This window comes from Vulpes lagopus, chromosome 6, assembly GCF_018345385.1.
Source record: "Vulpes lagopus strain Blue_001 chromosome 6, ASM1834538v1, whole genome shotgun sequence".
Classification (NCBI taxonomy): Eukaryota; Metazoa; Chordata; class Mammalia; order Carnivora; family Canidae; genus Vulpes; species Vulpes lagopus.
Window position 1 is genome coordinate 9,351,799 of NC_054829.1, and position 102,045 is coordinate 9,453,843.

Genomic DNA, 102,045 nt, shown 5'->3' on the forward strand with positions numbered 1-102,045 from the left:
GGGGAGAGGGGGCAGCGTCCTCTGCAGGAGAGGTCTACGTTTCGGGACCCATTAACAGGATGCTCTTTAAGCCAATCCCTGCCTCGGCGTCCAGCCACACTGTAGTCGGCAGAGGTTGGCGACCTATGCAAATGAGCAATTTGCATAAGTGGGGCCGCGCACGCGCGCTCCGGCCGTCCCAGTTCCGGGGGGGGTGGGGGTGGGGTCGCCCCAAATGCCGAGGGCCGCGCGCCCGCGGGGCGGGAGGGGCGGGAGCAGCGGGCGAGCAAGGAGGGCCCTTTAAGAAGGGGGGCCGGCGAGGGGGCAGCCAGAGGGGTCACAATGGAGGCGGACGAATTCCGAGAGGAGCCGGCGCCCATGAGCCCCCGAGCCGGCGGCGAAGGGGCCGGGGCGCCCCTGGTCCGCAGTGAGCGCTGGGCCGCACGCGCCGCCTGGCTTCCGCCTCCCGCGCCGCTGTGTCCCGCCTCCTGAGTGGCTGCGGCGCCCCGGTTGACCTTTCACCGCCGCCGTCCGCCCAATCAGGGGCCCGCTCTCATGCCGGGGCGCGGCGAGCGGAGCGTGGGGGCGCGCACGCGCGCGGGGGGGCGGGGGGGTTCTCCGAGCGGCTGTGCGCCGTCGCCGCGGGCCGTGCGCGGGCTGCGGGCGGGCCGGGCTCTGCGCAGTCTCCGCAGGCGCCGGCGGGAGGGGTCGAGGCGGAGGCGCGGCGCGGCGCGGGCGGCTGCAGGCCCAGGTGAATGGAGTAACCTGACAGCGGCGACGAGGCGACGCCGGCGAGCGGGAGGAAATGGCGGCGGCGGCGGCGGCGCCGGGCGGCACCGGGAGGCCTGGGCTGTGACGCGCGCGCGCCGGAGCGGGGGCCGATGGTTCTCGAAGGCCCGCGGCGGCCCGTGCTGCAGGTGAGGCGGGCTCCCGCGGCGGCGCTTTGTGTGCGGGGCGCGGGGGGGGGGGGGCGGGCGCGCGGCGGGGGGAGGGGCGGAGGGCGCGGCCTGGCGGGGCCCCCGGGGCGGCGGGGGGGCGCGGCCTGGGGGGCCCCCGGGGGCGGCGGGCGTTGACAGGTCCCGCGCCGCGCACCCCGGAGGCCGCCCAGGACTGCTCGCGCCCGCTGGCAGGTGCCCAGGTCAGCCCCCCCCCCCGCCCCGCCCCGACCCGACCCGACCCCGGGGGCGGGTGGCCGCGGGGCCGTCGTTCCGCCCCTCCCCTCCCCTCCCCTCCGATTTATTTTATTTTATTATTATTATTTTTTTTATGTGCCCGGAATGCCTCTCGAACCCTGCAAAAACGAGCTTTTCTTTCTGGAGGGGTTATTTATTTATTTATTTATTGTGTACATATATATATATATATATTTTTTTTTTTCTTAAATCTTGGGGAAGTCGGTGTAGGTTTGTAGGGGAGCACAGCTGATTGACGTGGATTGCCTGGAAGAGGAGGAAAAAAAAAAAAAAAAAAAAAAAAGCTGAGCCGCCTGGAATCCAGGCTCTGGCCCGAAGCGGAGCTCACGGACCACGCCGCCCCCCGTGCACGTCTCACGCAGCCCGGGGATCTGCAGGAACGCGGATGAGCGAGGAGCGGTGCCCCGTGGTGTGCAGCCAGGGCTTCCGTGCAAGGGAGGGAGGGAGGGAGGGAGGGAGTCGGTCCTTCCTTTAGGCGACGTGTTAACAGATCCGCCTGCAAAGCCTCAAGCATTCTCAGGACTATCCCACTTTTTTAAGAAGCCTGCGCTCTTATTAAAGAGCGGTTGCTTGGAGGTCGGCGCTGCCTGGAGGTGCTTCTCCGGCCTTTTTGCATTGTTTCCTCAAGCCTTTACGACCTCAGTGTTTTCAGCTGCGTCTTCTGGCACATGTTCTGCAAGTTGCAGCAGGCTCCGGGAATGGAAAAGGGCGGGGGGAGGGGGTGTTTAGGAGTTGAGGAACTTCGGGAAGTTTTGTGTTTTTTTTAAACGTGCATATTAATAATAAAAGGTGCGCTAGGCCGAGACTGGATTGCCCTAAAAGCATGAAGCGTCCTGAGTAAGAATAGGCGTCTTAGCCCAAGAGCTCCAGCAATTTGTTAGAGGGCAGATGGTATCACAGGATTGTGAATGAGACTGCTAGGGAATAGTGATTTTAGCACTAGTCGTACTCTGGGGAATGTTATTAATATCTAGGCTCTGGAATAATCAAGTCTGTTTTTGCATGGCGTGGTCTTTAGAGTGAGCTCCTACCTGTGGCACACGTGTACTGTGGAACATATGCCAGACACACGCACATACACGTGCATGCGCATATACGTAGCTCAGAACTTCATTTTAGGCCATATCAGACTTGCTCTGTGTATAGGTTAGAAATACTATAAAGATTGTCTTTAATATGGTCACTATGAACGTTTAAGTGGTCACATGGGTTAACAGGTTTATTCACAGCATCAACAGGCTGTTGTTTTAAGAAAAGGTGTATTAGTGAATTTAATTTGGGGAGAAAAGATCTTTTTCTCTTCCGGCCATCATTTTAGGCTCGTGGTATCATCTCATCATTAAAGGTTAAGACTGCCTACCGTAGTACGCCTGTGGCTCTTTGTAGGAATTGTAGAGCAAAGTTGTCTTGCTGTTGCGAAGTTGTCTTGATTTTAGAAGACTGTTTGTTTTGATGTGGCTCATGATTCTTATTTGATAGTGATTTCTGTGGTGTTACATAGCTGGTGGTTCTTTTGGTGTAGTGCTACCTTCTAGGAAAGATGACTTTTATGACACTGAGATAATTTATTCCCTGCCACTGTCTGACATTTGAGATGCTGGTTTCGTTTCAGAAAGTAGTATTTCATTAGGGGTTCTCTCGCTCCGTGGCCTTAACATCCTGTGGTCGTTACTTGTGGCACAGGAAAGAAGGGACACCTTTTTAAATAAAACGTGCCTCCTTATTATGTGCCAAGATGTTTCAACTGTTGTCATATACATTGTCCAATTAATCCTCACTGTGACCATGAAGCAGATTCAATATTGTCCTTATTTTACATGTAAGGAAACTAAGACTCAGCTTATTGACCTGAGATATGAATCTGGAAGTGGCAGTCAGGATTCACTCATGGTGTGATTTCAGAGTCCTTGTGTGGGGGCTCTCTCTAAGCATTGTTGTGCCAAATGGATTTTAGGAGAAAAACCTGCATAACATGCAGGCAAGTCCTTAGTTAATATCTATTGAATGAATGAAAGTCCTAACCTTAAATAATTTGGTGACCTCTGATTAACTGAATAATTCAGATTCCCCCCCCCTTTTTTTGTGGTAAAATATGTATTACAAAGTTTACCATTTTAACCATTTTTTTCCCATTTTAACCATTTTTTAAGTGAGCAGCTTGGTGACATTAAGTATATATGTGTTGTTTTGTAACCATCACCACCATCCATCTTCAAAACTTTTTCATCTTCAACCGGAGGCCTGCCCACATTAAACACTAATGCCCTGTTCCACCCTCCTCCCAGACCTGGGCAACCTCCACTCTTCTGTCTCTGGTGATCTGACTGCTCTGGGAACTCATATAAGTGGAGTCCTAAGATAATTGTCCTTTTGCGACTGCCTTATTTGACCTAGCATAGTCTTCAGGGTTCATTCATGTTGTAGCCTGTGACAGAATTTCCGTCTTTTTTAAGGCCAAATAATATTCATTACACACACGCATTTTGTCTATATTTCTGTGGATGGACACTTGGGTTGCTTTTACCTTTTGGCTTTGTGAATAGTGCTCCTCTGAACATAGATATACAGGTATCCGTGTGAGTGCCTGCTTTCACCACTTTTGGATCTATCCTTAGTAGCGGTCAGACTGTTTCTCAGTCATCAAAACACTAGACTCAGAATTTATTGCAATATGAGTTTTCTGAGGGTTGTTCCAGGCAGTTATACTAGACTATAAACCACTCCTCCGTGTCAATAAAAGACTTCAATCTCCAGGATTTGCTCATTTTTTTATGGTCTTACTTCCTGTCACTGACAAGTGGATGTTCAAGTAACTGAGGTCATTCAGTTGCTTCATCGTGAGGTTTTGTTGTGCTCTGGGGGATGCTAGAAAAGACTGGGAAGGTCCGTGTTTAACTTGTGTAAATATTAAGTTGAAGCCAAGTGATGTATCTTGTTTACCTTATGCCCTGCTTTTTGGACACTCAAGAGTTTACTTTTTCCAGAAACCCCAATGGATGTATATATATTATACTAGCTGTTATTAACAGGTTTCTTTGTAATATTTTTTTTCCCTATCATTATGCACTAATGACTTGCCAAAGTAGACAGGAATCTAAGGAGGCGGCATTATCTCTTTGGGAGTTTACCTCCTTAGCCTGTGAGGTGGATCTTATTTTAGTTTTTATTTTCTGATTCTTTGATGTTTACCACATTGTTTGCATGATACAGGCTGATTTTTAGTTACAACTGATTTCTGCTAAAGTGATTCTAGTATTAGTATAGATTTTGTAGAGGCAACTGTTTATTACTTTATTTTTTGTCTACTTTGAGAAAGGATTTGAGATTGTCTTAATAGGTTTGAGAAGACTAAATGTAATGGCAGAGGTTGAGGGGTAGAGTATGGAAGATGCTAGAGGGTAATTAGAGGAGAGGCTTAGGGCAAGGATGGCTCAGCATTGGTGCGTAACTAAAGAGATGTTTTTCTTTTTTAAATTTTTATTAGTCAAAGCAAAAGAGGAAATAAGACTAATTATAGTTGGCATTGATTTATGAGAGGAAGTATACCAGGAGAAGCAGACTTTTCTCTTGTATGAAGAATAATTAATCGTTTGGATTCTTGCACAAAATGACATTAACAATATATAGAGAAAATGTTTTACAAATGATAGAGAAACATTTTTCACCTGCCATTTTACAGAAAGTGTCTGAAAGCCTTAGGCATAATAGAAAAGCCTCAGTAATATAGGGGTGTGCATTGTTCTGGTAATTTGATTCATTAGAGTTTAGTTAATTTATCTTTAAGCTGATGTCCCTGAAATATCACTTGTCTCATTCAGGCTTTTGACAGATGCTGAATAACAATCCATTCACAAATGAACTCCTTTCTTCCTTTCTGGACAGTATAGGCAGTCAGGATTTTCCACCTTCTTTCCGCCAGTCTTTAGGAATGTGTGTTGTTTGCCTTTCTTATGTGGTGGTGTATACTCAGTGAGTGAATTCAGAGAGAAAAGCAGTATTTTTGAGATCTAGCTGATGAAATTTAAATTTTCAGTCATGTAAAAAGGCCTTTGTTAAAATAAATCCCAAGTACAAAGTGGCTCTCCTGTTTATCTGAAATTGTCAATGAATTGTTGCTACTTTTAGAATACAAAGTTGCTTTACATTTTAAATAAGTGACTAAGAATATGCTACAAGAAAGCATTGTCTGAGGATGTCAGGAGGACTGTTACTAGGAAGAAATAATTACATTTTGGTCATGGTGTTTCATTTTTGAACTCATGGTGATACTAAATGTCTTGGCTGTGTAAAGGTTTTTAAGATAGTAAGGATGTCAACAAATTCAGATTTGTCGAATGAATAGATTAGTTTATATTTTCACTTTTAAAATAAAAGTATTTATAAGCTAAGATGGATTTTTGGAGAATAATATTGCTTATATATTAAAGCTTTTAAAAAAAATTATTACTGGTGGCTTAGTCTTTGAGCATCTGCCTTGGGCCCTGGGGCGTGATCCCGGGGTCCTGGGACTGAGATCCGCATTGGGCTCCCTGTGGGGAGCATGCTTCTCCCTCAGCCTGTGTCTCTGCCTCTCTCTGTTTCTCATGAATAAATAAATAAATCTTTAAAAAAATCATTATACTTCTGATTTTGGACAAATCATGCTGACTATTGTTTGCCCCTCATTTGTGATGTCCACATGACTAGGTGCATAGGAACATTGTTGACCAAGACAAATATTAAGAATTTCATAGAGGAAAAGTGCTATAAGAATTGGGAGTTTTGCTGGTATTGAAAGCTTTCTCAGTGTTGAAGGAGCCTCACTGATAGTTGTATGGTGGTTTTGTTTTAGCTGCTAGCTCAATGTATATAATAAAGTAGCGATTTAAAAAACATTTGGAAAGTCCCCTGGGAATTAGAAAATGTCAGCATACCTGTTCAGAATTTTAAAACGAATGTACTTAACTGAAATAGTAAGAGAAGGATCTCAATTTAAAAATTGATCTTTGAAATGATGTTAGAAAGGTTCTTTGACTAAGGAGTTGGATCAGTAACCATATTTGAAGGGGAAAAGAAAAGCAGTAGACTTGTCTAATACTTCGGGATTCCAGGATTTCTGTCTTTCTATTGGTAACAGCCCAGGAAGGCAAAATTAACATGATGAACCCAAAGGTTTGAATGGCCTTTCCTTCTCTCACACATCCTGCTGCCCAGCTGTGGCTCATGAAGAACTCTGACCAGTGATCTTTTAAGCTTTTGCCACCTTGCAAAATTAAATATTAATATTTTATCAGAGCATTATAAGGATGTTGAAGAGCAAGTGTTTGATGTCAGAGAGACCAGGGTTCAAATGTTGATTTCTTCCAGTTTGTAGCTGAGGAGCCTAGGGCATATGGCAATCTTTCTGAGTGTTAGCTCCCTCATTGGTAGACTGGTCATATTACCTCTTGAGGTTGTGAGGAAAAAATGAGTTTCTTAAACCTTCAGCCTATGTCTGGCACATAAACTACTATTTGATAACATTTAGCTGATACTGTTTTTCATTTATCTGCATTACAGAAAATCTTGCTTATGTTCCTAATGTGATTGTATTGTGATTCCCCCCAAATTATCACTATAGAGATGTATGTCCAGTACATTTATAATGGAAGATGAAAGAGAGGAGGGCTTGAGAGCAATATTTCATAGGAAGGTTTCTATACTGAGAATGGTCTACACTGTATCAAATGGTCCAGCTCTCTAATTGGGTCTCTAACAGTGATACCAAGTGTAATAGTGCCTTAATATTGCTAGCTCTCCCTTAATAACCATTCTTCTTCTTTTTTCTAAAGACTTTATTTATATTTGAGAGAGAGAGAGAACACGAAGCAGGGGGAAAGGGAGAAGTAGACTCCCTGCTGAGTGGGGAGCCTGACTCCGACTCGATCCCAGGACCTCAGGATCGTGACCTGAAGACTTAACTGACTGAGCCACACAGGCACCTCCTCCCACATTATTCTTCTATTAGACCTGAGTAAATGCATGATCCTTTAATCTATATTTCAAACTGTCATGAACTTTTTATATATCTATCACATGTCCTTAGTGTCGGCTAGTGGTTCCCACTCTTTGGAGACTACTGATTTGATGAAAGATGTGAATCTGATATCCAGAAAAATGTACATGCTTATACTTTTACATACCATTATGGGAGTTGCAGGGACCTCCTCCTGCATCCCATTTGTAGATGCTTGATTAGGATATGTCTATGCATTTAAGACAAACTATAGGTTAACTGAGCAACAGTGACACAGTTCTGGATGACTGAGGCGCAAGTTCCACATGATATGATGAAATGGAATGAACAGTGCAAAGTGATGTGTGGTTAAGAAACCTGGCTTTACTTCTAAGTAACTAGCTGAGTGTTAAGGGCAGGTCACCTTGCCTTTCTAGACTTAGCTTTAATTTTCTCACTAGTAAAATGAGAACATTTATCAGTCTCTAAATATTTTATAGTCAGTGATCTTTGAACTCACAATTCTGGGACCTCTCCGTTTTTCAGGCTGAGAACCTTAACTAAATATGAGGCATGGAAAAGAGAGGCTACATTTCTCTGCATATTAAGGTTTCTGTACAGTGACCATGAGAAAGGAGACGGTGGAATTGTGAGCTTTTCTGAGCAGGATGGAAACCCCTGGGAAGTCATCTTGAAAAGTAGAAAGAGCTAGATCTTGCCTTGAACGGGTGGCAGAGTCGTTTGGATACAGTGGAGTCTTCATTTCCTGTCTCTGCTTCTAGGACAGCTTAGTAAATACTTGTTAATGAGGGAAAACCTGATAAACCTTTTAAAGCCTTCTATCCGTATGGGGAAGAGCAGGTAACCCATCGAGAGGCCATCCAGAGGAGAAAAGTGTCTAATAGACACCCTGGCATTTTAAGTTTAAAGGCTTTTATTTTGTACATAACACTATACTGAGATTACCTAGCTTTTCTCAGTCTTGTATAGCTAAGCATTAAAAAGGAGAAATCCATGACTTCTAAATCGTTATACGTACCTGCTGCATATAATAAACTCAAGAAATTTGTTAATCTTAGACCAAACATAATTTTGGATATTTTCAGAAAAAGGCGGGATTTTGTTGATAAAAAACATAGGAACAAATGACAGAACAACCTACCTTAGGCTTTTTTTTTTTTTTAACCTTTTTTTACCTTAGGCATTTGAATGCAGTCTGTAAATTGAACTGAAAAGGCAAGCTATACTTTCTTGTCTAAACAGTTTCTTCAAAAGAATAATTCTTTTTTGCTTATCCAATATATGGCCTTCAGTTTTCAGCCCTTCTTCAGTAAAATATGAAAAATAAAATATTGCCAAATAGTGCTATCCTTTTGGGATATGTTTGTAAAAAATCTCCACTGACATATGATGTGGTACTGAAGGAGGATATTGTTTTTACACTCAAATCTTTGTAAATAGCTAGTTTTTGTGTGCTGAACATTGGGAGAAATCTGGGAAGTTTTTTTTTAACTTGTGAGTTGGGTCTGTACTTTGGCCAAGAAGAGGGAAATAAATAATTTTCTTAAAGCCTTTTTTAAGCATGTGGACATGCATGCACACACATGCTTGCATACATATACACACAATACACATGTACATGTATGGGATCTGTATTATCTGTATCTGTGGCAAATGTTCTGGCAAAATGCTTACTTGTGTGGTCTGTACTGAGCGAAGACAGTTGCATGGAATGTTGTAGTTTCTGTAATTTTAATTTAGTTTATTTCACCATGTCTGAACTCCCTTTATGATAGTGATCTCTTTTAAGGTCGTACTTTTCATTTCACTGGAGAAGTCATTATGTAGTATTTGCATGTTTCGTCATCAGCTGTATGGAGTCAAGATACTAGAAAAAATGGTGAGCTATATAGTCATTGCGCATTTAATGAGCACCTATGTTCCTAGACTAGAAGGGCCAAGGGAGAGGTCATGGACAGAGCTGATTTCAACTGCCAAAGGCTTTAAAATTAAGGCAGTATTTATTTATATGTGTATGCAGTTTCAGCTAAAATTAAATACTCAGTTTACTTCTGTTGATTTTGACTTGGATTCACTCTTTTTTCAACCACCTGGTGAGATCAAAAGGAACGTATCCAGAAGTAGCTTATTTTGACTGGCGTATCAGTGTAAATAGACACCTCCTCTGAGACCATAGTTTATCGCATATCGTGGAAATACGTTTGGAGTCAGACTCTTAAATAGAATTCCACTTCTCCCATTTATTGGTCAAATGGCATTGGGTAAACTATTTCAAATCCTGTAAAATGAAGATGAGACTTGTTTCAGGGTTTTGAGAATGAAATTAAATAATAAAATTTGAGTGCTCAGTAAAGGTAAATCTCCTTCCTGTCTCACATATGCACCATGGCAAAAAAAAAAAAGAATTTTTACGTATTGCATTGAGGGTTGTTTACTTCTCTTTCAAAATAAACTTAAAATGGCATCAGTTTCAGCTGATAAACAGGAAAGTGCATAAATTACAAGGAAATGCAAAGTGTATCCAGGCATTCACACCCCTCCACCCCCTGGCCAAAAAAAAGGGGGGGGGGGCACCATACTGACTTTTCCTTATTTTTAACTCTATGTAGTTGAAGTTATATGGTATGATTTTGTGTTGAGTTTCTTCACTTAACATCTTAAGTGTGTGAGATCCATTCCATTGCATCATCTGATGATGTATGGCATTCTGTTACATGAATATGTCAGTATTAACTTGCCTGTGTATTGCTGATGGACATTTGGTTTGTTTCATTTTTGGCTGTTAGGGATAGTGCAGTTCTTAGTTCTTGTGGATTTTTTTGGTGAATATATGTGTATCAGTCAGGTATACATGTAGAATGGAATTATTTGGGTTATAGAGTATGTGTATATTCAGAGCAGATACGTTCTTTCTGCTCCACATCCTCTCTCACACTTGATACCGTGTGTCCTCTTCATTTAGGCCATTCTGATGGGTGTGGTAGCAGGTCCTTGTGGTTTAATTTGTATCCTTCTAATTGCTTATGGAGATTATAGATCATTTGATGTCCTGTGAGTTAAAGTCCTCTGCTCAGCATCTGTGTATACTTGTCTCCCTGTTCCTTACTGATTTGTAGAAATTGTTTATGTGTCTCCAACCCTGCCTCACCTTTTCACTCACATAATCAGTTCATGTAATAAATAGATATTTTAAATATTAATCTAATCCAGTTTGTCAATTTTTTCCCTTTATAGTTACTACTTTTAGTGTCTTGTCTAAGAAATTTTTACTCATTCCAGGAACATGGAGGAATTTCCTTTTCTTTTTTAAAAAGATTTTTTTTTTTTATTTGAGAGAAAGAGCATGAGCAGGGGGAGAGGGAGAGGGAGAAGCAGACTCCCCACTTAGTGGGGAGCCTGATGTGGGGCTCAATCTCAGGACCTTGAGATCATGACTTGAGCCAAAGGTAGACACTTAACTGACTGAGCCACCCAGGCACCCCTCAACTGACATTGATTTTTGTGTATGACTTGAGGATGGAGTTAACGACTCACTTTTTCCATCTGGATACACAGTTAATCCACTAATTAAATAACCCCATATAGGTGAGTCTCTTTCCATAGTCTGTTCTGTTGCATTGTCTCTTCTTGTGCTGTTACTCACTCTGTCTTTAAGTATTGACACTTTATATTAAATATCAGAAAATCAGTTGACTTTTGCATGTTAAGCCATCCTTGCATTCCTGTGATAAACCACACTGGTCATGATCCATTTTCCTTTTATATATTCCTGGATTCAGTTTCCTCCTATTTTGGTTAGGAGGAAATTTTCACATTTTTAGTTTGAGACATAGGTCTATAATTTTCCTTTATTGTAATGCCCTTGTCAGATTTTGGTGTCAACTTTATGCTAGTCTCATGGAAGGGGTGGAAAGTATCCCCTCTCATTTCAGTCCTCCTGAAGGGTTTGTTTTTAAGATTGTAGTTATTTCTTTAAATGTTTAGAAGCATTCACTCTAGTGAAGCCATCTGGGCTTGGGAGTTTTTAATAATCCATCTTCTTTAAAAGCTATAGGCCTCTTCAAATGTTCTGTTTCTTTAGATTGTGTTTTTCAAGGAATTTGCTCACTTCTCCTAAAATACTTTCTTGAGTGGCTACTAAGAAGTAATTGATACTAAAAATAATCAGATAAAACTTTGCTCCATTTGGAAAAACTACAACTTTTTAAGAGATTGTTAAGTGATTTAATATAAAGAGTACTCTTTCTTGTGGTTTGTGGGAGAATAAACTGTGGTTAATGCCACTCAAATTAGGTTTTTTATACTCTTAGAATTTAGGCATAAGTGTGATTTATATGAATCAAGTTAGTTCCCCGAAAACAAATTATATCCAAAAGCTATTGCTGTGTGAAATCTGTAATTAGATTTGGAGCTTTTTTTTTTTTTTTTTTTTTTAAATTAGAGAGAAGGGGAGTAGGGGCAGAGGGAGAGAGAAATCTTAAGCAGGCTCTACACCCAGCACAGAACTCCACACAGGGCTCGATCTCACAACCCTAGATCACGACCTGAACTGCAACCAAGAGTTGAACACTTAACTGCCTTAGCCACCCAGGTGCCTCTTGGAGCTAAATTTTTAACTTTGCTACAGTTTGGATTAATTTCGGATTAATTGTTTTCTAAAGACTTGAATTCATTTTGGATTAATTTGACTAGTGAATTACAATGTAACCTGTTTGGTTCTTTGCAGGATTTTTTTTTAAGGGATAGTAAAAATAAAAATAAGTAATTAAAGTAGGAAATAATAGTATCTTAATAATTCTTTGGGAGTGGGGCAGTCAGTATTCAATTAAACTTTACCTAAGTATTACTTATTAGTAGTGAGAATTGTTGGCATTTATTCATTTATTCAAAAAGATCCCGCATATGCCAGGCACCTCAGTTGGTAGTTTGTTCTGGATGCACAAATTTACTATCTTTTCACTGAAGCTGTTGACTTTCTGAAAAAGGGACAGTGGTGATGAGACCTACAGGCTGAGGAGCAGTTAGCTGGGGGATGGTAAGTACAAAGGCTCTGGGGTGTAGGAAGGAGTTGGTGGAGGTGCTGAGAGATTCTCAGAGCTGCAGGGAGGTAGCAGAGTTACCTAAACCCCAGTTAGAGATAGATGCAAGGCCATATGTAGTAAGGATTTTGGATTTTATCCTATGTGCCAAGGGAATCCATTAAAGATTTTGAGTCATCTTGCTTTATCTTGGTTTGATTCATGTTTTCTCCATACCTAGTTATATGCTTCTTTGAGCTCCATTAGTACTCTTTTTTTTTGTTTTTAATCACTTTTTTTCCCCCTGGGACTGATGCTTGGTAGCCTGGGCAAGAGGCTGAGTCTGGCAGATGACAAATATTTACTTATGCTTTTAGCGTTGCATACTGTCTGTGTCTCATTGTCCATTGCCAGTCAGACAGTTTACTTATTGTGTAGGTAGGTCCCTTACAGGTGCCAGACTTTATCCATGCAGTAAGGTGTAAGCAGGTGTGGAGAATTCTGAAACCTATTGAGCGTCCTTGCACCTGTGCTGGTGTTCGGGCAGCGTCGGATACTAACAACACGCTGGCTTTGCAGGGTATGGCAGCTGCCAGTTTTGGCCTTTGGTCTAGTGTGGATTCTTCCCTGTGTTCGTTCTTTTCTCTTTTCTTTCTTTTTCTTTTCTTTTCTTTTCTTTTCTTTTCTTTTCTTTTCTTTTCTTTTCTTTTCTTTTTTCTTTTCTTTTCTTTCTTTTCTCTCCTTTCCTTTCCTTTCCTTTTCTTTCCTTTCTTTTCTTTCCTTCCTTTCCTTTCCTTTCTTCTTTCTTCCTTTTTTTTTTTTCCATAAGAGGGTTATAAATACCCTGAGAAAGATGAGCCTGAGGTTGTAGTTTTGGTTCCTGCTCCTTTCCCACTCTTTATAGTCCCAAAATATGGCAGTAATGCCAAGTGCTCTCAGTTGTCCCTTCAGCCAAGCCTCCTTTAGCAGGGCTCTTGCAGGGGCTCACCTCCTCCCTCCAGTACAGGAAGTTCTCTTTTTCACACCGAACATCGAACATCGTACCCCTGTTCTTAGTGATTTGCATATTTTACTTAGTTAATGAATTACATGGATATGTTGTGGGATTCTGTTGGGGAGGAAGAGGAAGGAGCCGGAAGCTGGCATGTTTGCAGGTCCTGTGGTAGACGTGAGGCTGAGGTGGAAAGGCAGATGAGGTCATTTCAGGATCTTGTGACCCACAAAAGGACTCTGTCAGCACTGCCTTTGGAGCCCCCTCTTTTCCTCTCTCATCTGGATTCTTTAATATGTGTGTACTGGGTTTAATTGTGAGAAAACTGAACAAAACAAGGGTGGTGACCTTAGGAGGCTGCATTTATTCTCTACTTTTTGAAACAAATCTCTAATTCCCGTAATGGATATATTCTTTGAAATTGTATTTAGCAGTAATGAATCTTCATCTTTCCTAGTAGATTAGTTCAGTTTTTGGAACAGTTCCAAGTTCCCTTGATAGCTGAATGTGGATCTCTACGTGGAAATGTGCAACAGGCAGCTAAGTACAGAGAATCGTTGCTAGAGATAGGGTGACCAACCATCTGGGTTCCTCCACGATTGGGGTAAGTGGGTGAGTAGTGCCTGGGACAGGGGACTTTGAATGTGCAAACAGGGGGAGTTCCAGTATAATCCAATGATAATAACCAGGAAAAGGAACGTCTTCTCTAAAGGAAAGAGTTAAACTTCAGAAGCCTCTTGTTGTATTGTCTTTTACTGTACCTGTCTGTGGGCCTTGTATAGAGATTTGATCTTGGCTGAGATGAACGAGGGGAGAGCCCTAGGTGTATGCTGAGATTAGAAAGGTAGAGGCCCAAATCTTGCTTGAATTGCCCAGGATGAGATTCAGATCCCTGCGGAGTTGTATATTAAGGTCCTTTAGGATGTAGCTCCTCTCTCAGTGTGGGACGAGTGCTTCAGCACACTGCTTGTCATTTCTGCAACTTGACTTGCCTGGTTTCCTTTTAGTGCTTCTCTACATGCTGGCTCCTCACCCCCATGATGCCCTGTTACTGTCCCTTCCCTGACTGGTGCTGTCACCGCTCATCCTTCAGAACTGCCCTCCAGTCCGCTTCTCACCTTCTCCAGAGTACAAGTTTGCAGTACGTATGTCTTGCTCAATAAATATTTGTCGAATGAATGAATAAGGGGCAGGAGTTAAAACAAAGGTCTTTTAAGGGGGGGGGAAATCACCTTAAGTATCACTTTTTATACTACCCCGAAACACAATTGTATAATTCCCATTTTTCTGTGTTCTGATAGTCAAACAGATCTATGTCTATATATATCTATATATAAATATATAGATATATATAGATATATATCAATATTTAGCAGAGTTTTATTTTTAACTTTGTTTTAAAATACTTTCAAACTTAAGCGTTGTCAGAATAGCATAAAGAATTCCCATGTCATTACTTAAATTTACCAGTAGGTAACATTTTGCCACACATTTGGATGTTTCTCCGCATATCATTATTTTTCTGAACCTTTTAAGAATAAGTAGCAGGTATTATGCTCTTCACTACTGAATATTTTCTAGGTGTATCTTCTAAGAATGAGAACATTCTCTTATTATTACAATATAGTTATTGAATGCAGAGAATTTAGCATTGATGATGATAGTTAAATTTCATCAGTGTCGCTACAGGGGGAGGAAAAAGGTTTCCCTCTGTGCTTTTAGTGGGTGGAGCCTGTGAATTAAATTAACGAAGGACAGATTAACGAGAGGAAAGATTTATTTTGCATGCATACTGGAGATTCACCCTGAAGGAGTGGAAACCCAAGGAAGTGGTTAGACTTGAGAGAGCTTATATACCATTTTAGTAAAGGGCCATGTATCGTGGACAAGTGACAAGACAAAAGGACGGGAGAATTGGAGCTTCTAGGGGTGGTAAATTGTGGGAAGGTGAATAGATGATGGAAAATAATAGGAATTATTTTAGCAAGGTTTGTTTGTGCAGATGCAAATCAATGCCGTCTGTAGTGATAATTATCCTCTCCTCTCCCTGGTACTGGAGTGCGGAGGAGGGACACTCACAAAGCAACATTTATGTCCTGCTTTTACACAGAAAGGGAAGGGGCAGAGAATTCCTCCGGTATCTGCTATTTCTCTGTTGCCTTCAGCTCAGAGTAATTCTTAGGTCAAGGTGGCATATTTTCAGGTGGTGTATTCTGATCACCCTTCATTCCAGTAATGTCCTTCATAGCAGCGTTCCTTCTCTAATCCAGGATTCAGTCCAGGAATGTAATGTACATTGCATTTGGTTGACATGGTTATTTACTCTTGTAATCTGGAATGGCTTCTCAGCCTTTAGTGTCTATGATACTGACATTTTTGAGGAGCACAGCCAGTTTAGTAAATTGCATCTCTGATTTGGTTTTTATGCTCCCTCATGATTAGATTCAGGGTTTGCACTTTTGGAAAGTGCAAACTTGGAAAACTACATAAATGATATTCCTCATCAACGTTTAGGAGATACATGTCAGTCTGTCCCAGTATTGGTGAGGTCACTTTTGTGGTTATCTGTCAAGTTTGCCCAAGGTGAATATATCACTTTTCACAAGGGTTCATAGGGCATCGGTGCAGAAATATTTTGAAGTGATGTAAATATTCTTTTGTAAATGTCATCCAGTAGTTTTAGCATCCATTAATGGCTCTTGCCTCAATTACTAACATGGTTAAAAATGGTGACTTTTTTTTTTGTCATTCCCCCCAGATTTATTAGTTTACGTTGAATAGAATTTTAACTGGATTTTAAATCTAATAAAACAGTTTCTAAAACGAGTCTTTGGGTTTTCCTAGTTATGTTGTAATAGAACTATATATTGTTGCTGAAGCATTTTCAAGGTTTGTATCAGATCAGATTGCATTAGCTTGGAAGAGGATTTTGCAGATGTTGGGAGATCTGGGAGGACTAGGCTGGAGAGACGGCATAGCAGGATGCTATCAGAATTATCCTGGTGCAGTGGGTGCCTCTAACTTTGGTGGTTTCAGGTCAGCCCTGAACTTTACTTTGTTAGAGGAGGGGCTAATGATGGGGGGTCTTAAACTTGTTAAAATAACTTGGGTTGTTTCAAGTCTTTTGAAAGTAAAAAGTATCTAAATTGAATTCTTATCTGACCTACAAAAAGATAACATATTAACGTAAGGTTAGATCAATAAGGTTTATACTCAACATAGAATTAAATATCCATACTTATGGATATTTCCAACTTTCCTTCAATTCCAAGTAAGTCAAGGATGAGATTATCTCTCCTTTGAAAAATCTTACAATTTTGGAGGAAATAATAGGCAATAGTAATACTGTCTACTATGGGACAGAAGATACAGGTAAGCCCTGATTTGGGTGGTACAGATGGCCCCTATGTGCTGTATGAGAGCAGAATCAAATAATAGAGGTTTTTAGGTCCTTGGGGGGTGGGGGTGAGTGGCAGTTGGGGCCCAGAAGCAGAAGCTCATGTGAAGGTCAGGATATAATTGTTAAAGCATTTTAGGGAAAGCAGATAACAGGAGTGGTTGAATGTCTTGCACATAGCTACATTGTGGCGTTTTACCCCTTGCCTGGAACTTTTAATATATTTGCTTTCCAGACTCATTATATTCAGCAGTCTCTCAGACTCCTTTTGTCTCAGGACTGACCACTAATTTTAGTATTAAAATTAATGTGCATGCATTATATTGTATTAAAATAGCTTAACATAGAATAGTGGTCTTTTTTCCCCCCTCATAGATATCCTTACATGGTATATAAAGGATAAGTGAGAAGATAGACCGTGGTATATAAAAGATGATCAAGGGCAGCCCTGGTGGCACAGCGGTTTAGCGCCACCTGCAGCCGGGGTGTGATCCTGGAGACCCGGGATCGAGTTCCACATCGGGCTTGTTGCGTGGAGCCTGCTTCTCCCTCTGCCTGTGTCTCTGCCTCTCTCTCTCTCTCTCTCTCTCTCTGTGTCTCTATGAATAAATAAATAAATAAAAAATCTTTAAAAAAATAAAAGATGGTCAAGAATTGAGTAGATTTTAGCATTTGTTGAACAGTATTTTTATTGAGTAAAATACAGAAACTTGGAATCAAACATTAACCTTAAAACTCATCTTGAAAGTTAGTGGTGTATTAAGTATTTATCTCTCTTGGAACAAAACTGAAGGGTAAATGTCATTATAGATAACTTGGTAGGACGGTTCTGGGTGCCATTTTGGTGCGTTGGAATATTGTCTTTTAAGAAGTATTCCAAGTACGTGGACCATTGTGGCTGGCAGCCTAGAGATATTTCTTGTATGGAGATTTTGATGGATGATACTTGTTAAAATGCTGCTTGACCTGTATTCAATTTCAATTTTGGATAAATCTAATTTTAGGCATAATGATGTTGAAATATAAGCATAATATATTTGTTACAGATTTACAGAAGCCCGGAAATTTATTTGGTTAATAGAGTAGTGTAAGAAAAGAAGGCTAGTGAATTTGGTTTAAGTCATAGAAACTGGGGTAAGTTTTAGCCACATTTAAAGGCTTACCGGAGAAGTTTTAAAATTTTGTTTTTGTTTTCTGTTTTTGTTGGTTTGTTTTTAACCTAAAACCTGGGATTAAGAGTCACATGCTCTATGAACTGAGGCAGCCAGGCACCCCCAGAATCGTTTTTCTCTAACTATTGTCTTCCTACAAATCATTTTCAATGTGAAAGTTTGTTTTCCAGTTTTAAAGTCACAAATTGTTCAAATTGTGGGAAATTTTAGAATGCGGAAAAGTTTTAAGGAAAGAAGGAATTAATTGCTCATGTTAATAGTCCAATCCTATCCTCATTTTTGGGGTGAATTTTCTCTCTCTCCATTCCTCCTTTCTTCTTTTGTTCAGTTTTTATCTTGACTTAGTCATGATCGTCCTCTAAATAAAAATGCTCTGCTTTTTTTGCATTGTATGTTGTACCTAAGTATTTTTTTTGTTCATTATAAACTCATCATTTTTAATGGTTCAGTTGCATTGTATCCGGTAAAATGAACCCCGTTTACCACACCATCTCCTCATTCAGTGTTAGACATGGAGCACTTTCTGCTATTTATAAATGGTAAAGATGGAAGGAGCATTTCTGTATGAAGTTTTTTTGATATCGGGGTCATGAGTTTGAGTCCCACGTTGGGTGTAGAGATTACTTAAATAAATCTAGAGAAATGATTCTCTTTTAGGTTAAAAACAAACCAACAAAACCAAAATATTTTAGGATAGATAATATGCAAGGATTTTAAATTAATAACGACAGGTCTGTCAGGGAGCAGGAATTCCTGTGTTCTTTAAGGTCCTTCAAGCTGGGCTAAGACTCATGCTGAGTGAAAGAGATTAACAGGAGAAAATCAAATATGACAGTGTGCATACGGGGAATCTGCACAGACATGGAAGTTCCACAGACAGGAAGGCAGAGGGAGAGGTGCGTAGGTGGTCCAGAACCAACAGGAAGGGAAGGGGCCGGGACTTCAGAGGAAAGGAGAGCTCTTCCTGGGGCCTAGGGAGAAGAGCAGATGTTTGGTAATTAGATGTTTGCCCTGCCAAACAGATGGGTCACTTAAATAAAATTGATCTCTGCTAATAACCCTGATTCTGGGAAAGACCCTTGCTTTAGATTCTTTTATGTACTTAATGGAGAGGCAAAAGTTTCTTTTGAGCCCACAGGGTCTCAGTTGCCTTCAGTTCAGAATAATCTCTCTGCCAAAGTGGCCCATCTCTACGCAGCCTGTCGTTGGCCCCTACATAACAATGAAAAGTGGGAACAGTTCTCTCGTGCTGTGTATTTCATTATCTGAAGATACCAGTATTTAAATTCTTGAAACTATTATACCTTTTCTTTTCTCTTTGGTCTCTCAATCTTTTGTTTAACTTTAGTCTTTTCATAACCTGTATTCACCAAATGGTAGTTGAGAAATCCTTGAAATACTTATTTTATATACCATGGATATTTTGGCTATTTGCTGTATTTTTATCTTCTCAAACTTTATCTAATGATTTCTTGCCCATGGTATACCATCTCATTGCCTGGCAACAGTTAAGTGAAGTAATGTTTTCAGTGATGTCTGTGGAGCCGAACAGAAGCATAGTATTTTTCAGTTTTTGCTTTTAAAGAGAACTAGTGGACACAAAGCTATTTGATTTTATTTCACATTGTATACTGTGTTTTGTGATTTAACCTTGATTTTCATTCTACAGTAAATTCACGATGATTAGGTAGTTTGTGGTTGGTGGTTTTCAGGTTTATCTGGTTAAAAATACTGTATAAGATCTTGTGTACTTTAAATGGTAATGCATTTTCCATGCTGAATCTTAGGATCAATAGTGCATTTTAGATATTCTTTAAGAAGTTTCTTGAAGTCTTAGGAATTGCTTGAAAACAAAGGTTCTAGATAGAGATAAGAGTGTGGTTTTGTAAATACTATCATGTATTGGGCATTTTTTGTGTTGCGAGGACTTTTTTCCTACTGAGCTTAACTAACATACATGATCTTACTGAATTCTCAAAATAGCCAGAGGTTATTTTACAAGCACGGAAACCATCTCAGAGGTAGCCTGATAAGCCGTGATCTTTTTGACACAGGACCCCTTGCTGACTTTCAAATGATTTTTAAATGAAGGATACTTAAAAAAAAAAAAGGTTTGCTTTCCAGATCCCCAGTGGCCTTCCTCTGGGCCCCTCCTACACAGAAGGCCTCTCTGAGGAGTGACTGTATATGAGAAAGTATTAAGGGGTGACGGCATCACCTTGGCTCCTGAGAGTAAAACAGCTGAGACTCCTCCTGCTCCAACTTTAATTTAGAAAAAGGAAGATTGGTGGGAGTAGTTTTTAAACAACTTGGATCCTTTCTGTGTGCAGATTCCTTTTTAATACAGTTAAGTATTTGTACACTTAGCTCCATCTTCATCTTAAAAGCTCATCTCCCTAATATAGATGGGCAGCATATTTTAAGATTTCTCTAGTATTCAAATTCCAAGAAATGGAAATTTGTTATTTGGCATGAATATTATTTGAGAATATATTTTATGTCTTTTTTTTTTCTTAAGATTATATTTCTTTATTCGTGAGAGACACAGAGAGAGGCAGGGACACAGGCAGAGGGAGAAGCAGGCTCCCTGTGGGGAGCCTGATGTGGAGCTTGATCCCAGGACCCTGGGATCACAACCTGAGCCCATCTCCATCCCTGAGCTGAGGGCAGGCACTTAACCACTGAGCAACCCAGGTGCCCCTGTCTTTTTTTATTTTTAAAGGCCAGTCTTGAGGAAATTAAAAACAGAATTTCCTCCCCACCCAGAAACCTATCCACAAAGGTGGAGGGAGGAAAACAGTTTTATTACTGGGTGAGCATTAAACCAGAGTGTGATGTTAGTCACAGGCTGTCCACTGAAGAGATTCCAAAAACAGAAAGAAATACTTTTTTTGTACAGCTAAGTGGTTAGACACTTGACATCCACGTTTTCAAGGTAGAATTGCTTATTTCCTCACCCTTTATGAGGTAGGTTTTGTGGTTTGGAATCAAGTGACTGACTAGGCCCATCTCTTCTAGGAAACTGAGTAATTGGGCATTGTCTTTCTTGATGATTATGTTTCAGAGATGGCTTTCAGGTCCTTAGGGAGACATTCTTGAGATGTGAGACGGGCTAGAGGCTATTAAGCTTTTAAAAAGATTCACTTACATTTGGAAAGGATTAAGAAAGAAATCGTGAACAAAGGAGAGGAGGAAGGAAGCTTTTCCCTTTATTATCAACTAGGAGAATTAAGCCTCTAATTTTTTTTTTAAAGATTTTATTTATTTCTTTATTCACGAGAGACAGAGAAAGAGAGAGGCAGAGACACCGGCAGAGGGAGAAGCAAGCTCCATGCAGGGAGCCCTATGTGGGACTCAATCCCAAGACTTCAGGATCACGCCCTGGGCTGAAGGCAGGCGCTAAACCACTGAGCCACCCAGGGATCCCCAAGCCTCTAATTTTTGATTTGCCTTTATGACAATGTATAAACCTGTTTGCATCTATAGCCAAAGACTGCCCTAGTGATTTTAACCTTGGTTCGTTAAAATAATGCCCTGGTCTCCGTAGCATATTTGTTACTATGAACTGAAGGCTTTTCAAACATTTCTTAGTTTTATCTGTTAGCTTACAGAAGTACTTTTTTTTATATATATAAAGATTTTATTTATTTATTCATGAGAGACACAGAGAGAGAGAGAGAGAGAGAGGCAGAGACACAGGCAGAGGGAGAAGCAGCTTCCATGCAGGGAGCCCGATGTGGGACTTGATCCCAGGACCCCAGGACCATGCCCTGGGTCGAAGGCAGGCGCCAAACCGCTGAGCCACCCAGGGACACCCCCACCCCCCAGAAGTACTTTTGATACTTTTTTAATGTCACAGTGTTACTATTATGTGTGCCTGTGTGTTGTGTCTTTTGTTTACCTTGAGACTTTATGGTAGTCATGCCTGGGCTTCATGAGAGTAGGAAGGAAATCTGGGCAGTGATGCTTACAAAGTTTGTAGTATCAGCATCTGTGACACATTATGATTAAATGACTGAATTGAATGTTTTGTTACTAGTTTTGGAAATGTGTACCCTGAAGTTCTAGATGCTTTTAGACTTCGGATGAGCAGGGGTAAGTTGTCTGTTGTTATAGGGCTTTGTCTAAAGGGCTACAGGGGGATACTGGATTTTGGTGCTAATGTGGGTGAAGTTTGTTGATTTGTACTAAAACTTGACTGAGTGTCTGGGATGTGGCACATCTTTTTCAGTTATCCTGAGAGGGCTTATCAAACAGGAATTTGCATTTTTGCAATCTAAGTTATGATCATCAATTAAAAAGAAGATTTGACCTATTAATTCTGTATTTATGAACATAAATTGTCATTGTACTTGGATGTTAACTCTCTCCCGCATCTCTGTGCAGAATAGTCTAGGGAAATAATTTGGATAATTCACCAGTAATTTTGTACTAGTGGAATTGCATTGAAGTTTAAAGGATTATCAGTGTTACTATTTTGGTTATGGTGTTTCTAAAAAAGATGTGAATGTGAATTCGACTGGTGTAGGGCATGACACATCAGGCCCTGTTGATGTCTTGAGTTTGCATCTGATGAGGTAGCAGTATAGAATGGAATTAAGCGTCAAAGCATGAGGCTTTGGAAACACAGACTGGACACTAGGAGAGAGAAGATCTGTTTACGTGAAGCACCGTCCTGACTTAGGACTTAACATAGTGTTCGAGTAGTTTTAAAGCTAGATTTTAATAGGGAAAAATGTAATTTACTTTCAAGAATTCTCCCTTATAGCTAATTGGATTGTAGTAACAACTTTCAAACATTTTCAGTTGTATCAGAACATAATAAATACTAATTTTAAAGGCAGCGCTTTCAGGCATGTGCTGTCTTCCTGACTTTCGTTAGAAAAATAAGTTACCAGGAATCTTATTCTGATAAGTCAAATGTAAAAATTTTGTCAAGTAGGAATTTTCTTAAAGTTGGTTTTTAAAAATGAGTTTTATGTTCTAAAATATTCTCTCTGATTGCTTTTAGGTTACCTAGGGTATGAATTAATACAGACTTGGAAACTGAAAGAACTTAGAATCAGCATTTTGAGGTAAATATGTACATACTAAAATAGTGCTAAGGTTTCCCCATTCTGCTTTGTTAACCTTCTAGCAAACCGAATTTGTCTCTGAAATGACTAAGTGTAACCTGTGCTTGCATGTCTTTGAACCGACTAGCCCAGACAGAGATGTGTATAATCGTTGCCTTCCCCGAGCTGGTGGTAGTGGAGGTACTGTGGTCAAGCGAAATGAGCACAAGCAAGATTTGGGGTCAGATCTAACAAAATCAATGCTGGGTGATTAAATGAAGCTTTCCATCTCAGTATTTCATGGTTTCCTCGTTTTTGATATATAATCTCTGAGGTTGAACCACACTAAATTTATATTTCTTTAAAACAATATTGTTGAATTGTGTTCTGCATTCTTTTATTCATGAATGAATTGTGTAAAAGAGTTTATGGTGTGGATTTAACTGTGGTGCTTTTAATTCCATTTGGAGAAATTGAAATTATTCACCAATTACATACATGTATTGAGGTGATTTGGATTTCTCAGCCAAGCGCCTCGTCTGGTGATCGTTATTCCTTTTGTGTGTGTCATTCAGGATATAACATATACTTGTCTTCTTCTCTCTCCCTCCCCCATTATCCTAGCCCCTGTCTTTGGGTTTTCTTGTATTCATTTTGAAATCTTTTCTTGGACTTGCCTCTGAACTTTTTCTTTCCCCCAGATCTCTGGGAATTAGGCATGCTATTGTTGAATCTCGTTCTCTTGTTCTTTGTTTTAGAGAGTAAGCCTTCGTACACTAAAATAATCCAAATGTCTTTTGTTTAAAATTTAATACAAATAATGGGCTTTTATTTAACTCTTCATATCAATAGGGCTTTCTTGTAGATGTGTTTATATTCAGTTTAAGTACGGGGATCTTACACTTGGCTATTTTTGCATTTATTTTTAGAGCAGAAGCTTGGGCATGCTGTGATTTTCCAATAAACTGCTATCACAATGTCACAATGCAGTTCAGACAACAGCAACACAGAGATCTCAAACATTAAAACGGTAAATCTGTGATTTATCATACATAGAAAGAGGAAGAGAGTTTGTGTGTTTTACTCAATTATTTCTGAGTGACTAATATTTGGAAGTTATGAAACAACCTCGCCGATTTCATGAATATAAATTGTCTGGCAAGAAATTTAAAATCTGTGATTGAAAAACAGCCCTAAGGAATTGTCTGTCGGCTCTGTGAAAGCAGCCAAACGATAGTTCTGTGAGACTACAGGACTTCCACTGGCCAGCAGGGATTCAGAGCTTTTCATTAAGACCACGTTAAGAAAAAAAATTTTATTTAAACATGTCAAAGAAAGTAAAAGTTGGCAAAATTGTAGATTTTTCAGTTTTCACATTATTGGATTACCTTTTGAATTTTTTTCATCTTAGATTTGTGTTCTCTAAATAGAAAGTATGTTTCTGGGGCCAGCCACTGGGTATGAAATGAGTGAAGATTACCTTGGCTATTAGGACCTTATGGAGAAGTTCATTGAGAGGGTTCAAGTTGCTGTCCTCATTCCCTTGCAGGTCCTCTCCTCCACCACTCTTACGGGGAGTAGAAATGGAGAGGGTCCGGATTTCCCAAACATGAATTATCTTTTGAACTGTGACGATTCTGTTCTGTATATTGTGCAACTTTCATGACTCTCTCCTTGAATTTATCAGATATTTATGTAAATGTATGTATGGTACATTGTAGCAGGAAATTGAAGAGCTGCAGAAAATGACCTGTGTCTTGCTTGTAGGGAGCACGCATGCTGGTAGAAGAATAAGGTGTGTACGTGTGTGTTTCTGCGCATATGTGTGTGAGGACATAAAATTTGAAAGGCAGACAGAAGCTGTTGGAAGGTTTTTTTGTTTTTTAAAGATTTTGTATATTTATTTGAGAGAGGGAGAAGCAGACTCCCCGTTGAGCAGAGAGCCTGATGTGGGGCTGGATCCCAGGACCCTGGGAACATGACCTGAGCCAAAGGCAGATGCTTAACCAACTGAGCCACCCAAGCACCCCTTTTGGAAGGTTTTTATGTCATTCACATGGACACTGTTTTCATTCTATACACTTGCACGGCTTGCTTGCCATGTTCTGGGTGTGGTTTGGTACTTTGGGTTATCCAAAGACCTACAGCTGTGAGACCTACAGCTCCTGTATGCAAGGGAATCCCAGACTAATCAGTCATTTTTATTCATTTGCTTTTATTAAAAAGTCTTTATTTGGAAATAATTTCAAACGTACGGCAAAGTTACATGAATAGGACAAAGGATATGTACTTTGCCCCATTTGCTTTACTGGTTGCACACATTCTCTGTGTCTGTAGTTTCTTTTTATTTGAGAATAAGTTGTATACGTCTCATGGCACTTTACCCCTAGATACTTTGGGGTATGTTTCTTAGGAATAAGGATCCTCTTTAAAACAGCCACAGTGTAGTTATTGGCTTCAGTGACTTTGAACAGTTTTATCAGGGGCTCTATGATGCCCTTTATGGTGTTGTCCTGCAGTACAAGACCCAGCCTGAGATCACTCACTGCATTTAGCTGTTGGGTATCTTTGTAGTCTTCTTTAATCTGGAACATTCCTATAGTTTTTCTTTGTATTTTGTACATTTTTGAAGATTATAGAATCCTTTTTAAAAAATAGAGCATTTTTCTCATTTTTAAAGACTATCACTCTGGTGTAATTAATTAATATTATTCTCACTGTTATCTCTATGAGAAGAAGTGGTGACCCCAGTGACAGTGGCAGGAGGAGGGATGCTGCAGGTTCCTGGCTGTACATGGTGTTTAAAGGTAGAGGAAATGGTATTTGGGGACTTACAGTGCTGCCTTCTTCCTGTTTTATTCTCTTCGGCTACCAGGATTTAGGCTTACTTCCTGATACCTTTGGCCCTGTTTTGGGTTGGTCTTGGATTAGCATGTGGCTTGGAGGAAAAGTGAGCAGGTCAGGTTTTGGCATAAAGAATTCTGGACAGCAGGCAGCCTATAATAATGAAGATGTAGAGGAGCAATCCCAAGGATGGTAGGCAGGTAAGAAGTGCCTGCAGTTTCAGCCATGTGCCTCCAGAATGATCTGCCTGGGCCCCAGGAGGCCTGCCTGGGTAAAATGGATTTCACTTTAGGTTCTGGGCATCCATATAGAATAAAAAGCTTGAGTGATGAACCTGAGGGTGTGCAATCAGTGATTTCACTTTAGGTTCTGGGCATCCATATAGAATAAAAAGCTTGAGTGATGAACCTGAGGGTGTGCAATCAGTGGGCCTGAGGAATTGAGCAAAGTGAATGCCAAGTGTGGGATAAAAAGATGGCTGTTTGAGCTTTGGTTGGGTAGAGAAAGAGCACATGTGTCTTATGAGGAACGGAGTTGGTAATTGTCAGAGTGGACTCTGGAATCCTTCGCTGAGAATGATGATGAGAATGGCTGTAGTGTCTGGTCCAGTGGCACCTGCCCTGTTGAAGTCCTGCGCTCCTGCAGCCCATGCCCCCTACTACTTACCTGGGGCTGCACTGCTGTTAGCTGGATATGGAGTTGTTGTCAATGGAGCTAATCTCTGAAATCAGGACTTGGTATCATGCCTGTGTCTGAAAGAGACCACTTGAGACTTCTTGTTGGATTAGGTGAGATCACTTAAGTTACTGTGCTGTATCACAGTTGTACATTTCCCGAGTCAGGAGATTCAGAGGTTCTTGTCAAGGAACAAACGCTGGGCTTCTTTCTTTCCAGTTTCATAGAGTGATAACAGTGAACACAAGGGTGAAGATTTCTTTTGGGGGCAAGTAAATTCTGCTGGCAGTCAGAAATTCGGCTTTCATGTTGAGATTTGAGACCTGAACCCTTTATCTGCAGGTTAGGAGTTTTAAAAAGACTCAAGTTTGGTCTGTCCTTTTACAGAATCAGATTAATCTTTGGGAAAGTATACATGAGACACAGAAGAGTGCTTACATATCATGAAAAACTCACAGAATGGTACACTGTCTTAATTTATCTAGGATGTGTGTAATTTTAAAGATACATATTTAAATAGTTGGTCAGCCATGCATTTGTGATTGGTTGTCAATTGAGAAAAAGTCCTCATGTGTTTATGGTCTGTTGATAAAACCACAAAATGTTGGCAGGCATTTGAATCTTTTCTTATATTCAGGCACGGTGCTAAGCACCTTCCATACATTATCTCATAAGTTTATCACTAATGGCATCATAGAATTGACAAAGGATGTTTGAAATATATTTATGTATATATCTACATATTTCGTATATATATATTTAAAAAGGCATCATAGTCATATTTTCTTTTAAAGATATATGAGAAAAAGCATAGTTTTATATCACTAAATATAGATACGGGTATTCTTCATGGTTCAAACTATTCCTTACATAACTATACTATAATTTATGTGGCTCATGTTTTTATTAATATTTTTGAAAGGTCTTTCTTGCTTTTGAGTAATGCAGCAGTACATATTTATAGTCACCTCATTCTTTCAGATAAGTTTCTAGGTGTAGAATTGCTGGGTTGGAGAGTGTAGAACACTTGACTTTTTAAAACGATCCTCTTAGATCAAGGAAAAGCTAAAACAATTATAGGAAAAGTTTGAAAGGGTCCATAGGAATGATATTCCGATGTTTCTCTTGTTTCTGTGCTTTCTTTTGTTCTTAACCCTGCATGGTGGTGTAATGGTATTCTTTTTCCCTTTTGTAGTAAGCTGTGCTAGAGCAAAATGCAATGAAAGAAGCACTGGATGAATGAAAAGCCCTGCTTTGCAGCCCCTCAGCATGGCAGGCCTGCAGCTCATGACCCCTGCCTCCTCACCAATGGGTCCTTTCTTTGGACTGCCATGGCAACAAGAAGCAATTCATGATAACATTTATACGCCAAGAAAATATCAGGTACTAATGAGAACACTAATACGGGAGCATTTTCACTAAAATGGAATAAATTAGCATATAGTTGACACGACTTATATAAAACCCATTTTACCTTTTCAAGCTCTCCTCTTCTGATTAATTTTCTCATTCCAAATACTTTTGTTCTTAATAGTCCTTTTCTTTTCTAACATCTGCCGGGTAATTGATTTGATAGTTTTATTTGTGAAGTTCCTTCTTGTTTTCTCCCCTCTGAAAAACCTCACTGCTCCTTAATATCCACTTGGGTGTGTCTGTCCTCATGAGCTGGGTAGGAATTGAAATTGATTTGAACAACCATGAACTGGCAGGACCATGATTACTTCTAGGCTCAGTCATTCATATTATTTATGAGAAGTTTCCTTTCCCCTGCAAAAATAATTCGTAAATAAATTGTAAATGTCATTCCACGCATAATTACAAACACAACTATAAAATAACAGGCATTTCAACACCTGTGATGATTATTTTTATGTGAAGATAAATTTTTTTTTGGCAAATTTATCACAGAGACATTTTAGAAATCAGTAAAATTTCCTGAATTGAAACAAAATCCTATTTCCCGAACTTTGTACTTCGATAAGAAGTGTGTAATCTTTTTTCCACTGTATTTCTAGGTTGAACTGCTTGAAGCAGCTCTGGATCATAATACCATAGTCTGTTTAAACACTGGCTCAGGGAAGACGTTTATTGCAGTACTACTCACTAAAGAGCTGTCCTATCAGATCAGGGGAGACTTCAACAGAAATGGAAAAAGGACGGTGTTCTTGGTCAACTCTGGTAATAAAAAAATTATTTTATGAAATTGGAGGAAGTTGGATTAGATTTTATGGTTAAGCACGTTTTCTCTCTTTATTAAGTTAGATTATTGAAAGCATAGAGAGTTTGAGAAATAATGTATTTGTTGAAATGCTGGTAGAAGGAATATCATTTTGTCTTATTTCTTACTAGTATGCCTTTTTTAAGAGTCAGCCATTTTATTTCACAGGTGTTAAACTTCAGCTTTTTCCTTAAATGGAATTGCATTTAATTCTGATTCTGCATTTTTTGCTTGATTGACTTTTCCAAATATAATCTAATCTAGATTGTGACAGTTTTTTTTGTTTTTGATGTTTTAACTTTGCAAAGTTATGTCAAAAAGATTATGAGATCAGTAATTTTATGATATATGATTTTGCTATGCCAGTTACAGAAGGGAAGTTAGATGCTTTTTAAAAGTTAGATATTCACTAAGAGTTTACAGTACTAGTTTTTATGTGTTTGGGATTATATATTAAAAAGTATAAAATGTGAACCTAAACAGCCAGGGCACTAACATAATCCTGCCATTGGTCTCTAGTTTGTTTTAGATTGTTGCAGTGTGTGGTATATACATGTTCTCATGTACTTGAAATATATATGAAACTGTCTTATTTCATGGTGAAATGATCTGATTTCATGCAGAAAACAGGAGGGGTGGATCTGGAGTAGTTAACATTCTAGCCTAGAAGTTATATTCTTCAGTTGGGGAAAATCAACTGTAAAGAAGAAAGGTGGTATAGAGTTCTCTGAAGTAAATGACTGTAGGTTCTTCAGTTTAGTAAATGCATTCTGGTGAATAACCTTGGAAATAGGATTTGAAATTGGCTATCTAAGAAATTGGGGGTTAGGTATAATATATAGTAATAAGGATTTCCTTAGCTGTCTTACTCATTAGTAGTCCAGAGAGTCAACTAGGTAAGATTTGTCATATTTACATGGAGTATTGTGTTTGTAATCAGCAAACCAGGTTGCTCAACAAGTGTCAGCTGTCAGAACTCATTCAGATCTCAAGGTTGGGGAATACTCAAACCTAGAAGTAAATGCATCTTGGACAAAAGAGAAATGGAACCAAGAGTTTACTAAGCACCAGGTAAGAGTTGTAGAGAAATCTCACCGTTTAAATCCCTACAAGTTTTTGCCTTCATTCGAGAGATCATCTCTGGCATTGGCTGTCTCTCTTAGGTTTGAAAACTCTACTTCCCTGTATTTCACTACACTAGAAACTAGCCCTTACATCCTTTCTCACTGGAGGTCTCATGCCAAAACCAAGGAAGGAGTCATGTATGTTGCTCTTACTTCATAGAAGAGAAACAGCTTTATGCTGTGATTTGCTTGATTGAAAAATACAAATTCTGATGACCTATCTCCAACTCGTAGATAACCTGCTTTTTCGAAAATTTATGCTGGAGTTGAAGGTCTTGAAACTAGAGAGATTTCTTGGTTGAGATCCCTGGGTCTTTGAGAGAATTCCTCTAACTGGCCTGCTTTTGCAGACCAACCATGGGTTGAGGGGCTTCTTTGGTGTCGGTGGGTCTGAAGTGGTTAAGAGTTGCTTCCTCACAAACTTGGAGCAGTCCACAGTGACGACTGTGTCTCACCCACGGGGTTGAGTCCTTGTCAGTAAAGCACTTACATGTCCACACAGTGATGAGTGATGATGCTATAAAAAGAACATTGAGTTTATGCCTTCTTCCAGAAAACCTTGTCAGTTTAATGAGAAAAAAAGAGGAAAACTCGGTGTGAATTGTTTTGTAAGTTGATTAAAATGATAGGTCTCATCAATCAAAATATGGCCATAGGAACCTGAAAACCTGAAGTCAATTTAGTAGATTTATCAGAAAGACCTATTATCAAGGATTATTTTTCTCATGTTCTGTTTCCATATTTTCCTAATTCTGCTTCTTGGTTCCAAAATAGAAGCTTCCATACATTTAGAATTTTTGCTGTAATTCTGACTAATGAATTTCTTAATTCTCACCCACGATATAATGGTCCCATAATGTGATTTGATGTAAGTGTATCCAGGCAGGTAAAAGGCATATTTGTATACTGATGCCAGTTTTCCTTTTAGGTTCTCGTTATGACTTGCTATGTCGCCTTGAATGTTTTGAAAAATGGTTACTTATCCCTGTCAGACATTAACCTTTTGGTGTTTGATGAGTGTCATCTTGCAATCCTAGACCACCCCTACCGAGAAATTATGAAGGTAAATTTTTAGATTTTTATCATTTTTAATTCAGGTCAAATTACTGAGAATAAGCAGTGTTTTTATGTATCAAGAGCAGCACCATTAGTTACCAATTTTGGGAACTTGGTTCTATGTATGAATTAATGAATATTAAATTAATCTTCACTTAAATCTGTGATAATGAACTATAGTAAATAACTTATATGGTAAATTGAAATCTAGAATAAAATTTTAAATATGATACAAATAAATGAAGTACATAATCTATGATAAATTAATGATATGATCTGTCCTAGCATATTTAAATGTGCCTTTTGATAAACAGATCTTTTACACAAGCTACAGTAATGCCATAAGTCATATTTATAGTACCCGTCCATCTTCTTGACATGTGTTAGCATGGCAGTATCTCTCGTGTTCCGGCCTCGCAGAATGATTCCTTATTGACAATCCCTTTTATTGTGTTAGCTCTGTGAAAATTGTCCATCGTGTCCTCGTATTTTGGGACTCACTGCTTCCATTTTAAATGGGAAATGCGATCCCGAGGAATTGGAAGAAAAGATTCAGAAACTGGAGAAAATTCTGAAGAGTAATGCTGAAACTGCAACTGACCTGGTGGTATTGGACAGGTACGTGCCTGGGCTCGGATGGCTGTTGCAAGGAATGAGCCAGTCAGAGAACTGTCGGGACACTTACCCTTGAGGGCAAGGATCTAACCTTGTTTCCACAGAGAGCGGATGGAGGTTTTCTTTATTCGGAGACAAGATTGTATAAGCGCAGGCCCCTCCTGTTTGCTGATGTTAATGAGCACCAGGAACTCGGACAGGAAATTTGTGTTCTTTCCTGTCACTGTGTGTGCTTGGTTGTTCTGACCTTTGTGTCCCATGTGATACTTAGAACACTAACTTATTGACAGAATTTAGTATTTTACAGTATGTCTTAAAATGGTTGGAAACACCCTATAGTTCTGAAAATGAGTGTGTGTGTATGAGAAAACCGTGTATGCTTCCCTGTTTGTCTCTTTGAGAAGGTGGCTGTTTTGAATTTAAGTAAAAGGTGCACACATACATATTTTCTGATTTGAGTTGGTGGAAGGGAGCCTAAATAAAATTAGGTGGGTTTTTTTTGTTTTGTTTTGTTTTTAAGATTTTATTTATTTGTTCATGAGAGACACGGAGAGAGAGGCAGAGACACAGACAGAGGGAGAAGCAGACACCCTGCAGCGAGCCCCATGTGGGAACTCCATCCCAGGACCCTGGGATCACAACCTGAGCCAAAGGCAGATGCTCAACCACTGAGCCACCGGGCGCCCTAAATTAGGTTTTTAAGTAAATATGATTCAATTCATATTAAAGTATCCTTATGTCTTTATTAGATATAGTCTTTAGAAGGGCTAATGGTTATCAAGTGGTGGTTCTTGAAACAGTTATAACAACTAGGAAGCTGATTTCTCAGGTTATGGAGTCCAGTCAGATGGGTTTTGAAATATTGGTTCCACTAACTGAAGGCTGTGTAACTTCAGGTGAGTCGTTTACTGCCCTGGAACCTGCAAAATGGCATTGACGTGGTTTCAGGGGATTCTTTGTTCATCAGTCACAGTGATACATGGAAAACGTCTTGCAGTGTGCCTGCCATTTATAAGTCTTTTTTATTTCATTTTATTTTATTTTATTTTATTTTATTTTATTTTATTTTATTTTATTTATTTTATTTTATTTATTTTATTTTATTTTATTTTATTTTATTTTATATTTTATTTTATTTTATTTTATTTTATTTATTTTATTTTATTTTATTTTATTTTATTTTATTTTATTTTATTTTATTTTATTTTATTTATGATAGTCACAGAGAGAGAGAGAGAGAGAGGCAGAGACACAGGCAGAGGGAGAAGCAGGCTCCATGCACCGGGAGCCCGACGTGGGATTCGATCCCGGGTCTCCAGGATCGCGCCCTGGGCCAAAGGCAGGCACTAAACCACTGCACCACCCAGGGATCCCGTGCCTGCCATTTAATAGGAACTCAGGGAAAGTTCTCTTTGTAGAATGAAATTAAATTGTGATGTTTCATATTCATGGAACTTAAGGATTCAAATGCTATATGAAGTACAAATCTCAGGACCTTCCCGACATGCTGTTTTTGACTTTCTTGAGCCTAAATGATCTGAGGTAGAAGTAAAAGGCTGTACTTATGCTTTATCTGCCCCCAATTAGATTGGTAGGCCTGTACTACCTGGAATTTTCCGAAGTATAGGTATTAGAACATTTAAGTAAAACTGATAAGTGAACTATTGAATCTGGCACTTTCTAGTTCTCTAAGCTTGACTCTGGTTAAGTATAAATTCTGATTGAGAATAATGGAACTGTAGTATTTAAATATGTCTTTAGTATATTTCTTCTCCTTAATCACTGTTAGTGCTTTTAGAATATTATGTGCTGTTCTGATTGTCAGATTTCATGAAAGACGTAAGAGATCCAAGGATGACACCGTAATTGTTTGACAGTTAGGTGAGCTTTCCTTACAAGGATATGTTAAAAACACATTAAAATAAAACTGACATTTGCAAATGCTAAAAATTTCAATAGTATGGAAGCAGATAGATTTAATGATAACACTTTCCCTCTAGGATCTGCCCTCCCATCCCTATTTCTGCTTCTGAGAAGTAATTGTTATAATTGTTATTGAGTTTGAATAACTTGATGCCCAAGGAGGCAAAAGTTCAAAGTTGAAACCTAAAAACTGAAACAAAAAACCCTGAGGTAATAAGGTAATGACAAGACTCAAAAAGTTCTTTGAATGTCAGCCTTAAGCAGTCTTTCCTTGAGCCCCGCCGAGCAAGCATAGCATGGATAAAAGTGAGTGCCTGTTAGGAAGACCACTGAGGAAGACCACTGCCTGCCCGAGATCCCAGGTGCAGACATGTAATAATGGATCGCAGTGCTGTAGGGAGTTTCTGGTGGCAGTGACAACTTCTGTTTCCTGTTAAAGATACACTTCTCAACCATGTGAGATTGTGGTGGACTGTGGGCCGTTCACGGACAGAAGTGGCCTCTATGGCAGACTGCTGGTGGAGCTAGAGGAAGCACTTAACTTTATCAATGACTGTAACATATCTGTGCATTCGAAAGAAAGAGATTCTACTCTAATTTCTAAACAGGTAAGCATGTACAAGCCAGTAGAGAAAGCATAATGAAAGGCAGCTGTTTATTCTTAATATTGAAATGAAAACCTGTTTTTTTTTAAAGGTTTTAATTTTTTTTTAAAGATTTTATTTATTTATTCATGAGAGGCACAGAGAGAGAGGGGTAGGGAGAGACACAGGTAGAGTGAGAAGTAGGCTCCATGCAGGTAGTCTGACGTGGGACTCGATCCCGGGTCTCCAGGATCATGCCCTGGGCTGAAGGCAGCACTAAGCCGCTGAGCCACCCGGGTTGCCCTGAAAACATGTTTCTAATGGGGCTATTGTATATTTTACTTTAAGCTCTTATCTTCTTAATCTCTTTGGACATTTTTCATTGGACAGATCATACTGGGTTGAGTTTATGGTAACCCATCCAATGATTAAGTATAGACATCCCTGATTGAAGATGGGTTGGGTTCATTTTGTGAGTTAGTCCCTGCTTGAATCCTTGGACTGAAGGGATTCTGTTGTTACCTTGTATATAACTGATTATGAGCCCATCATTCCTGAGTGGCGCAGCTTTGGGAGGAGATCCCTTAGATCTTTGGTCCTCCAAGCGTGGACTCTAGTTCAGCTGTGTAAGCATTCCCCCTGGAACTTGTTAGAAAAGCAGACCAGGGGTCCCATCCTTCACCTGCTCAAGCCCCGGTAGAGGGCTCCAGCTATCCGAGGTTTGACAAGTGCTCCAGTTATCTCAATGCATTAAAATTTGAGAACCACTGTCCTGGGACTTTGCAACCATTTGTGAATAATGCTGTTGAATCTGAGACTCAGTTTCTCTCCTGCTCATCTGTTCTGGAGCAGCAATGCCTAGACTCTTCTATCTTTGGTTTCTCATAAAGTTTGTGTTCTTATACTTGCCTGTGGAACTGACAATTCCTATAGCCCCTTTATGGATTTACATTCTGCTCTGAGCTAGAGTTGTAAGATGTGGCACTCTGGGTATAAAGTGCAAAGAAAATTGTCTTGCTCTTCTTTGATATCTAAAATAAAATTACTCTGCTACATAATTCCTTGCATATTTACCTGGAAGTAAATGACTCTGTTCTACTTATAACTAATGACCAAAAAAAAAAAAAAAAAAAAACCTAATGACAGACCCGAAATTAAATTTTATTAACACTATACCATTGTCTTTTATTTTCTATTATTATTTTTTCTGGGACAACAAAAGAATGGTTCTAGATATATCTAGATATATCTAGATATATTTATATACACTTTCTCATATGAGAAAGTAGAGATTGAAAAGGCCAGTGGGTGGGCCATTCCCCCCAACCTTGAGGAATTGACCTCAGTGTTTATATTAGTGAGGAGAATTTATTTTGAAGGGGCAGGCTGAAGACAACTTAAATCCCAGTTAAACCTCATATGAAAATGCTACATGATTACTGTTTGGCATTTGGCTCTTTACATTTTTTTTGTAGATACTGTCAGACTGTCGTGCGGTATTGGTAGTCCTGGGCCCCTGGTGTGCAGATAAAGTAGCTGGGATGATGGTAAGAGAACTGCAAAAGTATATCAAACATGAACAGGAAGAGCTGCACAGGAAATTTCTATTGTTTACAGACACCTTCCTAAGGAAAATACATGCACTATGTGAAGAGCACTTCTCTCCTGCCTCACTTGACCTGAAATTTGTAACTCCTAAAGTAATAAAACTGCTTGAAATCCTACGCAAATATAAACCGTACGAGCGACAGCAGTTTGAAAGTGTCGAGTGGTATAATAATAGGAATCAGGATAATTATGTGTCTTGGAGTGATTCTGAGGATGATGATGAGGATGAAGAAATTGAAGAAAAAGAGAAGCCAGAGACCAACTTTCCTTCTCCATTTACCAATATTTTATGTGGAATCATTTTTGTGGAAAGAAGATACACGGCCGTTGTCTTAAACAGGTAAGTCTTTAAGATGAACTAACCTGCTTTTCTGTGATAGAGCAGGGCAGCCCTGTGCTTCGTGGAATGCTGAGCTGTCATAGCTGTGAGCCTGGCAGAGGCTTGGGGAAGTGTCCTCTGTGTGGGCCCCTGTAATTTACGTGTAATGCTCTGCTAGAATCGACAGGGTGGACGTTCGTGTATGACCATAGCTTTCCTGAAGGCTTGATTTGACAGGACCGGGTTTTTTTTTTTCTCAAAGGATGCTTATCTATTTTAATCCATTTAAAATAGTAAGTGTAGAAAGATGAAGTTACATTAAAGGAAAGTTTTTTGGGTTTTTTTTTTTTTTTTTTTTGGTTTTGTTAGATTTGATTCAGATATTGTTCATCTGTGACTGTGTGTTAGGCGTTGTGTTGATCATTTCACACCAACCTTTCTCCTTCAGGTAATCTTAGGATAAATGTTACCTGGGAATTATTGTGACTGTCTTTTTTGTTGTTGTTGTTAGCTTTTTTTTTTTTTTTTATCTTAACTAATATTGATTCAAGTTTGCCAATTTGAAGTGGAAAAAGTTCAGAACAATTGGATTTGCAATTTGGATTGGTTTGTAGGCTATATATTATTAAAATTTTCTGAATCAGAAGAAAATAAATGTTAAAGAAGAATTCAGAGAATATTGGCAAAAGAGGGCAGTGCATCTAAATTAGGCTATGAATTCCCAACTCCATGTTTTCCTGAACATAGACCCAGCCAAGTTGCTGTACTCCAAATTTGTGTCAAATAGGTAATGTACGGTTCTTCTGGTGTGTGTACAGATGCTGTAGTGTGTCTACAGCAGGGCCAGAAAGGGTCCTCACGATGGTTCTTCAGATAATAATCTGTTTCTCTGTGGGATCCATTAATTGGCCAGAGTTGATCTATAAGAGCCAGTTATGCAAGTAGTGATCTCTGAGGAGAAATTCAGCTTTGTTTCCTGTGGTAATTTGGGATTTTTTTTGTTCCTTTTTCTAAACTGCTTCTGACTGTTCTGGGGGCTTTGAAAACTTACTGGAGTAATGAGAAATTGGACTCTGGGGTTGTCATCTGGTGGTTTTTAGTCTGGTAATTTTCATAGTCATTGGGCCTGATCCGTATGATGAATACAAGGTAGAATAACTTTAGGTAGTGAATTACACTGGAATCAGGAGTTTAAGGTTGGAAAGGGACTCATTGACTAATCCAGCGCACTTATTTTTACAAAAAAAGAGAAAGGGCCTCAGGAGTAAAAGTGATTTGCTCTGAGTTAAATTACTAGGCAGTGGCAGAGACAGTTCTAGAATCCTGATATCCTACTTTTGAGTTTCCAAGTTCCTTCTGCAATCATAATGCCCCTGGGCATCAGAGAACACTAAAAACCTGTGCTTTCTAGTAGAAAGTCGATCAGGAGACAGACCAGGGAGAGCATGACAGACCAGAGAGACAGACCAGGGACCGTTGGAATTATTTCTTAGAATAGGAGAAAAGGCATTTCAGGAGTCAGAAAAGTTTAATATCAGCACAGTTCCAAGCCTCATTAGAGACATGCTCCCTGCCCCCATACAAGATGGTTTAAGAATTAAATACATTTTATAGGGCTTAGCAAGAAGAAATGGCGGCATATTTTCTTCTTTTCTTTCCCTCTTTTATACATGCTCTTAAATGTAGAGGTGTGCCAGTTTTCATTGTGGGAATATTAGCCTGAGAAGGTTTATCAGAAATCAGTTACTTCCTATTGACTTTGAGGACCAGATTAATTGTGATCAACTTTCATAACATGGGGCTGGAATTTAGTGTCGGATGATGAATCAAGAGCCGTTTGAGGGTTGACTTTATGGGCAGCTAATTAAATATACAATAGAGGTCTTGTTCCAGTAAGCTTTTTAATAAGCTTAGAAAAACTTCCTGAAATCCAGATTCTTTCCTTCCATCAATTTAATAGGAAAAACCCTCAGTGAACGGTTTCATGGGAGTCTAAGCTATTGTGATACATGGGCAATTTTGTCCTCTCCTAATTAAAAAAATAAATCATAGCTCTCTCTGTAGATAATGTAGCTAGTGTATAGTCTTACGTTTATAGTTTTCCTTTTTGCCTTATGTATGTGTGTAGAGCTATACAGTTTATAACTTATGTTTAGATATCTTTTTAAAGTTTTACAACACTCCATGAAGGTGGAAGGTAGACGTTTTTTGCTATATTATAGATGAGGAAGCAAAGACTCAGTTTGTGACCCTCCCCAAGTCACACAGATATCAAGAGGCAGAAAAAAGGGCTTCCAGTCTCCCAAGTCTGGTCTTCTTTTCACTGTGTAATTTACTAGTCTTGTGTGGTGCTGGCATCGGACAAGCCTGGTTCACAGCCTTGGTCTACCCCTTCCACTGTTTTCCTCCTTACTTTGTTTACAGAAAAGCTGCAAAGAGAATACAGAGCTTCCGGTCTCCCTCCCTTGGTCTCCCCACCTGTTTTTTTTTTTTTTTAAGATTTATTTATTCATTCATTCATTCATTCATTCATTCATTCATTCATTCATGATAGAGAGAGAGAGAGAGAGAGGCAGAGACACAGGCAGAGGGAGAAGCAGGCTCCATGCCTGGAGCCTGACGCGGGACTCGATCCTGGGTCTCCAGGATCACACCCTGGGCCAAACGCAGATGCTAAACTGTTGAGCCACCCAGGGATCCCTTCCCACCTGTTAACATTTTAGTTACCATGTGCATTTGTCACACGGGAGACTAGCATTGGTGCATTACTATTAACCAGACTTCAGACTTTATTTTCATTTCTCAATTTTCCCATTAATGTCATCTTCTTAACCAGGTACCATACTGCATCTAGTTGTTGCATTTCCCTGATCTCCTCTGGTCCTCTATATTTTCTGGTTTTCCTTGGCTTTGATGACCTTGACAGTCTTGAGGAGTATTGGTCAAGAGTTTGGTGGATTGGCTCTCAGTTTGAATTTGCCTGATGTTTTGCTCAGGATTAAATTTCTCAGGTTTTAGGATTTGGAAAAACACCGTGGAAATGAAGCACCTCCTTCCCATCACATTGTATCAGGGGGACTCATGGTGTGGACATGAGACATCACTCATGATGGGAAACTTCATTGCATGATTATGATAGTGTTTGCTTTCTTTACTATGATATTGCTATTGTTTTATTCCTCACTATTTTCTTGAAGCAAGTCACTAGCTCATCCTGGCAGGGAGGGCTTGAACTCTTCCTGGAGAGGGGTGTATTATGTTATTACTGGAATTCTTCTATAAGAAAAACTTACCTCTTTGATACTCTATTTATTTATATTTATTGACTCATATTCTTTTTTTTTTATTACTGTGGACTCATAGTTGTTTATTCTACACTTAGAATAATCTGAGAGTAGGTGATTTGTTTTGTTGTTCACATTGTTCCACTCTAGGCCACAGAGGGGGTTCTTTAAGGTTAGTGCCTGTGTCCCTTGGACATGTCCTCATCCTGTTGTTTTTTTTTTTTTTCTTTTTTTTTTTTGAGAGCTTCCTGACTTCTAGAATTGCAAGATGCTCCAGGCTCTTGTATATTCCCTGTTCCTGCCATGGAATCACCCATTTCTCCAAGGATCCCTGGTTCCTTTCTTTTCTACCCACTGCTTTAGATGTTTATTTTCTGAAAGTTATTAAACTTTTTAAAGCTTTAAAGAGAAATTTTTCTCTCTCAGCATCTTCATTTGTAAAATTGTAATAATCTCTGTCTCTTGACAATGTATATAAAAATAGTGTTTTATCACCTATATAGTAGGTGCTATTTGCTTTGTGCACACATTTAGGGCGTATAGGATTCATGTACTCTATCAGTCATAGGGTTTTTTTTATTTTTTATTTTTTTATTTTTTGGAAAGATCACAGGAATTACATTGGATTTTCTCACATTGATGAGCAAATGTAAGGAGTAAGGATGCTATTAAAAGCTATTGTTGATAACATGCTTTCGTACTTGGCAGGCGTTTCAAATGATGTGTTTGAATTTTTTTCCCCTTAACGGTTGTCTGCATAAATTTGCACATTTAGTTAAATTCCAGTTTCCCATGATATGTCCACTAGTTTGGAAGGCATATTTCCTATTTCTGGCCTTGCAGTTTCTAATGTAATCAGGGAGGTAATGTGTGCACACACACAATACAATCTGTGCACTGGTGCCAGATGAGTGAGTTAGGTACACAGATTGAGGGTAAACATCTAGAAACTCTTATTTTTGACAGCAAGTTATGTCTGCTGAATATTATATAATTGACTCTTGAATTTGAATGCTTTTAAGTTTCATTTTCTTTGTAAATTTTCATGGAATTTTTAAAAAATGCTGGTCTCTGATGGATTTGAAATTAGGAAAACAAATTGGTTCTTAGCTGCTGATAGTTTCAGAATCTCTGTGCGCTAAAGATCAGCTGGGTTTGTGGAACCGCTTGCTTGTGGAACAGCTCACATAAACTGAGTATAAAAATCAAAAGAAACAAGTAAGACTTTGTCCTATCAGTTCATGGTACCATGAAATCTGTAAGCAGTTTGTGTTACTCACTTGTAAGCTCCTTGACCACTGGAGACCTTGTTGTTTCTCTGGAAGCCTGTAGTTTTGAAGAGTGTGCTTAGACATCCCTTAATTTATCAGATAGAGAAATTTTTCCTTCTAATCATCATCAGCCTGGGTATATAGCATTTAATTACTGCTTACCAGATATTTGGGTCGTTAATGTGTGTATTGTCTTTTTCTCTTCTCTTCAGTAACGATGCGAGTTTCATTAAAGGAGAAACGCATTTACTCTTTAGTGCTTTTGCCTCTTAGTTAATTGAAATCTGCTAGGCTGATCATTTTGGCAAAGAAAAATACATTCTTTGCCAATTAATTAGCCTGATGCTTGCCATGAAATGCATTTTGTTTTAGCCTCTGTTACATTCACATTGATGCTTATTTACATAAACTAACATTTGGAAGTACATATTTCTAAGATAATTAATTTTATAATTTAGACTTTGGGGCATGAGACTTGTTTGCATGTAGCATTGCTTCCTGCTACTGACATCGTAAGTTTATTCTAATAACTAAACAAAGCTTGGAACATATTAAGGAAGTTCCTGATTTTGAACATTTTAAGTATTTGAATGTAGAACAGACTCTGAAACTAACCTAGACATGCAAGTGTTTGGCTCATTTGGAGGCAGGAAGATATTCTAGATGGCCACTCAAGGTTTCTTCCAACTCTTTGATATTAGTCTGTTTCATGTATTTAAAAAAAAAAAAAAAAAGAATGGTTTGACTTAAAAAATGCAATTTTCTATTAGGAATTTATACTATGTGTATGACTTCAGAAGAACCATCTGGAGTCACTTATGTCAGGTGTGGAACCATTTATCCTGTGTGCTGAGTTTTTGAATGTGGATATTTCCAAAATAGCTGTAATGGCAACACTAACTGTTAACCTTCTGTACCCGTGTAATGTGATCCCATCCTGTAGCTCTTTTCCATTTCTTAGCTAGAAGGCCAGCTTTCGGTTACTAGCGTTCTGGATTAATACAGAGGAATGGGCAGGAAGTGGCACAAGCTGGGAAGCCTCTCTTCCATGAGAGGAGGGGATGAGGACACTGGCACTGCCATGTTGTGCAGAACTGTGGATGACGGCCTAGGAGGCAGGAAAGTGTTGGGAATGGAGGTGCTCCTCAGTAGACAGGCATTTCTTGCCCTGGAGCTCTGCTTCCAGTGATAAAGGGTGTTGGGTAAGACTAAAAGAAACAACCATGCTATATATTTCACACACAGCAGGAGCTCTCTTAGTACCTGTAGCAGGAGAATAAGGTTTCCCTTGCTATAGAATCACCCCTTGGCATCTGGTGTTGGTACTCATTGTGTATAAGCTTGGCTGTGGAGACAAGGGTGTGATGGCCACCGCAAGTTGTGTGTGTGTTTGGAGAAGTGCATGTGCTTTTTCATTATAGATCCTGGCCTGAAGCCAGGGTATATGGGGATTCCATGTTTCTCTCTGCCTAGATCTGTCCCCTCCTGGGCCACATTTCTAGTAAGTCATGACTGCCAAATTAGAAAGTTTGAAGTACTGTGACCATGTGTTCGTCAGTATAAATCAACCCTGTATCTGGTGCTGTAAGTGTTCAGTCCACAGATCTACATGGGGAAGAGTGGCAGTGATTTCTGTTTAAGCTAGTTAGGAAAAAACACCAACACCATTTTGTTAGGTATGTTGGCAAAACATACGTGTATTCCCATTTTAAGGGAAGCCTTACAAACAAAAGTTTAAATTTTTTTCCCTCATCAATGCTTAACTTCCAAATGTATATAATTTTTTTAGATTGATAAAGGAAGCTGGCAAACAAGATCCAGAGCTGGCTTACATCAGCAGCAATTTTATAACTGGACATGGCATTGGAAAGAATCAGCCTCGGAACAAACAGATGGAAGCAGAATTCAGAAAACAGGAAGAGGTAACTTAAGTTGAAATCGTTGTACAATAACAATTTTCAGAATATATATAAACTGCTCATAGGAACTCCTTTTCTTCAGAATTGCTTGGTGTTTTTTGTAATATAGAATACTTGCTTGTAGATAGACTAGCTGTCTCCTATGAAGTAGCTGTATAGTGATTCATATGTTCAGAATTAGAATAGCTGTCTGGTAAATCAATTTTCTCTTAATTGCCATCAACCATTTCATTTTCCTTTATTGGACTGATGGCATTTCATAGAAAAACCAAGCATGTGTAACCATAACTTCTATTGACTCCATGTGACTGAGCAAAAAAAAAAAAAAAATGAATTTTTTTTTCCTAGAAATTGTTTTGTTTTCGGTTTAAAGTCCTGCCTTGGTTGGATACGTTAAAGATTTGGCTTAATTTTTTTCATGCATCTTAAGATTTTAATATGAGAGACAGCAATCATAAAGATATGAAACCTAATATAGTGTCTGGCTGGCAAACAAAAACTTTTTATTTGAAGTTTGTTATTTAATATTTAAGTTAGAGGTAGAATAATTCACGTTGAAGTTCATTTTCTATGTCATATTCCAAATCTGGGGAGTCCAATAACCAGTGTGGTAGATCTATTTAAAAGCCACCTTACTTTACTTATCCTGGATTGAGAAATGATGTTATTTTAAATCTTAAATAAAAAATTTTCACTTTAATTTTAATCGGTAGTTCTGATTCCTTAAAATGAAAATGTCCCAAGATACCAGAAAATACATAGGGCCTTCCTTATAATTTTTAATTACAAGCATTAGGGATTTTAGTGAAAGTTTTGACATCTTTGGAGGATTGTTGGCACAGTCTCAGAGATGCAAGATACCACCACGACGGGTCAGAGTATCAATAGGACTCCAGAAGTGGATTCGTTTGGTCACTTTGTTGGTTAGATTCTTTTGTGGCCATCAAAGAAACCAGCCTTTTCAATCTGAAGGCTTTTTGTGATTTGTATATACTTCTGTATGGTAGAAAGTCACTTTGATTTTTCAAGTCCTATTCAGCTAAAAATTGTTATTAAAGTTTCTCTTTGCCCATGTGTTTATGCATCCTGAGTTTTGTGTAGTGTTGTCATCTTTAGCCTGGACTTAAAGATTTAGTGTATCTGGAGCATGTATCAGAAAGGACAGTTGTCATTTATTTATACTATGCTGTTCCTTTGGAAATTTCTTAGAAGTTCTTTGCTTTTCTTGATGGACTTTTTTCAGGTACTTAGGAAATTTCGAGCACATGAGACCAACCTTCTCATTGCAACAAGTATTGTGGAAGAGGGCGTTGATATACCAAAATGCAACTTGGTGGTTCGATTTGATTTGCCCACAGAGTATCGATCCTATGTTCAATCTAAGGGAAGAGCAAGGGCACCGATCTCTAATTATATAATGTTAGCAGATACAGACAAAATAAAAAGTTTTGAAGAAGACCTTAAAACATACAAAGCTATTGAAAAGGTAAGTCCAAAAGTCAATAAGGTATCTTTGAGTTATTTTTTATGTGCAGAAAAATAGATAAAAATAGCTTTGTCTACAGAGAATAGTCTCAGCCAGGGGTGTGCAAATGTGCACATTATAAAAAAGTCAAATAGTTACAGAGCCAGCAGTATTTTACAAAGTTTTTGAAAGCTCGTGGTGAAAATGGTCATATGGATTGTAGGGGAAGAAGCCTGGAAAGTAACCTGTTAGTGTGGACAGTGCAGTCACAGTTGAATGACTGAGTTGTGGAGTGATTGGAGGGTGATGACACAGCCCCTGTATGTGTGTGTTTGTGTTTGCACACGTGTGTGTATGTGTGTGTGGGTATGGTACCATGCAAACCCTGTGCATATATGGTGAGTGTCTCCCATGATTGGAGCTGGGGGGGGACTACTTTGGGAGGGAGTTTCTGCATCAGGTGTCTTGGAGTATTACAGTGTGTTTAGGAGAGAGAGCTGTTTTTTGTCAAGAGAGCTTTTTCTGTAGGTACAGAGGCAGACAACTGATAAATGACAAAGAAAATATTTATTCTCATCATAATACCTGTTTCTGCAATGTTCAGATCTTAAGAAACAAGTGTTCCAAGTCAGTTGACACTGGTGAGACTGACATTGAACCTGTTGTGGATGATGACGACGTGTTCCCACCATACGTGTTGAGGCCTGATGATGGTGGTCCACGAGTCACAATCAACACGGCCATTGGACACATCAATAGGTATGATATGAAATCATTTGCATGGAAAGCCTAGGAGTATTGCAAGATCTAAGTCTAAACCTGTGAGTATTGTAGTGTTTTCCTTTTGCAAATATTCACCAGTCTCTCTGTTTATGGCTTGGTACTATTTTGATGAGAGAAAGAAAAGAAGTGTTTTTTCCCCATTCATTCTTCTTTTTCATCAGAAGGCAAAAACAGTATTGTGCAATGATAAATGTTTAGTTTTTGTTGGCAAGGCTGACTTAAGACATGCTTATTTTAATTAGATTTTACTTAATTATATAGTACTCACTAGTTTTTTTTTTTAATTTTGGTGTCTGTTGTTTTGTGCCATGAATGTTGAGAGATGTTAAATTTTCATTAGCTACAATATAAGATTATGATATATTAACTCGTATTTTTTTAAGACTTTATTTATTTATTTGACAGAGAGATAGAGCCAGAGAGCACAAGTGGGAGGAATGGCAGAGGGATAGGGAGGAGGAGCTTCCTGCCAAGCAGGGATCCAACTCGGGACTCAATTCCAGGACCTCAGGGTCATGACCTGAGCTGAAGGCAGATGCTTAACTGACTGAGCTACCCAGGCGGCCCTTAATTTGTGTTTTTAATTATGTTCTAATTTACTTTGTCTGAACTGATAATAACATTTCCAAGGACCAAGAAAAGCAGATACATACCTAGACTATGTATTTGAATAAATTTTGTGTAGAGGCAAAATAAAGAGCAACTCACATAAGATTTTCTTTTTAACGTTTTATTTTGAAACCATTTCAAACTTTAAAGTGTTGCAGGAATACTGCAGAGAACTCCTATTTACCCTTCACCTGGAGAGACCTATTCAGGTGTCACGAGAATGTGTTTTTATAGAGAAAGGATCCAAGCCAGGATCAAGGATTGTATGCATTTTTCTCATCTCTCTAGTCTCCTTCAACCTGGAACCATTCTTGTCTTTCCCTGACCTGGATGACCTTGCCACTGTTGAAAATTACAGACCAGTCATTTTGTAGTCTGTCTCTCAGTTTGGCTTTATCTGATACTTTCTGATAATTAACCTAAGGTTATGCACTGGGGCCTGCACATCACAGAAGTGGTGCTGTGTTCTCATTTTGTCCTACTGGGTGTACTTGATGTCAATTTGTGCTGTTAACTGGTGGTGGTGGCTCTGATCTGAAAGGTCTGCCAGCTTTTCTGCTATAGAGTTGCCTTTTCTCCCTTTATGAGTGCGTATTTCCTGGGGAGATATTTTGGGACAATATGAAATTTATTCCTCTTCCCAGTTTCACCCACTAGTGAAAAGTATCCATTGGTATTTCTTGCCTGAATTGATTTTTGCTGTGGTGTCTGCAAAATGGTGATCTTCTAATTCCATTATTCTTCCTATTTGTTGGCATTCTACTAGAAGGTAGAGCTTTCTCTTTTCTCCATTTATTTATTCTCTTTATTGTTTTTTTTTTTATCTACTATGAACCGATGGAGTTCTGTTTTATTCAGTGGGTTATATAGTCTGGTTACTGTTGTTTATTATTTATTTTCATGTTAAAATTATCTCAAATTTGGCCAGTAGAAACCCCTTCAAGCTAGTTCTTTTTACATCACCATTATTCTTTGATCACTTCCTTATTTTATGGCATACTAAGATTTTTAGACTCAACTTATGTTTTCTCTCCCCCAGCCTAGATATTGGCTATTTCTCCAAAAGAAAATTCTTTTAGGGGCAGATGAATGGTGTTCAGAAACCAAAATGTGGGTGCTGAGTGCTAGGTATACTCATTGCCTTTGGAGTACTGCTGCTTCTAGGCTCCTTGGTAGACAGAGCTAGAAACTACATTTATGTGTATATGTGTGCATATTCACATACACATCTATGGTTAGATTTATTTCTGTATCTAACTGCCTATGTGTTACCTCCGCTTTCACTGTCACACTACTGGGTTCATTCTAGCTCTCCTTTCTTCCATCTTTATTTCTGGCTTCTTCAATAGTGAGAGGTAGGACTCACATTGTCCTCCAAAATTGTTACTCTTACATCTAGCCCTCTATCTGCAGGGCTGCCACCATTTGGGTGTCCTGACTGCACAGGTCTTGAACTTACAGGGCGGCTGGCTGTCATTCCAGTGCCCTCCCTGTGAGTCCTGCCCGATTACTTGCCCACCGATTGCTTTCCTGTCCCAGCACCACCCACCTTTGCTCAGTTTCGGCACCTTTGAAGCTAGCTTCCTGCCCTGGAACACTCTCCTTGTGCTGCTGGGGGGTGTGTGGTGGGGGAGTGGGAGTGATCATCTTGTTTTGATGCCTTTCCGTTGTGTCAGTACTGAGCTGTGCTTCCAGCCTCTTCTGATGCCTTTCTTGCACAGGCCCTGATATAATCTGCGGGTGCATATACGATTTAAGGAACAAACATTGGTGATGTGTTCTCTTAATGGATTCTAAACAGTATTTTCTGCACTGTAGAGTAGCACTGGACATACGCATCTATTTAAACTCGTTTTAATTTTAATTAAAATTAAATAAATTTAAATTTTAGTTTTCTAGCTGCCTCGCCACATTTCAAGCACTCAGTGGCTGCCCCATTGGACTAGTGTAGACACAGAACATAATTGCAAAAGATTCTGTTGGACAACACTGTTCCATCTTACTGAAAGTTCAAAGCAATGAAGCTCAAACTTCACATATAAATACCAATCTAGTAGAGGGGAAGAGGGACATGAAAAATTAAACTTGAGGCTGTGAATATCAATACAGATTTTTTTCCTCCATTTCTCAGGTGTAGATTTAGCATCAGAATTTCTTTTTCTTCACAGATACTGTGCTAGATTACCAAGTGATCCGTTTACTCATCTAGCTCCTAAATGTAGAACCCGAGAGTTGCCTGATGGTACATTTTATTCAACTCTTTATCTGCCAATTAACTCACCTCTCCGAGCCTCCATTGTTGTAAGTTTAGAAAAAGAAATGATTGTGCCTTTAAAGTATGTCATTAATGGATTGTTTTTCAGCTTCTCTATGCCAGCACAAGTAACAGGGAAATTTAGCTTTAAATCTGTTCCTTAAGAGTAGGTTTATAAATCTCTTTTGTGGTCAGCCACATGTTCAGACTTTCAGTAGACTATATGAGTAGATGACCTGTAGTTCTCTCTAGGATCTTAGTAATATCAACATTCAGCTGTGGCTTAGACACTTAGAGGGACAGAATTTATTAAATATATTTGGGCTTCTCTAGCTGTTTTGTTGTTCACTTGAAAATCTCCCTTTGTGTAACTGCCGTCCTTGGTCCCAGTACTGATTTCCAGATATTATGAGATAACTTCTGTTGCACATGAAAATTTGTCAGTACTATTAACCTGTATGTTACAGCCACATTTTGATAATCTTTTTTTTTCTTATTTGTAGATTAGTGAAAATAAACTACATTAAAATCTTAACTGAAATTTATAATCATTAAAATTGCCAAATCTTCATTATGATTTATCTAGGCTTAACTGGGCAGGACTTTTAAAAATGGCATTTCAACTGTGGAGATTATGGTTTTAACAGACTTGCTGGCATTTTTCAAAATAAAGCACTTTGTTCTCATAAAGTTCAGCTTTAAAGATACTGGTTTCATAGAAGTTTTATGTGTTAATGATAGATAGCTATGTGCCCGTACAGTGGAAATGTTTTTTGTGACTTTCAGGGTCCACCAATGAGCTGTGTACGATTGGCCGAAAGAGTCGTAGCTCTCATTTGCTGTGAAAAACTGCACAAAATTGGTAAGAGTGTTTGAAAAAGCACATGCAAATAAAAATAAAGTTGAAAACATTGTAAAACAAAAGCATATCAAGGACTTTACAAGTCTCTGAGGATTTTGTGGCATTCTGAACTCCTTGCTCTCTCTGCTTTGGTGAAGACGGATGTAACTATGATATAACTTGAAGGTCCTGTAACATGTTCCAGCTCTTTGAGCTCTGCTGTGAACAACTGTAGCACATAGCATATTTGCTTCCCATACTGACTTCTTGTCGGTACGGAAAGGCCTTCTTATAACTGTTGAATCACGAACATTTGTTTCAGCGGGTCAGTCTCTCAGATTTATCCATTTTTTTTTAAACGGGAAGTTTTGTTTTCCATAGATTTTGTAAAACAATGGTTATGGGCTGTTTTTCTTTTTCAGTATTATTTTGAGAAGGCTTTTTTTTTTTTTTTTGATTGGAGTATAGTTGGCATGCAATGTTAACGTTGGTGGCAGGTGTACAACCTAGTGATTCCACGAGTTCAGACATTCGGCTCTGCTCACTAGCAGTGCAGCTGCCATCTGTTACCATATGGTGTTATCACAGTCCCTTGCACCACATTCCTCATGTTGTGCCTTGTTTAGATGATATGCTTGCATCTTAGAATGGAATCTGTAACCCTGCTTGCACTGAGTATATAAATGCCAAAATAGACTGCCTGACGCATCATATCCGGTCACTTTGTGTTATTAAAAGTGCAGATGCTTTAGTTTCCATTACCCTTCTTGCTGCTTTCTAACAGAACACTTTGCTCTGGATTCATTAGTCATTAGAGAGGCAAAATCTGGGCTGTTTATATTAATTCTCTTTAAATTTTTTAGGTGAACTGGATGACCATTTGATGCCAGTTGGGAAAGAGACCGTTAAATATGAAGAAGAGCTTGATTTACATGATGAAGAAGAGACCAGTGTTCCAGGAAGACCAGGTTCCACAAAACGAAGACAGTGCTACCCAAAAGCAGTTAGTATTGGTTAGAACCACATACAAATATAGCCTTTTCTGACTTTTTATTTCCTGCTACATCAACTCGACATTCCTCTGCTTGGCTTCCCAGACCTTGTCACTTGGCCGCTTGGGATCTCAGCTCATGTCCTCCCATGACAGCTTTTCTTTCAGATCAGACAGCCCTTCCTCCTTCCCACGTGCACTGTGAGCTCTTTCCTACTTAGGACAGGCTTTATTTTCCTTCTCAAAAGGAGTTTGGACTCATTTGTCAGATTCTACCCAGAATGAGTGTTTCCTTTAAAGAGACATTTTTTTGTTTCATTCACAATAGCCATAAGATTTTGGTTTTACTTGTGTTTGGGGCTAAGACAAAGGAGGATTTGCATGATAAAAGAGACCGGCAAAAGAGTGCTGCCTCCACACAAAGAGTGCTGCCTCCACAGGCAGGCTCAGTGGCCTGTGTAAGGATTGTGACAGCCAGGGTCTGTCAGGAACAAGGTGGTAGCCTGCCAGCAGTCAGAACCAGTTCCTTCAGCGTGCTGGGTCTGGCTGGATGTGCCGCATCCTGGCAGGATGCATGCGCTATGACATCCCTCTGAGTCTGACTGCTCATTAGAGCCACACTGGGTTGAGGTACTTGAATATTTGCCTTAAAATATTTGCTGATGTTTGTCCCCTGTAAGGATCACAAACAAAAGCAAAACTTTCCTGTGTATTTTCTTCTTAGCCTAAAAGTATGGTTCTTTTGTCTCATTTTTGCAGTTATGTTGAGTTTATACTTTTAAAAAAGTTTTCACTCAGTTTCCCTTGAGCATTTTCAAGATTTAGAAGCACATTGTTTAAAAATTAGGAATATGACCCATTTCCCAGCCTTCCTACTCTAACATTTACCCCAAAGGCCACTGGACTCATTTCATATGACAGACATCATCGTTCACAAGAAGTGTTTTAACTAACAGATACCTTCTGGATTATCTGATATTCTATTAACTGTAACCATTTCCTAGCCGGTGTTTCTGTGCCTTTTAACTACAGATGCGATCATTAATGTCCCTGCACCTCAGAAACCGCATGATTCTACTGAGTGGGCTTGTATGAATATTGAAAGTTAAGAAACAATCTCAGATTCGTTAAATTCCGGTTGACTCATATAATCAGATAGCCATTAAAAATGATACAGAGAAAGGTATTCTCATTGTAGTAAGTGGAGAGAAAGATCAGGTGAGGACAGTCTTTGTTATGCCATTCCATTCATAGTGAAAAAACACATGTGCATAATATGTTTATATACTTTTATACACAGGAAGAAGTCCAATACAGTGTATTGGAAGGAAGTTAGTAAAGGTTATATGTGAGTAGTAAAATTATGTGGGATTTGAAAATTTTGCATTTGTTTTCTGATATTCTGTGGTGTTGAAAGACTAAAAGTCCCAAGGGAGAAAAGAGTTTTCTAATCATAAGAAGTAACCCAAATGAATAGTGTTTCTAAGAGAAGACCCTATATGGCTCAATTGTTGTATATAGTTTTGGTATTAGTTGTATAGTCAGCAGTGCGCTATAAGGTAGGTGACCTTGGACCACCTTGCAGCCCAGACCTGAGAAGTGCTTGCTGTCCACCAGGGTTAAGTAATTATGTCTCCTGCCCTGGGTATTTTCTTACCTTTTTCTCATCAGCTTTTAGTAAAGCTAGGAAGAAATTTGTTTTCTTGCCAGTATCTGGAAAAGAGGCTGTTAACCCTGGATCTTGATGCTTAGGTTTTCTTTTTCCAATTCTAGATTCCAGAATGTTTAAGGGATAGCTATCCCAAACCTGATCAGCCCTGTTACCTGTATGTGATAGGAATGGTTCTGACAACGCCCTTACCTGATGAACTCAACTTCAGAAGGCGCAAGCTCTATCCCCCTGAGGATACCACACGATGCTTTGGAATACTAACAGCCAAACCTATACCTCAGGTAGTCGGTTCCTTATGACTAAGATACAGATACCTGTTTTTTTTAAGAAAAGAGAATGACCATTTAATAGTAACTATCTTGTTACCTCAGAATGTCTAATATATTTAAAAATCAAGGTGTCCCTTCTATTTCCTGGATTGAAAGCATCATTCCTCCTCTGAAGTTAAATATTTATAATGGCATAAAATACCTGTTAACTTTGGGGATGCTCTTTTTCTCCCCCCCTTTTTGCTAAGATCCCGCACTTTCCTGTGTACACGCGCTCTGGAGAGGTTACCATATCCATTGAGTTGAAGAAGTCTGGTTTCACATTGTCTCTACAAATGCTTGAGTTGATTACAAGACTTCACCAGTATATATTCTCACATATTCTTCGGCTTGAAAAACCTGCACTAGAATTTAAACCCACAGACGCTGATTCAGCATACTGTGTTCTACCTCTTAATGTTGGTAAGAAGAACCCAGGCTCTAAAGTGTTCGGTGATGCTATCTGAAAAGAGGGAAGTTTGCTTACCAATAGTTTATTGTGGATACTAGAGAACTCTCTTACTAGAAAAAGCTCTACATTAGACACATACATGACTATATGGCTTAAGTAAGAATCTTCTCTGTAGTACGTTTTAACAAGCTAAAGAGTCTTTTCCTTCCCTAAGTGAATGACTCCAGCACTTTGGACATTGACTTTAAATTCATGGAAGATATTGAGAAATCTGAAGCTCGCATAGGCATTCCCAGTACCAAGTATTCAAAAGAAACACCTTTTGTTTTTAAATTAGAAGATTACCAGGATGCAGTTATCATTCCAAGGTGGGTATTGAAGGGGAAAGTAAAGGGGTGGTGGTATTTTGTTTTCAGAGATTCACTTGTTCACGTGGAAATGTCACTGGGCTCTAGCATTGAGGTCACTTAATGGGAAGTTTAGGTGTCTCTTCCTGGTGGGCTTGTTCTCCCTGGTTGACTTTGTCTTGTAAGAAACAATACCTGGCACACTGTTGGTGTGAGGGTTTTTTTTTTTTACCTTGTGCAGCTCAGATAATCTAAGTGATGTTGAAAGACTTTCTTAAAATCTTCTTCTTACTCCCCAAAGTCTTAAAGGATTTGATTGCAAATAATAGCTTCCCAAACTTTTTATAAGGAATAATGAATGGCATTATGTACAATGAAGTAGTAAATCAGAATGCTTTTTTCTTATTTTGTAAAAACTTAGGGGATAGAGTTTTTGAGCAATAAATTTAAATATAGGAACTTCTCATAAAATTAGAGTACTGTCTGTAATTCAGTCTTTCTTGATTTTTTTTTGTTAAAGCCATATTTTAAATGTTAGCTATCATCAACTATTAATGCATTTATGAGGTCAGTACCTTTCACAGTTAGCATATTAGTTACGCAGGGTGCATGCTTGCTCAGTTGGTGGGACATTGAAAGTTTTTTTACCCTGTTTGTACTGGTGAAATTAAGGGATATTTAAAGGTACTATTTAGCATTAGTATGTCAGTGAAGCACAGATATTTAGAATGTGGATAATAGTAGAGTGAAGAGTTCGTTTTCCCATAACCTAAATATACTTTTCATTGTGAATCCACTTGAAATATATTATTTGGAATCGAAGTTTTCAGTGATGCTGTTTATATTTAATCTTTGAACTTACTTTAAAATCATAATTTGCATTTTCATATTAAAAATATTTGTTGAGAGTAGTTGTCTTAAGTGTATTATTTTTCTTTTTTAGATACCGTAATTTTGATCAGCCTCATCGATTCTATGTAGCTGATGTGTACACTGATCTTACCCCACTGAGTAAATTTCCTTCCCCTGAGTATGAAACTTTTGCAGAATATTATAAAACAAAATACAACCTTGACCTGACCAATCTCAACCAGCCACTGCTGGATGTGGACCACACATCTTCAAGGTAAGGGGTTTCAGAAATGACATCTGAATTTTGCTCGAGGCATTATCTGTAGAGGTCCATAGACAGATGTACAGGTTCACTGTCCCCACTGCTACCTGTAGACTCTCTGATATCAGGAGATCCTTTATACGTAGAACTGCCCAGAATGGGGTCCAGGAGTCCAGAAGTCTGCAGTTTACATGAGCTCTTCAGGTGACTCGTAGGCACACTGAAGGTGTAGATCCACTGAGAAGAATGTACTTATTTTTATTTTTTGTTTGATAAAATTATTTTGACATTTTTATAGACTTAATCTTTTGACACCTCGTCATTTGAATCAGAAGGGGAAAGCGCTTCCTCTTAGCAGTGCTGAAAAGAGAAAAGCCAAGTGGGAAAGTCTGCAGAATAAACAGGTAATATGTTCATTGTTATTAGATAATTTAATATTTTGTGAGGTAAGTTTGGCTTTTATATTATCAAGTTAACTGAGTGACATCTGAGTTTCTTAAAAGTTCCCCAACTCTTAGGATTTGATATGTTAGAGGTAGTATTGTGTGTTAACATGTTTTCAAATGTCTTTTTGGAAGTATGAAAGGTTTGCCTTTATACTTGGTCTGTTGATACAATTCATCCCTATAAATCCTAGGATAAATTCCATTTGGCCTTAAAGGATTATTTTTATAAGTAAGATTTTTACTAGTATTTATGATTTTTGTCTTTATCCATTAGTGAAATTAGTCTTAAATTTAATTTTTTATTCTTTTGTGTGTTTGTTTTATATTTATCCACATTTTTCCTTATTCAAAGATACTGGTTCCAGAGCTCTGTGCTATACACCCAATTCCAGCGTCACTGTGGAGAAAAGCAGTCTGTCTCCCTAGTATACTCTATCGCCTTCACTGCCTTTTGACCGCAGAGGAGCTAAGAGCCCAGACGGCCAGCGATGCTGGTGTGGGAGTCCGATCACTTCCCGTGGATTTTAGGTATGACTGTGCTCTCAGCCAGAAACAATATGGGTCATGAAATCCTATTTGCAAAACAACTGGATTAATTTCAAGTTTTAATTTTATATAAAATAATTCTTACAAGGTTAAAAAGAAAGCATGGATGTCTAAATACGTGTAATAAATGCATCCTTTGACTCCTGTGTCCTTGTGAAGTCACAGAGGGCTAGGGGTTCCTTCTCTAGTGATGGCAGTCAGAGTGAAAATGGAAACAGTTCTTTGTAACCATGCTCACCTTTTAAGCCTGCTTTCCTCTTTTATAAATATGTATATATATAAAATGGTAATTGCCTCAGTATGTTCTTTGTCTTTTTCATTTTCTTCCCACTAGGAAAGTGGCCACATCCTCAGGAAGTTATTGGCTTTTTGATTAATTTTGGTTATCTAGTTGTCAAGACATGATGGTTCTAGGATTAAGGAACGTGAAAATAAAATAACAATAGTCACAACTGCGTTTATTGCGTACTTATTATAATGTCCAGCACTAGTTTTAAATGCTGGAGCCTTTATTAGGTCACTTAATCATTAGAACAACCCTGTGAGTCTCCTAAGCTATTAGCTCCTCTTCCAAGTGTGGGAAGCCAGGGAGCAGGGGGAGGTTCCTTAAAGGACCATCTGGTCAGCTGGAGGGCCTGGGATTCCAGCCCACACAGTGGGTCCAGGCCCCATGGCCAACCCCAAGCCTAACCTCCACAGCATGCTTGCCGTAGCAGTGGATGAAAGCAGCAGAGTGAATGAACAGTCCCACTCCCTGATTCACATTGTGCAGAAGTCCAGTAATGTTGATTTCTGCCTTATAAACTTGTTTCTGTTCTAAAGTAGGAACTGATTTATAGGGATCTTTATTTTATGTCTTTATTTTATTCCCATTGTTCTTGTTCTGAGCCTAGCTCTTCTGAAGGATCTGATGAAGTCATAAAAATGTCTTTTCAGATACCCTAACCTAGACTTTGGGTGGAAAAAATCTATTGACAGCAAATCTTTCATCTCAGTTGCTAACTCCTCTTCAGCTGAAAATGAAAATTACTGTAAGCACAGCACAATTGTCGTCCCTGAAAATGCTGCACGTCAAGGTGCTAATAGAACCTCCTCTCTAGAAAATCATGACCAAATGTCTGTGAACTGCAGAACGTTATTCAGTGAGTCACCTGGTAAGCTCCAGATTGAAGTTGCAACAGATCTTACAGCAATTAATGGTCTTTCTTATAATAAAAATCTTGCCAATGGCAGTTATGATTTAGCTAACAGAGACTTTTGCCAAGGAAATCAGCTGAATTACTACAAGCAGGAAATACCTGTACAACCAACTACCTCATATCCCATTCAGAATTTATACAATTACGAGAACCAGCCCAAGCCCAGCGATGAATGTACTCTACTGAGTAATAAATACCTTGATGGAAATGCTAACAAATCTACCTCAGATGGAAGTCCCACGACGGCCGCAATGCCTGGTACTACCGAAGCTGTTCGAGCGCTCAAGGACAAGATGGGTTCTGAGCAGAGCCCTTGTCCTGGGTACTCCTCGAGGACTCTTGGCCCAAATCCTGGACTTATTCTGCAGGCTTTGACCCTTTCAAATGCTAGTGATGGATTTAACCTGGAGCGGCTTGAAATGCTCGGTGACTCCTTTTTAAAGCATGCCATCACCACATATCTATTTTGCACTTATCCTGATGCTCATGAGGGCCGCCTTTCATATATGAGAAGCAAAAAGGTAAGATACTGTTTTTTTTCTGAATGGTTCAAGCCAAACTATTCATTGTGCCTAAAAGTGGCTTAAGTTGTTCGATGGTTTTAGAGGATGAGAGATTGCTTAGAGCCTGTGGCACACCCACCCAGGAGTTGACTGAGATCTCTTTTTCACTGATGAGGCACTTGGGTTTTGGGTGAGTGTTAGCTGATCTGTATCTGCTAACAAGTTGTTCGATGGTTTTAGAGGATGAGAGATTGCTTAGAGCCTGTGGCACACCCACCCAGGAGTTGACTGAGATCTCTTTTTCACTGATGAGGCACTTGGGTTTTGGGCGAGTGTTAGCTGATCTGTATCTGCCTTATTTATTGGTAGGAATTCAGTTCTCCTAGGACCATTGTGAGAGTGTACATGCTTACTAGATCCTGAGGGGGATATAAAGAAATATGTGGCATAGTTACTCATGCTTTAATTTCATCCAGTTTAGCATTTATTTAGGAGAATGCTATCCTGGCACACAAGGCAAACAGACATCAATAAAACACAAGTCTTGTATTGAGGAGCTCATCTTTGAGGTTTTGGAGAGTGAGGAAGGGAAAGAGTAGCAGTGCTCTAGCTCAGTGACTCTCCAGTATAAAGGAAGTGATGCCAGAGCTCAAAGCAAGCAGTGCTTGAGAGGCCAAAGGAAGGGTGTGTTCTGAAACCAGTGCGAATTAAGATTTAAGGAAGAAAAGCAACGAAGTCACACTATTTAAGTGATGATAGAAGAGGTATCACAAGGCAACCTGTACCTGCTTGACAAATAACTTAGAAAGCTGCTATTTGCCCTAAACACTTAGAAGGAAGGAGTATCACATGTAATCAGAGGGCGTTGATGGAAGAGGTGGATTTATAGTGTGTAAACACAATGAACAAATGGCAGAGCGTGTTAGCACTCTGACTAGACTGTGGCAGCAGTCAGAAGTGTGGAAATACCTGAGAAAAGATTAAAAAGGCAGGTGGGTGAAGCTCTTGTGGAAAATCTTTAGTCTTGCTAGGCAAAGGAGTTTGCACTTATTTTGAATGTTGAAGACACTTTAGCTCAAGAGCCTCTATTTTTTTTTTTGAGAGAGAGAGAGAGAGATATTGGGAGGAGGGGCAGAGGGAGAGAATCCTAGCAGGCTCCATGCCCAGTGCGGAGCCTGATGCAAGGCTCAATCTCATGACCCTGAGATCATTACCTGAGCCAAAATCAAGAATCGGCCACTCAACCGACTATGCCACCCAGGTGCCCCATGAGTGGCTCATGAAGTGGTGGTTGTAAACAATGGCTCTGACAGCAGAGTGCAGCCTGAGTGGAAAAGCGAAACCAAACCAAGCTGAGCGATCAGTTGGGGCTTTGAATCTATGCAAGCGGAAAATGGGTTAGTTGTGGAATTCTGGCAGTGAGGAGAGAGGGCTGAGGTGAGTAGTATTTCAGAGGGAATGCGAGTTGTAGCTCACAGCAAGTGCCTCCTTTAGCCAGACACTACTCTTGCCACCTTCTGTAAATTGCCTGATGTAGTTCTGTACACTTTTATTCTGTAATTTTATTTATAGTTGTGTATACTTCTATTATCCATAGTTGATAGATGAGGCTACTGAGGCAAGAGATGCTCGCTTGACATGGGTCACATGAGACTATGTGGCCGAGCCCAGACAGTCTGGGCTTAGGGACCTAGCTCTTCACCACCACACTCCTCAATCTCCGATGTCACGCTATAGCAGCAGACACTACCTCGAGTATTTTATAGACCTCGCATGTACAGTCTTCTGAGAGAGCCCCTGGGGGATAGACAATGTGTCTCCATTTTGCAGATGGAGAAACTCTACCCAGAGACTTTAATTAGTTCCTGTAAGGTTACCTAACTAATCAGAGAGTTGGGGGTGATGGAGGTGAGAGCCCATACCCTTCACCCTCCTTGCTGCCTGTCAGTGTAATGAAGGGCAGAGAGGCCTCTGATGCCAGGGTGACTGTGTGTAAGCTGGGAAATTAGGGCAATGGTGGTGCTCGTGGTGACATAGGTGTAGCGTTTTCAGACTTCGTAGAAAATGAAGTGGAGTATTCACTGAAGTATTGAGATAATTTAGATAAGGTTTGGGGGAATAGTCTCTTTAAGAGTGATAATCAAACTGTCAGAACAAACGAGATTTCCATAAGGTGTAGGAAGAAAATGTCAGAGCCTGAGGATGAGTAGGAAGGAATAGTACATATTCTCTGTTAGGTAAGAAAGAAGTTCATGTACATTTCAAAAGTTTCATCTGTTTGTCTCCTGGGAAGCTTTGACTCCTTATTTCCTGTAGAGATCATTGTTACTCCCTCAGCCCAGTGTCAAAGGAAGGCCTTGTCTGTGCTCACACTCCAGACATGTCCTGTGTCCCGACCAGATCTAAGCCCCTGGCTAGTCTCCATATGGACTCTGCACGTGCACACCCACTCTGTTCCTCTCCCAGTGCTCTTCCCGTTTCTGCCCAACCCATATTGCACCTCAGGAGCCCTTAGCTTTTGCTTCCTGTTCCTTCCTGCCCACGATTCCATCTAACTTTGAACATGATTGCCATCTTCATCCTCTCGTTGCCTTCTGTGACACTGTGATCCCTTGTAGGCACAGGGATGCTGGCGTTTACCAGAGCTGTTCCGACAGCATGCTGCATGTGGTGCCACGGGTAGATGACTGTCCCTCCCGGTTGGGTCGTCTGCAGGGACTGTCCCTCAGTCTTGTGGACTCTGTTCTTTCAGGGGCACCCGACCAGGTGTTTCTCCCGTGGCAGGTGCCTGTTCAGTGGTGTTGAGCTCCCCTGGAAAAGGGGCTTATGAAGTATTTGCATAAAAAGGAACCCCATTTATAGAAAATGAAAATGAGATTGACAGTTCTAGATCCTCATTTCCAGGTTTTCACGAGACATCTCTGGATAAAAATGTTACAGTTTGAATAAGTTAGGGAGGACATGGAGTCCATAGGAAAAACACACCAGAGGGTAAACAATGAAGCTATTTTATTGTTGTGAATAATATTACCTTTTGCTCTGTTTTAAAATGGTTGAATAAAAATATCTTGAAATGCCATCCAAAACAAAGGAATGATATTTGAGAAAATAATTGTAATTAAAGTTATGTTTGTGGCTTAGATTCTAGGAGTATGAAATTATTTTAGCTCTGTTCAGTGCCAACTTCCACTTTATAGCCAGAGTTGTGGCATTCCCTCCCGTTTATGTCTTTGAAAATATTGTGACATCTTAGACTTTTTATGTGGATTTTTTTCTATTCTGATAGTCCCAGTTGGCAGTTTGCATTTAATATCATCAGGTTGTATTCCCAAATGTTTGAAATTGTATGAACTATTTGTTCTGACTTTGTAAGGAATTTGCATATCAGTTTTTTCTAATCTGCATTTAAAATCAGAAATTCTCATCTAACTACACTGAAGGATGTAGAATATATGGGAATATAATATATGCTGTCGTGAATAAATTGATGACCAGATATAATAATATGAAGAGCATTGAGCTAAAAATATGTTTATTTGCCTGGTATGAATTCCAGCAGTGGTCATATGCAGATAAGCATCTTACAAATTTTTTCTGCTAAAGGTCAGCAACTGTAATCTGTATCGGCTTGGAAAAAAGAAGGGACTGCCCAGCCGCATGGTGGTATCAATATTTGATCCCCCTGTGAATTGGCTTCCTCCTGGTTATGTAGTAAACCAAGACAAAAGTAACACAGATAAATGGGAAAAAGATGAAATGGTAAGTTTTTGGTAACTGGAAGCGTTTATTTCTTGGTGAACTGGAGAATTTTGTGCTATTAACTTCTGTGTTTCCTTTCCATGGTGTATTTATAGTAGAGTAGGTATTTGATATAGTGAATTAATTCACTATAATAGACCGTCTCTTCATTGAATTTTAGAAACTGTTATTTTGATGGGGAGAGGATTCTGTCTCCTTTTTTTTTTCAGAAGCATAAATATATATGATGCTGTGACTCAAAACAAGAAAAAAAGCAAAACTCCCTTAACATTTCATTTCACTGTTATGTGTAAGAATCTGTCATCTATCCTTAGCTCTGTTCAGTAAGATGACTCTTCAGTAATGACTTGTGATCTTCAGTCTGTGAAATAATTTCAGTAAAGCCTTGCTCTGCAGGTCAGGGTTTTCTCAGTTAGGACTAGGTCTTCTCTGATGACCTTAAAAAAATCATAAAGATTGTAGTTTTCTGGAAATAGTTTAAATCTTGCCAGTGGCTTAAGGGTCAAATATTAGCTGCAGCTGCTTCGTTTTGTCTTGTCTTGAAGGCCACCAGAGGGCACCTCGGAGGGCCTCAGAGCTGGAAAAGCGTCCACCCAGAGGTGGGCCGCTGGAAAGCACTGGTGCCTCTGCCAAAGCCGAAGGCGATCTTGTGGCCGCTTTCATTTCGTGGCCGTTGATTTTGCATTAGAGACTGCATCGTTGTTACTAATTTTTACCTCAGGCCAACAGTGAGACTAGGGTTTCTTTCACAGAGTATCCTTTCTAAGTAGACGGACTTTCCTGTCCTCTTTCTGTTATGCCTGTGCTAATTAATTCTTGGTCTCAAGTTTTCCCCAGGTCCACTGCTCTCCGACCTGATTTTTGATTTTTACCCCTTTATGGAGTACATTTTTAACTCATGCAGCGTTTGATGTTTAAAGAAATTGAACTTCTCCAGAAAAGCATTAAGAGAATATTTTAATGCAGAAAAATACATTTGTTAAATAACTTAGAAATAGGTATAAGCTTAGGGGAAAATGTGTAGATTTGGAGGACTTCAGAGAAAATATTGCATATCTATGAAAAACATCTTGGTAGTAATTATTCTGCCTTGAAGTTTCATAATATAATTGGCTTTGTAAAAAATTGACATGAAAGTGACATTGACAAGTCCCTTTGATTAAAAAAAAAAAAAAAAAAAGAAACAAATATCGTGTTTTCCTTAACGTTTCAGATGACCTGGCACTTTGGTTTTGGTAAAACATTGAAAACACATTCGTATTTTCACTCAGTAGTTTATACTTAATTGAAATAAGGCCTTGAATGATGAATGATACAGGAAAGAGTGTGCTTGCTTTCCTGTTCTGCCTGCCTCACTCCTCAGCAAACAGGTTTAAGAGAAATCTTTGCATACGAATGCCAGAGTGGCTAATGACTCAGGTTGACTTGAACAGTAGGAGAGAAGCGTTTTATGCGGGTGGTTTTTTTTTAGGAGCTTGAAGCATTCTCAGAAACCATTTAATGAAGTAGCATCCCGCTATTTTGCAGATAGAGAAACTGAAACCCAGAGACATTAAAGAACTCTGTCCAAGATCACATAGCTTATTAGTGAGAGAACCTACTCTTCTGGGATTGTGTGTGTGTGTGTGTGTGTGTGTACTGTCAATCTTAGACTATGGCAGCATCTTACTAAAGATACATAAGGATTTTTCTAATTAAAGAATTATTCACTCTAATTTTTTTTAAATTATAATTTGCCTTTTTTATGTTGACCAAACAGTAGTCCAAAACATCTCATGTTACCTTGGGAAAGTACAGGATTTTTAACAGGAAATAGTTCCTAGAGATCTGCCACTACAGGTTCTCTTCATACTCTTCCATGTTCTTGGGAAAGTTTTACAAACTTTTTCTCGTAAAAAACTCCAAACCAGCCCATAAAGGTACATAGTTGTAGATACATGGCTTGATTCACTGCTCTTTACCTTCAAACAAATACTCTATCCCTTTTGAGTCTGGCTTAAAATGAAATATTTGCAATATTTAAAAAATGCCTGACCAAGTTTGAAGACTTTTTGTGTCAGGAAATCTCTGGAAAGCTGTCACTACCAGAATTGAAGCACACTCTCTTGCCTTTTCCCCCACAAAGTAAAGTCTTTTTTTTACTTTATTTGATTTTTTTTTTTTATTTCTTGCGCTATTGAAATTTGGCATCTTTTAGCATTGCAAAAAAGTTACATCATTACTGAATCCTAGCCCATTATTAAGGTTGTCATTCACAAATAAGCTTTTGCCAAAGAAATTGGAATTAGCAAAGATCTTCTGACAGAAATTGGATTGTTGTGTTTCATGTTAGTCTAAATTTTCTTCTATTTTTGTCATTTATGCTATAATCTGTTCCTCTGATTACTGTAGCACAGTGGAGGGGAAAGCATAATTTCCCAGATTCATAGCTTAGTTCAGTGATCACTTTTAGTTTTCAAGCAGGCAATCTAGTTTTACATTATAGCAAATGTACTTGAATTTGAAATGGAAATGGGGAGAAAACCTTTTGCGTGAAACACTCTTGCCTATATTTAATATTCTACAGATTTCTAAAGTAATTTATCTTTTTTTCATATTTATACTCTTTATTGCACAGATAATGCTTTTTCTGCATCTGGAATTTAATTTTATTAATTTGAAAATCTTTTTGAAACATTTTAAAACTTTGTCAGCAAAATAGAAGACCTCTGTGATCGGCATGTGAGTGCTTTTATTGTGTGTCTGCTGGAGTAAGACTTCTTAGCTGAAGTTTTGCCTCATGGACATTAATTTTAACTTTATACCCATGTTCAAAATCCCTGACTTAAAGCTTCATACTGGATAAAGGTCATTTTATAACTTAGAAAATGAACATTCAAAGAACATGTTTTACTTTGTTTATATGATTAAATAACTTATTTTATGTTAATTGAAAACAAATGGCCGTGATTTTAAAGTTGCCTTTTAGTATTTGTGGTTGTCATTTGAAATTATCCATAACCCTTGCTTTTATTGAGTTTCAAACCCTTTTAAAAACAGCAGCTATGTCTCTCCCCTCCTTCCCCATTCCTCCTCGTTTCAGACAAAAGACTGCATGTTGGCTAATGGCAAGCTGGACGAGGACTTTGAGGAGGACGACGAGGAGGAGGAGGATCTAATGTGGAGGGCTCCGAAGGAGGACGCCGATTATGAAGATGATTTCCTGGAGTATGATCAGGAACATATCAAATTTATAGATAACATGTTAATGGGATCAGGAGCTTTTGTAAAGAAAATTTCTCTCTCTCCTTTTTCAACCACTGATTCTGCATACGAATGGAAAATGCCCAAAAAATCCTCCTTAGGTAGTATGCCATTTTCATCAGATTTTGAGGATTTTGACTATAGCTCTTGGGATGCCATGTGCTATCTGGATCCTAGCAAAGCTGTGGAAGAGGATGACTTTGTGGTGGGGTTCTGGAATCCATCAGAAGAAAACTGTGGTGTTGACACGGGGAAACAGTCCATTTCTTACGACTTGCACACTGAGCAGTGTATTGCGGACAAAAGCATAGCGGACTGCGTGGAAGCCCTGCTGGGCTGCTATTTAACCAGCTGCGGCGAGAGGGCTGCTCAGCTCTTCCTCTGCTCACTGGGGCTCAAGGTGCTCCCGGTCATGAAAAGGACCGATCGGGAAAAGACCATGTGCCCTCCTAGGGAGAATTTCAGCAGCCAACAAAAGAACCTTTCAGGGGGCCGCGCTGCTGCCTCTGTGGCCAGTTTACGTCCCTCTGTGTTGAAAGACTTGGAGTATGGCTGTTTGAAGATTCCACCGAGGTGTATGTTTGATCATCCGGACGCAGATAAAACACTGAATCACCTTATATCGGGTTTTGAGAATTTTGAAAAGAAAATCAACTACAGATTCAAGAATAAGGCTTATCTTCTACAGGCTTTTACCCATGCCTCCTACCACTACAATACTATTACTGGTAAGGAGCCCCAGACCAAACTCCATTGCTCTGAAACTGTGACCTCGTGTTAACTGCGTTATTTTGTCTTGTTAAAAAAAAAAAAAAAAAGCGACCTGTGCATGTACAGACTTGCTGCTTAAAATGCATGGTGGAGGGAGGGAGCAAAGGAAAAATGAAGGTGGCTTTATTTCCCTCTTCTCTCTGGGAGCACACACCGCTCCTTACCCTCAATAGCTGGCAGCATGGCCACCCACTACTCTCAAGAGATGTCATTTCATGCGCTGCACAGCTGGAGAAATTTGGACCTTCGTATTTTGTTGTGTTTTTCCCATTGGTGTCCTCCCTAGTGTCTTCCTGATGCCTGTGTAGTGGTCTTTATGGTTCTTGATTTATTTGTATATTCTGGATGTATTTCCACAGCTTTTATTGTTCTTCCCTAAGACCCCTTTCTTAAGGTCTTTGTTAATCTAAAGATGAGTGGGTTAAAAGAAACTTCTTTGGGGGAAGGTTCAGTGCGCTTGCTCTGATTCTGCTGCCATCTTTCACTTGGCATCGCCCTCCAGGTTTTCCTCTTCTGTTGTGTGGCGGGTGGCCAGTCCATTAGATGAGAAGGGAGATGAGGCGCCTGGAACTGCAGTCAGCTTCAGCTTGTGAAAAGGCTGTGTAGTTTTTTCTCTATCAGAGTAAGAAGTGCTTGAATCTAGAATACCAAAGCTGAGTATAAATTTTGTATAAGAAAAGATGATCAGAAGAGGATAAAACCAAAAAGTGAAAACTGATCTGGCTCTGGACTGGGAGGACTGGCGGAACGGAGCGCTGTTTCTCTTTGTGGAGCAGCCGCTATGCGTGGTTCCTCCTGCCTCTGCGGCGTGAGGCCTCTGCCTCGGAGTTCTGGGTGCCCCGGACATGTACCACTTCATCTGTGCCTGCCCCAGCCTCCTGGCCTGAGTGGGCTCTGCTCGGCACAGTGAGGAGATGGGTGCTGGCCAGGGTGGGCAGCCCACCCACGCTGGCTCAGGCCTTTGTGCACGGCCCCAGCTCTCCTTTGTCAGGCCCTTGTTTGTATCAGATTCTGTTCTCAGGTGGAGAAGAGGGTTTTCTAGTACTGACTGGGCATCCCAGGTGGCAGCTGTGACCTGGGGTGATGAGGCATAGCTGCCGGAGCGCTCACTCCCAAGTGGGGGCAAGGAGGCACGTAGAGGCCACGGCAGAGCGTGGGAGTGGTGCGCGGGGCTGGAGCGCAGGATGCATGGAAGTGTAGGAAAACAGAGGGTGGGCCGTGTGGGGGCAGAGCATGGGGCCAGAATGCTGGGTGTATGGGGTGTGTAGGAGCAGAGTGAGGGGCCAGAGCACAGGGTGCATGGGGTACACAGGGCCAGTGTGTGGGGAGTGTGTGGGTGTGCAGGGCCAGAGCACCGGGTGTGTGGGGCCAGAGTGCAGAGTGCATGGGGTATACAGGCCGGTATGTGGGGTGTGTGGGTGCGCAGGGCCAGAGCGCAGGGTACATGGGTGTGTGGGGGTTCATGGGTGTGCAGAGCCAGAGCGCGGGGTGCATGGGGTGTGTGGGGCCAGAGTGCAGAGTGCATGGGGTATACAGGCCAGTGTGTGGGGGTGCATGGGTGCGCAGGGCCAGAGCGCAGGGTGCATGGGGTGTTTGAGGGCAGAGTGTGGGGTGCACATACAGTGTCTGGCCCCCACCGCCAGCATGTGAGTGAGGCTGTGGCTTCGGCGGCACCCAGTATCTGCTTGGCCAGCAGTGTGCTCAAGGGAGGGGGCCCATCCTGATGAGCCCCCCGAGCCAGTGTCTTGTCTGCAGGAGCAGTAGCCTTTGGGCCACCGAAGGCTTTTATGAGTCTAACTTATAGATAAGAAATATGCTTAATTTGCCAATCAAACCTAATTTCCAGAGGCTGTAGTTAGTGTGACATGTCACATTGTCACTGAAGAATATTCACGAAAATGTAGCCCACCAGCATTCTCAGGGTGGGCCTGGGCAAGGCACACCGTGGGTTACCGTTTTGTGTGAGCTGACGCCTGCGCTCTGGGCCGCCCACAGATTGTTACCAGCGCCTGGAGTTCCTGGGAGATGCGATCTTGGACTACCTCATAACCAAGCACCTTTACGAAGACCCGCGGCAGCACTCCCCGGGCGTCCTGACCGACCTGCGGTCCGCACTGGTCAACAACACCATCTTCGCGTCGCTGGCGGTCAAGTACGACTACCACAAGTACTTCAAAGCCGTCTCCCCCGAGCTCTTCCATGTCATTGACGACTTCGTGCAGTTCCAGCTGGAGAAGAATGAGATGCAGGGCATGGACTCCGAGGTTAGTGCTGCTGGAGTGCATGGTCACTGCTCTGCTGGCAGGAGCAGCCCAGGGGGGTCGCCTGCCCCAGGGGGCTTCAGCCCGGGATGGGGGAGGGACCACCGAGGGATGGTTGCCCTCTCTAGGTCTAAACCTGACTGCCCCAGGATGGTGGGATGGTGCGATGGTGCATGCGCCCTTCAAGGGCAGAGGGGGGGCCAGGGGCCGTCAGCTCGATTCTCTTCTGCTTCCACCACCTGATCGGCAGCCAAAGCAGCTCAGCCTCCCCCTGCCCCTGCCCCTGCCCCTGCCCCCAGCGGTGCTGGAACCTTGGTGAGGGCTCCTTGCTGTTTGTTCTGCCTTTCTTTCTGTTAAAATGGGGCAGAAAACATTCGCTGGTACTATCTCAGGTAAGCCTCACAAATGTATGGTCTGCTTCAACTTGAAAATAGGAAAATCTCTTTTAAAAACCAACCTTCTAAAATCTTAACCATTGGAATTTGAGAGGCTTCTGTTGTAAGTTCAGCCAAAGGTTCTTTGGTGATGGAGCTAATTTTAATGTGTTTGTGAGCTATTTGGAAGTGTTGTAGCAAGAATTTCACTTAGATCTTTCCACTCTCCTCTGATGCTTCGCTGCCATCCGTCTGCATACCTGTGTACCCAGGAGAGCACTCCCAGGTCCGCTTCCCCCCATTCCGATCCCTTTGTTTTCCTTACTTTTGGAGATTTCTTACTAGGAGTTGGAATTTATTCATAATTCTGGTGGCTGTTTTAATTGCTCTGGTTACTTTTATACCTTCCCTTTTTATTGATCACACCAAACTGTGGCTGGAGACTAGTGCATTTCCTTGACTTGCTGTGAGAGAGATTTGAAGTATAGCCTCAAGGCGAAGTGTCCTACCCTGTAAACAATGCAGAACCTGTGCTGAGGGAGAACCCACTCTGCCCCGTGTATACTCCTCCAAGGTTAATGGTCCGAGGTAGAGCACAGCTACCAGTGGGACTAGGAATGAGAACCATCTCGTGTACTTAGGTTTATTTCTCGTCTCATTCTTTAGAAATGTTTAAGCTAAGAATTTGAGGAATTAGCTAGAATTAGTTTTAAGTTCTCTTTTGATGGCAGTGGGACATGGTGATTCTGTTCATTTTTGTTCATTCTTTTCCTTTGCGTAAACATAGGTATTAGAAGTTACAAAAACTGATTGGAAATGTCAGTGGTCTGGCTTTTCTAACTTACTGTCGGATCTTAAGCAAGTCTCTCCACTTCTCTGGGCCTCAGTTTCTTCATCCATGAAAGAGAGAATTAAATTCGATAAGTTTTAAAATTCCTTTCTACCTCAAAACTGTGATATATGACCAGTGTCTTTTTTTCCAGCTGCCAGTATTATAAGTGGTTTATATAGATTTCTGTGTGGCTAAACAATCCATTTAGAAATTAAAAAAAAAAAAAAAAAAAACAAGTGCCCCCTTCTTTTTTTTTCTTTCTTTCACAAGTAAATAGTATTTTAGAAAATACAAATAAGGAAAAAGAAATACTAAAGTTATGCAAATATACTACCTTAGAAATAACCAAAATGAACATTCTGTGATTTTTTTTTCGCTAATGTATATAAACATAAGCATACCTAAAACATAAGATGGAATTATATTATGCATAGTATACATAACCTGTTCTTTTCACTTCATATTTTGAGGACAATTTTCCGTGTATCCATTGGCATTATGACGTTCAGTGGCTGCTCACTAGTCAGTTTATGGCTATAATGGAACATATTTAAACAGTCCTTTGTGGCTAGATATTTAAGTTCTTTTTATTTCGGGTTTTTAGTAAACATGGGTGTGGTGACTATATCCAGTACTTCCTTAAGATAAATTCCTAGGGATGGGATTGCTGCATCAACGAGTTAGGAAATTTTAAAAAGACATTTGATAACATACCTAAGTTTTTTATTACATTAATTTGAATACTGTGTATCAGTCCTCTCTTAATGGTGAATGCGTATTAAGGGGTTTAATAAAAAGGGAACTCAGTGGAATCTATTTTCTAGTAGAATTTCTCAGTCATAAAGTGACAGTTTTTACTTGCCAAAGCAGTTTGTACACCCTTGTCACTGCTGTACTAGTTGGTATTCAGCCTAATGCCTGCGGAGCCGCTAGGGGGTAGAACTGTTTAAAGATACAGTTCTTTGACTACGAGTGAATTTGAACTTTGCTTAATACATTTATTAACTATTTCTAATTTTGTGTTGTTTCTGTTTTCATTTAGAAGTACTCTTTTTTCCCTTCACTGAGAATAGAATCATACTAAATTGGGAAGAGTTTTTTTATCCCTTGAGAAGTTGGAAAAAAATTTTTTTTCTAGATAAGATGTTTGCAAAGAACTTACTACAGTGTACTAGGTGGTTGCTATAAATGGTTGGTATTGTTACCCTTGTTAAAGGTATAATAAAAGTCCTATCCAAGAAAAGATACACACTGCTGTGGAGTGCCTTTTAAGATGGCCTTGTTCCTTACAAATCACTTTTCTCTGTGTAAATAGCTTAGGAGGTCTGAGGAGGATGAAGAGAAAGAAGAGGACATTGAAGTTCCAAAGGCCATGGGGGACATTTTTGAGTCGCTTGCTGGTGCCATTTACATGGATAGTGGGATGTCACTGGAGATGGTTTGGCAGGTGTACTATCCTATGATGCGGCCGCTGATAGGTACTGTGTGCTCCCTTTGAAAGAAACAAAATCATAATTAAAAACAACTATAAGGATATTATTCACATTGCTCTTTCATTTTGATTACAGAAAAATTTTCTGCAAACGTGCCCCGTTCCCCTGTGCGAGAATTGCTTGAAATGGAACCAGAAACTGCCAAATTTAGGTAAGCAAAACTGTGCATGGAAAAAATTAAGTTACTTAAAAACAAGAGTTGGAAGAGTTGTCAAAGATGCCATCAACTAATGATACGGAGAAGTATTTATACTGGGGCATGCACTATGTACTCTCCGTTTATAGTCTGATTGACTTTTCCTTTCGCTTTTATAAAGTAATGCTGGGTTAAAGAGGAAACTCAGCCCGGTCTGCTGGCGTCCGCGCCACCGTGTAATGCACGTTTCCTTTGTGTGCCGTCAGCTCGTACCCGGGCCCTCCACCTCAGAGCGCGTGCCCAGTGCTGATTGACAATAATAATAAATAGTTCTGACTTCTGATTCCAGCTGTTTGGCTTTTTTTACAGCCCGGCTGAGAGGACGTATGACGGCAAGGTCAGAGTCACGGTGGAAGTGGTAGGGAAGGGGAAATTTAAAGGCGTCGGCCGGAGCTACAGGATTGCCAAGTCTGCAGCAGCAAGAAGAGCCCTACGCAGCCTCAAAGCCAATCAACCTCAGGTTCCCAACAGCTGAAACCCCTTTTTAAAACGAAACAAAACAAAACAAAAAAACATAAAGCAGAATTAAGGGGGAAAACTATTTAAATTGAGAAGGATGATTTAAAGTCCACAGTGAGCGGAATGAATCGAAGGCAAAATTTAAAGTTTGTTTGATAACGAGATAGATTACAGAATAAAACATTTAACATATGTATAAAAATTTTGGAACTAATTGTAGTTTTAGTTTTTTGCGCAAACACAATCTTGTCTTCTTTCCTCACTTCTGCTTTGTTTAAAATCACGAGAGTGCTTTAATGATGACATTTAGCAAGTGTTCAAATAATGATTGACAGTTATTTTTTGTTTTGGGGTTTTGTTTTTTGTTTTTTAGTTTAATTTCCGTCAGCTTTGCATAGCACCAGGAGGCCAAGGAGCTTACAGCTGAGACAGCCCCTAGGTTCTGCGGGCGCCCTCCCCTCCTCTTCGTAGGCGCTGGCACCTGTCTGGCCTTGGCGGGTGCGCCCAGGAGAATGGTGCGGTTGGCCGGGGGAGAAAATGCCTGTGCTGTCTTTTCTTTCTACATTCTGTCATGTAAGATGTTGTCTCCCAGTCGTCATTGCACTTAACATAGTAAGGGACAGGTGGGTTTTTTTTGTTTGTTTGTTTTTTGTTTTTGTTTTTGTTTTTAGGGACAGGTTTTTAATGAACATTGGCTGGCATGTTAGTGAATCAAATTTTCGTTTTCTCATGCCACATAGTCCTACATACAAAAGGTTCTTGCCTTAAAAGTGAAACCCTCATGGACGTTCTTTAATTTCTGATCTTTTTGGAACAAACTGTTTTACATTCCCTTCATTTTATTATGCATTGAGATGTTGAGACAGTGTGATATTTGCAACTCACTAGTGTAGTTGTGACTTAACTTATTACAGGATTATATTAGAGTTTCTGTCATACGTGTCCTGAAGGCATTTTGAAAACCAGAATATTATATATGTAGTCTATGGGGTTTTTTAAGCACCATAATAAAAATAATCTCTGGTTAAATACCTGATTTTGCTAAAAACCTCCTGCTAGGTAGTTCCACTGATGGAAATTGTGGCAAACAGTTTTGCCCTGGAGGCTGTTGCTCTAACAAGATAAACTCTAGACATATCACACCTAAAATATGCTGCAGATTTTATAATTGATTGGTTACTTATTTAAAGAAGCAAAACAGAGCACCTTTACCCTTAGTCTTCTCACTTAAATGTCTTACTATACTTGTCCCAGTGTCGTGTGCATTCTTCACCTACCAAAGCTGTGCTGTTAATGCCATGGGAGTGTAACGTTTGCGATAAACTGCCGTAATTTTGATACATCTGTGATTTAGGTCATTAATTTAGGAAAACAAGCTCATGATTTCCATCTTTGGAAAAGAAAAAAAAAAGACATTTATAGGCATTTGCCGAAGTTTCTTTAATTAGACTTGTAGGCACTCTTCACTTAAATACCTCAGTTCTTCTTTTCTTTTGCATGCATTTCCCCCCTGTTTGGTGCTATGTTTTATGTATTATGCTTGAAATTTTAATTTTTTTTTTTGCACTGTAACTATAATACCTCTTAATTTACCTTTTTAAAAGCTGTGGGTCGGTCTTGCGCTCCCACCAACACACCAGTAGAGGTTTGCTGCAATTTGCCCCATTAATTATGCTTGAAGTCGAAGAAAGCTGAGCAGAGGTGTCTAATGTTTTCCAGCACATCGTTCTTTACTTGATGCTTCATATAATGCTGCATTTTTTGTTTTACATTACAGTTGAATACTGTACTTCTTGCTTTATCTGCACCACTCACCCCCAGAGAAACACCTCTGCACGTGTGCATGGAGAGAGCTGTCCGCTGCTTTTTCTAAGGAGACCTGAGTGAAGGGGATGTTAAGCTTCTCCAGTGTTATTTGTTGTCTCCAGTCTTAAATTTAAATTGCAATCTAAATTATTAAAAGAGTTTTTGAGCAAATTAATTTGGGTAGACTCATTTTTAAAATGCTTGTTTCTGATTGGAAACCTTAGATTTCTTTTTTTTTTTTTTTTTCAAAAACCTCAGTGTAAGATCTCCTAGCAAGTTAAAGCCAAGCAATTCTTGAATTATATTAACTGTAAACGTGTATAATTAACAAGTAAGGCTGGATGTGAATTTTACTTGTGAGGGTGATTTGTGATAAAGTTAGATCGCAGATCTCTTCTTAATTTATAAACTACCTGATGCCAGGAGCTTAGGGCTTTGCATTGTGTCAAATGCACTAATCCCAGCGTTAAGGGATCCTCTTGCCTCCTGGCACCAAAACCAGATTGTTTCACAGTTACCATTCCCGTTGGGAGAAAAATGCCTCAATATATTTTGTAACCTTAAGAAGAATATTTTTTTGTTAATATGAAAAAGTTCAGACTTGGATATGATTAGGTCATACATTCTCAGGGGTTCAAATTTCCTGCTACCATTCAAAACATTTTATCAACAGCAAACTTTAGCGATTTCATTTTTTTTGTTGTTGGAGAAAGATAGCTAATTTTAAATTGTGACTCACACTTGGACGCATTCTGTGATCCCCTGGTTACTAAGTTAAAAAATAAAAACTCTGAGTGAGACATACAAGATGGTTATGAACGCTTTCGTGCTGCTGATTTTTAATGCTGTAAAGTTCCCCCAGTTTAGCTTGTTGAAATGTTTCGCATCCATTAACTGAGGAAGAAAATCACTCTATGTGGCCCCCCCTTCCTGCCCCTGTGTGTGTCATCCTTTTGTTCCTGTGATTGCAATGTGAGACCGAATGTAATATGGAAGCCCTGCTAGTGGGAGGTGTGTGGTGCTGCGGGCACGTGTGTGAGGGACTGGGGAAGTGTGTCTTGAAGAAGCAACTACGAAGTTCCTTTATGATGATTGTGTGGAGGTTAGTCGGCATGAACCTTCGTTGTAAAGATTTTTAATTTCTCTTATAATATACTTTCAATAGTCCTAACTATGCTGCGTTGTGTAATAGCTTTGTTCCCCTTCTGTTCTGTTCGTGTAGCACAGATAAGCATTGCACTTGGTACCATGCTTTACCTCATTTCAAGGAAAATATGCTTAATGGAGAGGAAAAAATGTGGTTTGGCCTCGCTGCTGTTTTGATTTACCGGATTTGAAAAAGATAATTATAATGCCTGCAATGTGTCATATACTTGCACAACTTAAATAGGTCATTTTTGTCTGTGGCATTTTTACTGTTTGTGAAAGTATGACAAAGATTTGTTAACCGAACTCTTAATTATGTTTTAAAAAAAAAATGTTACTTTTTTTTCCTCTTTCTTTTATGTCATGTGAAGTAATTAAATTTAGAATGACCTCTAACACTCCTGTAATGATCTCTTAAAATACTAATATATTATACTGTTCTTCCTAATAGCTTGCCCTCAGAAAGATTCAGACTACCCTCCCTAAATTGCCGGAGGCCTGAGGCTGCTCTGCGGCTCATCAGTTCGGCCCTTCACCCAGCACCACACCCTGCCAGGTCTTTCTGGGTCAGATGGATACTGGAGTGCGGGGCTGCCTGCCCCCCAGCCCTACCACAGTGTGGGGCACTCTCCATCTTCCTCTGTTAGGGTCTTTAATCCTTTCCCACAGGATCTAAGCCACCAAGCTGAGACCTGGATATCTCTATTGAAACCACATCCAAGATTCTGTTAGAGCCCTTGCCCAGCTTGTGTACCCTGCCGGTCTATACCTATATGGGCAGTTTAATCGCATTTCAATAGGTCTATTTTTTTCAACCACTGATTACTTTTAATGTAATTATTTCCAAATAAATTTCCTTATTTTATATTGTACATGAGAAGTTTTTAAGATATGTTTACGACCAAGAATATGAAAGCGATTTTACCCATTGTCGGAGCCGCCAGGAGTGATCTTGCGGGAACATCCATGGAGACTCACATTGCTGTTTTCCACCAGCAGTGAAAATGGTCTTTCAAAGCTAACTTGTAAATATATTTCAGTCATTCATTGCTTTTTTTCTTTTTTTCCTTCCTGGTCCATTTTTATTTGGACATCAACCACAGACAATTTAAATCTTACAGATGCACTCAGAATTCACTGCATCAGCAGGTTACTTAGCAAAAACGCAAAGGTGAACAGCAAGTAAACTTTCTGGCTTTTCTGTAAATAGAGTGAAGGAAAATGACTAAGATCAAGAAAAAACTAACCCAATTTGATTGAAAGTAACCTATTCACCATCACATGCTGCAGCTGTTCTAAGGAACATACTGTAACGTGTTCATACGTAATCGTGCTGCGGGAACACGCAGCCTGCACCTTATAGGCCCCAATTACCTTTAGTTGTTTGTTTTGTAATAATTGTAGCAGAGTCAAGCTCCAATAAAGTCATGGTCTGTTCATGTTGTGTCCTCCTATCTTTTTCTTATTTTGGTTCTGTTCATGTGGGTGATGATACTTAAATGGTTGTAGCACATATGATCTGTAGTTTTTTAATTTCATGGTCATATGAAAATATCTACTTTAATATGATAAAAATTTTGCTCACCGAGCTCTGCTTCCCATTTGCTGGCAGAGTTGTATAGTAGCAGTTGCCTTTTTTCTTTTCAAGGTTTCGGTAATACCAGCGTGTTTTTCCGAAAACCTGCCACATTGACTGATGCATTCCAGGCCCTGGATTATACACAAATACATTTGACACATTCCTTAAGTGAATTTGGTTATTCTAAAATCAAGTAGACAGAATGTTCAGCTTCCAGGTTTTTAGGACATACTCCTAATATCGTTGGTTAAGCCAGAATTCTGTTTTTCAAGATTTGACCCAGTCTTTTTTTGTAACTTAGTAAACTAAGGACTAATGGAAATGACTTGGCCGTAGGAACAAGATGGTGAGTATAAGTCTTTTAGAACAAGAAAAAAAATTTTAGTTTTCTTCTGTTACAAGTCCAAATTAATCCTTTCCTTTTCCTTCCTTCCAACTTCTCTAAACTAAAGGAGAAAAAGCCCATGTATTTCAATCCTGAGGAATTTGCTTCAGCAGCACAGGCCTGTGCATGCTGGTGTTAGAGCCCGGGATTCACTGACAGGTTCAGGCCACAGCTCCTTCATGCCGCCATGACCCTGCCCTCCCTGACTAGCAGCAGAGAACACAGCCAGGCCATGCAGATCAGTGAAAAGAATCCAGATGGAGGTGAAATTTTTTTCTTTTTGCAGGTCCATAAGCATAACATGATGGGGTAGTAGATGCTGGTTCAGAACTGGATGGGATGTGAACTGGCTCATGGTCCATGCGAAGTCGCTGGGAGCAAGGGAGTGCATTTACGGTAGACATGTGCAGGCCAGAAGCTTGCTTTTCTAGCTGCCTGCAAGGCACTATGCAGAGAACCCTTCAGTCTTTTTGTTTTGTGGTCACTTATAAAACTTAACATTTCAGCCATTTTTCCAAAGCATACAGTTTAGTAGTGCTAAACATATCCACATTGTCATGCATCCATTATTACCATCCATCCCAGAACTTTTTCTTCATCCCAAACTGAAATTTTGCATCCACGAAACACTAGCTTGTTTCCTTTGCCTTCCTCCCTGAGCTCCTGGCGGCCACACTCTACGAATTTCACTATTCTAGGTACTTGATAGAGGTTCGGACAGTATTTGTACTGTATTTGACATCTCATTGACTTATTTCACTCAGTATAAGGGCCTCAAGGTCCATCCATACTGTAGCAGGTGCCAGAATTTCCTTTCTAAGTAGTACACTAGTGTATATATACACCACATTTTGTTTACCCATTCATCTCCCGGTGGATGCTTGGGTTGCTTCCACCTGTTGCCTGTTGTGAATAACAACAGTGCTTTGAATACCGGTGCACACACACCTGCTTGAATCCCTGCTTTCAGTTCTTTAGTGTCTGTACCCAGAAGTAGAATTGCTGGATCATATGGTATCGTATATTTAATTTTTTGAGGAGCTGCCATACGGTTTTTCATAACAGTACTGCACCATTTGCAGTGAAGGGTTCTGGTTGTGAACCCACATCCTCACCAATACCTGTTTTCAGTAATATCTATCCCAATGGGTATGAGGAAGCATCTCCTGGTTTTGATTTGCCTCTCTCTAATTTTTAGTGATATGGGGCATCTTTTCATGTGCTTATTGGCCATCCGTGTATCTGCTTTGGAGAAATGTCTCTTCAGGTCCTTTGCCAATTTCTGTGTTGGTTTTTTGGGCAGTGTTGACTTGTGAGAGTTCCCTATATATTCTGGATATTAGGCTCTTAATGCAGATTTGTGATTTGCAAGTATGTTCTTCCCTTCTGTGGGTTGCCTTTTACTCTCTGGAAACATTCTAAATGGCAAAACACATTGACCTCAAGGACTTCTAGAGCTTCTGAGCCCATGATGGCCAAGGTTTATTGAACATTTGCTAGGTGCCTCATCTGTGCTGAATGCATTGTATGCCGTTTACTCCTCACCGCAAGTATGGAGATGACTATTTTTAGAGGTTCACGTTGAGAACTGGAGTCAGTTTGCCTGGTTTCTAGCACTGTGTGACTTCGGGTAAGTTAACCACCCTTAGCCTCATGTCCTTGCCTCTACAGTAAGGAACAGCATCATTCGGATTCAGTGACAGTTTGTCTACAGTGCTGGGTGCAGCACCCCATGTCACTAGCCTATAATGATTGGGAGTCGTTACGCTGTGATTGCCCTTTTACAGACAGGGAAAAGGAGGCAAGAAAAATGAAGTTCACCTCCCTTGGAGGGGTGCACCTTGTCTGTCTCAAGTTTATGGACATTGTCTTCCCTGCAATCCCAAGTCTGCAATTTTCAGAGAGCCTTTCTAGGTGTTGCTGACTCTGCCTAAAACTATCCTGGCCCTCCCCACCTCCTCCTCTGCTCCTCCAGCATCACCCTTCTTTGCAGACATAGCTGAGCACTGAGCCTCCCGGGACACCTCCTTCCTGCCACCTTGCAGCTTGTGCCCTTCCTTTGGTCCCCACCCTCCACTCTACAGCCTGAGTCCCAAAAGCTTCTGGACTACAGCAGATACTAATGTCCGTTCAGGGCTGTGCTGCTCTTGAGCTGCCAGCCACAGACATCAGGAATTCTTCAGGAAACAGATGAAGTACAGGATCAGGAGGGGAGTGGGAGTGGGGGAGTGGTGCCAGCACCACAGTGTGGGGAACATCCCTGCTTTTTACAATGTTTTCTCTGAGGAGGAAAGGACCTGGGTCTCTTTTTTTTTTTTTTTTTAAGATTTTTATTTTAGAGAATGTGTGTGTGTGTGTGTGTGTGTGTGTGAGCAAGCACGAGAGGGGGGCAGTAACTCAGGGAGATTTGGGGAGCTGGACATGGGGCTCGATCTCATGACCTGAACTGAAATCAAGAGCCAGATGCTCAACCCACTGAGCCACTCAGGCACCCTGGACCTGGGTCTCCTAAATACTATGCCATAGTCTTGGATAAGGGCTAGGCGCACCTGGTTCACGTAGAGTTACAGACCTAGTAGAGACCTAACCGACAGAGCCTGCACTTTTCCTGAAGATTTGGTTTAAATGGACACTGAATCTTGTAGTTGATCTTTTTCCCTTTTCCCTTGGACTCCTGGGCAACTCTGAGCCAGATTTCTGGTAGATCTCTAGTTCATCTGTTCACTCAAATAGTCATCCAGCACCTTCTATGTGCAGACCCTCTTCTGGGTGCTGGGGGCAGAGCAATGAATACTATGAAGTTTTTGCCCTCATTACAGGCAGTTACGTTCTAGTGGATCTTAGTGGGGAAGACGGGCCATGACCACATCGACCGCTTGTTACCTGGGGACAAATCCTAGTGTGTGCAGCTTCTTGTCTCCCCCACGTCTCCACCCTGTCCTGTAACAGCGTCTCTTCTGTCACTGTCGTGTTGTTGCCACAGATGCTTTGGGAAATTAGATGGGCTGTAATGAACACATCGGCACTCCTTGGTCCAGGATATATTTATTAAGCAGCTAGTAAGTATTTGACGTGGGGCTGACCTAGAGGAGTAAGGTGGTTCCTAAAGAGGCCGCTAGCAATCGAGTCACGTCTTTGAACTTGGCGCTGGTTTTTGCTGCCAAGGCCAATGGGCCAGTGTGATAAATGGGAACAGCCACACTTCACACACAGTTTCATGAAGACAAGTTGACAGCCCGCCTGGCTCTCCGTGTGACAGGGGGCGTGGCACTCTTTGTTTTCTCCCTTTGAGAGCCCGGGCTCCAACGTGGACAGACACAGCGGGACAGAGTTGCTTTTATGGGAAAGTGTGTTTGAGCTTTTAAGTTCTTTTAAGAGCCGTAAGGCCACTCTGGGTTTTGTTTGGTGGTTAGTTATTTTTACTTATATTTACCTATTTGGGAATAAAGGGCTGAATCAGTCCTCTTAACAAGCCAGAATTCCAACTTGAGGTTATGTTTATAAATAGAAAATCTAGGCTTTCCAGAAGTAAGGCTCACTAAAACCAGTTTTGTTGACAAAGGGGAGGTACTGTCAACTAGTGGTCTGAGCATTTCTAGGCATCTGGCATTCCGGAGTCCCAGACACGCCCCCAAGGCGATACAGCGTTAACCCTCATGTACCAAGGATGCCTAAATGAGCCGGGCAGCCAGTGTCCGGGAGCCTGCACCATGGCATTGCCCTGGGCCTGCCCCTCCCTGGCCAGGTCATTAGCCTCCCACGACCTCTGACTCCTATACTGTTGAAGGAGTTGGCCCATGGGATCTGCTAACAGTTGATACTCAAAGCCACAAACATTTCATTTATAAACGCTGAAGCAAGAGAGAGTTGAATCATGGCTGGTTCAGACCATAGATTCCTAGAAGCCGAGCTCATGGCCTTGCTCTTTCTTTTGCTTAACACATCATTTGTGCATTCATCCATGAACATTGATTCAGCACCCCCTGTGGTCAGGGGCCTCTGGGCACCGTGAAGTGAGTGAGGTCCAGCCGGACAAGTCGGTCACGTTCGTGTACATGGAAGCTTACATTCCGGGGGCGGGGGAGTGTAGAGGGGAGACAGATCTTACTCAAAGAAAGCGGATTGTTTTGGAGAACGGTACTTGCTGGGAAGACCATAAAACAGGGTAATGTAATCGAGTGCAAGGCGGAGTGGCGTGGCCAAGTTTAAATAATAGTGATGGATAACATTTATCGAGTGCTTACAGTCCCTGAGCACTTTCCCTGTGTCTCATGGAGGAGTAGGTACTACTGCTGCTCTCATTTTACAGATGAGTAGAGAAAAGCAGGGATGCCGAGGACGTCCCCGAAAACGAACAAAACACAGGGCCTGCATTCAGGGCTCAAGTTATGGTGGTGACAGTTGTGTATAACCAAACAATTTCAATCCAGTGTCCCTTTGACAAAGGGCTGACCAGGCACAGAAGAAGAAGACTGGAGGAATAAGGAATGGTTTACTGAGAGGGGAATGCTTGAACTGGGTTTTGAGGGATGAGTAGAAGTTTTTACAGGGTGTCTATAAAGGACCAACAGTAGTTGTTGGTCCATGGTACCATGGACATGTGCAGGCTTTTCAGTAGATCACGTTACTCTTTCTTATTCATGTTACTTGCCTATATCATAAAGCCCTGAATGTTTTTTGAGGAATTATTTAAGGTAAGCGATCACTATAAATCTTCAAAATTAGCTCACACTTTAACCCAAATTTACAGTTTCAACGCGGATGATGACATCCTGGCACACATTCTAAGAGCAGGCTGTATTTTTCTGGGCTATAGTTTTAAATCGTTACTTCCTTAAGTACAACTCTTCTGCTCTGAGTCTCGGGTTCCTCAAACACAAGGCCAGACCAGCAAATCTGAGTTAGAATCACAACAAAATCAGAATCTCTGGGGTGAGGCCCAGGTGGATCCTAACGTGTAGCCAGCGTGAGGAATTGCGGGAGGGGGAACGGTCTCCAACTTTGTGCTGCGGAAGCCTGGTGGGGCCGCAGTCTCCTCTCTTCCCACCTCAGCCAGAGCCATTCCAGTTTTATCTGTTTTATTTATTGCACCTCCTTACAACATCGTGTTGGAAGAAAGGGTTCTACTGCCAAAAATTGATGTTTGAAAACCCCTGGGACAGCCTGCTAGGACCCTGCAACTCCACATCTGTGGTTCCCTGGCGGGTTTCCTCCCACGGTCTGGATCTTGGTACCCTTTTTGCAGTCCATAAAGCGGCCGCTGCCTTCCATCCCAGACCTGGCTACCTTTCTTGGATAGGTGAGCTAATCCCCAAATGTGGCAGTGGCAGCCTTACACGGAGGGTTTCTGTTACCTCATTATGAATTACAGTGGAGTGCCCTGGTGAAGGGTTGAAGGTATTTGAGATCCTTTGGGATCAAATGCGAGATATTACTAAAACGAGACTCCATTTAATAGGTGATAAATCTTGATATTGTAAGTTTAATATAGTTTGATGGTTGTAAATCCAGTGAATCTACTGTAGGAATTTGCTGTGTGTTGCATTTATGAAATATTTAGTCAGGTGTTTTTAAAGGTACGACTTCCCTCATAAGGTACTAATTTTTATGGGCTTACCGAGAAAATTTCATATTGGTGTCAAGTACGCTGCTGTTTGCGGAACTTTGAAATGAAAAAGGAAATGGTATTATAGGCTCGCTCTCTCTCTAGCGCTCTCTCTCTCTCTCTTTTTGTATAATAAGACAGGTCTTAGACAATTTCATAGTAATAGCCAAATCAAGAAGTAGATTTTAGTATATTTAAAAATATATTGTAGGATTAGAAAATGGTAGGATACAAGCTACTTAAAAGTAAGCTTATATTCAATGTTTAGACTGGAAGTATTAGAAGGGAGTATACATATGGGGTTGAAATATGGCCACGGTGTGAATGTTGGGGTGAAGGCCCCGAGGACATTACAAGCCTTGTGGACTTGTTGTGCTGGGTAACAGATTAACATACCTTTGATGGCTCAAAATGGTATGCATTTGTCACCCTCCAGGTCCAGAGTCTAGGCCCAGCCTAGCTGGGTTCCCTGCTCAGGATCTCACAAGGCCACGATCAAAGTGTTGGCCAGGCCACAGTCTCATCTGGGCTCGGGATCCTTCCAAGCTCACATGGTTGTTGGCAGAGTTCATTTCTTTCAGGTGCAGAACTTCTGGGAGTTTGCTTCTTCAGGCCTGGCAGGAGAGCTTCTTTCCCACTTCAGTTTCTTTTCAGGGAAGGCTTGGCTCTGATGTTGAGAGTTCACCTGATTAGGTCAGGCCCACCTAAGATAATGTGCACTTTGATTAACTTAAGGTCAGCTGATCAGGGACCTTATGACATCTGCAAAATCATTTCACCTTTGTCATATAACATGGCCTAACTATGACTGTGACAATGACATCCCATCATATTGCCCACACTCAAGGGGAGGGTGTTACATAATACACAGCGTGTACACCGAGGGGTGGGAATCGTCGGGACTGTCGGAGAATTCTGTGTGCCACACCACAGATGTGACTTTAGGCACATTCCATACTTTCGAGCTTTACCTTTGATGTCTGTCGAATAGGAAGGGTCATTCCTACCCATCTTGGAAGGATCCTGTCCTCGATGAGATAACGTGTGGGAAATCAGGGGGGTCCCTGGAAAGCCTTGGGTGCATTGTGCCACGTGCCTCGGACAGGCAGGAAGCACTTGAGTGAAAAGCACTGCTCGGGATGTGGGGCGTACTTTAATCTGCGGCTCTACTTTGGGCTGAAGGTACCACCGAATACCCTGAGTGCTTGTAGAAGTGAAGACACCACAGACAAATTTTCCATCCCCTTTGATTTGATCAGTGACCCGAGCGGGCACCGACATTGCTTATGGCTCACTTTTCAAAACAGTCGCCTTTCCAAATCCCCACACTCTTAATGATGGCCACGGACATCTTTTTCGGATTAGGAATGGATGCGGGGTCCAGTGGTTGACTTTGACTTCCTGGTACTCCTCCCCAGGAGTCCCCGTTGATCCCTTTCCATTTCTCCACTAACGTAGAACCCCACAGGAGGCAGATAGGGAAAGACACATTTTGACACCGTTGCTGTGGGTCACCAGTAAGCTATTGGTCAAATAACACTTTGGAGCACAGATAACTGCTTTTGCCATCGTAACCAAAGGCGCGCTCCGTGCAGCCATAATTACAAATGCAGGGAAATGGAGGGAAAATCCATCTTATTTAAAAGTGTTTTAGTGTCAGCAAACACATTGCGATGCCATTAAGAAAGTTTTTGTTAAGGACACGTTCGACTTGAGGTTTTTAATTTGTTTGAAGTATTTTGCTAAAACAGAATTATGTTGGAGTTTACATAAAAGTAGAGAATGACATGAAAAGTTTTAACTTAAGCAGCAAAATATAAAGGCTAATCTTATTTAAAAGTAATATGTATGTCTTGATTGAGTGCCCAGATACGCTCAACTGGGACTTTTTAGTGGAATCGGGTCTAAGCTGTTACACTGAGTTATACCGAGAAGGTTTTCCTGAGCTTATATTGCCAGACCTGAAATACTCTTGTGGCTGCATTTAATAAAGAAACGAAAGTCTTGAGTAAGGGGATATGATTTTTTATGACAGAAGGAATGCAAATAACTTTTAGTCTCATTGCCTTGACCGGGTTTGGTTTGATTTGATGGAGTTTAATAGTGACTTATAACCTGTGCTGACAATATGCAGGCCCGCACAACGTCATTTAACTCATTTATTCTGCTTGCTGTAAAAACAAAGAGATGGCAAATAAATATATGGAACGTTCATTGTTTGTCAGAGGGCCCAAGCCAAGAGTTTTCAGTGACCTTTTAAAATATGGTCCCAGGCTAGTACTAAAATGTCTGTCACTCAGCACACACACTTGCATGCTCTGACCTTTTAACCCGTGCATCTTGTGTTTTTCTCTTTCAAATGGGCGTATGAATTTCCAATCAGCTGCAGCGGTTTAGACTTTTGCATCGAGGATTACTGTAAATTGCAGCCTGACAATTACAATCCGCAGGGCACCGGCGAGTTATTAATGGGCTCGCCTACTGATGGCCTTTCAGCACAGCCTCGGACCTGCTGAGCCTCAGCCTAATTAGATCCAGGGGTAGCGGCCCCTGCAGAGGAGGCGAGTGGGGAGGGGGCTCCCCGAGACCCCGCCTCCAGCAGAGGAAGATATCAATTGATTATGGATGGCTCCTGTCCGCCATGTCGGGTCTCTAATTCACCTCCTCCTTAATGACTTGTATTGGCTTAAGGAGCTCTGCATGATTTGACAGCGTCAAGCTCAGCTGACAAAGACCAGCAGGTGACTTTAATTGAGGACTTCTATTGCAAGAGATTTTATGCAAGACAGAGCAACAGTTCAACAGACACAAAAGAGGCCTGTAAAAAAAAAAAAAAAAAAAAAAAAAAGAAGAAGAAGAAGAAGAAGAAGTAGTCTGCAGCCGTTCTAGGAGGAGACTGGGAACAGACCCGGAGTTAGCTACTTTACTTTCGTTTCGTTTACACTTTTTTCACCCCTCCGGTGGTGGGATCAGGAAGGGAGACCCCCTTTCCTACCCGCCTGCCCCTGGAAATTCTGCAGCCGTCTCTCCTCTCCTGGGTTTCAATATTTATCTTTAGGGATGAATTATGTCCAGGCATAAATTATGTTTGACACATCTCGATGCTGGGGGAAAAAATTAAATTTTTCACCGCTCTGAAAAACATTCCCCAGAACATATCACGCGTCCTGAAAGGACTGAGGTGCGCTGTTTAGTTTTACAAAATTAAACGGACGGCCTGTCTGAAGCGTCGGAAGGGCGGAGGATAATGATCAGTGAGCAAATGAATGAAAAAAAAAAAAAAAAACAATTGATGGCTGATAGGATGGCAGCCTTGGAGCCCTGGGAAAGGAGCTGGAGAGGGAAGGTGGGGGTGGAGGGGTGGGCAGGGCTGAGCTGGGTCCAGCCAGAAACCTCACGGTAGGGTCCAGGAGGAAACCCTTTAGGAGATGTGCTGGGGTGTTGGAGGGTTGGGTCACCTAAAGGCGTGTGTCATCCAGGTGGGGCCGTGGCCCACATGTACTGACGGCCTCCCGTGTGCGCTGCGTGCTCGGGGCTGGGAGGGCCCGCACTCCCCTTCTTGGACACTGTATGGGCGGTCTGTCCTGACCCAGCCCCAGGAATTCCACGTCCTCTTCAACCCCCGCCCACTGCACCCCCAGGCACCTCCACTTCACCTCACCCAACTTCCCACCTCAATGCCAACATGCCAAGTGTTCTCCTGCCTCCAGCCTTTGCCTGTGTTACTTTCTCTGCCTGAATTTTCCCTGCTTGCCCCTCCCTCTCCCAAGCTCCTGGTTAGCCTGCGCAGTTTGGTCACCTCCTCCAGGGAACTTTGCGGTTCCTCTGCGCCCTCCCCAGGCCTTCTGCCTCCAGAGCCTGCACGCCCACCCTCTCCGCTGTCATCTCCTGCAGACGGATGAGGGAGCATGTGAATGTCCGACTGACCAGAACACAATTGACACCCCAAGGAAGGGATCAGGGGAGTCACAAAGTTAGAGCAAAGGCAGAGCTGGGTTTTGGGGGAGGCGGGTAGGGGTGGAATCGGGGGGGTTACTTTGGAAGGGAAGTGGCCCTGGAGGCTGGGCAGGACTCTGGGACAGCGGTGGCAGCTTGCTTTCCCTGACAGAGCTTGGACTCTCATAGGCCGTTGGGCACCACTGCTGGATGGTTTAAGGGCTGGAAATGGTTCCAGAAGGACTTCTGATTTGAAACGATGATGTGATTAGGAAACTCCAGGACCCTGTCAACCTAACAGAGTGGCTTGGTCTGAGTTATGATCAGGTTGGTGGTTGCCCCCGAGCCCCCAAACAAGCAATTCCATACACTCCAGCCTCCCCACTCACTCTATCATGGCCTCAGTCTTCCTGCCCCTGCTCAGCTGAACCACCTTCTGTCTCCACCTGGCCCACCCTGGTCAGCTCACAAGGCAACCCCTCCTCTGGGAAGTCTTCATGGATTCCTCATTTTGGTAAAACCATCTCCTGAGTTTGCCTACCATACGCGTTCCTAGAACCCTACTGTGAGCTACTCTGGGGCTGACCTCCGGGTCATCTCTGATTGGCCTGGGGTGGCCACGGTCTATTGAATGAATGAGAAAGCAGAATGGAGAAACAGATCCATGATAAGTTTTCAAAGTTATGTTGCTTGATATTTATTTTTAATTAGAACTTTAATAAATATTTGACAGTGAGTATCTTTATTGAATAACCGGTAAGTATAGCAATCACGCGTATCTTACTTGACTGCTGAACATCTGCTGCACAATGGATCCTGCGGGGGTTGGTGGCTCCTGCCACGGAGGTGATGCCAGTCCAGTTGGGAAGTGGTGGACAGAGGCAAACAGAGCAATGCAGTGAAAAGAAACTCACACTTGGATCAAAGAGAAGGAGGTGATGGTGGTAATGATAATGATTATGTTGATGGCAGTGGTGCCGGTCATGATGGTGATGATGATGATCATGGTGATGGTGGTACTGATAGTGACAGTGGTGGTGGTGATGATCATGGTGGTGATAGTGGTAATGATAGTGACTATATTGATGGCAGTGGTGGTTGATGGTGATGATGAGGATGATAATAATGGTGATGGTGGGGAAGGCAGCCTGGCTGTGTTGTCAGACTCATTTTGCCAGGCATGAGGGACCTTGGATGACTTGAAGTCATCTATGTCCCTTTGCTCATCACTCTGGCGAGGGCAGTGGAAGCAGCTTCTTCCTGGGAGGCTCCCGGAGGAGGGTTTGTGAATTCTCCTTCCAAAGGTGCAGCTGCGAAGGATGGATATTTTCTGGTCAAACCCAGCTGAAGTTGGACCTACATTTCAAAGTGCCAGGCTGCAGATGGCAAGGTGGAGGGTGGGAGGGGAAGAGGACATGGCAAGGGGGTGGTGGACTGGAAGAGGGGAGGCTGGGGAATTATGTACTCGGGAGTTTGCCTATGAGAGCACAGCCTGGGGGTGGCACTGCCAGCGTGACTGTTCCCGCAGAGATCAGGGCACTGGTACCTCCCATGTATGAGCCTGTTGGACTCCACCTAAGGGGCCCCAGTGAGAGGCATCTGGAAGAAGGAGTGCCTGTCCGGAGAGTTGGCAGCTAAAACCCTAATCCCCCAGTGGGGTGTGGAGATGCAGCCCAGACTCCGGGATTGGTCAGATTTTAGGGGCTGGGCCTATGATGAGTGTTTCCTCTGCCCTCTTCAGGGAATGCCCAGACTAGAGCTCCTTCCTTCTCTCTCCCTAATCCTCATGCTCTTACAACCACGCAGTGTGACAGCCATATAGGGCATTCAGATCTTCCAGCATAATCCTTCCTTCCCTCCCTCAGACTATTTTTTTTCATTCTTTTTTTTTTTTCTTTGAGAGGGAGAGAGAGAGTACGAGTGGGGAGATGGGCATCCTGGATCTTACCTCAGAGGAAGGAGAATATGAGGAGTCTCTTTTGCCATCATCCCTGGTGCTCAGGATGGGCGCAGTCTGAACTCCTGCAGTGCAAGGACCATTACGAATCATCATCGCCTCCCTGAGTGTCTGGTCCAGAGCCCCAAACTGGAGGTTTCCAGTACATATATATTCAATGAATGGATAACCCTGAGTGTGCAGAGTGGATCCTGGATTGACATTCCAGCTCTGACTTTAGCCCTGATTTTCCCAAGCCGACCCAGCTTTTTCCAGGCCTAGTGTGGGCACAGCAGACTCACTGCTTCCTCTGCTTTTCTTTGCTGGGTTGATGCACCTGTTTTTCTCCTGCTCTACAAATATAAGGTCCCCTTCCTCCTCCTCCCTTCTGCCCGCTTTCCCTTAGAATTGCCTCGCCTTGCCATCCCGCCATGACCATCATAGGGCTTCTGCCTCTCCTACTGGCCTGCCTGGACCTTTCTCCTGGCCCCTAGGTGACAGCCCCATCTTCAGCCTTCCTGTCCTGCCATCCCTGTTCTGTGCAGCGGGCAGGCAAAAGTAGTTCAGACCATGCCCAGCCCTCAGGTGGCTTTGTCCTCCTCTGTTTCTCCACTCCCTGCCTCCCACTCTTCTCACTTGGCTCCTCAGCGGGCCCATCACAGCTGTCACCTGGCTCCAGCTCTCTTCCCTCACCCACCTTCCACCTCCCTCCAGTTCAGAGACTTGAGAAATGCAGGGAAGGAAATTCCTGTCACATTCCTATTTATTTCATTATTTGGCTTTCACAGCAGTTAAGCCTTGGTGAGTCAGGCAGGGCTGGGTTTGCACCTGGATTGTGCCACTTAGCAGCTAGATGACCTTGTCGCACAATAGTGACCATGGCCACACCACTGTAGGATTCTTCTGTTTCTTAGCACAGGGCCAGACAGTGCAGGTGAAACAAAGACACCCTGAAAGGGCAGAGGGAGAGGGAGAGAGAGAGGCAGAGGGAGGGAGAGAATCCCAAGCAGACCCCATGCCCAGCACGACGCCCTTCTAGGGATCAGTTGTTAGGAGGTGAGGCCATGACAATGATGACATCCAGGAAACAAGCTCATGGAACATGGAACAACCACGCAGTGTGACAGCCATAGAGGGCATGGCTGTCCTATGGAACAACTGGCCTCCCCATGCCTTGCCATGCCGCAGTCCAGCAATTAATCCCCAGCCTGGCCTGGCGATTCCCAACTACTCTGGTGTTCATGTCTCCAAGGTCTGAATTTCCTTTCAGAAAAAGGAATGCAAAGTAGCCCCAAAATAAATGGGGGTACAGCCAAGAGCAGCACTCTTTCCTCTTGCTTGGGGTCGGGGCCCAGCTGGCAGTGGATGCATAATTGCCTTCAAGATATGGATGGGACTTAGACAGTAAAAGATCTGTTTTTGTTGTTGGTGGTGGTGATGGTGATGATTGATGGTGGTGGCGGTGGTTGTGGTGATGACGATGGTGGTGATGGTGGTTGTGGTCATGATGGTGATGGTGGTGATGATAGTTACTATGCTGATGGCGGTGTTGGTGGTGTTGGTGTTGGTGATGATGGTAATGATGGTGGTAGTGATGTGGTAATGGTGATGATGATGATGATACTGGTGCTAATGGTGATGGTGGTAGTGGTGATGGTGATGATGGAGGTGAGGGTGATGACAAGACGATGATGATAAAGATGCCACTAATTCACTGTGTGACCTTGGGTAAGACTTTTGTGTTCACTGGGACTCAGTTTCTCCATTTATAAAAGGAAGAGGTGAAACTTCATCCTCCTTCCTCCTGTGAGATTCTGTTGTCCAAAGAGAGGCTCCAGGGATGTAGAAAAATCTTTTAGGAAGGAAAGAAAAGGGATCGTAGGAAGACACACCAATTGGGACCAGATAGGGGCAGAGGGAAACATTTGTTCAGTCACCAGACAAAAGAGCGACCTCTGCTGAAGCCTCTCTCACCCCTGGCCTGGGAAGGCTGTTCCGATGCTTCTGGGAAACAGGAGTTGCTCCTGCTGGAATGGAGGTGGGTGCACAGCACACCCCACTGTGTGCTGACTGTCCCTTATTTCCCAGCCCAGCGAGCCCTCACCTGCTAATTACATCTACCAGGCCTGCCTCCACCAAATTTGGCCTCACAGAATCTCTGCCCCACCCCCAGAGGGTCTGGAGCAAATCATTAAAATATCAGGTTTCCAGCCTCTGGGGGATGAGTAGGTGCTAAAAAGAGGCCAAGCTGGATTTGTCAAAAACCAATCAACTCTCACACACCAAATATCCCTGCTTGGTGCAGGCAACCAGCCTGGCGTTTAGGGGTGTGAGAGGCAGCGGGAGGGGTTCGGAGGGGGCTCTGGGAAAGCGCTTAACCCCAGGGCACCAATTAGTTGCCCTCAGGGCCAGACAGAGCCATGGGGAGCCAGGGGAGAGAAATTACCCTGCAAAGAACCTACAAGTTCAGTTCTCCACCAACTGCGGAAGTTTTTGATGGCTCCGGCTCTCGACCTAGAGCAGGGGGTCAGTCTTGCCCGCCCCCTACAGGGGGCACTAGGGTCCAGAGCGGTGGTAGGACTTTGCAGGCGGCAAAGCACTAAGGAAATGCTGTGCATTCGGGCTCTCCTCGCATCAAGAAGGTCCTCCTAGAGCACCCCCTGTGCTCCAGCCCCAGGGAGGCCGCAGGCCCCGACCGTCCAGGCCTTGGCCACCACGGTCCCCTTCCTCCGGGTTCTCTCCTCTGGCCTTTGTGACCATAGCATAGGCTTCCGCACTGGCTCTTCCTCTGCCTGACCCTGGATGTGAGGGGTCTTTGAGCTGTGCCCTCCCTCCTCCCCTCTCCTCCTTCTCTCCTGACGTCTTCTACTCCCATGGCCTTGATCCCTCGGTGCAGATGGCTCCCCAGGCCTGAATCTCCAGTTCAGAGCAGTCCTGTTCCCCTCTGGTCTGGTGTATCTTGGGGCTCCCCCACGGATGGCCCTTAACATGGACTCCTAGAGAACAGATCATCTTCCCAGGTTCTCCGCAGCACTCCTGCTCCTGGGCTCCCTGTCTTAGTAAAGGACACCACCTTTCACCCAGTTGCCCCAATCAGAAACCCAAGCCATGCTCCTCACCTCCCTCCCTGCTCCCCACCTGCCTCCCAGGGAGTCCTGGTCCTGCAGGTTCTTCTTCTATCAGAGCTCCTGGTTTGGCTTGTCTTTCTCAGCCCCACCAGGGCACATCTCCGCAGCGTCGCCACTGCTCTCCGGCCCCCACTTCAGCCTTTTCCGAGTCCTCCTCTGCAAGTCGCACAATGATGTTGCTGAAGTGCAAGTCTGATTCCACTGCCCGTCACTTCCAGGAGACCTCTGGTCCTATAGGCTCTTTCCCCACGTAAGGGAGCCCCCTTCTGAAGCCTGGGCTCCATGGGGTCTCACTGCTGAAGGGCCACCTTCCAGTGGTTTCCACCTACTTACTGGTTTAGGTCTCAACAAGTCACTGAGCACCCTAGGCCTTAATTTCCTTATCTGTGAAATGGGATTAATATGTGCTTAATGCACAGGGTTGTTGTGAGGCTTGCATGAAGTCAAGTAGGTTCAATTTCACAAACAGGGTTCTGGCCATTCCAGTGTGTATGTGCACGCTGGAGAGTACCAAGAATTGCAGGGTAAACATGAGGCACATTTTTATAATATTACTTTTACTTAATTCTTAAGGGCCAATGTCTATCATCTATTTATCAAATATATATATATAAAGATTTTATTTATTTGAGAGACAGAAAGGGAGAGAGAATGAGCAGTGGGAAGGCGCAGAGGGAGAGAGAGAGAGAAACAGGAAGCCTGATGTAGGTCTTGATCCCAGGACCCAGAGATCACGACCTGAGCTGGAGGCAGACGTTTAACTAATGGAGCCACCTGAGCGACCCTTTCCAATATATTTTTATATTAAAACAAACATGAACATATCATGGAATCAAATGCAGATTTTGCATCCACCAAAAGGAGAAATATGAGCTCTGGTACCACCATTGGTACCCACATCTCTTCACCCAGAGAACTTTAGGTGTCACCATTTATCTCCCAAATGCTGGCACCAGCATTTCTGTGGCAGCAGAAGTTCACTCCTCCTGCCCCATGCAGGCCAGAGGGCCAGGAGGTGAACAGCCTCTGGGAACAAGTCTATCAGAGCTACAGCTCTCACGTTGGTAGGGGTAGGCCGTAGGGTAGACGTAAGGCTCTGAGGTGTGTGGGCTCTGAGGTGTGTGGACTCAGGTGTGTAAGCTCCGAGGCATGTGGACTGCATTGGCTCCAGAGCCTCCAGCAGGATTGGGGTGCAATTGCCCACAGTGGCAACAGGCTTCCCCACATACACTTTTGGGGCTACCTTCCCTTCCTTGGCTCATTTTTCCATTCCCTGCTGGTGTATCCTGGGGTCCGTCCTCTCCCACAAACAAACCTCTGCACTGCCTCCTGGCCTCAGAGTCTGTTTCTGGGAACATGAACCTAAGACACGAGATACCTACCAACAGCAGCAGCAAGAGAAACAACCATAACGACAATAAAAATAGATTCCAATTAGCACGCTAATCGGTTTTCACGCATCATCCTCACTTAACCTTTCATTTCCCCAGCAGGAGCTCTATTTCCAGATGAGGGTCCTGAGGCTGAGGGAGGTTACTTGGCTGGCCCAGGCCTCACAGCTCATGAATGCAACGCTGGGATTCTGGCTCTGGAAGAGTTTGGCACCTGCGTTCTAACCTCTAGGCAGGTAGTCGTGTTAGTTGGTGCCCTTTGGTGGAAGCATCCAGAAGCTTGACGCTGGGGAAAGCACTGGTGGCCTGTAATCCCGGAGGTCTGGGTGGGCCAGGCAGCTGCTGAGGAGTCTGATGAGCCCAGCAAATCTCTAGGCTGTCCCTCCCACCTCCCTGCTCTTTTTTTTTTTTTTTTCAGTGTTATTGAGCTTTATTTTCTTGGAATCAGATATTTTTATAATACAAACTATAAAACCCCTTCAATCAAAGCAAATAATTACATTTGCCAAACATCAATAGATTCAACGACTGTGAGCATTTTGAAAGAAGAAATAGAAATCTTTTCCTCCACTAACATATCTGATATTTGTTTATGTGTTTATTTATGTATTTCTTTATTATTAGTTTCAGAGGTAGAGTTCAGTGATTCATCAGTTGCATACAACATCCAGGGCTCATTGCATCACGTGCCCTCCCTCCTTCATGCCCATCACCCGGTTACCCCATCCCCCACCTCCCCTCCAGCAACCCACGGTGTTTCCTGGAGTTAAGAGTCTCTTATGGTTTGTCTCCCTCTCAATTTTCATCGTATTTTACTTTTCCTTCCCTATGATCCTCTGTTTTGTTTCTTAAATTCCACCTATGTCTCACTTGCTCTTTCTGAGACACTTTGCCTTTTTAATTGATCTCTCATTTTCCCACTGGCTAAATATTGGGCGCCAGAACCAGCTTACCACCTCTCACCTTGCTAGAAGCAGACAGCGGCCCGAGAGCGAAGGCCTGTGGCCTCCCTTCCAGAAGGCAATGTCGGCTCCATACTGCCATGTGGCATGTTCAAGGACAGCTCGAAAGCCAGATCTCTCTCTTTTTTTTTTAAAGATTTTATTTATTTATTCATGAGAGACACACACAGAGAGAGAGAGAGAGAGAGGCAGAGACACAGGCAGAGGGAGAAGCAGGCTCCATGCAGGGAGCCCAACGCGGGATTCGATCCCAGGTCTCCAGGATCATGCCCTGGGCCAAAGGCAGGCACCAAACCGCTGAGCCCCCCAGGGATCCCAGAAAGCCAGATCTCTATTGGCAATCTCCTCACCTTAAAATATGGGCCACTGCTTAAAAACATTTAAAAACCACCCTTTGGTTAACCCCTTGAGGAAGCTGTAGTTTGCTCACCGGCCACCAGCGAGTGACAGCGAGTGGCCCTGGCGGGGACGAGATACCAACCAGCAGGAAGCTACCAGGGCAAACGGCCGTCTGTCTTTCCCACAGGGGAACCAAGGTCCCCCGACTTCCATTACGGCAAAGGCAGGGACCCGTTCTTGGGCCCAGCCTGTCCGAGGGGGTGAGGGCTCTCCACTGAGATACGGCCTGGGGAAAGAGCCCGGGGAAACCGAGGCTGACGGGGAGATGCTGTGCCGCGTTCCCCGCCTCCAGACGGCGTCTGGGCCCGGGAAGAAGCGCCCCCTCCCCGGCCTCCCGGGCCGTCTGGCCCCCGGGCAGGAGGCGCCCCGGCTTGGGCCGCTGCCGCGGGAACCTCCCTGCTGGCCTCTGTGGGTGGCTCTGCCCGTCGGTTAGTTTGCAGAGTGTGGGGCTGTGGAGTTTGCTGACAACCGCCCAAGCCAGGGTGAGCGGGAAGCCAGCAGACTTCAGAAGGACTGTCGGTGTTTATTTAAAACCCTACAAACAGTTTACAGCCAGAGGAGCACAGTTGCCAGGCGGAGACCTCGGGGCGGAGCGGCCAGCGGGGCTGCAGGAGGGCGGACGGGCCGCCGGCGGGGGGTGCCTGCCCAGGGCCCCACTGGCCGCGCTGGGCCCCGGCTCCCGCCTCGCTGGGCGCCTCTCGGGGCTCCGAGCCGCGTCCCCTCGAAAGATACGCTGAAGTCCTAAAGCAGATCCCCGGGAGCGTGACCCGACTTGGCAGTGGGGCCTTCGCCCATGCGGCCGAGCTGGCCCCGACCTGCGACGACCGCGGGCCCACTGAGGCCACACGGAGACCCAGACGCGCACAGCGAAGCCCGCGCCGCCGTGGACGCAGGGGAGCCTCGGGGGCTGGAGGCCAGGAAGCCCCCTCTCCCGGCCACCCTGACGTTGTTGGCCCTCCGGCCGGCAGCACCCCGCGAGGACCCATTTCCGCGGGCCCGGCGCCCGGCGTGTGGCTGCTACCGTGGCCTCCCGCGGAAATGAGGGCGCTCGCCGTGGCCCAGGCCCTCTGCTAGGATCTGCTGTCCCCGCACTCCAGCCCCACGTGCACCTTCAACGCCACCTGGCTGTGTCCCCGCAGGCCCTGGGCCCCCCAGCCCGGAGCTGCACTGGACCAGGACCCCTGGGGCCCCGCGTGCACGCCGCGTCCGGGGGTGTGGGGCTACGGGCGGGGAGCGTGGCCAGGTGGCCGGACCTGCTTTCCCCGGGCCTCTGGGCTCCGCTGGGCTTTCCACGGGAGCCGGCAGGTGCAGGTGCCGGTGCTGTGTCAAGAAGAGAAGAGGAGGGGATCCCTGGGTGGCTCAGCGGTTTGGCGCCTGCCTTTGGCCCAGGGTGCGATCCTGGAGTCCCCGGATCGAGTCCCACGTCGGGCTCCCTGCATGGAGCCTGCTTCTCCCTCTGCCTGTGTCTCTCTCTTTGCTTCTCTCTCTCTCTCTATGTCTATCATAAATAAATAAATAAATCTTTAAAAAAAAAAAAAAAAAAAAAGAAGAGAAGAGGACATTCTGCACTTTCAGGGCCCTCGGACTGCCAGCCAATGCTCCAGGCAGCAGCCCGGGTCATCCAGAATCCTTCCTTCTTGTGACCCTCCACGCTGGTCTGGTCACCAAGCCCAGCAAGGCAGGCGGCCTGTTGTCCTCCATCCCTGGGGCCAGTCTCTTCCGCCTCTTGCCTGTCCCCTCCCAGACCTGCCTCCCCTAAGCCTCTCTCCGCCCGACTGCCAGAATGATGGTAAACACGTTTAATTCCTACCAGGTCAGGCTCCTGCTTGACCCTCAGAGCCCCCACCTCCCCGCAGTCTTACAGAAGGTCCTTTCTTTTTTTTTTTTAGTTTCCAACATCATTATTTTATTTTATTGTTTAATTAATTAATTAATTTATTTATTTATTTTTATTGCAGTTCAATTTGCCAACATTTAGCATAACACCCAGTGCTCATCCTGCCAAGTGCCCCCCTCAGCCCATCCCTTCTGAGGCCTGGGGGCCTGGCCCAAGTTGGCCTGGCCCATCTCCTGTGGCTCCGCCCCACTCCCTGTTCCTAGGGGCTCTGGCGTCCTCTGGTCCGTGCCCCTTCCCTCCCAGCACCTCTGTCTACACAGCTTCCTCCACCTAGAACGCCCTCCCCGCCCGCTCCTTTCTCCGGCTCATTGCTACCTCACCCTTGAGATGCTGCCTTCCCCGGGGAGGCCTCCGTGCACCCCAGGTAAGGCCGGGCTTCCCCAACATCTGTGCCCGTGTGCCCCACGCCTTTCATCCCTGGCACCTGTTGCAGTGGTGATCGTGGGTGCAGCGCCACGCGCACTTGCCGGAGGTCAGGGGCCAGGTGTGCCCCTGTCGCTGCCGCGTCACCCACTTAACGAGAAGGAAAACTGGCAGGGCTGGCATTTCGTGCAGAGACAACTCTCCACCTGTTCTCCATTCTGGGGCCCAGACTTGACTCCAAGATTTCTTGGGGGTCTGTCAAGTGTTCAAACGGCTGCAGGCCCAGGAGAGAGGACTTTGCCTGGGAAAACGCGAGGACCGTGGTGCCTACTGGTGCCTCTGCGGTGAGCAGACCTCGCTGAGCAAATGGGGGGGCGGGTGAGGGACTCCCTTCGTGGGTCCCCAGGCGCGCCGGGTGGATGAAGGGGCGGCTGAGTTACAAATGCATCCACACGGTTACTCCCCCTAGGAGCGAGGGGACCTAAGCGTGCGCTTTCCAACCAATCGAGACAAGAAGTGTCACCTTGGCTTATCCACCGCGCGCCACCCGGACAGCACGCCTCTGTGACACGGGCATGTCTGACATCCTCATTGTGTTTTATTTTGGTTGTGCCGAGGCCTGGTGTGCATAAAGCGCACACAACTTTGGGGTGCAGCCAGATGGAGTTTTACAGGCGTGGGCACCCAGGTAACCACCTCCCAGACCAAGGGGTGAGGTGTCTGCAGCCCCCGCGGGCTCCCTCACACCCCCTCCCAGCCCCCACTGCGGAGGCAAACGCCATTCTGGCCTCTCACCCCCGGCCTTTTGTCTGTCCCCGCACGTCACACAGATGGACTCACCCAGAGATGGCTTCTCCGCCTGGCACCTCTGCCCACGCGGCCTGTGGCCTTCCCTACCCGGGGGAGCGGTCCAATCCCCTTGTGGCTGGCGGCCCACCCTTGCACGGACCCGTCGTCTCACGGGGGACCGAGGTGGACCTTGGGGATGTTTACCGGAGTGTCCAGAGTCGCACATTTAATAAATGGCCACGCTAGGAGCCCCGGGTGCTGCCAAGATGTCCCACCACCTTGCCGGACAAAGGCCGTTGACTGGAGTACAGTCACCTGGACAGGGCACGGCCTTTCCCCAGGGCCTTTTTGCTCCAGTTAAGCGATCGAGTCCTGGAGCCCGCTCCCCTTGGTCACGTCAGGCCACCTCTCCAAACCTCCCATTTGCCTCCTATGAAAACGGGGATGGGATGGCTTCCCTTAAAGAACTGGCGCGCTCGGTAAGTCGCAGCAAATACCTAAACACACTAACAAGTGAGCAAACACCAACTTGCTGCGAGATCCTGGGCTGGTCCCCTTCCCACTGTGGGCCGTCACCTCCTCCGAGCAATGAGAAGTGGGCAGGTGCCCTGGGGTCCCGGCTGCCCCCCGCTCCCCCAGACTGCGAGGCTCGGGCCCAGTGGCCTCCCGGACGAGGGACAGACTGGTGGGGTGGCCCGGCCTGAGATGCAGCTGCTCTGCTGGGCAGGCCGGGGGGCGCGCTGGGGGCAGGTTGGTGCCATGACTGTTTGATTTGAGCCCATCCCCCGGTGTCCACAAATTGGCTTTTGTTTATTTTCCTGAAAAGCTAAGTAAGCCAGTGAGACTGAGCAGCTCCACACCAGACGTGCGTTTTCATTGTAAAAATATTTTTGCGGGTCAGAAAATTGCACCAAAATGTTTTCACAGGCACAAGGCTGCTGTGCTGCTCAGCCCCGGGCCCAGCCGCCGCCAGGGGTGTGGCTGTGGAGGCGCAGCCCAGGTACACATTTTAATAATAGAAGCAACAAACATGTGCAAAACACTTACTGTCTGGAGTTTTGCCAGTAAGTTCTATGCGATGGTTTCACCCCCAGCCCCCAACCCCCATCCCGTGTGGTCATCAGTGTGATTGTCATCAGTTCCATGTTGCAGATGAAAGAAACGAAGCCCAGAGAGGCTGAGGGACTCCCTCAAGGCCACACAGCCTGCCCGGTGCAGAGCCAGGGTCACAATCCCGGCCTGTCGGACTCCAGAGTCTGGGTTCTTACCCACCGTGGGGCCCCTCGGAGGCCCTAATTCAAGTGTGAGGCACGCCTCAAGCCTTTCGGGCCCTGTGGTTTCCAGGATGTAGTTATCTGCAAAAGGTTTCTCAACTACAGCTTGTTGCCATTCTCGAGAGGGCCCAGAACATTCCACGTGTGTAGGACTGTTAGAGCCAGAGAGGCTTTGAAGGTTGCCCCCTGCAATCTGCTTCGGTGTCAGTGCTGACGAGGTGAGGGACAGGGGCAGGGCCACCCCTGCACTGGGGCGCTGGGCAGGCTGCCCGTGGTGCCCGGCTCCGTGAGGCCAGATATCTTACATAAATGCAGCCCACGCAGCTTTGGTGCACAGCTGACGTCCTCGATGCACGTGTTTATACACCAAAAACGTTGCGGAATGTGTCGCAGGCCCGCACAGAACCACGTCCCATGTCCTAGAAGGCGTCCCTCTGAGCCGTGATCTGGGGACCCATCCTCCGTTCCTCTCCAGCTACGTGCAGCCCGCGAAATAACAGGAGTAAACGGCAAGTAATGCAGGTGATCCTCCCGCTCCGCAGGCCCGGGTGATGGGACGGCCACCAGCCCCGCCTCCGCGCCGGCTCCCCGGAACTCGCAGACACGTGGCATCTTTCTCCTCAAATGCAGCTCCAGCCGGCAGCCAACTCGGGTGGGGAAGTGTGAGCCGTTGGGGTGCAGGTAGGGAAAGGGCGGGGCTGGGCTGGCTGGGAGGCGGCGGTGACTCTGGGACACCCTGAAGTGCGGGGAGGGATGGCGGGGTGTCTCTGTGGGCTCTCGTGACTCTTACTGTCCATGCTGCTGTGGCCTCTAACCTGGGGGGACGAGAACCCCCGTGTGGGTTGACCAACTGCCTCGATGAGGACAGGGCCATGGAGATCCCTCTCGGTGTTCCCGGGCCTGGCACAGGTTTGCCACTCATGGGTGATCGGTGACAGATGGTGTGGCGCCAGGGGCCTGCTGGCCTCAGAGCGTTGGAGCCCTGCGTCTGGCTCCGTGGAGAGGTATTCTGGGGGATCACAGGCCTCAGTGGAGGGAGTGGGAGGGGCAGGGGGGGCAGCACCTGGGGGTGTCAGGGGGCAGCTCACAGCTAGGGCAGTGACATCCTCAGATGGAAGCTGCCAGGGGTTCAGTGAAGCCCCCAGCAAGCCGGGGACGCTCAGTAACCCGGAGGGCAGGAGAGGCCTTGGCCCCGAGCCGCGTCATCCCCGCAGACACCGTCGCGGTGCTGGAGGTCACGTCCCGCATTCGCACCACTGTCTCTGTCGACCCGGAACACGGCACAGGGCGGACACCGAGGGGGTCTCACGGGAGGTGACTTGTCCGGAGCTGCCAGCAACCCCTCGGCTCCAGCTGCTGTGCTGTCTGGGGACCCAAGGGGCTGCGTGGTCGCATGGACGTCTTCACTTCTGTGATGGCTAATTTACATCTCAACTTGGCTGGGCTACGATGTCCAGATAGGTGGTCAAACATTGTTCTGGATGTTTCTCTGCCAGCGTTTTTGCATGAGACTAACATTTAAATGGGTAGACTCTGAGTACAGCAGATGACCCTCCATCGAGTGGGTGGGCCTCTTCTCATCAGATGACTGGCCCGACGAGCCCAGGAGACTGACCTCCGCTGAGCGCGACACACTTCTGGCAGCAGACGGCCTTGAGCCAGCCCACCCCGCGGACTTGACACCTGCCACTTCTCCATAACCGTGTGAGCCAATTCCTTAAACCAAATCTCGTGATGGTTCTGTTTCAACGGAGAACCTTAACTAATCCATACGCTTTCCTGGGAGTGCAGGTCAGGACAAGAGCCCAAGACGGGACAACGAGAGATGCAGTGGAGTGGAACCTTCTGGGCATCCAAGATGGCCCGGGCAGGGGGGGGGCAAGCCAGTGAGCTGCGAGGGGCGAGGTGGGCTCCAGAGCAGGAAGGAGCGTAGCAGGGGGGCGGCGGGGAGGGGCCAGGATGCCCGCCACCAGGCCCACCTCTGCGCGTGCTTGCTCTGCGACCATGGCCAGGCCCTCTCAGACCACAGTGCTCACCACCCGCTCAGGCTGCCGGGGGAGCCCGGCACCTCATTTCCCGTGGCTGGGGTCTGGCCCTGCAGACCAGAGCCCCGCTCCCCGACCCCACACTACCTCGTGTGTCGTCCCCTTGGCGGTGGCCTCCGTGTAATCAAACACCCCTGAGTCAGATGTTGCAGAATTAACAATCCTCCGCATGGTATAAACAGAGTCTAAATCAAATGCCAGTGAAAGGATATTGCCTTTTAAATAGGCCCTGACAGCTGTGGAAAATATTATGCCCAAATAGAATCCTTACGTACGACAGACATTAATTCTTAGAGAACCCCTAAACGGGTCCTCTGGATCGTTTGTAAGATTTTATTTTATTATGGATTGGATGTATTGAAGTAAGACTATAATCTTATTGTGCTCTGACCTCTGTTTTTATAGCTCTGTATAAACAGCAGTTACCGTGTTAGGAGGAGAGATGTTTACAGATGGAGAAATAAAAACACCGCCGCTTTACTGTGTCGTAGAAACCTGAAACCAGCCCGAGGCAGGGCCTGGGTTTTGTACGTCAGAGGCCCCGTCCTGATGGGAGCGGACAGCTTTGATGGGCAGGAACGCAGTGGGGCACGGTTCCTCTCGGCGGGGAGGACGCGAGCCACTGGCGACACAGGGGCCGGTCCTGGACGCCACCCTCCTTCCGAAGGCTCCAGGCTGCTGGGGTCCCCGGGCTGGATGCGGGGGAGAAGCAGAAGCAGGCTCTCAGGCCCAGAGGGCCGGGGGTGTGTCTTGCATTTCTGTTGCCTCCTAGACACGGAGGCTGCGCAGAGAGAGGTCACAGGCTTTGGGGCAGGGCCGACCTGGGGCTGGTCCTGGGCTCCGTGCTTAATGCTGCTGTGACCTTGACTTAAAGCCTCCCGCCGTCACGTCTGGAACACGGGAGTGAAAACACCTGTCTTCCAGGTCGTTGTGAGGAACAAATGAGCTAATAGAAGGCTCTGGGCAGTTGAGAAAGTTCCTTCCCTTCACCCTGCCTCTTTCCTTTAAAAGCCTGTTATGTTTGTGTGATGGTGGCCTGCGGGCTCTCCGCGACTGGTCTTCTGGGGGGGGGTGTCACAGGCCGCCGTATGGAGCCCAGTTAGCCGTCCTCCCCAGGGCAGAGGCCCGCCCTGGGCTCCTTATGTCCTAGCTCACAATGCACAGGAGGCCAGCTAGGGCCAAGGGCCAAGAGGAAACAAGACGGAAGAGGGAAATGGGGTGCCAGGAGTGAGGAAAGGCCGGCCAAGGAAAGTTTAACTGAGAAATTAACCTTTGAGTAAAAACCCAAAGTAGTTCTCCCCGTGAACTCTACGTAAGGGCTCTGGGCAGGAGGAGCAGCAGAGCCAAAGCTGTTTGAGGCTGGAGGGAGGGGGCAGCGATGGGGATGAGGTCAGAGACATGGTGCGGGCAGGTGGGGTCGGGTGTCCAGTTGAGTGTGTGGCCGGGTCACCCCCCACCTGCTGGGGGCAGCACAGGGCTGGGTACCAGTGCCCCAGTGGCTCTCAAAGGGCAGGCTGCTAGAAGCATTTGTGGGGTGTTACGGACCAATTGTCTGTGTCCACCCCCAAATCTGTAGGTTGAAGCTCTAACCCCCGATGTGACGTGTTAGGAGGTGGGGGCTTTGAGAGGTGGTAGGTTTAGGTGAGGCAATCAGGGTGGAGCCCCCATGATGGGATTAGTGCCCTTATGAGAAGAGGAAGAGAGAACAGAGCTCTCTCTGTGCTCACACACGAACAGGTCAGGTGAGGACACGGTGAGAAATTTGCCGCCTGCCCGCCAGGAAGAGGCCTCACCAGGAACCAAATCTGCTGGTGCCTCCACCTTAGACTTCCAGCCTCCAGAACTGTGAGAAGTTAATGTCTGTGTTTTCACCACTAGTCCGTGGCATCCCATTAGAGCAGCCCAAGCGGATGCAGACAAGGGCTCCCCATCTCAAACCACGGCTCAGACGACAGTGGCATTTAGTTAGTAACAGCCATGGCAAAGGATGGTCCCTAAAAGCCAGCCACCTGTTGGGGGAATTGTTAGAACAGAGGGTTCAGCAACTTCTACTATAATTCCTATCATCTTGTTTGTATACACATGTGCATGTTGGAATAAATTAAATATTTTGCAAAGTTGTGCTTACATATTGATTAATGTACTAATTTATATTAGCGTAGTAGTTGATAAATCTCTGACCACATCCATGTGGGGTGGCTGCTGTAACCTCTAAATCTGCAGTCAACACAAGCATTTACTCACCTCTCCTGGCCTGGTGTCTCTAGCCCTGAGCATCAGGGTTCTACACATTTGGTCTACTCGCTCAGGCCCTCACCACTCCGGCTCACTGGGGTCTTCAAGCCTTAGGCAGGGTCTTCCATTTTCAGCCGGCTGCCTTGCAGAGCCAGGCCCCCCGGTGAAGGCTGGTGGCCCCACGTTTGTGCAGCAAAGTACGTTGTGCATCTGTTTGGTGTGGTGCTGTGGGGTTGTTAGGCAGACAGCCGCAAGCGAGGCGAAGAAGCCACCTCAAGGAGCTGACGTCGAAGGGATGCCTGACCATGAGTGAGGTGCAAAAACGTGATGTCTGCTCCGTGCCAGGTGATGGTGGCTAAGGAGAAAGACGGAGCAGGGTCAGGTTCTCAGGGCTTGATGTGGGTCACCTGTTCCTCCTCCCTTTCTGTCCTCCCATTGGTGGGCACCTGCCCCCCGTGGGTGTGTTGTTTGAGAAGAGAAGGGAAATCGTCGTTCTTTTCAAAAATAGCCACTGACCTGGAACACAGGGGGAAGCTCAGGCCAGTTCTGGATGGTTCCAAACAGCAATAGGACCTGTTGCTCAAGCCAGAGAGAACTTGTGAATGAGGAGTGCTGTCCTGGAGGGAAGGACCCTGCTCCAGAGCTCCCAACACAGAAGACATTGGAACAAAGATGGGGGACAGCCTGATGGAGACGGGGCCCGGGGGCCTCTTCCATCAATGAGGGTGCGGACAACTTGCTCCTCCTTGCTTTGAGAGTTGTGAGTCTAGGCCAACGGTTTTCCACGGGGGAGGGTGTGATCTTACCCCCCCTCCCAGGGGACATTTGGCAAGGTCTAGAGACATTTTCGGTGGCTATGCTGTGTGGGGGGCTGGGGCACCGCTCCTGGCCTGTATGGGTAGAGGCCGGGGATGCTGCTAAACATCCTACAAAGCTCACTCCAGCCCCCACAGCAAAGAACTATCTGGCTCGAAGTGTTCATAGAACAGTGGTTGAAAAACCCTGGTGTAGATAAACGCTTCGTTCTGATGAGGACCTCGTGAGTCAGGAAACTTTGAAGGTAGACGTGCATGTGGCCAGCGCCCGAAATGCCTCTTTTAAGATGCAGGGGAGGGTGCTGGGCCTTCGGGGTGGGCCGCAGGTGGCCAGAGAAGCATCTCTCCCTCCCTTTCCTTGAGGCCCTGGGAGGGGAAGGCTCTCACGGGGTGAATCAGGGCAGAGCCAGGACGAGGACCCCTCTCGCTCCCCATCCAGTGCCCGTTTCCCCAGCCCGGGCCCAGTCAGCACCTGGCTCACCTCGGAGCCCCCGGATCCCTGCCAGCCCTTTGCCTGTGTAGACAGTGAGTGCTGAGGGCAAGCCAAGGGTTAAGACAACACGGTGCCCACAGCTTTGTTTTCGGGCAGACACAGTTCCTGCTCACTGTGTGGCCACAAGACGGGAACTTTCTTTCTTTCTTTCTTTTTTTTTTCCTTCCCCCGCTAGAATCTGGACTGCACTCAAGGAAGACTTGCCATCTCATCCCTGAGCCGCAAACCCACGCGGGCCTCCTGGTGCATCCAGCTCATGGTCTAACACTGGCAAGGCTTCCGCCCTTAACGAAAACCAGCGGCTCTTCTGCCTGTGGCCCGTGGCCCGACTAACAGATAAAATTGGCCTCTTTGGGACAGAGCAGAGCAGCGAAAGATTCCTCTTCCCCAGACTGCTGGGGACGGGTTCACAAGGAAGGCTCCAGCGTGGAGTCTCCAGCCGCCATCTCTCCGCACGCCTCTGGCGAGGCCAGGTGCCGGGCTGTGCGTGTGAGCAACGGCTCATCAGGGTAACATTTTCTCTTATTATGTCCCAGATCACACTGGAAACATACAGGGTCGTCCCTCAGAATCTGGTGCAAAACAGAGACACTGGGTTGGGGGCCTGACGCATGTGTGTGTGTTACCTGGCCTCGCTGGAGAGCCTGCGGGTTCCGGGTCCTTCCAGGCACAGGAGTGTGGGCGACTAGCCCATGGGGTTTCCCAGCGGGGAGGCAGCCACCCGGTGCAGGTGTCACCTGGATG

At 43.3% G+C, this 102,045-nt stretch overlaps 1 protein-coding gene across 3 annotated transcripts; it reads left to right on the top strand.

The window, feature by feature from the left end:
- The first annotated feature begins 298 nt into the window (after positions 1-298).
- On the top strand, positions 299-73,508 carry DICER1 (dicer 1, ribonuclease III). 3 transcript variants are annotated; one of them, XM_041758222.1, is made up of 29 exons: positions 560-896; positions 22,757-22,820; positions 23,729-23,829; positions 27,514-27,701; positions 28,334-28,496; positions 29,477-29,607; positions 30,589-30,723; positions 31,174-31,334; positions 33,694-33,862; positions 35,314-35,786; positions 42,110-42,242; positions 43,483-43,725; positions 44,309-44,463; positions 47,265-47,397; positions 48,137-48,212; positions 49,055-49,194; positions 50,956-51,135; positions 51,372-51,585; positions 51,789-51,942; positions 52,865-53,047; positions 53,334-53,439; positions 53,834-54,009; positions 54,964-55,747; positions 59,333-59,488; positions 62,571-63,459; positions 65,498-65,766; positions 68,285-68,447; positions 68,538-68,613; positions 68,968-73,508. In XM_041758222.1, exons 4-29 carry the CDS (start codon positions 27,558-27,560, stop codon positions 69,131-69,133), a joined length of 5,772 nt encoding a protein of 1,923 aa, XP_041614156.1. In that variant the 5' UTR covers positions 560-896; positions 22,757-22,820; positions 23,729-23,829; positions 27,514-27,557; the 3' UTR covers positions 69,134-73,508. The 3 variants fall into 3 exon arrangements, with proteins under 3 accessions (XP_041614158.1, XP_041614156.1, XP_041614157.1); XM_041758224.1 differs by lacking the exons at positions 22,757-22,820; positions 23,729-23,829 and adding an exon at positions 14,184-14,317 and having other exon boundaries at positions 299-896; XM_041758223.1 differs by lacking the exons at positions 22,757-22,820; positions 23,729-23,829.
- The last annotated feature ends 28,537 nt before the right edge of the window (positions 73,509-102,045 follow it).

Excerpts from the sequence above, each read along its gene's own strand:
- DICER1 (XM_041758224.1), top strand. The coding sequence starts at position 27,558 with ATGAAAAGCCCTGCTTTGCAGCCCCTCAGCATGGCAGGCCTGCAGCTC. Across the intron at positions 49,195-50,955 it reads GACAGTGCTACCCAAAAGCA|ATTCCAGAATGTTTAAGGGA; the intron begins GTTAGTATTGGT and ends TTCCAATTCTAG. Across the intron at positions 51,943-52,864 it reads GATGCAGTTATCATTCCAAG|ATACCGTAATTTTGATCAGC; the intron begins GTGGGTATTGAA and ends TTTCTTTTTTAG.